Source organism: Bos indicus, chromosome X, assembly GCF_029378745.1.
Source record: "Bos indicus isolate NIAB-ARS_2022 breed Sahiwal x Tharparkar chromosome X, NIAB-ARS_B.indTharparkar_mat_pri_1.0, whole genome shotgun sequence".
Taxonomy (NCBI): domain Eukaryota; kingdom Metazoa; phylum Chordata; class Mammalia; order Artiodactyla; family Bovidae; genus Bos; species Bos indicus.
The window spans coordinates 135573335-135717513 of NC_091789.1; the positions used below are offsets into that span (position 1 = coordinate 135573335).

The 144179-nt window shown below is 44.8% G+C and overlaps 2 protein-coding genes and 1 non-coding gene across 12 annotated transcripts in view; 1 reads left to right on the forward strand and 2 right to left on the reverse strand.

Moving 5' to 3' along the window:
- Window positions 1-3267: 3267 nt before the first annotated feature.
- On the reverse strand, window positions 3268-3339 carry TRNAS-GGA (transfer RNA serine (anticodon GGA)). The gene has a single exon. It is a non-coding gene; the product is annotated as a tRNA-Ser (tRNA).
- Window positions 3340-42495: 39156 nt separating this feature from the next.
- RAI2 (retinoic acid induced 2) lies at window positions 42496-113992 on the forward strand. Of its 5 annotated transcripts, XM_019956443.2 has the most exons (3): window positions 42973-43301; window positions 112027-112185; window positions 112336-113992. In XM_019956443.2, the coding sequence occupies exons 2-3, from the start codon at window positions 112051-112053 to the stop codon at window positions 113620-113622; spliced, it is 1422 nt and encodes a 473-aa protein (XP_019812002.2). In that variant the 5' UTR covers window positions 42973-43301; window positions 112027-112050; the 3' UTR covers window positions 113623-113992. The 5 variants fall into 5 exon arrangements, with proteins under 5 accessions (XP_070641440.1, XP_019812002.2, XP_019812001.2 ...); XM_070785339.1 differs by lacking the exon at window positions 42973-43301 and adding an exon at window positions 42496-42703 and having other exon boundaries at window positions 112027-113992; XM_019956442.2 differs by having other exon boundaries at window positions 112027-113992.
- Window positions 113993-139000: 25008 nt separating this feature from the next.
- SCML1 (Scm polycomb group protein like 1) overlaps window positions 139001-144179 on the reverse strand; it is a 17890-nt gene continuing 12711 nt past the window's right edge. For all 6 annotated transcript variants that reach the window (XM_019956263.2, XM_019956261.2, XM_070785119.1 and 3 more), the window contains 2 exons: window positions 142213-142364; window positions 139001-140685 (listed from right to left, as the gene is read on the reverse strand). In XM_019956263.2, the coding sequence (XP_019811822.2) occupies window positions 140551-140685; window positions 142213-142364 (287 nt within the window). In that variant the 3' untranslated portion in view covers window positions 139001-140550. The remainder of the gene's footprint in view (window positions 140686-142212; window positions 142365-144179) is intronic.

Genomic DNA, 144179 nt, shown 5'->3' on the forward strand with positions numbered 1-144179 from the left:
TTTCACATATTTGGTCCATCCACAAATCCTTTTTGTTCAGCCTTCAAAATACACCCAGAAACCACCCACTTCTCACTGTTTTCACCACTTCCTCCCTAGTCCAAGTCATCATTGACTCCCACCTGGTAGATGGCAGTGATAAACAGAGACAGTGAGTGATAAAGTCAGAAGATAGCGATTCAAAACAAGAGGTTTATTTTGTATGTTTTAATTAAATTAAACCTTTTATTTAAGATAATTATAGATTCCCACGCAGTTAAGAAATGACACAGAGAGATCCAGTGCTTCCCCAAAGGGTAGCATCTTGAAAAACTATAGTACAATATCACAACAAGGATATGGACACAGGTATGGTCAAGATAACATTTCCATCACTACAAGGATACCTCTACTGCTGCTGCTAAGTCGCTTCAGTTGTGTCTGACTCCGTGCAACCCCATAGACGGCAGCCCACTAGGCTCCTCTGTCCCTGGGATTCTCCAGGCAAAAATACTGGAGTGGGTTGCCATTTCCTTCTCCAATGCATGAAAGTGAAAAGTGAAAGGGAAGTCGCTCAGTCGTGCCTGACTCTTTGCGACACCATGGACTGCAGCCTACCAGGCTCCCCTGTCCATGGGATTTACCAGGCAAGAGTATGGGAGTGGAGTGCCATTGCCTTCTCCAAGGATACCTCTACTGCCCTTTAATAACAACATTCACCTTTGTTTCACCCCTCCAGCCCATCCCTAACCACTGACAACCATTACTCTCTTTTCCATTTCTAAAACACTGTCAGTTCAAAAATGTTATACAAATATTATCATACAGCTTGTAATCTTTAGAGATTGGCTTCTTTCACTCAGCATAATTCCCTGGAGAATCATCAAGATTTTTGTTTGTTTGTTTGTTTTTCTCAATAGTTTGTTCCTTTTGGTTGCTGAATAGTACCGTAGCTAGTTTAACCATTCATCTGTGATAGAGCATCTTGTTGTCAGTTTGGGATTGTTATGGATATAGCAGCTATGGATATTCATGTATACTTTTTTTGTGAACACAAGTTTTCATTTTTCTGGGATAAATGCCCAACAGTACAATTGCTGAATCATGTGATAGTTGCATGTTTCATTTGTAAAAAATAATTGCCAAACTATTTTCCAGTGTAGCTGTGCCATTTTACATTCCCACCAATGGTTTATGAGTCATCAAGTTTCTATGCATCCTTGCCAGCATTTGGTGTTGTCACTGTTTTTTAGATTAGTCATTCTGATAAGTGTAATGAGAGCTCATTGTGGGTTTTATTTGCATTTTCTTTAATTGTTCACAATGTTGAACACCTTTTCCTGTGTTTATTTGCCATCTGTATATCCTCTTCCGTGAAATGTCTATTCATGTCTTTTGCCCATTTTCTAATTGGATTATTTGTATTTTACTGTTGAGTTTTGAGAGTTCTCTATGTATTCTAGACAATAGTGCTTTGCTGGATATGTGATCTGCAAATATTTTCTCCCAGTCTACAACTTGCCCCTGTATCCTCTTTCAGGGTTCTCATAGGGCAAAAGTTCTTAATTTTGGTAAAGTTCAATTTATCAGTTTTTCTTTTTATGGGTCTTGCTTTGGTGTCAAGTCTAAGGATTTCTTACCTAGCTCTAGCAAAAATCTTCTGCTATGTTTTTTTCTAATATGTTTTATAGTTTTACATTTTGCATTTAAGTTTGTGATCCAGCACCATTTGTTAAAAAGGCTATCTTTCTTTTGAATTGTTTTTGCACCTTTGTCAAAAATAATTTGGACGTATTTATGTGGTTCTATTTCTGGGTTCTTTATTCTGTTCCATTGATCCATGTGTCTATCTGTCAACCACATTGCTCTGATGATGGTAGCTATTTAGTAAGCATTAATGTTATATGGGGAGAAGGCAATGGCACCCCACTCCAGTACTCTTGCCTGGAAACTATTTCTACCACTTTATTCTTATTTTCCCAAATAGTTTTAACTATTCTAGTTCCTTTACCTTTCCCTATATATTATAGAACAATCTTATCTATAACTACAAAAAAATCTTGCTGGGATTTTGATAGGAATTGCATTAATCCTGCATATCAATTTAGTGAGCACTGATATTTTTTCTATGTTGAATCTTTCATGCCATGGGCAAGGTATGTCACTCCATTTATGTGTATATTATTTGATTTTTTTCATCAATGTTTTGTAGTTTTCAGCATGGAAGTCCCACAAATGTTTTGTTAGATTTGCACCTAAGTTTTTAATTTATTTTAGGGGTTATAAATGGTATTGTATTTCTAATTTCAGTGTTCATATATTCATTGCTAGTATATAGAAATGTGACTGACTTTTGTGTGTTCACTTTATATACTGCCGCCTTACTGAACTCATTCATTCTAGGAGTGTTTTGTAAATTTCATTTTCTACATAGACAGTCATCTGCAGATAAGGACAGTTCATTTTTTTCTTTCCAAACCCTATACCTCATTGCTTTTTATTTTCTTATTATGCTGGCTAGAACCTCCAGTACTATCTTGAATAAGAATGGTAAGAGAAGACATTCTTACCTTTTCCTTGATCTTAGAAGGAAAGCAGCCAGTCTTTCATCATTAATGTAATCAATAGTTTTTTAGTAGGTGTTCTTTATCAAGTTGAGGAAATCCCCCTCTATTCCTAGTTCTGAGATTTTTCATTTATTGTAAAAGGGTGTTAAATTTTGTCAGATACTTTTTCTGCATCAATTGATATGATCATATGATTTTAATTCTTTAGCCTGTTATTATGATTGATTTTTAAATTTGAACCAACCTTGCATCCTTAGAATAAGACCCATGGGGGCACAGTGTTTTTTGTGTGTGTGTATTAGTGACTTTGTTCACAAAATATTGTTAAAGGTTTTTGTATCTATATTTATGAGAGATATACTTTTTTTGATACTGGCTTTGTCTTGTTTGGTATCATAGTAATACTAGTTTAATAAAATTAATTAGAAATGTCCCTTCCTCATCTGTTTTCTGGAAGAGATTATATAGAATTGGTGTTAAGTATTTTTTAAACATTTGATAGATTTGCCAATAAAACCATCTGGGCCTGGAGATATCTTTTGGTGTAGTTTTAAAAGTACAGATTGGATTTCTTTAATAGTTATAGTGAAGTGAGTGAAGTCGCTCAGTCATGACCAACTCTTTGCAACCCCATGGACTGTAGCCTACCAGGCTCCCCTCTCCATGGGATTCTCCATGCAAGAGTACTGGAGTGGGTTGCTATTTCCTTCTCCAGGGGATCTTCCCAACCCAGGGATCGAACCCGGGTTCCCTGCATTCCAGGCAGACGCTTTAACCTCTGAGCCACCAGGGAAGCATAAAGAAAAAAAGGCCGTCTCTGTGTGTGTATGTTTATCCTTGAGCAAGTATCAGCATGCTGAGGGTGAACGTGAACGTGAACGTGAAGTCACTCAGTCGTATCTGACTCTTTGTGACCCCATGGTCTGTAGCCTACCAGGCTTCTCCGCCCATGGGATTTTCAAGGCAAGAATACTGGAGTGGGTTGCCATTTCCTTCTCCAGGAGATCTTCCCGACTCAGGGATTGAACCCGGATCTCCTGCATTGTAGGCAGACGCTTTACCGGCTGAGCCACCAGACGCTTTTAATAGTTATAGGGCTATTCAAATTATTGCTGGGTGAGTTGTACTTGTTCGTACTTTTTGATGACTTGGTCCATTTCACTTAAGTTGTCAAATTATATGCATATAATTTTTATAGTATTTCCTTATCCTTTTATGTCTACAGAGTCTGTTATGATAACCCCTGTTTAATTCCTGATATTAGTAATTTGTGCTTTGCTCTTTTATACTTTTCAGACTCACTAGATGTTTGTCAATTTTATTGATGTTTTAAAAACCCAGCTTTTGTTTTATTGATTTTCTCTTTTGTTTTTCTGTTGTCAATCTCATTGACTTTTGTTCTTATTATTTCCTTCCTTCTGCTTGCTTTGGGCTTATTTTACTCTTCTTTTTTCTTAGTTCTTGAGGTGAATACACATATTATTTATTTGAAGTTTTTCCTCTTTTCTGATGTAAACATTTTGTGCAATAAATTTCCCTCTCTGCTCTGGCTAGGTCTCACACATTTTGATGTATGTATTTTTATTTTTGTTCAGTTCAATATATTTTTAAAATTTTCCTTGAGACTTCCTTTTTAACACATATATTATTTACAAGTATGTTTAATTTCCAGCTGTTTGGAAATTTTCCTGTTATTTTTCAGTTATTGATTGCTAGTTTAAATCCATGGTGGTTGGAGAACACACTCTGTATTATTTAGATTATTTTAAATAAGCTGAGATTTGTTTTATAGCCAGGGTATGATATCTTGGTATATGATCTTGGGAACTTGGAAAGAATATATATTCTTCTGTTGTTGGGCAGGGTGTTATATAAATATTAGATCCTGTTGTTTGATTGAGCTTTTCTATATCCTTCTTGATTTCTTATCTAGATGTTCAATCAGTTGTTAAGAGAGGGTATTATAGTCTCCAAATATGATTGTAGATTTGTCTATTTCTCTTTTCAGCTGTATCATTTTATTGCTTCACAGATTTTGCAGGTCTGTCATTTAATGCATACATATTTAAGATTTCTATGTGTGCCTGGTGGGTTGACTCTTTTACTGTTATGTCACATGCCCTTCTGTCTCTGGTAATTTCCTTTGCTCTATTTTATCTAATATTAATATTAATACAACCACTTCTGCTTTGAGTACATGATATATCTTTTCCATCCTTTTACCTTCAACCTACACATATTGTTATATTTAAAGTTAGTCCCTTGTAGATACTATATAGTTGTGTCATATTTTTTATCGACTATGCCAAGTGTGTTTGAATTGATGTTTACAGTTACATTTAATGTAATTATTAGTACGTTAAGGCTTGTCTTCCATTTTATAATTTTTTTTCTATTTGTTCTCTATGTTTATCATTCTGTTCTTCCTGCCTTCCTGTGGGTCACTTGAACATTGTTTAGAATTAAATTTTGAGTTATCTATAGCATTTTGAGTTTATCACTATATAATTATTTTATTAGTTGTTCTATGTATTACTATATATATATATATAACTTACTTATTGCAATCTGCTAGATATTTTACCAGTTAAAGTGAAGTACAGAAACTTTACTTCCTTTATGCTTCTTCATTTATAATTGTCCTAAACACTATCTCTGTGTACCTTCAGAAATACAGCATATTTATCTAGATTTTTACTCTTTCTTTTGTTCTTTCTTCCTTCCTGATTGATATTCTAAATTAGGTCTTTTAGTGATAAATTCTCTTAGTTTTCCTTCATCTGCTGCTACTGCTAAGTCACGTCAGTCGTGCCCGACTCTGTGCAACCCCAGAGACGGCAGCCCACCAGGCTCCCCCATCCCTGGGATTCTCCAGGCAAGAACACTGGAGTGGGTTGCCATTTCCCTCTCCAATGCATGAAAGTGAAAAGTGAAAGTGAAGTCGCTCAGTCATGTCAGACTCAGTGACCCCATGAACTGCAACCTACCAGGCTCCTCCATCCATGGGATTTTCCAGGCAAGAATACTGGAGTGGGTTGCCATTGCCTTAATTTCTGCTTCATTCCTGAAGGATATTTTCACTGGATATGGAACTCTGAATTTACAGTTCTTTTTTCTTTCAATACTTGAAAAGTGTTGTGCCACTTTATTCTGGCTTCCATGGTTTATGTTGAGAAATCTGCTACTATTTAAATTGTTTTTCCCCTATAGGTAATTTGTTGTTTTTCTCTCACTGCTTTCAAGATTAATATTTGGCTTTAGTTTTCAGAAGTTTGACTGTTACTTGGTATAGATTTCATTGAGTTTATCCTGTTTTAGGGTTTGTTCAATTTCTGGAATGTGTAGGTTTATGTATTTTGCCAAATTCAACGAGTTTTAATTCATTCTTTCTTTGAGCCCCTTTTCAGTCCCATCCTCTTTTTCCTTCCCTTCTGGGATTCCAGTGACCCAGATGTTAGATCTTTTGTTATAGTTCCTCAGTTCCTTGAGAAACTAAACAGTTCATTGTTATAGTTCCTCAATTCTTTGAGAAACTAAACATTTCATGTTTTTAGCCTGTTTTTTCTCTCTTATTCAGACTGGGTAATTTTTATTCTTCTTTCTTCAAGTTCACTAGTTCTGTCCTTCATTTCCTCCATTCTACTATTGAACACATCTATTGAGTTTTTTATTTTGGTTATTGTATTTTAAGTTCCACAATTTTCATTTTGTTCTTCCTTATATTTTCTCTTTGCTGAAACTTTCTACTTTTTCATTTGTTTCAGTCATGTTTGTAGTTGTTCATTGAAGCATTTTTCTGATGCCTGCTTTTAAGTTTTTGTCATATAATTCTAACATCTCTGTCATCTCAGTGTTGTCATCTATTGATTATCTTTTTCATTTAAACTGAGATTTTCCTGGTTCTTTGTATGATGAGTTTTTTTTTTTTTTTAATTAAAACCTGGACATGTATACTATAGTACTCTGGCTGTGATTTAAACCTTCTGCTTTAGGTGGGTTCCTTTGACACTGCTCTTACAGGGGAAGTAGGCATGCTATTTTATTCGACAGGTGAGTATAGAAGCCCAGGTTCCCTTCTCAGCCTCTGTTGTCATCCTAGAGAAGTGCAAACTACCCATATAGCCTCCACTGACACCTGGGTGGTTGTCTCATTACCACTAGGTAGTGGTGAAAGTCCTGACTTTTCACTAGGCCTTCCTGGCATCACCCACTGGGGAGGAGAAGGGGAGGAGTGCCTCATTACCGCTAAGTGGGGGTGGGGTCCAGGTTTACCACATGGTATCCAGTGGCACTGCAAGGGAAATGTTTTTGTTACCACGTGGCAGGGTTGAAAGACATGGCTCCCCACTCAGCCTCCTCTGACACCCACTCTGGTGAGAGGATAGTCTAGGCTATAGTTGTTGGTGGTATTTGGCTGAAGTAAGCTGGTTATTTTCTAAAGCTAGGTTTTCTGTGTTGCTAGGCTCTCCTTTTCCTGGTACTTTTGCTGGAGACAGCAGGCTTTTGTTTGGGCTTTTTTTTTTTTTATCTGCACATGTTTGAATTCCAGATTGTGAGCTTCTTCAGCTCATAGTCTATGATATATGAAACAAAAGGAAAACCCAGAGAATTCACCACCCTTTTGTTCCTTAGGTCTTGAGGTCCCTAGCCAGTCTCCTTTCCTCTCCCACCTTTCAGAGTCTTCTTATGTTTGTTTCATTTAGAATGTCTACGGGTTTTAGTTGTACTTAGTGAAAGGAATAGGGTAAAGTACATTTATTCCGTCTTCTAGAAGATGGAAGTTCCCCAGAAGATTTTTATATAAAGGTAGAGAAACAACAGTTTGGAGGAAGGACAGTTGGATGATGATGATGATAATTTCCATGAAACCCAATAGAATAAACACCATCTACCTAAAGGAGTTTCAGGAAATAGAGCTTCACGGGAGAGCCAGATTTCAATTAACACTAGATAGTGGAGAAGTGGTGGTATCCAGGGCTATTTGGTAGGGAAGGGGCACTGGAGTTCCAGTGGACACAGTGTATAAGCCTGAGAGGGACAGGAAGAGCAAGAGGGGTGATGAGCAGAGCAAAGAAATCCTTGGCTTAAAGTGTGAGAGATGACCTGTGGGGCTTATATTTGAGAGGTGGCACAGGTGTGACAAGCTGAACTGACTGCCTCAGCAGTGACAGATAAATTTGTGTCATATCAGAACCCAGTCGCAGTACACTACACTCTTGGTCTCTTAGTGGCTGGAGAATGTCTCTTGCTGCAATGGGGTACAGGTAGGTGAGAGTGGGAATGGCACTTGGAACATCTGGGTTCCATCTTCCCATTGGCACAGCCAGCTCTGATACAAATAACCTCAGATGAAGGGTCTAAGTTCCAAAATATTCTGGAAGAGTGGTGAACCACTCATGAATTCATTCCCTACCCCTCATTTTTTCATTCTAATAAGGTTCTCAGGCAAACCAGGATGGTTTCTTTGCAGCAAGGCATTGTCTGGTATAAATTTTGGAAGATTTGAATATTGAGATTGTCACTTTAAAATAAATTGTTGTTGCTATTGCAACACAACCAACAATAATAATAAAAATAATAAATGCACTAAGTGCTTATTAGATAGCCTGTACTGTTCCAAGTGCTTGACATGTTTTAAGTCATTTGATCCTTAAACCACCCTATAAGGTAGATACTAATTATTGCATTCATTCCATTTTATGCATGAGAAAACTGGGGATGTGGCAGAGGAATTAGAAATATGTTCAAAACCTCCATTGAATTAAAAACTGGCATAGCCATCTTCTTTGTTACCACATGCATTACGTGAGAATCACAAAGAACGATGTTTTCCAGTGCTTTTGCAAACTATTGCTACAATCCAGTTTTTGTATTTATTTCAGCTGCTGGGGTAAAGAGTAACGGTGCTAGTCTCATTCATTTCATCCCTGGCAAAACACTCAATCCATTATCCCTATTTTTCCTGTCTTTAAAATTGGGGCAGTCGTACCAGGCCACCACCCCTCTGGCCACAGAGAACAAAAGCAATAAGTTTTTATTGCAAAACATTTTGAAAAATATTAAACTTGTACTAAGTTATTATTCAACCCATAGGGAGATGGGTGGTGGCTGAAGAAGAAGAAAAGCAGGAAATGGGCCAAAAACCACAGAGGAAAAGAAGGGTTGCCTAGCGAGGTGGAACCCAAGATAACAAAGATTCCAGGCCATTTCCAGCTGCAAGTTTGTTTTCAACTGTCCCCACCCCCAGGTTGACTCTAGGCTCCTTCAAGCGGGCCAGCGGGTTTACCTTGGGGCCTCACAGATGGCTAAATCAATGTCAAATAATGACTTGAGTATAGATAAAGCTTCCTTGTATTGTTTTCCAAGTTGTCCCCCTTGTCTCCCATTTCCTCTTCCATCTACCATTCCAAAGGTTCCCAACAGATGTTTTTCAGGTTGTCCCATATTGATTTTGCTTCATGCAGAAACATACCCTCAAACAGGCATCTCTCTCAAAGCAGAGACTTGTCCAATGTTCAGTGGTGTGTGTGTGTGTGTGTGTGTGTGTCCTCAGAGCACAATTCTCTTGCTTAATGTAGTATCAGTGTCACACACATTGCATTTATCTTCACAGAAGAAAAAAATAAAATTTCAGTGTGATCCCATTATAAACCATTTTTAAGCATTGAAAATTCCACCTTCGTGATACACTCCCAGGGTGGGGCAAATTTGGATATCTTTTGAGTCAAGACTATAAACAGAAAATTCCTCACTCCTGGGTTGAAGGTTACCACATATCAACTTACTGCTTGAAAATCTGCAGATTCTCCCATCAAATTGGCACAGATTCCGAGCAGACTTGAATATTTCCATGCTGTCACTCTTTAGGAAAACTTGAATAATGGAAGACCAAAGCTCAAATTCCATTTGTTTGCCTCTGTCTTCTTTTCCAAGAGGAATGCTGGCCCAAACATCTCACCAACATTTAATTCCCTGAGAAACACTTCTTCCCTCACCTCTGTTTGGAAAGAACACCATATAAAATAGACTTTTAAACAACTTAAATAAATTCACAAGCTCTTACATGTACTTTCTCTGTTCACATCTTCCTTTCCCCTGCTCCGTACCATGGAATATCCTGCAATCAGATTAAATAGTCAAAAAAAATAAGGTTTCTATCACATCCTGTCGCCACTCCAACACATTCACTTACTCCCAGTTGCCTGTAGGATGAATTCTAAAATCTTTAGACAGACCTTTACATTATTTTCTCCCAGTCTTCTGTTATACAGTCTCTTCACTTCAGAATCCTCCTCAACATGTCTTCTGCTTTCCCAACCTCATTCCTTTTAATACTTCCTCCTCTCAACCCTTGACAGCCCTCTCCCTTTCACATAGCTAAAATCCTTTAGAGGAGCAGTTCTCCAAGTGTGGTCCCTAGGCAGAGCATCAGCATCACTTGGGAACTTGATAGAAACGCAGGTGCTCAGTTCCCACCACAGATCTACCGAATGCGAGTCTTTGGGGGTGGGGACCTGCAATCTGACTTAACAGTCTGATGGTTATGGTGTACATTCAAGTTTGAGAATACGATTTTATCTCAGATCTCAACTCTTCCTGGATGGTCCCCTGATCACCATAGCGTTGATCTGAGTTCTTGAGATGCCCCCATATTTGTCCACTTCATTTGGCAATCACCATGTGCCACTTGGTCTAGGTTAACTACCTTTTAAGGAAACCAGAGATGATTTTCATCCCTACCTTCCTCTGTCCCGCTCTCGTACTCTCTCTCCCTCCCTTCCTTCTTTTCTAATATAGCACAGGTCCTAATACATTCAGTCAGCAGTTATTGATTGACTGTGGTTAGATGGCCAAGCAGAGTTCGTATGTTTTGGTAGTAGCTTTTTAGCTTTGAAGTCTACAAGAAAAACATATCTTTCTAAAACGTGTCCTTTGGTTCTTCTGGCATAAACAGAATGCTAGGGAAAATGCCTCAGGCCCTGACTCTTCTAGCATTTCCTGAGGCTTAATATTCTGGAGGCACTGTAAGTGATTGATGTAGACCATTGGTGTGTAAACTACCAATGATGAAAGCAGGTCCCAGAAAACTCTTGATTTAGGAAAGTTTGTTGGTCCGGTTCTGGCTACTTAGACAAAAGGTCGGTAAATGGCATATCTGATCAACTCTTAGGACCCTGTGGCTCTCACCCATCCCACCCTACTCCCTGGGGAAGTGACCCTTCTCAACATCGAGGGCCTCATGGATGAACATCAAGAGAGATAGCTAACCTTCTCTCAGGAGGTAAAGTGAGGGCCCCCCCACCTTTTCAATACCATCTTCTTGTATCATTTTCTTCTCTTCCTGGCCACCATGAATCCTGCATTCTGATGTTTTCATCTATAAGACAACCTGCTCTTAAATGTCATGATGCCCAAAGAGAAGTTAACCAAGCAAGTTTCAGGAGTTTTGTGAGAACAGAGGGAGAGAGTCCTTTGTAAGACACTTTGGAACCAAAAAAAAGGGGGGGGGGAAGTTTATGATTTTTGTTCTGTGACTCTACTGTGGCTTGAGGTATTTCAACAGGATTTGTGGCTCATAAACCATTCGGAGATTCCAACCCTACTTAGAGGACTGAGTTCTAAAACTGTTTTGATCCAGGCACCTGTATCAATAAGAATATTTTGTATATGAACTGCCAATACAGATATACTTGTTTCTAAATTATATTTGTGTACCCCTGCTGTAATGTACTGTGTACATAAGTTGCATATACAAAAATGCACTTTGAAAAGTCAAGAAACTATATGCTTGCCGCTCAGTCATGTCTAACTCTTTCAACCCCATGGACCATAGATCACCAGGCTCCTCTGTCCATGGGATTTCCCAGGCAAGAATACTGGAGTGGGTTCCCATTTCTTCCTTCAGGGGATCTTCCCAACCCAGGGATCGAACTAACATCTCCTGCTCCTCCTGCATTCACAGGCAGATTCTCTTCCATTGCACCACCTGGGGAGCCCCCCAAGAAACTATATACAGTCACAAAAAGACCCATTGTGGTTGCAGGCACTGTGAGTGTCCAACTGAGATCCCTTTGGCCCTATGGGTCACCTGCAGACATTTCCCGTACAAGCAAAGGCTTCCTGTGTCTCTCTTCATGAAAGCATTCTCCAACTATTAAAGTGTGGCCTGTATGCACAGGAGAGGCTAAAAGTGCCAGGGACCTAGCACACCCCAAGAATAAGCCTTAAGATGAGAGTCAATGAATAAATACCCCAACTTCCCTAAACCTCAGAGGGGCAATTTTATTCCACAAAGTCCCTCAGAAGTCCCCAGCAGGATGGAGTCCTGGTCACCCAAGGTGGTAATCCACTACTTTGCTGCCTTTGTATGTCACTTCCCTACTACCTCACTGTGCTTCCTGGAATTACCTCCCAAATAAGGCAGGTGCATCTAAATCCTGGTCTTAGACTGTGTTCTGGCAGCACGCCAAATGAAGGTAATTGTTAATAACGTATTTTTAAATGATCTCCTTGACAAGTAATTTGAAGAAATTCCCTAGCAGCCCCGTGGTTAAGACTCTGCGCCTCCACTGCAGGGGGCCCTGGTTTGATCCCTGGTTGGAGAACTAAGATCCCACAAGCCATGCTGCATAAAAAATAAGTAAATAAAAAGAAAAGTAATCTGATTTGAATTCCTTATTTTATGTAATATGTTGTGCTATTCTAGGGTGGGAGAACTAGCAGTGTTGCCAGTTTTCCTGTACTTTTGTGCGTTTGAGTTAATGATAGTATCTTGATCTATGATTTGTTTGCAGGGACTTTTTAAAGTTACTTGCCAATTTTGAAAGAGTTATTAGTTAAAACTGCATAATAGCAGTTTTGCTATTTGCTATGCATAGCAGTTATGCTATGCATAAATAGCATAATTTGTAATGTCACCTGACCAGGAATATGTAAACTGTAATACTTTGCAACATGCTGGAAGACACAATCATATGAGGGCTCCATTGTCAACTATTCCTCATGTGGAACATTCAACTCCTTCCTCAGGACACCTTGTGAAATAGGCAACCTATGACCCTATCTTATAGACCAAGGGAGGGCACTGGTGGTGTTCTATATATTAAATAGTAGTAAAACTGAATTTATCTATTCATGCTAACATTTGCTCCCTACACCCCAATGTATTATCTCACTTCTGCGATGTGATCACCCCATTTTGGAGACCACTGCTCTAGAGACTCTAAGGCCACGTCTAAACAGCCAAAGCCAAGGACTGAGACCAGTGAAGAAGACACTGTCTCACAGAGGATCACCACCTGGAAAACAGGGGATATGGTAGGGTGGACAGTACTTCTCTGAACTGATGTCCATGAGTCCTTGAGTTCTGTATCTGAAGGAAGAAAGAGGCATTATATAGATGCATGAAGTATGGAGGTAGAGAGCATGGAGAAATTAGAAATGAGGACAACAGAGTAGAAGGCAAGATTTTTGTTCTTGCCCAGTTTGGCAGAACAGTTTTGAGCTTCAGTAGTGAAAGGTATCGGAGAAGGCAATGGCACCCCACTCCGGTACTCTTGCCTGGAAAATCCCATGGATGGAGGAGCCTGGTAGGCTGTAGTCCATGGGGTCGCTAAGAGTCGGACACGACTGAGCGACTTCACTTTCATTTTTCACTCTCATGCATTGGAGAAGGAAATGGCAACCCACTCCAGTGTTCTTGCCTGGAGAATCCCAGGGATGGGGGAGCCTGGTGGGCTTCCGTCTATGGGGTCGCACAGAGTCAGACACGACTGAAGTGACTTAGCAGCAGCAGAGAAAGGTATTATTGAGATCCACCATGGAAAGAGCCATTTTATGGGGCACACTGATGAGACTGAATACAAGCATCTTTATTTTGGGGCTCAGGTGACAAAGGGTTTGATCCCTGGGTCAGGGAGATCCCATACCACACATGGACCATTTAGAGAGAATGGCAGAGAGCACACTTGGTGGGGAAGTTGGAATACTCACTAGCAGCAGCAGTAGAAACCATCACTCCACTTTTCAGCAAGCGAAACTGACAAAGTGAAGCCATGGCAGGAAAGGAGCAAAATTTGACTGTAGTGGATGTATGGGGTTGGCAGCTGCTATACAGGTTCATGAGCTCCCTGTGGAATCCCCCAGAGATGCAGCAATACTTGGTTGGGAGGGGCTTTTCCAGAAAGCTGTTTGTTTGGGCTGCTATAACAAGATATCATGCACTGGATGGCTTATGAAAAATAAAAATTTCTTTCTCACTGCCTGAGAAATCCAGTATCAGGGTGCCAACATGACCAGGTTCTAGCAGAGATCCACTTCAAGGTTGCAGACTGCTGACTACTTTCTGTGTCCTCACATAGTGGAAGGGATCAGGGACCTCTCTGGGGTCTCTTTTATGAAGTAGTAGTCCCAGTCATGAAGGCTCCATGCTCATGGCCTAATCACCGACCAAAGGATCCAGCTCTTAATAACATCAGTTTAGGGGTTAGGATTTCAATATACACATTTTGCTGCTGCTGCTGCTGCTAAGTCGCATCAGTCGTGTCCGAATCTGTTCGAACCCATAGACGGCAGCCCATCAGGCTCCGCCGTCCCTGGGATTCTCCAGGCAAGAACACTGGAGTGGGTTGCCATTTCCTTCTCCAATGCATGAAAGTGAAAAGTGAAAGTGAAGTCGCTCAGTCATGTCCAACTCTTCGAGACCCCGTGGACTGTAGCCTACCAGGCCCCTCCGTCCATGGGATTTTCCAGGCAAGAGTACTGGAGTGGGTTGCCATTGCCTTCTTCACATTTTGAGGCGGACACAAATATTCAGACCTCAGCACTGGTAACTCAGAATTAGTAGGTGGGGTTAAGAGCCAGGAAATTTGGATTCATTTGACCTCATTCACGGAGGAGGCAATGGCAACCCACTCCGGTGTTCTTGCCTGGAGAATCCCAGGGATGGCAGAGCCTGGTGGGCTGCCGTCTATGGGGTCACACAGAGTCAGACAAGACTGAAGAGACTTAGCAGCAGCAGCAGACCTCATTCATGTCTCCTAGGAGACATTTGGTTGACAATAATAATTTATGTTCTTTTACTATCAAATAAGTAAGTGATTATTTAACATCAAATAATCATTCATCCACTTTGCTTTGACACTGCAGAGCCAGCCACACTACAGAGAAAATAATGGTGACTTTTTACCTGTTCACTTCACATGAAGGCTGTACTTGGTGCAGGAGAAAATTCTGAAGCATCAGTTGATATGATACTGAAGAACAAATGAAGATGAGAATTAATAATATTATTGCTTCTTTTAAGCAGTTTTGCAAGGGCAGACTTGCTTCCTGCTGCCCTGAGTTGCAGAATTATAGATATTAGAACTTGTCCTATGAATGAGCATCACTCCTCTTGGTGAATCACTTGTACACCATGTTGTCCAGTCACTAAGTCATGTCTGAGTCTTTGTGACCCCATGGACTGCAGCACACCAGGCTCCCCTGTCCTCCACTATCTCCCAGAGTTTGCTCAAATTCATCATACGTCGTACATCACACGAGTGATATTTTGTGGCTCTGACTCTTAGATTCTTCCAGGTTGAGTAGGAATTTATACTACTGGATAAATTTTGCACTTGTAATTTATAAACTTGATCATTCTTACCCAGATCCTTGCCATCTCATAGAGTCATGATTTAAGAGCTCTGCTCTGAGGTAATGTCGCAAATTACCAAAGCATTTGTAACTTACCACAAATACTATAAGACATGCAGGGGGAAGTTGCTGCTGCTGCTAAGTCACTTCAGTCATGTCCGACTCTGTGCGACCCCATAGACGGCAGCCCACCAGGCTCCCCCGTCCCTGGGATTCTCCAGGCAAGAACACTGGAGTGGGTTGCCATTTCCTTCTCCAATGCATGAAAGTGAAAAGTGAAAGTGAAGTCGCTCAGTCGTGTCTGACCCTCATCGACCCCATGGACTGCTAAGACCCCCCAACTCAATTGCACCTTATATAGAGCTGTCAGCTAACTGCATGGTGGACACTTTTAGAACTTGCTTCACTTTGGGGGAATGCTGGGGAGCCATTTAATGTGCTGGAAGAAATTTGGGGTGGGTGAGATGACAGCCCAATGTCTTGAAAGTTAAGAGATTTTCCAATGATACCTTCATCTATTTCCAGTGAATAGTTTCCCATGGCTGAATATAACAGATAGTCACTGCCCAATCATACTTGTCAAAATTCATAAACTTGTTATATTGGGTAGTGAAGATTTAAATTTCATCCGGGATGCTATCTGCAGTTTGGTTTTGTTTGGAGGTAGTTTTCCTAGAGGACGTGCAGGAGAAGAAGGTCTTTTATTTTGAGTTTGTTTTAAAAAGAATTTCTCTCTGGGAAAAAAATCTAAACTATATGTGTGTGTTTGAGTCTTTCATTAGATTTCTAAAATTGACCCTGAAAAAGGCAGAAATATAGATGCCATTGGGCTACCCTGGTAGCTCAGATGGTAAAGAATCCGCGTACAATGCAGGAGACCTAGGTTCTATTCCTGAGTTGGGAAGATCCTCTGGAGAAGGTAATGGTGACCCACTCCAGTATTCCTCCCTGAAGAATCCCCATGGACAGAGGAGCCTGGTGGGCTACAGACCATGGGGTTGCAAAGAGTCAGACATGACTGAGCAGCTAAGCACACAGCGCACACATAGCTATCACTATGTAGAGAGATCTAATGAAAAACCGAATGAAACATTTAATTATGACATGGTCAGCTTTTATCTGAAATCTTGTATATACCATTGGGAACAAAGGTTTAGTTTATATGGCAGTGACAATGGGCAAATGAAGCTCAGAAATGTTCATCGTAAAAGTAATTCAAGAAGTCAGAAGCTTAAAGAAAGATAAGATACAGTTTCACAAACTTATCCAAATGCCAATTATAATTTAACGCTCTCCTTCTAGGAATAAGCACTCCGTTGGTAATTATTATCTTGAAATGAATTCATGAGCATTAATTAAACCCCCTCCAAGCTAGATGATTAAAAGACAGTTAATAAAAGGCATTTAATACTAGTCAAATTTAGTAAACATTTGTTTCTATTGAAACTTTTTGTGCATTTGCCGGATAGGTAAAAGGTGCTTGACTGTTGCAGTGTATCTTCTAGCAAAGGTTGTGTTTGCCATTTGAAAGCAGCACCCTGGGAAAGTGTGCTGTTACCATGGCCTTGGAATGTCATAAGCCTGAATTCTGCAACCATCCTACAGCCAAATGCCAGAGCAATTTTGGGCAAGCAACCTAACCCTCAGCTCCTCTGGTTTCTAATCCCATCATAAAACAAACATAATAATAACCTCTCTCAGCTTCTTAACACTCTTTCTACCCTTTGCTTCAAGGCCCTTCTTCAAAATCTTTCTAATCTCTCCTTTTACTTTGTTCACTCTCAGTGGCAAAGCTAGTATATTTGACACCTGGACCAGATCACTTTTTTAAAATGCCCTTTATTTCTGTGCCAAAATTATTTTTAGTATCAATCATATAATAATCACAGTGATCGTTTTCTTCAATGTATAATATCATATATGAAACAAGTCACCAGTCCAGGTTCGATGCATGATACTGGATGCTTGGGGCTGGTGCACTGGGATGACCCAGAGGGATGGTATGGGGAGGGAGGAAGGAGGAGGGTTCAGGATGGGGAACACATGTATACCTGTGGCGGATTCATGTTGATGTATGGCAAAACCAATACAATATTGTAAAGTTAAAAAAAAAAAAGATAAAAAAATAAAACAATTAAAAAGAAATTTTGGCCTAAGCAAGATGGCTCAGACCCATTTCTCCATGATTTCCCCTACTAAGTACAAGTATTATATAAACCCTGGAAAGAACTTAAGAGGTAACTAAAGGAGAACTCTGAACTGTGCAAAGAGGAACTGTTTTGGGATCCCAGGAGGAACAGCACAGCAACAGGATGTCTTACATTAGTACCTCCCCTCAACAGAAGAAAGCACCCCAGGCCTAGCATATCCATAACCCCCAGCCTAGTAACGCAGGCTAGCCCAGGAAGGCTCATTCTTCCACCCAGATGAAACAGAAGGTCTGCTGGCAACACAAGGTGAACCTGCCAGCAATGGCAAGGGGATGGATCAGGAGCCCCTCCAAAAAGAAGCCGCTAAAGGAACCTCTTTTTGCCAGGCCTGAGACACCTCTCTCTTGCCAAGAGGCACCTAGTGAAACAGGTTGGCACTAGCAAGAGAATTCTGCCACACAACCAGCTGCCTGGCCTAGGAATCAGTCTTCATCCCTATGGGTTCTTGACTTCCTTCCTCCTTATAGAGACATCAGATGACCCTGTCTGGAGCAACCTCAGGGACCATTGGGAGCCCCAGCAGCATCAGATAAACTAAGCACACCAAAAATTATTGCAAAGGCTCTGAAAAGTAAGCGCTCATTCAAACCACACTCCATGCAGGTCAGGACCTGTATGCTACACCTAAACAGGTGACTACCTGCTAAAATAAAAGATTTAAATAGGGCTTAGAGTCTCACAACATAATAGTAAATGACCAGGATCCTATTCAAGATCACTCTTCAAGGAATTCCCTGGTGGTCCAGTGCAGACTGCATGGGCTTGATCTCTGGCTGGGGAACTAAGATCCTGCATGCTGTATGGTATGCCCCCCACCCCACACACACACACAAAAAAAAAAAAAATGAAAAGAAATCACCCATTATGCCAAGAGCAAGGAAAATCACAACATGATGTTGAAATTATCTGACAAGGAGTTTAAACTAACCATAACAATAACAACAAAATTTCAACAAGCAATAACAAATTCTCTTGAAACAGATGAAAAAATAGAAAATCTCGGCAAAGAAATAAAAGTTATGGAAAAGAATTAAATGGAAATCTTCTAACTGAAAAGTGTACCAAAAATTTAAAACTTGCTTGATGGACTCAACAGTAAATATGCCATAAATTCAGTGAACTTCACGAAAAATTAATAAAAATTACCCAATCTAAAAAAGACAGGATGGAGAACAGTGTGGAGATTCCTTAAAAAACTGGAAATAGAACTGCCTTATGACCCAGCAATCCCACTGCTGGGCATACACACTGAGGAAACCAGAAGGGAAAGAGACACGTGTACCCCAATGTTCATTGCAGCACTGTTTATAATAGCCAGGACATGGAAGCAACCTAGACGTCCATCAGCAGATGAATGGATAAGAAAGCTATGGTACATATACACAATGGAGTATTACTCAGCCATTAAAAAGAATACATTTGAATCAATTCTAATGAGGTGGATGAAGCTGGAGCCTATTATACAGAGTGAAGTAAGCCAGAAGGAAAAACACCAATACAGTATACTAACGCATATATATGGAATTTAGAAAGATGGTAACAATAACCCTGTGTACGAGACAGCAAAAGAGACACTGATGTATAGAACAGTCTTATGGACTCTGTGGGAGAGGGAGAGGGTGGGAAGATTTGGGAGAATGGCATTGAAACATGTAAGATATCATGTATGAAACAAGATGCCAGTCCAGGTTCGATGCACAATACTGGATGCTTGGGGCTGGTGCACTGGGACAACCCAGAGGGATGGTATGGGGAGGGAGGAGGGTTCAGGATGGGGAACACATGTATACCTGTGGCGGATTCAGTTTGATATTTGGCAAAACTAATACAATTATGTAAAGTTTAAAAATAAAATAAAATTAATTAAAAAAAAAGACAGGAAATAGATTGGAAAAATGAAGAGATTCCTGGGGACCTGTGGAACAATAAGATCCAACATTCATGTCATTCTGGAGTCTCAGAAGAAGAGGAGAAAAATAGTGGGGCTGAAAGAATATTAGAAGTAATAATGTAAAACACTCCACGTTTGGCAAAAGAAAATGCAAAGATACAAAAGTCTGAGAAAACCCCAAACAAGATAAACTCAAATAAATTCATATTTACACATCATAGTTAAACCTCTGACAACTAAAAGCAAAGATAAAATCTTTAAAGCAGACAGAGAGAAATGATTATCTATCAGGTGACACCACTTTGAATGACTGGATTTCTCATCTGAAACCACAGAGGACAGAAGGTAGTGGTACAGTATATTTCAAGTTCTGAAAGGAAAGAACTGCCAACCTAGAATACCCTTTAGGTGAGAAGGGGAATCAAGACATTGAAAGATGAAAAATATTAAGAGAATTTGTAGCTGCCAGACCTTACTCTTGCTGCTGCTGCTAGGTCACTTCAGTCGTGTCCGACTCTGTGTGACCCCATAGACGGCAGCCCACCAGGCTCCCCCGTCCCTGGGATTCTCCAGGCAAGAACACTGGAGTGGGTTGCCATTGCCTTCTCCAATGCATGAAAGTGAAAAGTAAAAGGAAGTCGATCAGTCGTGTCCGACTCTTCGCGACCCCATGGACTGCAGCCCACCAGGCTCCTCCATAGTGGCAAAAGAATATTCTTCAAGCAGAAAGGAGATTATAAAAGAAGGAATCTTGAAGCATGAAGAAAGAAAGTTAATTTTGTGTCCTGAAACTTTACTGAATGTTCCTTATTAATTCTAACAGTTATTTGGTGGAGTCTGGGATTTTCTTTATATAGGATCATGGGATCTGCAAACAGGGGTGATTATACTTCTTTCTTCCAATGTAGGTGCCTTTTATATATTTTTCTTGCCTAATTTCTGTGGCTAAGATTTCTAGTACTATGTTGAACAGAAGTAGGGAGAGTGGGCATTCTTTACTTATTCCTGATCTTACAGGAATTGTGTTCACCTTTTCATCCTTGGGTATGATGTTAGCTATGGGCTTGTCAAATATGACAGTCTTTGTCATATTGAGATTCATTCTTTCTATACCTAACTTGTTGAGAGGTTTTATCATGAAAACATGTTGAATTTTGTCAGATGCTTTTTCTATATAAATTGAGAAGATATGGTTTTACCTTTCATTCTGTTAATGTGGTATATATCACGCTTATTGATCTGTGTGTGCTCAGCTACCTTGCATCCCAGGGATAAAATCTGCTTGATCATCGTGTATGATCCTTTTAATGTGGCGTTGAATTTAGTTGCTAGTATTTTGTTGAGAACTTTTTCGTCTGTGTTCATCAAAAATATTGGCCTGTGATTTTCTTTTCTTGTAGTGTACTTGTCTGGCTTTGACATCAGAGTAATGCTGGCATAATAAAATGAGTTTGGGAGTGTTCCTTCCTCCTCAATTTTTTGAAAGAGTTTGAGAAGGATTGGCATTATTCTTCAAGTGGTAGATAGAATTCACTAGTAAAGCTATCTGGTTCTGGCATTTTCTTTATTGAGAAGTTTTTTATTACTGATTCAAACACCTTAATCATTATTGATCTGTTCAGATCAGTTCAATTCACGATCCAGTCTTGTTAGGTTGTATATTTCCAGAAATTTATCCATTTTTTTCTAGGTTGTCCAATTAATTGGCACATATTTTTTCTTAGTAGTCCCTTATGATCCTTTGTCGGAGAAGGCAATGGCACCCCACTCCAGTACTCTTGCCTAGAAAATCCCATGGACGGAGGAGCCTGGTAGGCTGTAGTCCATGGGGTCACTGAGTCAGACACAACTAAAGCGATGTAGCAGCAGCAGCAGCATGATCATTTGTATTTCTATGATATCAGTTGTAAATTCTCCTCTTTCATTTATAATTTTATTTTAGTCTTCTCTTTTTTTCTTAGTCTAGCTAAAGTTTTTTTTTAATTTTATCTTTAAAAAAATCAGTTTTATTGATTTTTGTATTTTTTTCTAGTCTTTATTTCATTTATTTCTATTCTCATCTTCATTACTTCCTTGAAAAACAGAAAGAGCAGACATATAGATGAAAACAATAGACTGTCTTCTCATGAATTTTACATTACATTTTACAATTGAAACAAAATTTATAACACAATCTGATACTCAAGACAATGATATTTGAAAGCAATGATAGTAAAGGGACCGAAATGGAAGATTTCCACAGTTTACTTGAAGTGGCAAAATGTTGATATGATACTGGCTTCCCTGGTAGCTCAGTGGTAAAGAATCCACCTGCCAATGTAAGAGACATGGGTTCAGTCCCTGGGTTGGGAATACCCACTGGAGAAGGAAATGGCAACCCACTCTAGTATTCTTGCCTGGGAAATCCTGTGGACAGAGGAGCCTGGTGGGCTACAGTCCATGGGGTCACAAAGAATTGGACATGAGTTAGCAACTAAAACCACAAAGCATACACCAAACAACAGAGACTTAGAATGAGTGAAGCAAAAACCAATAGAGCTGAAAGTGGAAATAGACCAGTTCACAATAATGTTGTTATTCAGTCGTTCAGTCACATCTGATGCCATCCAACCATCTCATCCTCCATCGTCCCCTTCTCCTCCTGCCCTCAATCTTTCCCAGCATCAGGGTCTTTTCTTCACATCAGGTGGCCAAAGTATTAGAGCTTCAGCTTCAGCATCAGCCCTTCCAATGAATATTCAGGATTGATTTCCTTTAGGATTGACTGGTTTGATCTCCTTGCTGTCTAAGGGAGTTTCAAGAGTCTTCTCCAGCACCACAGTTTGAAAGTATCAGTTATTTGGTGCTCAGCCTTCTTTATGGTCCAACTCTCACATCCATACATGACTACTGGAAAAACCGTAGCTTTGACTGTATGGACCTTTATCATCAGTACCATCCTTCTAGATTCCATATATATGTATTAATATACAATATTTGTTTTTCTAACTAACTTCACTCCATATAATAGGCTCTAGGTTCATCCATCTCATGAAAACTGACTCAAATGCATTCCTTTTTATGGCTGAGAAATATTCCATTGTGTATGTATATGACAGCTTCTTTATCCATTCATTTGTTGATGGACATCTAGGTTGCTTCCATGTCCTAGCTATTGCAAATAGTGCTGCAATGAACATTGGGATACATGTGTCTTTTTCAATTTTGGTTTCCTCAAGGTATATGCCTAGTAGTGGATTGCTGGGTCATATGGCAGTTTCATTCCTAGTTTTTTTTTTAAGGAACTCCATACTGTCGTCCATAATGGCTGTATCAATTTCCGTTAAGATTGACTGTTTTGATATCCTTCACAATTATGGAAAGGAACTTAAAATCTGCCTCTCAGTGACTGAAGAATTATTATCAGAGAAGATATTGAAGATCTGAACAACATAATCAACCATCAGTAAATATTTGGTAAGCTTCATTAGAAGTTCTACTTTGCAAAAGACAGTGTCAAGAGAATTAGAAGATAAGCCACAGCCTGGGAGAAAAGATCTACGAAAGCCACATCTGATAAAGGACAGTTATCCAAAATATACAAAGAACCCTTATAATTCTACCAATTTTAAGAAAACAACCCAATTAAATTTCTTCAAATTTAAAGAAAACAACCCTATCAAAAAATTGACCAAAGACCTTAACAGACACTTCACCAAAGAAGATATATAGATGGCAAATAAGCATGTTAAAAGCTGCTCCACATAGGATGTCATAAAGGAAACATAAAACAACAATGAGAACCACTATACACCTATTCAGTTCAGGTCAGTTCAGTTGCTCAGTCTGTCCGACTCTTTGCAATCCCATGAATTGCAGCACACCAGGCCTCCCTGTCCATCACCAACTCTCGGAGTTCACCCAAACACATGTCCATAGAGTTGGTGATGCCATCCAGCCATCTCATCCTCTGTCGTCCCCTTCTCCTCCTGCCCCCAATCCCTCCCAGCATCAGAGTCTTTTCCAATGAGTCAACTCTTCGCATCAGGTGGCCAAAATATTGGAGTTTCAGCTTTAGCATTAGTCCTTCCAAAGAACACGCAGGACTGATCTCCTTTAGGATGGACTGATTGGATCTCCTTGCAGTCCAAGGGACTCTCAAGAGTCTTCTCCAACACCATAGTTCAAAGGCATCAATTCTTCGGCGCTCAGCTTTCTTCACAGTCCAACTCTCACATCCATACATGACTACTGGAAAAACCATAGCCTTGACTAGATGGAACTTTGTTGGCAAAGTAACGTCTCTGCTTTTCAATATGCTATCTAGGTTGGTCATAACTTTCCTTCCAAGGAGTAAGCGTCTTTTAATTTCATGACTGCAATCACCATCTGCAGTGATTTTGGAGCCCCCCAAAATAAAGTCTGACACTATTTCCACTGTTTCCCCATCTATTTCCCATGAAGTGATGGGACCGGATGCCATGATCTTCATTTTCTGAATGTTGAACTTTAAGCCAACTTTTTCACTCTCCTCTTTCACTTTCATCAAGAGGCTTTTTAGTTCCTCTTCACTTTGGTGTCATCTGCATATCTGAGGTTATTGATATTTCTCCTGGCAATCTTGATTCCAGCTTGTGCTTCTTCCAGCCCAGCATTTCTCATGATGTGCTCTGCATAGAAATTAAATAAGCAGGGTGACAATATACAGCCTTGATGTACTCCTTTTCCTATTTGGAACCAGTCTGTTGTTCCATGTCCAGTTCTAACTGTTGCTTCCTGACCTGCATATAGGTTTCTCAAGAGGTAGGTCAGGTGGTCTGGTATTCCCATCTCTTTCAGAATTTTCCACAGTTTATTGTGATCCACATAGGCAAAGGCTTTGACATAGTCAATAAAGCAGAAATAGATGTTTTTCTGGAACTCTCTTGCTTTTTGCATGATCCAGCGGATGTTGGCAATTTGATCTCTGGTTCCTCTGCCTTTTCTAAAACCAGCTTGAACATCTGGAAGTGCACGGTTCATGTTTTGCTGAAGCCTGGCTTGGAGAATTTTGAGCATTACTTTACTAACGTGTGAGATGAGTGCAATTGTGCGGTAGTTTGAGTATTCTTTGGCATTGCCTTTCTTTGGGATTGGAATGAAAACTGACCTTTTCCAGTCCTGTGGCCCCTGCTGAGTTTTCCAAACTTGCTGACATATTGAGTGCAGCACTTTCACAGCATCATCTTCCAGAATTTGACATACCTCAACTGGAATTCCATAACCTCCACTAGCTTTGTTTGTAGTGATGCTTCCTAAGGTCCACTTGACTTCACATTCCAGGATGTCTGGCTCTAGGTGAGTGATTACACCATCGTGATTATCTGGGTCATGAAGATCTTTTTTTGTACAGTTCTTCTGTGTATTCTTGCCATCTCTTCTTAATATCTTCTGCTTCTGTTAGGTCCATACCATTTCTGTCCTTTATCGAGCCCATCTTTGCATGAAACGTTCCCTTGGTATCTCTAATTTTCTTGAAGAGATCTCTAGTCTTTCCCATTCTGTTGTTTTCCTCTATTTGCATTGATCGCTGAGGAAGGCTTTCTTATCTCTCCTTGCTATTCTTTGGAACTCTGCATTCAGATGCTTATATCTCATTTTCTCCTTTGCTTTTCGCTTCTCTTCTTTTCACAGCTATTTGTAAGGCCTGCCCAGACAGCCATTTTACTTTTTTGCATTTCTTTTCCATGGGGATGGTCTTGATCCCTGTCTCTTGTACAATGTCACGAACCTCCGTCCATAGTTCATCAGGCACTCTATCAGATCTAGTCCCTTAAATCTATTTCTCACTTCTACTGTATAATCATAAGGGATTTGATTTAGGTCATACCTGAATGGTCTAGTGGTTTTCCCTACTTTCTTCGATTTCAGTCTGAATTTGGCAATAAGGAGTTCATGATTTGAGCCACAGTCAGCTCCCGGTCTTGTTTTTGCTGACTGTATAGAGCTTCTCCATCTTTGGCTGCAAAGAATATAATCAATCTGATTTCGGTGTTGACCATCTGGTGATGTCCATGTGTAGAGTCTTCTCTTGCGTTGTTGGAAGAGGGTGTTTGCTATGACCAGTGCGTTCTCTTGGCAAAACTCTATTAGCCTTTGCGCTGCTTCATTCCATATTCCAAGGCCAAATTTGCCTGTTACCCCAGGTGTTTCTGGACTTCCTACTTTTGCATTCCAGTCCCCTATAATGAAAAGGAAATTTTGGGGGGTGTTAGTTCTAAAAGGTCTTGTAGGTCTTCATAGATGCGTTCAACTTCAGCTTCTTCAGCGTTACTCTTTGGGGCATAGACTTGGATTACTGTGATATTGAATGGTTTGCCTTGGAAACAAACAGAGATCATTGTGTCGTTTTTAAGATTGCATCCAAGTACTGCATTTCGGACTCTTTTTTTTGACCATGGTGGCTACTCCATTTCTTCTGAGGGATTCCTGCCTGCAGTAGTAGATATAATGGTCATCCGAGTTAAATTCACCCATTCCAGTCCATTTTAGTTCACTGATTCCTAGAATGTCGATGTTCATTCTTGCCATCTCCTGTGTGACTACTTCCAATTTGCCTTGATTCATGGACCTGACATTCCAGGTTCCTATGCAATATTGCTCTTTACAGCATTGGACCTTGCTTCTATCACCAGTCACATCCACAACTGGGTATTGTTTTTGCTGTGGCTCCATCCCTTCATTCTTTCTGGAGTTATTTCTCCACTGATCTCCAGTAGCATATTGGGCATCTACTGAGCTGGGGAGTTCCTCTTTCAGTATCCTATCATTTTGCCTTTCCATACTGTTCATGGGGTACTCAAGGCAAGAATACTGAGGTGGTTTGCCATTCCCTTCTCCAGTGGACTGCCTTCTGTCAGACCTCTCCACCATGACCCGCCTGTCTTGGATGGCCCCACACGGCATGGCTTAGTTTCATTGAGTTAGACAAGGCTGTGGTCCCTGTGATTAGATTGACTAGTTTTCTGTGATTATGACTTGTGTGTCTGCCCTCCGATGCCTCTCGCAACACCTACCATCTTACTTGGGTTTCTCTTACCTTGGACGTGGGGTATCTCTTTGTGGCTGCTCCAGCAAAGCGCAGTCGCTGCTCCTTACCTTGGACGAGGGGTATCTCCTCACAGCCTCCCCTCCTGACCCTGAATGTGGAAAGCCCAAAATCTGGAACACTAACAACACCAAATGCTAGTGAGGTTTGGAGCAACAGAAACTGTCATACCCTGTTGCTGGTTCAATGTTGAATGCAACATGGTACAGCTACTTTGAAAGACAATTTGGTGGTTTCTTACAAAATTAAACATACTCTTACCATAGGACCCAGCAGTGCCACTCCCTTATACTTACCCAAAAGAGCTGAAGCCTGGCTTGGAGAATTTTGAGCATTACTTTACTAGCGTGTGAGATGAGTGCAATTGTGTGGTAGTTTGAGCATTCTTTGGTATTGCCTTTCTTTGGGATTGGAATGAAAACAGTGGAAACAGTGTCAGACTTTATTTTTGGGGGCTCCAAAATCACTGCAGATGGTGATTGCAGCCATGAAATTAAAAGACGCTTACTCCTTGGAAGGAAAGTTACGACCAACCTAGACAGCATATTAAAAAGCAGAGACATCACTTTGTCAACAAAGGTCTGTCTAGTCAAGGCTATGGTTTTTCCAGTAGTCATGTATGGATGTGAGAGTTGGACTATAAAGAAAGCTGAGCACAGAAGAATTGATGCTTTTGCACTGTGGTTTTGGAGAAGACTCTTGAGAGTCCCTTGGACTGCAAGGAGATCCAACCAGTCCATCCTAAAGGAAATCAGTCCTGGGTGTTCTTTGGAAGGAGTGATGTTGAAGCTGAAACTCCAGTACTTTGGCCACCTCATGCGAAGAGTTGACTCATTTGAAAAGACCCTGATGCTGGGAGGGATTGAGGGCAGGAGGAGAAGGGGACAACAGAGGATGAGATGGTTGGATGGCATCACCGACTCAATGGATATGGGTTTGGGTGGACTCTGGGAGTTGGTGATGGACAGGGAGGCCTGGTGTGCTGTGTTTCATGGGGTCGCAAAGAGTTGGACACGACTGAGCGACTGAACTGAACTGTACTGAAAAGAGCTGAAAACTCATGTCTACACAAAAACCTGCACATGGGTATTTATAGCAGCTTTATTCATAACTGCCAAAACTCTGAAGCAACCAAGATGCACTTCAGTAGCTGAACAGATAAATTGTGGTACATCCAAACAATGGATTATTCAGCACTAAAAAGAAGTGAGCTATGCCGGCTGTGAAAAGACATGGAGGAAACTTAAATGCCTATTACTAAGTGAAAGAATCCAATCTGAAAAGGCTGAATATTGTATAACTCCAATTATGTGCCATTTTGGAAAAAGCAAAAACTTTGAAGACAGTAAAAAAAAAACAAACCAGTAGTTACCAAGAGTTGGGGATCAGAGAAGGGATAAATATGTGGAGTACAGAGGATTTGGGGGCAATGAGAATACACTAATGATGGATACATGTCATTATACATTTGTCAAAAATCATAGAACACACAACACAAAGAGTAAAATCTGAGGTAAAGCACAGGCGTTGGGTGATTATGATACATCAGTGTAGGTTCTTCAATGGTAACAAATGTACCACTCTTGTTGAGTGATGCTGATTACGGGAGAGGCTATGCATGTGTGAGGCAAGGAGGTGTATGGGAAATCTTTGTACCTTCCTCTCAATTTTGTTGTGAACGTAAAACTGCTCTAGAAAAATAAGTCTTTTAAAAAATAAATCTATGAAATCTATCATATCAACAGAATAAAGAAGAAAACCCAAATAATCAATAATTGGTGCAGAAAATGCATTTGACAAAATTTAGCAGTCATTCATGATACAAACCCTCAGCTTTGTTCTTTCTCAAGATTGCTTTGGCTATTGGGGGTCTTTTGTGGTTCCATACAAGTTTCAGGATTGTTTATTCTTTTTCTGTGGAAAATGCCATTGGAATCTTGATAGATATTGCATTGAATATGTAGATCACTTTTGGTAGTATGGAAAATATTTAACAATATCAATTCTTCCAATCTAATAACATGAGATATCTTTCCATTTATTCCTGTCTTCTTTAGTTTCTCTTCATCATTGTCTTATAGTTTCCCATATACAGATAATTTACCTGCTTGGTTAAACTTGTTCTTAGGAATTCCCTAGTGGTCCAGTGATTAAGACTCCACACTTTCACTCATGAGGGTTTGGGTTTGATCTCTGGCCAGGGAACTAAGATTCCACAGGCTGCATGGCACAGCACAAAAAGAAAAAAAAATGTGTATATATATATATATATATATATATATATATATGCTATGCTAAGTCACTTCAGTCATGTCCAACTCTGTGCAACCCCATAGACGGCAGCCCACCAGGCTCCCCCATCCCTGGGATTCTCCAGGCAAGAACACTGGAGTAGGTTGCCATTTCCTTCTCCAATGCATGAAAGTGAAAAGTGAAAGTGAAGTTGCTCAGTCGTGTCCGACTCTTAGCGACCCCATGGACTGCAGCCTACCAGGCTCCTCCATCCATGGGATTTTCCAAGCAAGAGTACTGGAGTGGGGTGCCATTGCCTTCTCCAATGCGGTCGCAAAGAGTCGGACACAACTGAGCGACTGAACTGAACTGAAAGAGTATACCAAAAAAAGTGTTTATTAATAAACAAATTCAATAAAGTTGCAAAATACAAAATTAATGTACATAAATCAGTTGTGTTTCTATACAGTAACAACATATTATCTGAAAAAGAAATTAAGAGAATAATCCCACTTACAACAGTGTCAAAACAGCAGCATGCCAGGTCTCCCTGTCCATCACCAACTCCCCAAGTACACTCAAACTCACGTCCATCAAGTCAGTGATGCCATCCAGCCATCTCATCCTCTGTCATCCCCTTCTCCTCCTGCCCCCAATCCCTCCCAGCATCAGAGTCTTTTCCAATGAGTCAACTCTTCGCATCAGGTGGCCAAAGGACTGGAGTTTCAGCTTTAGCATCATTCCTTCAAAAGAAATCCCAGGGCTGATCTCCTTCAGAATGGACTGGTTGGATCTCCTTGCAGTCCAAGGGACTCTCAAGAGTCTTCTCCAGCACCACAGTTGAAAAGCATCAATTCTTCAGCACTCAGGCCAACTTCACAGGCCAACTCTCACATCCATATAGTCTCACATCAATATAGTCTTTATATAAGTCTTTAGGGTTTCCTATTTATAAGGTCATGTTGCCTGAAAACAGAGACAATTTTAATTTTTTCATTTTGGATTTGGATTTGGATGCCTTTTATTTCTTTTTCTTGTATATTTGCTCTAACTAGAACTTCCAGTACTATGTTTAACAGATGTAGTGAGAGTGGACAGCCTTGTGTTATTCCCCATCTTAGAGGAAAAGCTTTTAGCTTTTCAATGTTGTGTATGATATTAACTGAAACACAGGGTCAGAAAAAAAAAGCTCCTTGACAGTGGTCTTGGCAATGATTTTTTTATATGACATCAAAAGCAAAAGCAACAAAAGCAAAAATAAACAAGCAGGAGTACATCAAACTAAAAAGCTTCTAGAAAGCAAAGGAAACAAGCTACACAAAGAAAAGGCAACCCATGGAATGGGAGTTAATATTTGCAAATGTTATATCTGAGATATATAATATGAGATGTTAATATCCAAAATATGTAAGGAACTCATACAACTCAATGGCAAAAAAGTCAAAAATAACCTGATTTCAAAATGGGCAAAGACTGTCAATAGACAGTTTCCCAAGGAAGACATAGAGATAGCCAACACATATCTGAAAAGATGTTCAACATCACTAATCATCAGAGAAGTGCAAATCAAAACCACAATGAGATATCGCCTTACATCTGTTAAGACAGCTATTATATAGGCAAGGATGTGGATAAAAGGGAACCCCCCCCCCACACACACACACACTGTTGTATCCATGCTCAGCCGCTCAGCCATGTCCAACTGTTTGCAACCCCATGGACTGTGGCACACCAGGCTCCTCTGTCCATGGGATTTCCCAGGCAAGTATACTGGGGTGGGTTGCCATTTCCTACACTGTTGGTGGAATGTAAATTGGTGCAGTCATTATGGAAAACAGTATGGAGTTTCCTCAAAAAAATTAAAAATAGAGCTACTATATGAACTATCACTTCTGGTATTTGTTTTTTGCTATAATGATATACATTTGTGTTGTACTAAATAAAAGACACATCCAGATAAATAAGATGTAAATTTTACTGTTTAATTAATGTGAGTAAAAACAGTAGACTCACAATTCTCTTAGGTATAAAAGTGGAAAGCACACAAATAAAAATGCCCCATCTCCCTAGTAATCAGTGAAGTATAATTTAAAACAAAATAAGACAAATATTTTGGTCTATACTAGTAAATACTCATAAGGCAAGTACTCTAAGAGCTCATATTTGGAGTTGTAAGTGGAGCATCCTTTTTAAAATCAGTTTGGCGACATGTAAATGTTTCTGTGTCTGCTCCAGAAATATTCCAGTTGTGTATTTATCCTGAGAAATAATTATTAATAGGAAACATTGGTATACACAAAGATACTAATTGTAGATTCTTTATAACAGCAGGATTTGGAAATAGCATACATTTCCAACAGTAGAGCAAAATCTTAAGTATATGGTGATGAATCCACTTAATAAAATTGTTTATTGAACCATTGAAAATGTTTATTTTGATTATGTAACATTACTAGAATGCTATGGAAAATCTTAGTTGAAGATATTAAGAGACAAAAGCAGGAATACAATTATATGTAATATTATCTCACTTGAGTAAGTGCTATAAAAGAAAAATTTGGAGAGAATATACAGATATTTGAGAGTGGGTATGATTGAATGTTTATGCTGAAGATAGAATAGCCTTTTACACTTATATTTAATTTTTAATGAATGTTATAATGAAAATCATTTTTAAAGAATTATGTGTAGTCTACAGTATTTCTATATCAAATGTGAATATTTTCTAAAGCAATATTTGTAAAAGGTCACTCTATTTGCAGATAAAATGTTTATTCTTCAAAAAATCAAAAACAACCACTGTAAATCTCATAATGAGGACCCATCTAATAGGAGTGCAAGAGATAATCCAGGATGGTGGTAGTCTGCAATTTATGAAGATACTCTTGTCAAGTGTGGGTACAGTCTCTCTAAGGCAAGATGTCTGTAAATGAGAAATCAACTCTATGTTATACATACAGAGACTGATGGGGATGCTGGTGAGTGGGGTTTGGTGGTGGGGCTACATTTCCAATGGAAGGCATGAGAACTCTGCAGAGTCACAGACCCAGAAGCCTGATCCTAGGGCTGGGGCCAGTGTGGGGAAGGGTCATGGAGAAGAAGAGCTGCTAAATGGGGCTGAGCAATGCCTCAGGGACAATGGGAGAAGCCATTTTCAACCTCAGACCCACACACTGGTAGTCTGGTCCAGAAATTAGGCAGGGATAATCCCAGGGTGAAGAGTACCAGAGAGTCACCTGGAGGGGCCAAGGAGGGCAGGAACTGATGGAGAGTAATCTCGTGAGAGCTCTTGGATGTTGACCTGGCAGAGAGACCACAAATGCAAAGGGCAGCAATGAAAACTGTGAGCCATCCTAGCCAGAGAGATTTTACTCTTGCTCTCTCTCCCTCCTATAAAATTGTTCTGTTCATAAAACTCTGTGATTTGAGAAATCCTCCCAACTAGAGAAAAATGAAATGATTGGAGTCCCTCCTGTATTATACATTGATGTCCTGTTCAAAAATGAAGGATCTTGCAAGTCGTTTTACCCTTGAACTTACAGCAACAGAAGCCTTGTCAATTGTGTTGGAGAGAGTGGCCGCTCCTGAATCGGACGCACCGGACAGGCCCCACACACTGCGGCTGCAGGAGGCAGTGCGTTTTGTGGCGTAAGCCGTTCGTGAAATTGATGTCTGTGTTCTTGTTTGTTTATAAGCTGTGTGCTAGCTAGGTCAGATAGGATGTATCTGTGGGAGTGATCACTAATCCCTCCCAGAAGCCGATGCGTTTAATGGCTGAGAAAGCCCTCAGCAGCTCTTCTTCCAAGGGCCAACTGCAGAGATAGACTCTTGTCCTGACCACAGGGCCAGGCACCGGGGACCGTGGTTTTCAGTGATTGAAGATGTTAAGGGGCCACTGCTCATTGTCCCCTTTAACATGAACACTCCTGCCTTGGAGTACCTCAGCAGTTATTTTTTAGGATTGTTTTGGATAATATTCTAATTTTCAATGCTCCTTACTCCAGGACAACTTTGTCAATTTTTCCTTTTTCACTGGGAAATCAGGCTGGCTCATTTCTGAATGGATTTTTAGGAGAAGGTGAATCAGACCCCTGGAAAGAACAGAGGAGTTGGCAGGTGTAAAGGGGTGTGTGTGTGTGTGTGTGTGTGTGTGTGTGCACGCATGCATGTGTGTGTAGTTCTCTGAGCATCATTTCCCTCATTCAAAGGCCGGGTGGTGTGTGGCCATCTCTGAACTAGCCTATCCTTGGTCCTTTATGTGGCAGTATTTCAATCACACTCATGTCATAATTGGTACTGTTAATCCCATCCAGCAAACTGTCACCTCTCCAAAACCAAATCTGGGTCTGTTTTCCACTTAACCAAAATCTACTGCCTTATTGTTTCATGCCTGTGACTATAATTTTTGTTTCTGGTCCTTTCTTGGTGATGAATATGCATGCCCCTCTGTCTCATGCAACCTGGCTTCTCACTTGGCTTGTACAGGACTCTTCATTGAGTGAACAAGCCCAGAAAGCCTCAGGTGATGATCACGTGGCTTGTACAGGGCTCTCCGTTGATTGGACAAACCCCAAAAGCCTAATGTGTTGATCACATGGCTTCAACCCTAAACCCACTCTGTCCATAACCTCCCTCCACATGGAAAAGAAAACTGCATTTGATGGTTATAATACTTGTACAAGATGAAGACTATTGATGCTCCTTAGTAATAAGACCAAAACACTCATTGAGTGAGGCGAGATCCTCATGAATTTAACCATTACTTTTAAATTTTATTTTTAATATATTCTTATTGAAGTGTACTTGAGTTGCAATGTTTCAGGTGTACAGCAAAGTGGGTCAGTTATACACATAATATATATTGTTCATGTTGTTCAGTTGCCAAGTTGTGCCTGACTCCTTCTGACCCTATGGACTCTAGCCCACCAGGGTCCTCTGTACATGGATTTTTCCAGGCAGGAATAGTGGAGTGGGTTGCCATTCTTTTCTCCAGAGGATCTTCTCAAACCAGGATAGAACCCATGTCTCCTGCATTGGCAGGGAGATTCTTTACCACTGAGCCACCAAAATTATATATATTCTTTGTCAGATTCTTTTCTGTTGTAGGTTGTTACAAGATATTGAATATAGTTCTCTATGCTATACAGTCAGCCCTTGTTGTTTATTTTATACTTAGTAGTGTGTATCTGTTAGTTCCAAACTCCTAATTTTTCCCTCTCCACCTTTTCCCCTTTGATAACCCTAAGTGTGTTTTCTATGTCTATGAGTCTGTTTCTGTTTTGTAAATAAGTTCATTTGTATAATTCTTACATCCACATATAAGTGATACCATATGACATTTGTCTTTCTCTGTCTGATTTACTTCACTTAGTATGATATCGCTACGTCCATCCACGTTGTTGCAAATGGCATTATTTCCTTCTTTTTTGTGGCTGAGTAATGCCAAGAGAATGCACTGGTCATAGCAAACACCCTCTTCCAACAACACAAGAGAAGACTCTGCACATGGACATCACCAGATGGTCAACACCGAAATCAGATTGATTATATTCTTTGCAGCCAAAGATGGAGAAGCTCTATACAGTCAGCAAAAACAAGACCGGGAGCTGACTGTGGCTCAGATCATGAACTCCTTATTGCCAAATTCAGACTGAAATTGAAGAAAGTAGGGAAAACCACTAGACCATTCAGGTATGACCTAAATCAAATCCCTTATGATTATACAGTAAAAGTGAGAAATAGATTTAAGGGACTAGATCTGATAGATAGAGTGCCTGATGAACCATGGATGGAGGTTCGTGACATTGTGACAGGAGGTTCATGACAGGAGACAGAGATCAAGACCATTCCCAAGAAAAAGAAATGCAAAAAAGCAAAATGGCTGTCTGGGCAGGCCTTACAAATAGCTGTGAAAAGAAGAGAAGTGAAAAGCAAAGGAGAAAAGGAAAGATAGAAGCATCTGAATGCAGAGTTCCAAAGAATAGCAAGGAGAGATAAGAAAGCCTTCCTTAGTGATCAATGCAAAGAAATAGAGGAAAACAACAGAATGGGAAAGACTAGAGATCTCTTCAAGAAAATTAGAGATACTAAGGGAACATTTCAGGCAAAGATGGGCTCGATAAAGGACAGAAATGGTATGGACCTAACAGAAGCAGAAGACATTAAGAAGAGGTAGCAAGAATACACAGAAGAACTGTACAAAAAAGATCTTCACGACCCAGATAATCACGATGATGTGATCACTCACCTAGAGCCAGACATCCTGGAATGTGAAGTCAAGTGGACCTTAGGAAGCATCACTACAAACAAAGCTAGTGGAGGTTATGGAATTCCAGTTGAGCTATGTCAAATTCTGGGAGATGATGCTGTGAAAGTGCTGCACTCAATATGTCAGCAAGTTTGGAAAACTCAGCAGTGGCCCCAGGACTGGAAAAGGTCAGTTTTCATTTCAATCCCAAAGAAAGGCAATGCCAAAGAATGCTCAAACTACCACACAATTGCACTCATCTCACATGCTAGTAAAGGAATGCTCAAAATTCTCCAAGCCAGGCTTCAGCAATATGTGAACCATGAAATTCCAGATGTTCAATCTGGTTTTAGAAAAGGCAGAGGAACCAGAGATCAAATTGCCAACATCTGCTGGATCATGGAAAAAGCAAGAGAGTTCCAGAAAAACATCTATTTCTGCTTTATTGACTATGCCAAAGCCTTTGACTGTGTGGATCACAATAAACTGTGGAAAATTCTGAAAGAGATGGAAATACCAGACCACCTGACCTGCCTCTTGAGAAACCTGTATGCAGGTCAGGAAGCAACAGTTAGAACTGGACATGGAACAACAGACTGGTTCCAAATAGGAAAAGGAGTACATCAAGGCTGTATATTGTCACCCTGCTTATTTAACTTCTATTCAGAGCACATCATGAGAAATGCTGGGCTGGAAGAAGCACAAGCTGGAATCAAGATTGCTGGGAGAAATATCAATAAGCTCAGATATGCAGATGACACCACCCTTATGGCAGAAAGTGAAGAGGAACTCAAAAGCCTCTTGATGAAAGTGAAAGAGGAGAGTAAAAAAGTTGGCTTAAAGTTCAACATTCAGAAAATGAAGATCATGGCATCTGGTCCCATCACTTCATGGGAAATAGATGGGGAAACAGTGTCAGACTTTATTTTGGGGGGCTCCAAAATCACTGCAGATAGTGACTGCAGCCATGAAATTAAAAGACGCTTACTCCTTGGAAGGAAAGTTATGACCAACCTAGATAGCATATTGAAAAGCAGAGACGTTACTTTGCCAACAAAGTTCCGTCTAGTCAAGGCTATGGTTTTTCCAGTGGTCATGTATGGATGTGAGAGTTGGACTGTGAAGAAAGCTGAGCACCAAAGAATTGATGCTTTTGAACTGTGGTGTTGGAGAAGACTCTTGAGAGTCCCTTGGACTGCAAGGAGATCCAACCAGTCCATTCTGAAGGAGATCAGCCCTGGGATTTCTTTGGAAGGAATGATGCTAAAGCTGAAACTCCAGTACTTTGGCCACCTGATGTGAAGACTTGACTCATTGGAAAAGACTCTGATGCTGGGAGGGATTGGGGGCAGGAGGAGAGGGGATGACAGAGGATGAGATGGCTGGATGGCATCACCGACTCGATGGACATTTGGTTGAGTGATCTCTGGAAGTTGGTGATGGACAGGGAGGTCTGGCCTGCTGCAATTCATGGGGTTGCAAAGAGTCGGACATGACTGAGTGACTCAACTGAACGGAACTGATTCCATTGTATATATGTACCATTCCTCTGTCAATGAATTTAGGTTACTTTCATGTCCTAAACAGTTACTTATGGTAGTCCTCCTAACTAACATAGGTCCAGCAGGAGACGTAAGCCATGAGTCCTCCCTTGATACTGCAATTAAGTCAGCGAGACAAGACATGAGGGGGATGCCGGCTACTGCTGTTACAAGGTATCTGAGGCCAGAGAGAGAACCTTGCTGGCTCAAAGCCACTCAGACAGAGCAGAGAGAGGACAGGAGATAGAAACAATCTCTCCTGACACTTGTTGCTGGAGTCTCACCCTCTGGCAGAGGTGGGGGAGTACCTCCAAGGTGCTGCTAGCATGAAAACCACGATGTGCACAGTGAACCATGTACTTTAACATGTTCTAGTTTAGATTATTTTCTGCACTTGTCCTCAGTCAGATTAAAATATCAATTACTGACCTACTTCCTCCCTGCACTTATTTTTGTTAGGTTTCTTGATTTCAGAACAGCCCTTACCCCTTTCCTGGGACTAAAACCAAACAAAAACAATTCCGTAATCCTGAATGTATGTTTTAGGATGCTTTTAATTGCAAGCAGAAGAGACCTGATTCAAAGAAACTTAACCTATACAGCAGGGTAATGATTTACATAATAGGAAGTGCAATTTTAGGTGGTTGTTCTAGCAGTTCAATAACATCGTAATAGTTTCAGATTCTTTCTCTCTTTTTGTTGTGTTGCTTGAGCATCAGCTCCCTCCTAGCATTGCTGTGATCATCCATTGTGGTTTGTTGAGAAAACCCAGTTTATGCCTTTTGCCCTGACATAATTAGTAATAGCAACCCCTTTCATCCTTAGTAGTGTCCAAGTTTAGATGGTCAATTACATGGTCAGCTGCATCGTGTTCTTGCTGCCAGTTACAACTGTGGTTACACTGTCTTTACGTCCATTGGGAGAGGGGGTATTCTTCCCAGCAAATCTCTCCTCTCACCTATTTGGTCCAGGTTATAGCAGAAGGGAAGCAATTATCCTCACATCAAACAGACCCCATCCTAAAGTTAGGATCAAATTCTAAGGTACATGATTTCAAAGGAGAGGGATGGATACATGAACAGCATTAGGGCTCTGTTAGGAAAGAGGAATGGCGAACGCAGAATGGAGCAGCCACAAGCAACGCCCTTTATAACTACTTCTTACCCTTGACAATTTCTGCAAATCCTCTGAAATCAAATGCCCTCCTGACTGAGACTAGACAGAGCTACAACTGGACTATGAGAGACCTCGGGCTCTCATTGTTCAGTACCTCATTGCTCCATGTGTTGTGTGTGTGTGTGTTGGTCGCTCAGTCATGTACGACTCTTTGCCACCCCATAGATTGTATGGGATCCATACAGGCTCCTCTGTCCAAGGGATTCTCCAGGCAGGAATACTGGAGTGGGCTCCCATTCCCCTCTCCAGGGGATCTTCCCGATCCAGGGATCGAACAGGTCTCCAACATTGCGGGCAGATTCTTTACCATGTGAGCCACCAGGGAAGCATGTAGCTTATTACTGTAAAGTAATAGCTGTTGGAGATATGCTTGTCGATTGCCTAACTGAAGGACCAACTCACAAATCTTTTGATTCACTCTTTGCCAAAATTATCAAAAATTTCACTGGACTCTATTATGGTCTTTGGATAAAATCAGGGCATAGGAAATTTCATAAGAGATCTCTGAATGAAGAATACTGAAGCCCCCATGCTGACCACAAAATCTCTGTCCTATCAAAATAGTCAAAACTTTTCCCTTACCCTGTGGTTCTGGATGTTCCTTAGGTCAAAATGTCATTGCAGCTGGACTGTCTCTCTGAATGCTCTCCATCCTCTTTCCCGGAGCCTGGGTTGGATTTCAAACCTCTGTGATTTAATTACTGCTTGCATTTTTTTCCAGTATTTATCCCTTTTGCATTGTGATTATGTTTTCAAATGCCTGCCTCATTCAGTCACTTAATCATCCAGTAAATATTCTTGACCACAAAAATTTTTTAAAGAGTTTCAGTTTTAAATACATTATTCAACTTCAGTAAAATATAGACCCCTTAAGAATTTCTTGCAAGTAGTGGACCCTTTCCCCCAGTGACATTCAATACTAATGAGCATTAAACTGGCATCAACAACTTCAGGGCTTCCAGCAACTCCTACAGAAATCCACAACAGTGTTTATGCAGATTAGATCAAATCATGTTGGCACAGCCCAGGGTAATGGATTCAGCCTTCAACTCAAGTCACATGTGTCTTCTATGGAGCTCATCAACACCCACTGATTCGACCAACACCCAATCTAGGTCTGCAGCTTAGAGTTTGAATTCCAGACCTGTTCTTGCGAATGCCTCTTGGACTTCTCTATGTGGTTATCCAAGAGGCACTTCCAACTCAAGATGTCCTAACCAGAGCTCCTTGGAGTGCACACTGACAGTGCTCCACCCCCATCCCTGGGATGCCACCATTTCAACGTGCTTCACACACATCCAGCTGCCAATATCTTTTCCCAGTACCTGAGAAGGGCTCTCTGCCTACGCCAGGTGGCAGGTTAAAATTGCCAGATAATCAGCGCCCCCTGGGCCCTTAATCAGCTTCCTCACCTCTTGAGTGGGACGATTTTGAAATGAATGCTTTGCATCATGTCCAAGAGTTTGCTTGCGGGATTCAGCTCCAGTTGCCTGTGGTGGTAATTGGCACCCCCGCTATTGGCTGCCGCCTCTCTCTTTCCCTTCCCTACTCCCCTATCAGTGTTTCCTTCACCTTCACATTCAGGATCTGCTTCTGGGGGACCCTAGAGTGTTCATCATCTCCAGCTCCTAATCTGCTTCTCTTCCTCAGGACCTCTATCACAGTGATCACACCCCCACCCACTGTGTCACCCAATTTAGAAAGTCAGGCACAAGTTATTCCAACTCCTACTCCATCACTTAGTCCTGTTGATCCTGCTGCTGCTGCTGCTGCTGCTGCTGCTGCTGCTGCTAAGTCGCTTCAGTTGTGTCTGACTCTTAGTGACCCCATGGACTGCAGCCTACCAGGCTCCTCCATCCATGGGATTTTCCAGGCAAGAGTACTGGAGTGGGGTGCCATTGCCTTCTCTATATCCCCAGAATCACTTGACTCAAGTTCTGATCCTTCGTGTCTGCTGGCACTGCCTTGACTCAAACTTTGGTCATGCCACAGTCGTTCTCGCCTGGTCTCCCTGCTGCCTATCTTACCCCCACTGCAAACAGCCCTTCCCACCCAACACCAGAGTGATCATTCCTTAATCCAAATCTTTCCTGGCCACTCTCTTGCTCAAAGTCCTTCAGTAGCTCCCCATTGATTACAGGAAAAAGCTCCTTTACAGGACAGACCCTAGCTAACCCGTGGCTTCCTTCACCCCTCCTTGCTGCTGTTCTTCACAGCCCCTTCTCCAGCCTCACAGAGCATTTGAAGCCTCCAGAACGTGCTTTGCATCCAAGCTTTGGTGCCTGCTGTTCCTTCATTTGTAATGACCCTCTCTTCGAAAAACTCCCATTCATCTCTCACTGCTCCACTCTTAGCAACATCTCTGTGCCATCTTTTCTGACTTCCCTGCTCCATGCCACTCACTACGTCTTCCTGCACAGTGCTAGGCCCACCCCCCTGGTGTTCACCTAGCCCATTTTATAACTCCTCATGTACACATAGCGTCACATTGTGTTGTTAATAGTTTGTGTACTGGCCGATGAGCTCCTTAAGATCAGCAGTATATGTTGACCATCTCTAACCATAGTCCTTTAGCATACAGCAGGTGCTTCATAGATGTTTACTGCACAAATGAATGAGTTACTCATCTGGCAAGTATGTGAAACTGGATTATGAGTCAATTCTGTATTAGAAAAGCAGGATATAGATCAAAGAACCAGATCCAAAGTGGGAAATTTCCTGAGTCTTTACTTAAAATCACCAAATGTTTGAATTACAGATCTCAACAATTGATTGACCCTGATTGACCCTGAAAGATTTTTTTGTTGTTGTTCTTTCCTGCTGTTTGGGCATGTCCTTTCCTCCGTCCATTTTCTGTATGAACGGAATTCTTTCATATTAATGTCCTATTTCTATCCCCAAACCTCTCCTCCCCCCGATGCAGACCCTCCCTTATAGACTTTTCTTTTCCCCTTTTCTCTGCAAGGGCAGCTGCAGTGAAAGTACAGAAGGGTGCCACTGCACATTTCTCTGGAAATGGGGGCCATGATGCCTGTTTATTATGCATTAATCTGAATCAATACAGTCTTTCCTGAAAACATAAGCACCTCAAAGGGCAGCAAATATGAATCACAACTGCCAGTGAGGATCAAACATTAACCCAGGGCTGCGATGAGGCCAACAAAAGAAATAGGCTAGTAATTGCCTTCCAGGATATCAATCCCTACCTTATACACACATACCCCCTCAACACACACAAAACCTTTATGGTTCTTTCATCCATGAACTTGCCCAATTATAATTGCCCAGCTGTGTCTTTAGTTGTATTCAGACTAGGTCCTGGCAGCCGAGACCTCACATACCTGATCCACGACTCAGAACACTTCTCAAATCTATAGAGGAAGTCTTTGGTTTCTGAAATGATTGAAGATGAATTCACAGACAAATATTTCCACAGGTATCATTAATGACTTGAAGCTGATTTAAAACCTCCAGAACCTGACCGCAACAAGCAGGAACTAGTACTTTCTGTTGATACTCGTTTCTATCAGTTCTTAAACTTGCATTGTGTCTTTCTGCCCTTAGGTCGATCGGGCACTTCTCAGTTTAACTTTTTTTTTTTTTTTCCAAAAGAAGAAATTCAATATCAAGGAAAGGTACCACCAGGGCTGACTTCTCCTTTAGGGGCTGTAGGCATGATGCCTGAGGCCCAAAATACTTTCAGGGGCTCAGGGAAATGTTTTAAAATCAGATTTTCAAATTTCTTTTAAAATCAGAAGAAAACGTGTTGTTTTAGGTCAAAGAAAATGTTTTAATATATAATATTAATTCATTCGTCTTTATACCAATGCAATCATAAAATGTAATTTTTACCATTTTTTCTATGGAGGAAATAGTCCACAAAGGCAAAGTGCCCACAAAAGGTATAACGTGGCCCTGGTTTCTACCACATTATGCTTGCAACACGAAAAGGTTAGAATTGAACCTTTCAAACCCAAGTTCCAATTACCATACTCATAAACATGCAGGCTGCTCTGTATGTACTGCACACTCTGGTCACCCCCAATTCTACAAAAGGGAAAGTCATGGCCACTACTCATATGAGTGTCCAGACTGAAGGAGGTTTGAACACGCAAAGGACATCCAGATTCAGACCAGCAGTCTCTGCTCTGATTCAAATAATTTCTGCTCTGCCTTTATCTCTCAAATATCTGCATCCTGTTTTGATTACCAGAAAAAAAAATCTTCTCATCTTTAGGGATTAATTAAGCCAATGTATTTGCTTCCTTTGCTCTCTTAAAACATTTATAGTATTTAGGGTTTTTTTTTTAACTTTGTTTTAAAATGACCAATACTACTACTGATACCTATGATTTATTTACTGGTTGGCGACCACATAGTCATCACCTCTAAGGCCAGTTCCTAGCCCAGTGTCTGGCAAACAAACACTGGGTGCTTAATAAATGTTAGATTAACAGATGCATCACCTCTCCAGCAAGTATGCGGAAATGAGATTATGTCCGTGGGCTAATTTTGTCTTCAATCATCTCGCACCTTGCGAGAAAGATCTTCGACCTGTATCACAATTGGCATTTTAGTAGATGGTCGCTGGGCCCTCAGCACCTCTGCCGCCTCCATCCACCAGCCACTCCCTCCCCGCTGGGCTCTGTTCTCTCCCAGCATCCTGGGGTCTGAAATGGTCCCCAGCCTGCTGGGAGGCAGCAGGGTCCCGCTTCACCGGCCCTCCCCGGCGTCGCCCCCGCGCCCTGGCACCCCTTCCTCCCGCCACCCCGTGCCTCCCACAGCCACGCCCTCCCCGTGGGCGAGATCACCTGTCCGTCCTCAGCAGCCGCCTCCTCGGGTACCCTTTCGCCCCCCTCCTGCTCCCCCTCCTCCGCCACCTCCCCCAAGCCCTCCCCTTCCCCGCCTCCTCCCACCCCTCGGTGTATATAGTAAAGGCCGGGCGCCGCACGCAGACACACACTCGTCCGGACACAGGCGCACACACGCTCACGCACGACCGGCAGCGGCGGCGGCGACAGCAGCTCGGTGACAGCGGCGACGGCGGCTCCCACCGCTGCGCACCCCCTTCAGGCGGCCGGCGGCGAGGCCAGACCGTAGAGTCCCCGCACCCGCGACCACCCCACGGCTTCCTGGAGGCGGCGGCCGCGATTTCGAGGTAGCGGCCGCGACGCCCCCGTGCGGGCCGGGGTACCCACCCCCCACCCTGAGCCCTCCCCGCGCGGACCTGCCACCGGGACGCAGGGGGCGCGCCGGGCTGGGCGCGCCTGGCGGGGCCCGGCGCCCGGGGAGGGGCCTGCTCCCGGGGGCAGGACGGCGCCTGGAGGCCGGGGCCAGCGGGGAGGGCCGGCGGGGGCGGGGACGCGAGGCGAGGCCGCCACCCGCGCGGCGTCCCCGGGCCCCGCTCCTGCTCCCAGCGCCGCGCACTGGCCGGCGGGGCCGGGGCCGGCCGGGGAGGCGGCACAGGGCGGCGGGGCGGGGGCCCCGAAGTGGGTTTCGGGCCGCCACCGGCGCTGGCACAGGGCGCAGAGGGCGGCGCGTGGTGGACTCCGCGCCCGGGCATCGCACCCGGCCGCTTTCGGCTCTGTGGCTCTGCCCCGGCCCGGAAAACCCGGCGCCTTCCAGGCCCATCGAAAGATGGATTCTGTTGACGTATCTGGCGGCCCTGGCGAGCCGGGTGGAAAGTTGGGTTTTGCCAGATCGCACTGGGCTCGTCTTTGTGACGCTCGGCCAGCCCCGCATCCTCCCGGAGCTGGGTGAGTGTGCATTGGCGCCCCGGGAGTCCTCGTGCCCCCCAATGCCCAGACCCAGGGTGGCCGCACCAGCTCGGGCTTTCTGCCATGTTAGGCACCGAGCAGCCTTCTCGCTGCATTTTGGCGTGCGTTTCAGCGGTGCCTTTTGCTGCGAAGGGAGTTCTTGCCTCTCCCCGTTGGCTTTTTCGGGGTTGGGGTTATGCTCTGTGTGTTTGCTTGTTTGCCGTTTAAAGCCCGACTATTGTTCAGGATAAGCTCCGCCTGGGTGGGGAAATGGCATCCCACCACAGTTGCCGGCGAGGGGTAGAAATGTTGCCAAACAGCTGCTGCTTTGTGTTTCCCTATCAGAAGTCCCTGGAGTAGGTTTGGGGCACGACGGATGGACGGAGAGAGGAATGAGGCACGGAAGAAGAAGGTGGCTTTGGAGAAGCGAATTGTCACCCACCCCAAGGCACGCAGTCCGCTTCCCTCTCTGCCTGCCAAACTTTTATGAATATTCCTTTTGTGATGGGGGAAGCTTAATGAATTCAGCCCAGTTTTCCAGGGAAAAGCAACCCGGCTTTAACAATGGTTTGAGAACTTAATCAATGAGAAGGGCAGGGGAGGAGGAGGAGGAGGAGGCGCTGACACCAGTAATCGGCGATGTGGTTGCTTTTTGCAGAGTCAGGTAGGGGAGAGGTGGGCAGGGCAGGGCGCAGCGCCTGGGTGGCCGCGTTCCGGGGGAGTGTCAGGCGCTTTTACCTGTGCCCACTGGAGCCACCCACCGCCGTGCCCCCACCTCACGGTCTGCCCAGAACTCTGCGACGGGGCTTGAGGGGCCGCTCGCGGCAGCGCGCGGGCGGCCCCCCTCATCTGGCGTTTTTAAGGATGTGTAAATATTTTGCTGAGGGTAAGTGACATCAACAGAATGATATTCCGCAGAGCCCGGGTGTGCAGCGATGATAAATAGATACGGCCAAACAAAGTTTTGATAACCGCGGATTCTCATGGCTGGCTCTGTTTCATTTTGGGTCTTTGTTTTTGTTGGTTTAGCATTATCTCTCATCCTCTGGTGTGATCCCTTTATTTAGCTGTTTCTTGGAAGCTTCTCTTTAGAACAGAGAGAAAAGCAGCCAGCAGGGAGAAAATGATTCTTAGCCTTGCATGCATCGGGCAAGGTTTTCTATGCTTTCCCCGTGAGTCTTTCCGGGACTGTTTTCTATGTCTCTCTTCCTCCTTTCAAGTCACCAGAATCGTTTGTTGATTGACCAGGAGATTTCGGATAACTTTGAAAATGTGTTGTGATGTGCCTTTGTTACAGGAAAGAGGTGGCAGTACAGTGGGGAGGCTAGTGGGAGGACAGTGGGGAGGCTAGCGGGTGGGAGCCCCTACCCACTGATTATCCTTGGCGTTTTCTTCTCAAAGGGGAACGCGGGGAGCTGTGCTTCTTTTCAAAGGTGGCGGGGTGGCTGGAAGGCTGAAAGCCGGGGGGCATCCCAGTTTCTCTGCCCCTTAGAAGCCCAGAGAAGCCACTGGACCCGCCCCTATACACAGTATCCTGTGAGCGGGCACGTCTGTCTCATCCTGCCAGATGCCTGCCAGAGGCATCCACAAGGTGGCTGGGCACCAGGAGCCAAGTCAGACTGGATCTTGGGGGTCCTGGCTGCTTTGGCACTAGCCCAAGGGACCATTTAGCCACCCAGGCAGGCCCTTTATCATGCAAAGAAGCCAGACCTCCAGAGGTGAGGTTTGGCCCAGGAAAGTCTGCCCATCTCAGAAACAAATGAGAAAACAGCTTTCCAGGTGATGCCAGTTGCCAGTATGAGAACTTGGTTGATGGGCATTTGGGCAAGAACTGTAAAATAAATGAAAAGTCTTTTAGCCAGAAGACAGGGCCCCTGAAATGCAAAAAAAAAAAAAAAGAAAGAAAGAAAGAAAGCAAAGAAAAAGAAAAGGCTGGAAGGTGTGTGACAAGGTGTTGCTGGGAGCGCTATAACACCAGACGACCAATATAGCTCTGGCTATGATGACCCCGAAAACTAGATAGGACTGGTCTCCCCAAAGCCATGCCATGTGACCCAGAATGGAAGTATTCTGTATGTGGAGATGTCCACACACAGTGTGCTCTGAATGGACAGTAAGAAGAGAGCAAGTGTTTGTCTTCTGGCTTCTTCTCTAACCTTAGTTTTGGGGAAGCAGTGGGTAGTGGAGGGAGAGAAGTCGAGAAGGAAATGAACATTTGCTGTTGCCCCTCTGTCTGCCAGACACTGTGCATATGGGAAACCATGATGTGATGGAGGCATTATTTTACAGATAAGGAATCAGACTCGGAGAAATTTCCAGTCAAGTGTCTGATTCCAGACCCCAGTGGTTATGACTTAAAGGGGCAACATATTCCTCAACCCTTCCCTCAAGGCTCTTATTTATTTCTTCCCGAGACTAGAGTCCTCAGCCCCTACCAAATGCAATACCTAACTGAGGGAGGCGGGCACCAGTGAGGCAGCTCAGCCACCCAAGCAGGGTACATGCTTATGTGCTAAGGAGATAGATCCCAGATAGTCCCTAACCATTTCAGATGGAAAGACTGTGCCTTTTCATCTTGGAATTCCCAAAAGTCAACTGTCGCTTAATGAACAAGTGTTGAGTGACTGAATGATGGAACTGATGGAGTGAATGAATGGTGGTGGGAGGGAGCTGTGTCATTATCAAGGGAGACCAGCCGGGAGAAATCCAGAGATTTGTGTGTGGTTGGGGTCTTGGAGGGCCTGGTGTGATGCTGCAGTTCTAGCCTTGAGGAGTTCCAAGCCGACGAGCCTGAGTGAGATGAGCAGTCACATTCCCATCTTATCCATGAGGAAACTGAGGATGAGATAGAGTGGGTAATTAGCCTGAGGGCCATGGTAGGGCCAGAGGGTAGGTAAGGTATTTCTGACTCTTAAACGTCTCAAATAAATAAACTCTAAATAAAAATGAGATGGGTTCTTGCTCTGCAACTGCACCATCAAAGCAAAGTCCTTTAGCCCCCTTCCAATCAGATGGTGGCCTTTAAGCCCCTAGAAATTCTGGGGCCACTGGGAGGGCCAGGATTTGAATCCCTGTATGAGGTGTTTCTGACTCTCCTGCCTCCATGATGAGAATATGAGGGGGGACCTCAGAGAATGAGGCTCTCGAGGAGGGGGAAAGATGGCTAACTGCACTCTCCCCTGCACAAAAGCCTGCGTGGGATTCTGAATTAAGCTTGATTTGGGGATCAGGGTGACATCCTTGCTGTAGAGTTGGCAGTGCTTGTCTCTGGAGAATGCCTCTGATTACCACTTCTCCCTCCTACCTGACCGTCTGCCCGGATGCCCATCATCTCATTCTTTGCAGCTCAAGGCATCTCCTTTGTGGCTCGTCATTTCTGATGAGCCTCTCAAGGCTACCGCTCTCCTGTGTTCTGATGGCAGCTGCTGAGGAGGTGATTCGTGTTAGTACTTCGGGATTTTGCACATGACACCCTCCTTCTCTCTCCAGCCAAAAACACACATAGGAACACGCATGCACGTGCAGAGGCAGGCACACGTAATTTGATCATGTTTCTGTATCTGCTTCACCAAATTAGATTGCAAACCCAGAATTGTTATTGAACGAACATACATGACTTTGGCGATCTTCTATCCCAGCCCCTGCCTTAAACAGATCCATAGAGCTAAGATGCAGGCTGCTCAACCTGCAGATGCCTTAAGTAATGATTATACTCTCTGGCCTTGCCATGCCAGCCCCCAGGGCCTTTCCTAAGAGCCCACTTTAATCTCCAGTTAGAGGTAGGGCTGGGGTCCTAGAACATCCCAGTCTTGCAGTTCCCATCTCTTGCTATAATTCTTATCACCCACCCTGCTCTCACCTGTCATTCTTCTTCCCACAGCTTTTTTAGGTCTTTCAACACAGCACTGTCTAATAGAACTCTCTATGAGGAGAGATTTTATATCCACACCATGCTGTATAGTAACTGCTAGTCACATGTGGGTTTTCAGCAGGTGAAAGGTGGCTACTCCAAAACAGGATATGCTATGATGATAACGTATGCACAGGATTTCTACGACCTAGTGCAAAAAAAATATATATCTATAAAATAGCTCATTAATAATTTTTATATTGATTACATGTTAAAATGATCATATTTGGAATGTATTGGTCAAATAAGCTAGAGTGTTGAGATTAATGTCACCTGTTCTTTAGAATTACATACATATTTCTGTTCGACAGCTCTGCCCCACCAGCCTGAGCCTTCAGCCTCATAGCACCTCTAGGAGTTTCAGGTGGCATGAACACCCTCCATCCCCATGGCAGGCGGGAGGCCTGGGGTTTACTCAAGAGCCACGACAGCCTGGCATCAGGCCACTCTGATTTTCAGGAGCTAAGGTGCCATTTGGGGGGGGTCCCCATAAAGCCCACCTGTGAGCATGTTTGCTCAGTCACCTCCTGTGGGGAATGTGGGCTCTGAAACTTAATGGAGATGAGAGAGCAGGGCGGGGGTAAGGGTGGACAGGGCTGGTTTCCTTTCCTCCAGCCCAGGCTGGTGTCCTTGTCCATCAGAGAGCTGTCTCCCTCCTGAGTGACTGATTTCCTCAACACCTGCTCTAATAATATCCTTCCCCAGGATATGTGTTTGGAGAGTAGAGGCCCAAGGAGACACCCTTGCACTGAGAGTGGGTTATTTGGGGCTGGGGCCAGTCTTAAAGAAGAGAAGGGAAAAGAGGGGATGCACATAGTCATTTCCTGACAGCTTGATGAAAACAAGAGCAAGGGAATAAATGCAGTTTCTGCGCGGGAGACAAAATGAACACCAGAAAGGCCAGTTTCACACACCCGCGGTGCCATAGATGAGAAGCCCTGAGGAAGGGACAGTTCGGGGAGGTGGGGGAAGGCTCACCGTGGGCATTGTGCCCTTGGCCCTGGGCATGGCCCAAGGAGACAGAAAGAGCTGGAATAATGGACTCGGGGCTTCGGTGATTTATAGGTCAGGCGCCTGTGGCTCTGGCTCCTGAGGGGGCTGCCCCCACAGGGGACCCTTGGCTGACCTCCTCGAGCTCCTCGGAAGGAGCTGGTTTTGTTTCCCATGGCAGAAGCAGACTGTTTACTGGAGCACAGGAAGAATCCGACGTTCTGGCGAAAAATAATTCATTAACAGCCAGGGTATTACCAGTTCCCTGGAAAAGCTCCTCCAGCTGCACTGGAGCAACTGTTCTTTCTCAGAAGCGGAACTGGGCCTCACTGGTGGCCAGGACTGGGTATGCGTGGGCATTTTTGTCGTTGTTGTTATTTCTGCCTTTGTGTGTGTGCCCACCTTAAAATCCAGACAAAGGAATGGGGGCCTGAAAGGGTTGAGATAGTATAGCCATCAGCCATTCTGTCCTCCATGGTTTTAGCCTGGAAACACTAGGCCAACTCTAGGAACATGCATCTTCCCTGATCAAAGTCCATCCTCATGCTGGGGGCACTGCACAATCACATAGGATGTTCTAGAACTAAAAGAATTTTAGAGAATCTCAGCACCTGCTCTTAAGATTTTATAGAAACAATTGGCTAAAGGACTCCCATACCCACCTACCCCCATCCCCCCTACACACACACTGGGCAGAATGTCCTATCTTGCTGTGTTGAATTCTTTGCTTACTATGAATTGGCACAGCAGGCCCGAAGTATGTGATTCATCATCCCAGTTTTGAGGGTATTTGGAAAGCCAGGCAGGCATAACCAACAGAATGGTTTGCATGTTTTGTTCACTAAGAATGATTGAATCTACAGTAATAAATAAAATGGAATGATTCAGGAAGCTTTTTATGCTCTGGAAAAATCTGCTTTAAAAGAGGGGGGTGGTTGTGTGCTTGTTTGTTTTTTAATGCCTCATGCTCAGAAATGTGTATCCAGCTAGCAAGAAATGGGGAAGAATGACATTTCCTTGGTTTAGTTTTTAAAAACACTAATTGCAGGTTAAGTAAGATGCAGTGTATTGATTTTGGTTTTGTATGGAACATAATGAGATAATCATTTTATTTTATGAGATATTAATTTCCATCCATTTAGACTGATGAAATACGCATTTCACATGCACCCTGCTAGCTCCACCATCATCACAGTATTTCTTTAATGTCTCTAGATTCAGACTGGGAACCTTTTTCATTTATTTGGAAAGGAAATCAGTATGTCCTTAGTAAACATATGTGTAAGCCAACCTTAGATTTCAAGGAAAATGGGATTTTTCTTCTTTGATGACTGCCAGAGATATGAATATTAAAAGCCGATTGTATTTGCCTTTAATTAGAGCACAGTTTCTCCACCTTGGCCCTGTTGCCATTTTAGGCCAGATCATTCTATGTTGTAGGGGGCTGTCCTGTGCACTGGAGGGTGTTTAGCAACATCCCTGGCCTCGACCCACTAGATGCCCAAAGTGTCACCCCTCCCCCCTAGTTGTGACAGCCAAAAATGTCTCCAGATCTTGCCAAATGTCCCCTCTGGGGCAAAATGGACCCTGATTGAGAACCACTGGTCTAGACCAAGATTTAATAAGTAATTTGTGGCTTTTGGATAATTCAATTTGAAATAATACAAGACAGAATTTCCCTCTCTAACTTATATGTACAATTCATGGGAGTGATTAATTAATGGTTGGAAGTGGGTCATGTGCCTGATTTAATTGTAAGTTGGATGCAAGGGTCTGTAAAATTGTATAAGCACAGAGATTTTTCTTTAAATTCAGGTGACTGAATAAGTCATAGGTAATTGGGGGACACATTGTAACAACTAACACCTTTTCTGTTTTTTCATGAAGAGAACAGGTTTATTTCTCCTCAGTTTCTTTTTCATACTGCCAGATTTCAGACATGCCTTGTCAGCCACCAGGCATCTTCTTCCACCCCCACCTCTCCCCACTGTCATTTCTCCTGTAGCATCTTAAGCCTAAGCCAATTAATTTAGCCCTTTAGTGTACTTGGGAGAGCCCTGCTCATAACACTGTAATAGACTCACTGCAGATCGTGGCAGCCCTTTACCCACCACTAATTTCTCTGTTTTCCCGTTCTGTTGAGAGAGAAAGTCAATGGTGAGCAGATGGAGCATGTTTCAAAATTACTGGACATTCACATTTAGGTGGACTTCACCACCCCTCCCACCTTTTCCCCCTCTTACACACATTTATTTCCCTGCAGCAGTTCTGCTTGGGAAAAGGAACGACAGCAGGGCTCCTCTAGCCAGCTCGGTCCTGGTAATGCCCAAGGTCAGCAGCAACAGATGGAAGGCTGCCACTGGACGAGCTGCAAGAGGGGTAATAATGCCTTCACGGGGAACGTGTCATGGGGTAAACCATTCCTGCCCATCCATGGAAGTGGGATGAGCCCTTGGGGGACAGAGAGAGAAAGGAGAGGTGGATGGCTCATTACATAGGACAGTGTCCTGAGGCCAACCTCATCCTGACCGTCTTTGGGGTGAGATGGGTGTTTAGGGAGTACTCACGGGTGTGTCCAGGTGCTCAGGGCAGACATCACTGGGGGGCCACTTCACTTTGCAGGCATCCAAGGCCGGCTGAAGGCTGACCTTTTCCAAAGAGTGTCCGAAGGAGTTCTGAGTGTCGAGTGCGGAAGGAAGCTTAGCTAGTGAGGAAAGATAGAAAGGTGAGCACGTGGGGGGTTGGCCAGGCCAGCAGTAGCCCTTCATTGGCGAGTTCTTGCCTCCCTTGATGAGTCGTTTGACTCTTGGCAGACATCCCCTGAGTGCTTGGGTCCAGGCAGAGAAATAATTGATTTGCAGCACATGAGTTTTGGTCATACTGAATTGGTTCTCCCTCGTGAACCAGGATTTGGGTGATGGCTGCAACACTAGGAGAGGAAGTGGGATCAAAAATCTGGGCTTGGAGGCCAGTTTCGTGGTACAGAGGCCACTGGGGCCACCTCTGTGTGCTGCTGAAGCCAACAGACAGGTCCGAGTGGTATGTTGTTCCTCAAAATAATGGCAATGGAAATGGCTGTGAAAAACATTCAGACCCTTGTCATAAAAATGCAAACAGTCTTCCTGCTATAGGGAAAAGCTAAATAAACTCTATTGCAGCTGTATTAAGTAGAAACAGATTTAAAAATCGGGTGTTTTTTTTCCTGAGACACTTATTTATAGCAGGTTGGGCAAAGGCTGCCACTATCTTTCGCGACTCCGGAAGACTGTTTTCCAGATGGTCCTTGCTGTTTTTCTCTTTATTAAGCTTAGCTGAACCCAGCCTTGCTTGGAAAGGTTCATAGAAAGTGGTGTTATTTTTTTCAGATTACAATGGCCATTGATTGGCTAACAAATCAATGGAAGGGAATGGATTGAGCCTGTGCCGATGGATTTCCTTTCGCATTTCAAAATAAGAAAAATGTCAAGGAAAGCTCAGAATAGGAGTGCTATTTTGACTGTGTACATCAAAGCTTTGAAAACCATTCAGGGCTGCATTTTCTATTAATTTACATTTGCATCTTTTTCTAAAATAACGCCCTCCTCTTTGCAAAAAACTGCAACGTTACCGTTTCCTTTCCAACATCTAAACAATGTCCAGATACATTTCAGATTGAGCAATTAGCTCTGGCTGCAATTTCCTTTTAGGAAAAAAAAATCACTAACCCACTAGACTAAATATGAAATTATTGAATGTGAAGATATCAATATTTGTTCTAGGATCCTTTGTGGCTTATCACTTGCATTTTAAGAAGGCTAGAAGAGGCTGGTTCTACCTGGCCTTGCCATGTTAGACACACCCACGCCAGAAAACTCAAACTTTGTGTTTTTCCCTTAGGAGCTGGGCAGCTGAATTTGGGGTCATCAAGGCTGATTCTTACAGCTGAAACTGCACAGGGAACCATTTTGGAAAGGCGCATAAACCAGTGATCCCTGCAGACCAGGCTTGAGTACCACCACCCCACATGGGGTAAAATTTCTACCCATTCACAGTTAAATGAAAGAAGAGTAAAACTGTATACTGAGTTTCCATTTTTATAGAACTGCCCTTTATTCTGAAATGGCCTTTCCCACTTTTTTTTAGTGTTAAAGTCTCTTTTGTGAATGATGATATTTGTAGTTTAGCATCTTTTTTTCACAAAGTCAGAAGTTGAACTCATGTTGGATCCTACTTTTTTTTTTAATGTTACTCATTCAGAACATTACAAAGTCTTGGATTTACTGAGGAGGCCTCAGTAGATCAGGAAAGGGAGCCTTTGTTGCCATTTCTAAGCCAGAAAAACTCACTTGAGCTAGAGTCCTGCTCCCAGTTCCTTACCTGATTCTTTTGACCCATCAGCCACAGAACTGTGGCTTTGTCCAAAGCCCATGTGAAGAATGGAATTGCTTCTCTAGAGGAAGTTTTTTGTTTGTTTGTTTTATGTTTTGTTTGTTTTTTTGGTTGCACTGTGAGGTTAGTGGGATCTTAGTTCCACCATCTGAGATTGAACCCAAGCCCCCTGCAGTGTAAGTGCAGAGTCCTAACCACTGGACCACCAGTTCACAGAGGCTCGACCCACCATCCTCCTTTCCTCAGCATGGCTCACCAGGCAGTATCCTCAGTCTCCTTACTGCTGCTCCCCCAGCTGCTCCTCCTCTTGCTAAAGCACCCCTCTGATTTCATCACTGTAGCTCAAGAACATTCAATGACTCCCTATTTCCTAATTAGAATAAAACCCTATATGAAGCCCTTTTTTCATTTTCCCAGGCCACTCTCTCCCTCAGGACTGCTCTTCAGTGGAGAGGATGACTCCAGATTGTACGCTTGCTCTCACTGTGTGTGTTTTTATTGAAGTATAGTTGATTTATAATGTTGTGTTAGTTTCAGGTGTACGGCAACACACATATATATGTAGGGCTTCCCTGGTGGCTCAGCTGGTAAAGAATCCACCTGTAATGTCAGAGACCTGGGCTCGATCTCTGGGTTGGGAAGGTCTTATGGAGAAGGGAACGGCTACCTACTCCAGTATTCTGGCCTGGAATTCCATGGACTGTATAGTCTATGAGGGCGCAAAGAGTTGGACACGACTGAGCGACTTTGACTTTCATATATAGGGGTGTGTGTGTGTGTGTGTGTGTGTGTATGTATGTATGTATTGTGTGCTCAGTCACTCAGTCGTGTCTGATTCTTTGACTCTTTTGCAACCCCATGGACTGTAGCCTGCCAGGCTCCTCTGTCCATGGGATTTCCCAGGCAAGAATACTGGAGTGGGTTGCCATTCCCTTCTCTAGGGGATCTTTCTGGCCCAGGGATCAAACCCAGGTCTCCTGCATTGCAGGCAGATTCTTTACCATCTGAGCCACCAGAGAAGAAATAATAATAATAATATATATATATATATATATATATAATTTTTTAGATTCTTTGCCTTTATAGATTATTATAAGATACAAGATAGATTATTACAAGATATTGAATGTAGTTCCCTATGCTATAGAGTAGAGCCTCATTATTTATCTATTTTATATACAGTAGTGTCTGCTAATCTCAAACTCCTAATTTATCCCTCCTTCCCTTGTCCCTCAGATCAGATCATATCAGATCAGTCACTTAGTCGTGTCCGACTCTTTGTGACCCCATGAATCGAAGCACGCCAGGCCTCCCTGTCCATCACCAACTCCTGGAGTTCACTGAGACTCATGTCCATCGAGTCGGTGATGCCATCCAGCCATCTCATCCTCTGTCGTTCCCTTCTCCCACTGCCCCCAATCCCTCCCAGCATCAGAGTCTTTTCCAATGAGTCAACTCTTCACATCAGGTGACCAAAGTACTGGAGTTTCAGCTTTAGCATCATTCCTTCCAAAGAAATCCCAGGGCTGATCTCCTTCAGAATGGACTGGTTGGATCTCCTTGCAATCCAAGGGACTCTCAAGAGTCTTCTCCAACACCACAGTTCAAAAACATCAATTCTTCGGTGCTCAGCCTTCTTCACAGTCCAACTCTCACATCCATACATGACCACAGGAAAAACCATAGCCTTGACTAGATAAACCTTTGTTGGCAAAGTAATGTCTTTGCTTTTGAATATGCTATCTAGGTCATAGCTTTCCTTCCAAGGAGTAAGCGTCTTTTAATTTCATGGCTGCAGTCACCATCTGTAGTGATTTTGTAGCCCAGAAAAATAAAGTCTGACACTGTTTCCACTGTTTCCCCATCTATTTCCCATGAAGTGATGGGACCGGATGCCATGATCTTCGTTTTCTGAATGTTGAGCTTTAAACCAACTTTTTCACTCTCCTCTTTCACATTCATCAAGAGGCTTTTTAGTTCCTCTTCACTTTCTGCCATAAGGGTGGTGTCATCTGCATATCTGAGGTTATTGATATTTCTCCCAGCAATCTTGATTCCAGCTTGTGTTTCTTCCAGTCCAGCGTTTCTCATGATGTACTCTGCATAGAAGTTAAATAAGCAGGGTGACAATATACAGCCTTGATGAACTCCTTTTCCTATTTGGGACCAGTCTGTTGTTCCATGTCCAGTTCTAACTGTTGCTTCCTGACCTGCATATAGGTTTCTCAAAAGGCAGGTCAGGTGGTCTGGTATTCCCATCTCTTTCAGAATCTTCCACAGTTTATTGTGATCCACACAGTCAAAGGCTTTGGCATAGTCAATAAAGCAGAAATAGATGCTTGTCCCTAGGTAACCATAAATTTGTTTCCTGTCTGTATTTCTGTTATATATATATAAGTTCTTTTGTATCAGTTTATTTTTTAGATTCCATATATAAGTGATATCATATGATATCTGTTTTTCTCTGACTTACTTCACTCAGTATAATAATCTCTGGGCCTATCCATGTTACTTCAAATGACATTATTGTATTATTTTTTATAGCTAAATAATATTCATACACACACACACACACACACACACACACACGCATGTGTGCATGCCAAGTTGCTTCAATAGTGTCCAACTCTTTGTGACCCCATGGGCTGTAGTGCACTGGGCTCTTCTGTCCATGGGATTATCCAGGCAAGAATATTGGAGTGAGTTGCCATGCTGTACTTCAGGGGATCTTCCTGACCCAGGGATCAAACCCACCTCTTGCATCTCCTGCACTGGCAAGCTGATTCTTTGCCACTAGCACCTCCCAGAAAGCCCTACACACACACACACACACACACACACACATACACACACATACACACACATCATACGTCATCTTCTTTATCCATTCATCTGTCAGTGGACAGGTTCCTTCTATATCTTTGCTACTGTAAAATAGTGCATTGCTATGAATATTGGGGTGCATGTATCTTTTTTAATTAGAGTTTTTGTATTTTCTGTATATACATGCCCAGGATGGGATTGGTGGATCAACTCTTATTTTTTCTTTTAAGGAACCTCCATACTGTTTTCCATAGTGGCTATATCAGTTTACATTTCCACCAACAGTGTAAGAAGGTTCCTTTTTTCCTACATACTCTCTAGCATTTATTATTTGTAGACTTTTTGATAATGTCTCTCTCAGCTGTGTTTTATTTGCTTTCTTTATGGGGGGAGGTTTGCAAGAAGATTACGAGATCTTTTGGGCATCTTTCTCTAGATGAAGAGCATCAAAGCCTGAGTCTAATATAATGGACCTTCCCATGGATTGTGACACTAGTGGTTTAAAAAAAAAAGGAAAAAACTCCACACAAAATGAGGCTCTCTAGCTTCAAGAATTATAGCCTTACTATGAGTCTCTCCTACAGTACTGCTTCTGGATAAAAATGCCCCATTTTTGACCTGCTGGCAGATGGGTGTTGCTTCAGGAGGGGACTGCTGGCTTGTCCTACTGAAAACAAAACGACTTATACAAACTTTGAAATTTGCAATTAAGACATAGTGAAAGACATTAGCCAGTGCAAACTGTCCATTCTATTAGAAATGTTTCCAATGGCCTTTTATAAAGTCATAGTAGGACAGTATCATCTATTATTTGTCAAGTTCCTGCTATAGCTTGGACAGTTGTACCAGGTGATTTACATCTATTATTTTTGTTCCAGCTCCATAAGAGTCATATAATGTAGGTGGGTATTTTGAGCTTTATATCATAAAGGGGGAATTAGAGGCTCAGGGGCTTCCCTATAACTCAGATGGTAAAGAATCTGCCTCCAATGCAGGAGACCTGGGTTCAATCCCTGGGTCAGGAAGATCCCCTGGAGAAGGGAATGGCAACCCACTCCAGTATTCTTGCCTGGAGAATCCCATGGACAAAGGAGCCTGGGGGGCTACAGTCCACGGGGTCACAAAGGGTCGGACACGACTGAGTGACTAACACTACTACTAGAGGCTCAGAGAGGGTTAGTAACTTAAACAGAGTCACACAGCTCATGGGAGGTGGAACTGGGATTCTTCCACAGTGTGGTTCAAAAGAATTTTCTGTGATGATGGAAATGTCCTTCACTATCCACTATGGTAGCCACTAGCCAGCCTTAAGTTGCTGTTGAGCACTAGAAATGTGACTGGTATGTGACTGAGGCCTGACTTTTTAGTTTTTTCTTAACCATTTTTGAAGTGTACAGCTCAGTGGTATTCAGTGTATCCATATTGTTGTGCAGCCATTACTACCATCCATCTCCGAGAACCCTTTTCATCTTGCAAATTGAATCTGTGTCCTCCTTAAACACTAACTCCCTGTTTACCCTCCTTCCCCTAACCCCTGGCAACCACCCTTCTACTTTCATTTTTCTTTCTTTTTCAGTCTCCCCTTTACCCCCACAGCCTCTGGTAACCACCTTTCTACTCTATGTTAATATAAATCTGGGGAAATTTTTTAAAAAATATTCTACAATTACAGCTGTGCAAATTTCCCCGTTTGTATATTTCCAAGAGCCAGTCTTGAAAGGCATGAACTCAAAGCCTGATTTCTGTTATTTACAGGGATCTGAACCCATTAATCAGTGATGAAATGTCAATGCAGTACTTGTCTATTTTAAGTGTAAATTGCCCCTTGTGGCTAGAAGGTGCCGTATTGGAGAGTGCCTCTCTGGACCGACTTCACTGTGCCATTCTGCTTGAGGCCCACCTCTTCTGGAATGCCCAGCCACTCTGCATCTTTCTTCTTCCCTCTCTGCCCAGCATAGCTCCCCTGTTCTCAGAGGCCTATAGACCAGTGATTCTCAAGTTTTAGCAGGTGGTAGAAATACCCCTGGTGGCTTAGAGGTTAAAGTGTCTGCCTCCAATGCAGGAGACCTGGGTTCGATCCCTGGGTTGGGAAGATCCCCTGGAAAAGGAAATGGTAACCCACTCCAGTATTCTTGCCTGGAGAATCCCATGGATGTAACCCTGGTAGGCTACAGTCCACGGGGTCGCAAAGAGTCTGACACGACTGAGCGGCTTTACTTTCACTTTTTACTTTCAGAGTCATCTGGTGAAGTGAAAGTCACTCAGTCGTGTCCGAGTCTTTGTGACTCCATGGACTGTAGCCTGCCAGGCTGCTCTATCCGTGTGATTCTCCAGGCAAGAATACTGAAATGGGTAGCCTATCCCTTCTCCAGGGGATCTTCCCGACCCAGGGATCGAACCGGGGTCTCCTGCATTGCAGGCAGATTCTTTACCAGCTGAGCTACCAGGGAATCATCTGGAGGGCTGGTTAAAATACAGATTTCTGGGACCTGCCTGGCAGGCCTGGAGTGGGGCCCAAGAATTTGCATTTCTGGCAAGTTCCCAGGTGCTGCAGGGCTGCTGGTGCTAGGATATTTGGTTGAACATTGTCTATCCAGGCTTAAAGGCTAATTCCTACATCTTACAGTGGTGTGGCCTGGGGTTTAGCTGTTACCTCCTGGCATGCAGGGAGCAGCGGCTGCTGGCTCACCTCAGCTGGTAGAAGCCTCCTTCCTGCTCCTGTCCTGGGGACCTGGCCCTCCCTCAATCCCGACTTGACTTGGACCACTGTTAGCTTGGGTCACTCCCTTGGCAGTTGTTCTGGAATGCATTCATTTTCATTTGGGGCTCCTTAGGAGGGGCTGGAAAGCCAGGCAGGGTGAAGAGGCATAATCTCTAAGAATTTGCCTGACCACGTAGGGCAAGCCAGTAAGGAGAGGCCCATTTATTGTCCATGCTGCTATTCTCTGCAATTAAAGGTGGCAGAAAACTTAACTAGAAAAGGAAAAAAAAAAAGTGAAGAAGGTGAGGCAGACAGATCACGAAGCCTAGTCTCCCTATCCTTGTATTCTTACCCAAATTAATGCCCTGGGGCAGGATTGGAGGTGAAGGGGTGGGTGTGGCCAAGAGGGCCCAGGAGTCCTTGGAAAGGGTGCTGTCGGGTTGGCTACCTTGAGTCTAGACCTAGCTTTCATCAGTGTTGAGAATGTTGTTCTTATTAAAAATAAACACACATGTGAAGAAGTAGCTGCTAGACTGTTTTTCTTATGAGTCTTTGTAAAACAAAAGAGCAATGTGGAGTCATTTTTTTTCCCTTAAGTGTGCACATATCTGTGTTTTCTCCCACAGAACCTATGCTTTTTTCTTTTCTTGTTTCCCTGTCTTTGTTTTGTTTTGTTTTGTTTTGAGAGCAGGAATCATACATCTTTTTTTTTTTTTTTTTTTTGTGGCTTGGTCTTAAACCAGCATTCATTCTCTTGAGCCAGGCAGCACTTCCTAAAGTTCATTTTAATCACCATCTAGAACAACCCAAACCCTCCGTGGCTCCTGGCAGCATGCTCTGCAGTACTTAGATGTTGATAATATGTTTAATTTTTGAAAGTTACAACTGCGCAAATTTCCCCGTTTGTATGTTTCCAAGAGCAAGTCTTGAAAGGTATGAACTCAAAGCCTCATTTCTGTTATTTACAGGGGTCTGTCCCCATTAATTGGTGATGAAATGTCAAATTCTTGTGCTTCGAGTACTTCCATCTTCCCACTCAGCTCTGTGCCATCTCCCCCTGCATGAGCTCAGCAAATGTGAGCACACCAGTGAGGTCCCAGGCTTGTCCCTCTTGTTTTTAATCACTGCACCTCATCCTACTTTCCTCTGGTCCATTGGACCCACTCTCAGCTCCATCTCAGATATTTGGAACACAAGGCTCTTCATCCCCTGTCTGTATGGGATGTGTCTTCCCTTCCTGCAGATCTGTGGCTTTCCCCCTCTCTCTGTGATGCCCATTGCCAAGTTCCCCATTCCTTTTTTCACTTATGTGGGTGGGGTGAAGATACCGGGTTCTCCACATCCATGATAGAGCTGAAGCACCTGGCCAGGAATTTCATTTACATGCTCGCAGGTAAACTGCACCATACTATTTAGAAACAGCTATTTTACTTTGCAGTTTTCACGAGGAAACTGAGGCAGAAGGGCAGGTTATGGATGATGAGCAGAAAAGGTTGGCAGGGTCCAGATCATCATGGATCTTATAAGCCTTGGCAAAGCGCTTGGACTTTATCCCTAAGCAGTTTTACACAAGCCAGTGACATTATTTACTTCACATGTTTTGTTTTTCTCCCTAATGGAGAACAGAGCAGAAGGGAAGGTAGACCAGAAAGGCTCCATTGCAGTAATCCAGGGAGACCAATGACCTTGACCTTGAGTGGAAGCAGCATGGTGCCTGTGAATGGGGAGGCACGTGGCTGGATTCTAGAACTATTTAGGAGGCTGACTCCGTGGGACCTGGTAATGGCTGGTAGACTAAATTGTGACAGCACCCTAGTTTCTGTCATTTAGGCCCCTTAATGAGCCAGGGAACTCAGGAAAGGGGGACAGTCTAAGTACCTGGGCCCCATCCCACCTTTGCAGCCAGGGGTGGGGCAGCCCAGATCTAGACAAGTGGTCAGAACACCCTGGCACTGGCCCTCAGTAATCATCTGAGCACCCAGCTCTGAAGGGAATATGATGAAAACAGTGAACGAACCAGAAAATGTGGGGGAGAGAGGAAACCTGACAGACGTAGTGAACAGCCAAGAGCACCTTCAGTCAGCAGCTTTAAAGACGCGTTCCAGATTCATATGCTCTAAATAGGTCAGACTTTGTGAGCACTGGCAGACATGAGTGATCCTGCTGGTAGAGAGGAGTTTGGCTGGTAGCCTGCCACCAAGGTGACCAACTGTTCTAGTTGGCCAGGGATTCAGGGGGTTCCGGGGACATGGGACTTTCGGCTTTAAAACCCGGCGGTCCTGGGCAAACTGGGCAAGTCGGTCACCCCGCCTGCCAGGGGAGGAGTTGCAATCTGGACACCTGGCCTGATCAGGGCCAGAGCACTGGAGACTCAGTTCAGCCTGGAGACCCGGTATGGATATGCCACCACTGAGCAGAAAGGGAGCTTGGGAATGGCAAAGGAAAGAACATAACCCGAGCCCTTTCAGACAGCTTCCCTGGGTCTGCATGAAATGCTTCTCTTAAAATAGGAGCCTGAGAGGCCCATTCTACTTTCCTGGAACTACCCTATGCCTCGTGCTCCTTATAATCCTGCCCATTTGGGGATTCAGCCGGACATTTCCGGTGAATAATAGGTGAGTGAACAAATTCTTTGGTCCTGCTGGCTTCCTGGACATGCAAGTCCTTAACCAGATGTGGGAATATTTAAACTGGGTCCTGGGTGAGCGGAACAGTTTCTTTACATAATGTGTTCCTGTATCCAATCATGGGTATGTGTGTGTGTTAGTCACTCAGTCGTGTCCGACCCTTTTCGACCCCATAGGCTATAGCCCACTAGGCTCCTCTGTCCATGGATTTCTCCATGCAAGAATACTGGAGTGGGTTGCTATTCCCTTCTCCAGGGGATCTTCCCAACCCAGGGATTGAACACAAGTCTCCTGCATTGCAGGCAGATTCTTTACCATCTGAGCTACCTGGGAAGCCCAATCATGGTTAGAAAAGCCTTTTTATTTTTTAAGAACAGTAAATGGCAGAATCATTTGTAGCAATAGAACATTCAGATCTTTATTTGCAAAGAGAGCATAACCCTCCATTATTCATAACTCTTTTAAAACCAAATGACAATTTTTTTTGTTTTCAAAGGCTTCCCTTCCCCACCCTTATCCCAACTATTTTCTCTTCCAAACTAAACCTCAGTAAATAAGCAGACTACATGTTGCAAATGGCAGGACAGAGGAGCACTTGGAAGGGGAAACTAACGAAACATTTTTCCTCTGAAGGTCTGGCCTGGTGGGAGCCTTTCACTCCCTTCCGAAATGCAGAGAGAAATGGAGTGAGGTGACCCCCATTCAAGGAAACCCCTGACACCAGGGAAAGGGAAACATATGAGTCCATTTGTGAGGTGGACAGCAGCAGCAGGAATAAGGAAAATTTCTGTGCAGGGAAATAGAAGAATAGAGGAAGGTGTGAAAAAAGTAAGAGTGAGATTCCTCAGGCCACCAGGCTCAGATAGCGTAGGAGTGAGAAGGGCCATAAATGGGACTCGGGTCTTTGGAAAGGAGCCTCCAACCATACCCTGTGTTAAAATGAGTCAGAGAGTGAAAATGAGCTTTGTCATTTCCCTGTGCCCTTCTGGATCACTTTAAGAGGAGTTGTAGCAAAATTGCCTACAGTATATTCTTTTCCAAGCGTAAAGGACTTGGTGGGTAAAAACTTAAATAAGAGTATCAGCATGTTAAAAAGGTTTACTATTTCACATATACTTTAAATAGATCAGAATTTTTAAGCAGTGGGGGGATGGGGTTTTTATTGGTAATGTTTGACTTTCAAAGTCAGCTTTATGGACGGGAGAAGTCCTAAAACTTTTCCATCACGGATTTTTATTTTCAAATTTTTGTCCAAACTCTTAACATACATACAGGAAAGTGCCTGTATGTACTGCTTGAAGTATTTCCACCAACAGCACACCCACGTCACCAGCATGCTGGTGGAGATAGGGATCGAACCAGTCCATCAAAGCCCCTGTGCCCTTTCCACCACCCTTCACCAATAGTGACCACTATCTTCCCACAGCACAGATGAGTTTTGTCTCCCACAGGGCTTTTTCAATCAGGGCTTTGTGTGTGACTACCAAAAAAAGTCCTTGTAATTTTTTTTTAGGGAGCAGGGAAGAAATTTTGTAACAGTTTCCTTTCTCTGGCAGATCCGAGTTAGGCCTGTTAAACAGGAAGTTCCCGAGCTGGGTCCCTGCTGGTGCAGGGTTTGGGGCAGGCTGGTCTCTGCTGCCCAGAACGATGCCCAGGCCATGAGCCAGTAGCCTGCCCTTGGCGCCACCTCTACCAAAGGCAGCCACTGAGCTGGCCTTATCTGCCTCATTAAAGCCTCTGTCAGATCCTGCAGAGACACGTGTCCGGAAGCACTGGGGACAGGACCACAAAATGGCCGAAAGTTCCCTGAACGTACTGGCCTTCTGGAAAGGAAGGCCAGGCACCACTCAAACTACCCGATGCACTCATTTTTTTTTCCAACTTCCAAATGAGAGTGTGATTGATTGATTTTGCTTCCTGGTAGGTTTCAATGTGCTTTCTGCCCCCCTTTTCTTGTTGCTGCAGGAAGCAAACAGTATGAATGCGGGAATAAAGCTATGGAACATACATCGTAATGTGTCTGGAGCGGCATCAGAAAAGGACTTATTTGTTCTCCTGGGTTGTGTAGTGCCGAGTGATTGAATGCTCGCCAAGCTGTCAGTTTTATGAAACAAATTCCCTAACCCCCTTGGCCCAGAGCTTTGCTCAGCCTGAGATGGAAAAGAAATAACTTTTAATAGAAAACTCATTGCTAAAATCTAAGATAAGATTTCAGAGTTACTTCTCTCCTAAGAATAAAATGAAATATGGAAGAAAGCATTTGATGGGGGACTCTTAGGGAACCTTATTTCTCAGTTCTTGGTTAACAAACTGTGTTAATAAAAATATTTAGACCGTCGTGATGCATAATGCATTTTTATTCCTAGTGAGCTGGCCTATTTGTATACACAGATGTTTCCTGTGGTCCTTCTATCATTGCTTCTACTTTTTCTGAAACAATATTTCTAGCAGGAAACAGAATCTTATGTTAAGATCCTAAGTCCCCCACAGACGCTGTTAGTTTGAGAGAGGATATTTCCATTTCTAGATTTGATATTGGTGGGGGAGGGGGTGGTAGGAATCTTCTTTTATTCAAAAAACATGGAAGATAATGCATTGAATCCACCATATCGAGACATTATTAGGCAATTCTTCCTTGGCTTCTAAATTAGACCTGGACGATTCATCCAGGCACATTCATTGCTGAAGGGCTGGATGGCTTTTCACTCTCCGTTCTCACTGTCAAAGGTGCCGTGAGTAATGCCTGCTCTTTCATACAAACCTTAGGTGTGTTTCACTGGGTTTTACAGATTTTCCAAAGCATTGTTCTCATAGAGCTGCAGTTCCCTTTCCAGCACCAGGGAACACTGGCAACACAGCTCACCAGCCCAGTTTCTCTGCCAGTCTTAGCAGCATATGGAAATCAATTAAAAATGAAATCTATAGGCCAGCGTGCTAAGGAAGAAAATGAGGTTTTACACATCAGCATTTCTCAAAAAAAAAAAAAAAAAAGATGAACCTGTCTTAATAGAAAAATGGCACAATGCCGTAATGAAAAATTAAGCTTCAGGACTTAGTCCCTTATATCTCAGTGCTGAGCATGTATTTCCTCCTGTGGCTACCCCTGTGAGTGAATTCTGAAATAATCAGGCAGTATGTTGAAATAAGATATCATTCTGCCTGACTATAGCAGTGAAGCTTCACCTTGTTTGGCTGACTTGTCAGTTACCACTTGAATGCTAGGAGAGGAAGAATCTGGTTCTTTGGAAGTTTATTTTTCTCTAACATTTTAGTTAATTTGTTTCTTTATGATTATAAAAGTAATAATGCTTATTTTAGATAATTTACAAATACAGAAAGGTGACAAGGAAAGAATAAATGTTGTTTTGGGTTCTTGTCCTAAAGGGTCTTATTCTCCTATACATATGTCCTTTATCTTCTTCAGGCATTTGAAAGATATATTCTACAATTCAAAGTCTTCCTGTGCTTAAATGGATTATTACCCCCAAAACTTCATTAACTTACATTTCTCTAATTATCAATATCAAGAATGAGATGTTGTCTATTTTATTACCTCTCATGTGTGACAAAGAATGTTGGCCTATTTACCCCCTCCCACCTTCCACTTTTCCTTCCCACCCCGCTTGTTCATTGCTGTATACCCAGCACCTAGAACTGTACTCAGCACCTTGCCAGCTGTTGCTTAATAGATTTATTGAATCAAATCAATGAATGAATGCTGAGAGCTTATCCTCACATTACTTGCAGGAGGTGAGCACTGACTCCTGAGGCTGACTGCTTTCCCCCTTCCTTTGCTGCCTCTCCCAAGCAGTCCATTTAAGACAAGGCTTCCATGGCTCTCTGTTGTGTCTGCTTTCCCAGATCTTCCACCTGGGGAGGCAGTGAGGAGTGGTGGTGAAAAGTGCCTGGTCTTTGGAGTCAAACAGATGGAATTCCCAGGTCTGCAGATGACCGCATAATGAGGCATGAGTCTTAGTCTCTATGGGCTCAGAGATGCTATCTATAAAATGGGCAGTGATGATTCTTCCCTGACAACATGAACAACAGGTATCCATGATATTTGGTACACAGGATCCAAAATCTATAGCTCCTAATATTGTTGCCACTTCTTTTTCCAATAACAGTGTAAATAAAGAGCCCATGGCACCCTAGAACACTGCCTTTCTCCTTGCATTTCCAGTCATTTCATCTCATGAGCAAAGGAGACTTTCAAATGAGTTACTTTGTGCTTCTGTGCCAAGTAAATTGTTAGTGGCAAAGAATCAAGTGGCCTTTCTAATGACTGTGTTTCCCCTGCCGTCACACATGCTTCCCCTTGGTGAATTGTTCTTGTGTGTCTACTAGCTGACCCCCACTAGATGGTGAATGGGCCGGCCTTCCATCTTGGTATCCTCAATCTAGGACTCACAGTGCTGTAACCGAGGAGTCACTCAGTATGTATTTATTAAGTGAATAAATAAATGAATAGTATAATGTTGTACACATCTTGCCATATCTCAACCATACCTGTGGGCTTTCTGGAATCTTCTGAATGGCAAAAGTAAACCAGACTATAGAACTAAGTTTCTAGCCCTCTGAATCTATAATGTAAGCTTCTGGCAGACAGATGCAATACTTATTGGTTCTGCAGAGAGCCAGCTTAAGCAAAACCAAATTCTAGTTCCTCTTAGTTTCCATGATTAAGTCCATGGATTCGCTGGCTGGCATATAAGGTTCTTTAGGGGAGGAGGAATGATACTGTGTGCACAGTCGCGCTCGTGTCTGCAGCTTTGACTTATGTGTGTGTTGGCACCTTTTTCACACAGAATCTGATGAGTTGGCATTTATTTTTGACAGAATCTTAAATCTTGTGAAAGTCAGAGTTGGGAGCTGATGTTGTTGTTTTTTAGTAATATCTCAGATGATGGCAGAACAACCTTGATAATAAAAAAAGAGAGGTTTAAAAAGATGTCCTCTTAGAGTTCTTCCAGAAAACTAAATGTTCAGCAAAGAAGAACTGCAAAACTTTTCAGAACAAAGGCTTCCTGAACATTGGAATTTTGCAGACTGAACACAAATAAACACACACACACGCGCGCGCGTGCACACACACACACACAGAGTCTCTGAGGTGTGTTTCCTCATCTAATTCACTGTGACAGCACTTGCTGGTTAGACTTCCAAACTTGTTTTGTTCATCTTCCCAGGTACCCAACTAGACTACATTTCCCAGCCTCCCTTGAAGTTTTATGTGTGGCCATGTGACTAAGTTCTGACCAATAAGATGTGAGTGAAAATGATGTATGCACCTCTAGTTCAGTCTTAAAAGCTTTCCAGGTTTTCCTCCATACTCGTTTGTCATCCACAGTGAATGGGCAGTTCTGGGATGGAGCAAAGTCCCAGGGAAACCTTGGAAGGAAGGTGGCAGAGCCTCCTCTGCCTGGGGAGGATCATTTTATAAAATGCAAGTGCCTGATCTGGAGCCCCCACCCTAGACTATTACATAAACAAGAAATAACCTTTCATTAGTGAGCCATTGCAAGTGTGGAGTGATTTGTTAGGCAGCTTATCCAACCTTAATTAAGTCATACTCTTTGGATACTTTTTTAAAAAGGAAGAATAGCCAAGACTCTTCAAAGACATTTTGTTTGCCAGGAATCATTTATGTTGATACTAATCCTTTCATCAGCCCTGTAAAGTTAAACCCTCATTTTACAGCCATAGGTACAACTCCCTGTGGGAAGCAGGTGAGGATTTTGTCCACTATGATGGTTGTTAGGGCTGGCATGGAGGGGGGCATTGAGTGGGCTCTTGATGAGGCTTGATGATGGAGTAAAAGAAGGCTCAGCAAGGTGAAGCCACACTCCCAGAAAGCCACAGCTGGAGAAAATGCTGGACTCACTATGTAATCCCAGTCTTCCTGGCTTCAAGGTCCAGCTACCTCTGAGGACCTATAACCCAAGACTTTAAAAAGAATGGGTGGGGAGCCAGTGATGGGACCTTAGAGAAAAGGTTTTAGTCTCTCATCTTGTATTTCAGATTGGAAAAAGTAACATATATTTTAAAAATGAAAACAGTACAGACATCTAAAACAAAGAAAGGAACCACCCTCTGTAATCTTACCAGAGAAAACTAGTACATGCTTGGTTTTATTCTTTAAGTTCTTAATGTATACACATATTCAACAAAAATTAGTTCACTTTGTGTATAGAAAATCTATAGATTCTCTCCCACCTCATGACCTTTACACTTATTTTCCCCTTAAATAATTTCCTTAGGCATTATTTCTATCTCAGGACATACCAATTTGTGTCATCGTTTGCAATGACTGGTGATATTAGGTTGGTGAAAAAGTAATCACGGTTTCGGACTGTGAATTTTAAATCATTTAAACTAGGCTCAAACACATCTTTATTAATAAAAATAAGAACCATTTCTTTGTTTATTCCTGTAGCATAAAAATCTGTGCTTCAGGATTCGATTAACTCTTTAAAAACATTTTTTTGCCTCCTGCTGGTTGTGGAAGCATTTTCCCTGCAAAAAATTGTCGAGATGCTTGAAAAAGCAGTAGTCGGCTGACGAGAGGTCAGGTGAAGATGGTGGATGAGGCAAAACTTCGTAGCTCAATTTGTTCAAGTTTTGAAGTATTGGTTGTACAACGTGTGGTTGGGTGTTGTAGAGAAGAATTTGGCCCTTTCTGTTAACCAGTGCCGACTGCAGGCATTGCAGTTTTCAGTGCATCTCATCGATTTGCTGAGTATACCTCTCAGATGTAATGGTTTTGCTAGGATTCAGAAAGCTGTAGTAGATCAGACCAGCAGGAGACCACCAAACAGTGACCGTGACCTAATACAGACTATTATAATCTGCGCTAGTTAACCAGTTCCCTCTTGGTTATCATTTAGGTTGTCTCAGTCTTTATGGCACCCCACTCCAGTACTCTTGCCTGGAAAATCCCATGGACGGAGGAGCCTGGTAGGCTGCAGTCCATGGAGTTGCGAAGAGTCGTACACTACTGAGTGACTTCCCTTTCACTTTTCACTTTCATGCATTGGAGAAGGAAATGGCAACCCACTCCAGTGTTCTTGCCTGGAGAATCCCAGGGACGGGGGAGCCTGGTGGGCTGCCGTCTATGGGGTCGCACAGAGTCGGACATGACTGAAGTGACTTAGCAGCAGCAGTCTTTATAATACAGAGGAACTGTGATCAACATCTTGTGTGTATCTCTGGGGTAGAATCCCGAGAGGGGAGACATGTGGGCATGTCTTATTGCCTCACATGTGTGGAGACCTATTGCTACAGAAGGTCCGGATGGTCAACAGGCATGGAAATGGACTTGATGGGTGTAGTGCTTCAAGCGAAGGTAACGAACAGTGGAAGAAAGGGTTTCTAGCATCTCAGGTTGTTGCAGAGATGGACAGTGAGAAGGCACTGGCATCCCAACCAGAGGCAGTGACATCAGCCTTGTCCGAAAGGCCAGGGATGGTCCAGACCCCAGAGAGGACATTGTCCTGCACTCCAAGAAGTGAAGCAAGACTTCCTTTTGGGGGAGAGGGCAGTGGCCAGTAGGCCAGAGAGAAAGGGAGGGATGGGGTATGTCGATGTCGCCACAAGGTTCCTGCCAGGGCTGGAGCTGAAGATGGCAGGACCCATTCCTCAGGACCAGACATAAACCTGATGGGCCTGGACAGTTTTCGGGGCGAGCAGGCAGCTCCAGGCGGATGTCTTTGTCTGTGGGCACAGCTGTGTGTGCACTGAGACGTCCTGTCCGTGAGGGATGTTCCCGGGATGATGGTGATGATGATAATGATGATGACAGTGGCCTTGGTTGGCAGCGGGAAGAGAAAGATGATTACCCAGACAGCGCTGGAGCGCTCAGAGCTGAAGTGTGTGCGTGTATGCGTGTGTGTGTGTGCGTGTGTGTGTAGTCCCGTGTGGTATAAGCACAGCTATGTGTTGGAGTGGGGAGTCTGTGCAGTGTGTTGTGTATGTGAGTGGGATGTGTGTGGTGTGGTGTGGATGTGTGATGTGTACAGTGCTCTGGATGTGTTGGAGGGGGTGCCGATTAAGTCCCCTGACGCATTTGTGTGGCCTACCAAAGACTCCCAAGCTGCTCACTTTTGAGTTTTTCCTCCTGTCTCCCCTGTTTTTCTATGTCAGAAATGCCTGCTTCACCCAAGACAACCCTCTCGACCCTTCTCTCCCTTAGGAGGCCAAGTTCTAGGGAAGCACATAAGTTTCTGCTGGTTATCGCATTACCTGACCGAGAAAGGGAGGCAGTGTTCTCCAGAGCCAGCCTTGTTTTAGTCTTTTAACTTAGCTGTTCTCTTTTACCTTTTCACTAAGGTACATAAAACACATAAAGTACACGAACTACCTGAATCTGACAGATGTGTACATGTGTAGTCACCCGTCAGATCACAGCAGAAGCCATTCCCAGCACCTCATCAAGCCCCCTGTGCCCTTTCCCATCATTATCCCCCAAATGGGATTTCCCTGGTGGGCCTGTGGCTAAGATTCTGTGCCTAATGCAGGGGGCCCTGGTTTGATCCCTGGTCAGGGAACTAGATCCCACATGCTGCAACTAAATCCCAGTGCAACCAAGTAAATATTTTAAAATTATATATATATATATACACATACACACACACACACACACGTATATTTATATATCCCCAAACAGCAACCACAGTTCTGTCTTCTGTCTCCATAGATTCGTTTTGTCTGTTCGAGAATCTCCCGTCCGTGGAGCCACACAGTGTGGTGCTTGGGGCTTGGCCGCTTTCACTTCACACGGTGCTTTTGAGACCCGGCTGCGTTGCCCACATGTATCAGCACTCGCATCTTCCTATTGCCTGGTAGTACCTCATTGTATGGATGTATCACAGTTTGTTTATTCATTCTACTGCTGACGGACATCTGGGTGGTTTCCAGTTTGGGGCTATTGCAAATAAAGCTGCTACGAACATTCTTGAATGTGTCTTTTGGTGGCCATATGTAGAGCTGTCTTAATGTTGCCTGTGAGAGCATTTGACAAAGATAGAGCTTACAGAAATCAAACAACAACAGTGAAACCCTCAGCTTACTCCAGCAGGCTTCCCTGAGGAAGGAAGCAGTCGACTTGCCGGACTTGCCTGTGACCAGCCTCTGCATTTGGGAGGAGAAAATGGCCATCTCGGGGTGGCAGGCTGTCTGTGCGCAGAGTGCGGAACAGCCACCACCTCTGAGGAGGGCGCTGTTTGCGGGTTTCCCAATGTGACGGTTGCTCCTTAGGGTCACTGGGTCTTTGAAAGGACCAGGGGCTGCTGCAGTTTCTGTGGGCTTCCACAGAACCTTCCAATGCCCAGATTCTCCCACCAGGAGCTCCGTAAGGCTGGGTCCAGACAACTTCCAAATGATGCCCAACTTAGTCTGAGGGAGCTGGGACCTAGGCAGAAACCAGCCTGCTGTTGGATCCCGGGACACAGGGAGGGTCTTCCGGGAGTGAAAAAAGGAACAAACTCGCTTGCATCACCACCCACCCCACCAACCCCAGTGGCCCTTTCCGACATTCTGGTGTCTGCAGCACCTAGCCTGTGGCCGTGCTCTCCAGCACAAGCTCTAGGGTGACCTCTATGTCCCTGGCCCCCCTTCTATCTGCCTGTCTGTCCACGCCAGCCCCTGCCCCCAGGGCTTTCTGTGGCAGGTTTCCAGGGGCCCTGGGAGCATGCTTGGCCCAGATTCAGAGCAAGCAAGAGGCGCTGGAGTATATGTTCCCCAGGGGCAGCCTCCAACCAGTGGGGCAGTGGAATTTGGAGGCAGATCCTATGGCTTCCCCATCTCAGCAGGGATGGCGCTGAGGTTAACTCCTGGAGGGACTGAGCCCTGTGGTCCATGGCAGGACCTGCTCATCAAAGTGCCTGGGACCAGCTACTTGCCCATCCCCACACTGGGGCTACCTGGGGGATCCCAAGTGAAGCCATGCTTCTTCCCAAACCCCAAACGCTCTCTGGCACATACATTCATTCTGCCTGGGAATTTTCCTAATTCTATGGTGTCTTTTGACCACCCACCCCACCAAGCCAGTGCCAGCTACCTTTGTTGTGGAGAAGTGTGAAATCAGTGGCTGACCTGGGGGAACAGGGATAAATAGTAGTTCATTTTCAAGTTGCAATGAAGACAGACAACCTTTTTTCCATTGCTCTCCATCAGCCTTTCTCCCCATAGTGTGCACGATGGATGTGACACTGTGGAACATTGTGCTTAAATGAAATCATTTAAGACCCCCATGGGAGATGTGGGGAATATGGAGGTGAATGGAGTAGGATGGGGGATGGGCATTGCTATTTAAGGAGATTCCAAGCCACTCTGGTGCCCCAAGGAAGATGGCTTATCAAAAAATACAGAGTGGGAAAGAAACAACAAAAGTGACGTCCCTGCCATGACAGGTCATTTTCTTAAAAAATAATACAAAATTAAATAGTTTTGATCTGTTGGGGGCATATGACTCCTGAATGAATTTTTCCTTTTGTTTTTGTTTTTCCATAATGTGGCTGTAATGTAGGTGTGAACATCTTCAAAGAATTCAAGATGTATTGTTTTGCGAAGAAAAATCATAATGCACAAAGCAGCGGTTTCTTTCTAATGTTTTCCTGGACAGGTATTTCCCCACATAACTGAAGAAAGGAACAGAGGAGGATGGTGGGGCTGGGGGCAGAGACCTATAATTAAAGCATTCGAGGATTTGAGTTTGTGGTTCTGAAAGGATAAACAGGCAGACCTCTCAGCGAGGCTGTTGTGATCGTCAGCCATAGCACTGAGGGAGGGCAGAACGTGAGGCTGCAGGTACAGACCTTAGTTCATCTGTGCAGACGGCACAGATAACGTCAACCTATAGAGATCGGGCTGGTAGAGGGACAAGTGTGTTCTGGGTTCTGAAGGACTCCCTTTGGCTTGGTTCTTCCAGGCGTGGTTAGAAGCGGACAAGCTGTTGAAGCTACTACGTTCTATTCATCTTTCCCCAGGGCTGTGTTGGCCTGCGCTGATCCAGCATATAACCACACACATCTTCTAAACATTCTGCTGTTGCACTGCTTGTGGAGTTAGAAGCCTTGCCTGTCTGGTAAAAAGTCGGTCAGGAAGTTCCTGACTTTGGGATGCTGCTAATAGACTTCTGAATGGCAGTGTAAGGGTGCCTGGATGTGACATTTGAGGAGAATGATGGCGATCACTCACTGATGCTTCTGTGTTGGAGTCATTCCTTTCTCCAACAGGTGCACGTGTGGGCGAAGCCCTGCAGGTTGCAGGTGCTGCTGAGAAGTGAACTGGCCCTGGGCTGTCAATTTAGAGGCAGAGAAGTGCTTTTTTGGAGAAGGCAATGGCACCCCACTCCAGTACTCTTGCCTGGAAAATCCCATGGATGGAGGAGCCTGGTAGGCTGTAGTCCTTGGGGTCTTGAAGAGTCGGACACGACTGAGTGACTTCACTTTCACTTTTCACTTTCATGCATTGGAGAAGGAAATAGCAACCTACTCCAGTGTTCTGGCCTGGAGAATCCCAGGGACGGCAGAGCCTGGCGGGCTGCCGTCTATGGAGTCACACAGAGTCAGACAGGACTGAAGTGACTTAGCAGCAGCAGCAGAAGTGCTTTTTATCCATGCCTTATCTCACCTCTTTGGGGAGCTCGCTGCTGGTTCCCTTTCCCATCAGCTCTCCCCTCCCTGAGCCACTGCCATAGCCTTGCACAGAGTTCCGTCTCATCGCCTCTCAATCCCCTCCTAGAAGCCCCCAGGGCTTGGCCATCTCCCTTGTCATACCTGGACTTCTCGAGAGCTTCCTTCTCCTGGTAGTTTATTCTGTCCCCATATCTTTCTTTAGGATACTTCTGGCCAGGCAGAACCCATAGAAAATAACTCTGCATAGCCTTATGATAAAATAATTAGGCCTTTAGGTTGCCCTCAGGAAAAAAAGTAAATTGAATCAAATTATTAAGACCTAGACATTTGTCAAATTCACCATCTGGGCATTTGTAGGGTGAAAGTAATTACTGAGCTAGGGTGTACTGTGGGTGTCTCTCTTGCTTGCTCTCTCTCCTTTTAAATTTTTAATGGGAACATTTTTTGTTTAAACCACTTCTTTCTTCTAGTAGACAGTGGTGATCATAACTGTGTCCAGCTAAAACATATTGCTCGTGTGTGTTCAGGTTTAATTTGAACATGACAACAGTAATTTCTTTGAAGTCTCATACTCACCCAGAGCTAGCCTGCCATTGGTTGTTTTAGAATCCCAGAATTTCCTAGAGGAGGAGAAAGAATAAATCAACATAAAATGATGTAATAAAATCCTCTTAAATAACAACCAGGTAGTAAATTAACATATACACGACCTTTGAAATGATCATGTACAAGGAAGTCAAATGCAGCAAACAGCTGGCTGGGTGCCTGCCCTTGACTAATAGGCTGAGAGATACAGCTGCTGGAAAGAGATTTGAGAGTGAGTCCTAAATGCAGAAAGCTGTCTTTTATTAAAAAAAAAAAGAAAGAAAAAAATCAGATCCTTCGTTTGACAAACCCTAATTTCATTGAGATTGACAGCACTGCCTTTGTAGAGCGTACATTTAACAAATGAGATTGAACAACCACGCCACTCAGTTTCATCTAATTTAATTTGACAACCAAAGCAGGTAGGTAGAATAATGTACTTAGAGAGGGGGGGTGAGAAAGCTTCCTGGGGTTCAATGACAGGGCTTGCTGGATCAGGCTCAAAGCGGAGAGCTCCTCTGTTGTTTTTGTATTTTTGTTGTTTTGTTTTCTTTTACTTCTTAAGTTGATGTATAAAAAGTACATCAATTGAGTTCATCTTAAAAGTACAACTTAATAGATGTTTGCCAGTGTGTACTTTTACAGAGCCACCATCCAAACCAAAACATAGGACATTTCCATCCATATGAAAAGCTCAATTCCCAGTCGATATAACCCCCTTCTCCTTCCCAAAAGGTAACACTACCCTGACTTCTAACAGTTTTTTAGAATGGTCATCTCTGTAATTTATCAGGCTGTGTGTCCTTCTGTGTCTGTTTTCTTTCACTCACTGTGAAATTCATCCATGTTGTTGTGTGTATCAGTAATTCACTCTCTGCTATTGCCCTGTAATATTCTGCTATGTGAATATAGCAGCACAGTTTATGTATTATTGATGGATATTTGGATTATTTCTGGTTTAAGCCATCAGCTTCAGCTTATTTTTCTAGATAGTCTCTACAAGGGCATCCTAGAAATAACCAAAAGTGATATGCCTACTGGTGAACTTGTTCCAGACTGGTAGCAGAATCCACTTACCATCACGTGAGCAAGTGTTCTATGTCCTGAATGCAAAGATATTCTTGGGTTATCGTTCTCCTAAGAATCACGCCAGCGTCATGTTCTCTCATCCCATCCCCCACAGAATCGTGGGGTGAGGATGCTGCTTCATTGCCCTGCCTCCTGTAACCCTGAGATGCAGGAAGGGGAGGTGAGCAGGGTCTGCAGCCAGTTATAATAAGACAGCTTAGCAAACAGATGGGAGGGTGGGCCTTGGGGGGGAGGGTTTGAAGGCAGCGAGGAAGGGAGAGGAGCAGTTTCTCATCTGGATGCCTGTGTATCTGGCACCCTGCCCACCTTTGGGCAGACTCAGGGACGCAACTTAAATTAGGGCATCCTTCTGGATCATTCTGACACCTTTCCATTCTCTGAATCTGGGAAATAAGCCACTATCATCTCTCATAAAGACATTGACCCAGTAGTAGGGAAGGGTTGTTTTTTTTTTTTTCGTTGGGCAGAAACGGGCACAAAGGGCAGTCATCTTAGAAGGCCTCCCCCTCCCTCCACCTGATGGATAAGGCAAGTAGCTGAATATACATATGTGGCAGGCCTGCGACCTTCAGAGATAGGCAGGTCTGCAGGCCAGATCTGGTGGTGTGGAAACAAAGGGAGAGAAGGGCAGCCATTTACCACTCTCGGCTTGCCTGGGACTGTCTTGGGGTAAGCACTGCAAGTCCCAGGTCCCAGGATGGTTGGTCATCCTAAAAAGCGGAAGAACTTTTCACCCGCTTATCTGTGCATTCAGTTTACAAACAGTACTGAACTCTTAGTATAGACCATACACCTTGCAAGGTTTGGGGGTAGAGGGCTGATCAACAAGACAGTAGGGATTCCTGCCTCCCTTCCTCTAGGGAGAAGAGTGGGATTGGGGGAAGTGATTGCAGTTGAGTGCAATGCTCTCTTTGACTGGGATAAGAAGGCACTGGTTTTTTTTAATTAATTAATTTAAATTGGAGGCTAATTACTTTACAATATTGTGATATTTTGCCATACATTGACATGAATCAGCCATGGGTTTATGTGTGTCCTACCATCCTGAAACCCCTCCCACCTCCCTCCCCACCCCATCCCTCTGGATTGTCCCAGATCACCAGCTTTGAGTGCCCTGCTTCATTCATCAAACTTGTACTGGTCGTCTATTTTACATATGGCACCAGGTCTTTTAATTGGGAAAATACCAGAGGCTATGAAACAGGTGGGGAAGACAATGCACAGTGGATTCTTTATCTCCTTAACATATCCACAAAGTTCTAGAGTTGCTCAGAAAAGCAATGTATAGCAAACTGATGCATTCAAAACCTCTGTGGAACAGAAAAGGTGGGGCTGGAGGGTGATAAGGAAGTAGACAGATATAGGTTGTCTCCTGTGATCTTCCAAGCCACACAGACCCCCCAGGACTTGTTGTTCAGTCGCTAAATCCTGTCTGACTCTTTGCCCCGCCATGGACTGTAGCACACAAGGCTTCCCTGTCCTTTACCAGTTCAGTTCAGTTCAGTTGCTCAATCATCTGACTCTTTGCCACCTCATGGACTGCAGCATGCCAAGCCTCCCTGTCCATCACCAACTCCCAGAGTTTACTCAAACTCATGTCCATTGAGTCAGTGATGCCATCCAACTATCTCATCCTCTGTCGTCCCCTTCTTCTGCCTTCAGTCTTTCCCAGCATCAGGGTCTCTTTGGAGAGGGAGGGGGGGATGATTTGGGAGAATGGCATTAAAACATGTATAGTATCATATAAGAAACGAATTGCCAGTCCAGGTTCGATGCAGGATACAGGAAGCTTGGGGCTGGTGCACTGGGATAACCCAGAGGGAGGTGGGAGGGTGGTTCAGGATGGGGAACACGTGTACACCTGTGGCGGATGCATGTTGATGTATGGCAAAACCAATACAATATTGTAAAGTTAAAAAAAAGAACCTAAATAAATAAATAAAATAAAATTTGGGGAAAAAAAAAAAACAAATGAGTCAGTTCTTCGCATCAGGTGGCCAAAGTACTGGAGTTTCAGCTTCAGCATCAATCCTTCCAATGAATATTCAGGACAGATTTCGTTTAGGATGGACTGGTTGGATCTCCTTGCAGTCCAAGGGACTCTCAAGAGTCTCCTCAAACACCACAGTTCAAAAGTATCAATTCTTCGGCACTCAGCTTTCTTTCTTTATTTTTTTGTTATTATTATTTTTAATTACTTTACAATATTGTATTGGTTTTGCCATACATCAACATGAATCTGCCACAGGTGTACACATGTTCCCCATCCTGAACCACCCTCCCACTCAGCTTTCTTTAGAGTCCAACTCTCACACCCATACATGACTATTGGAAAAACCATAGCTTTGATTAGATGGACCTTTGTTGGCAAAGTAATGTCTTTGCTTTTTAACATGCTGTCTAGGTTAGTCATAACTTTTCTTCCAAGGAGCAAGCATCTTTTAATTTCATGGCTGCACTCACCATCTGCAGTGATTTTGGAGCCCCCAAAAATAAAGTCTGCCATTGTTTCCACTGTTTCCCCATCTATTTGCCATGAAGTGATAGGACCAGATGCCATGATCTTAGGTTTCTGAATGTTGAGTTTTAAGCCAACTTTTTGACTCTCCTCTTTCACTTTCATCTAGAGGCCCTTTAGTTCTTCTTCCCTTTCTGCCATAAGGGTGGTGTCATCTGCGTGTCTGAGGTTATTGATATTTCTCCCAGCAATCTTGATTCCAGCTTGTGCTTCATCCAGTCCAGCATTTCACACGATATACTCTGCATAGAAGTTAAATAAGCAGGGTGACAATATACAGCCTTGACGTACTCCTTTCCCAATTTGGAACCAGTCTGTTGTTCCATGTCCAGTTCTAACTATTGCTTCTTGACCTGCATACAGATTTCTCAAGATGGTCTGATATTCCCATCTCTTTAAGAATTTTCCACAGTTTGTTGTGATCCACACAGTCAAAGACTTTGATATAGTCAATAAAGCAGAGGTGGAGAAGGAAATGGCAACCCACTCCAGTGTTCTTGCCTGGAGAATCCCAGGGACAGAGGAACCCAGTGGGCTGCCGTCTATGGGGTCACACAGAGTCGGACACGACTGAAGCGACTTAGCAGCAGCAGCAGCAGCAAATGTTTTTCTGGAACTCTTTTGCTTTTTTGGTGACCCGATGGATGTTAATTTGATCTCTGGTCCTTTACCATCTCCCAGAGTTTGCTCAAACTCATGTCCATTGAGTCGGTGATGCCATCCAACCATCTCATCCTCTGTCGTCCCCTTCTCCTCCCGCCTTCAATCTTTCCCAGCATCAGGGTCTTTTCCAATGAGTCAGTTCTTTGTATCAGGTGGCCAAAGTATTGGAGTTTCAGCTTCAGCATCAGTCCTTCGAATGAATATTCAGGACAGATTTCCTTTAGGATGGACTGGTTGGATCTTCTTGCAGTCCAAGGGACTCTCAAGAGTCTTCTTCAATACCACAGTCCAAAAGCATCAATTCGTCGGTGCTCAGCCTTCTTTATGGTTCAAGTCTCACAGCCATACATGACCACTGTAAAAAACTATAGCTTTGACTACACAGACTTTTGTCGGCAAAGTGATGTCTCTGCTTTTTAATACATTGTCTAGGTTTGTCATAGAAGAAAAGTCTTTTAATTTTGTAGCTGCAGTCACCATCTGCAGTGATTTTGGAGCCCAAGAAAATAAAATCTGTCACTGCTTCCACTTCTTCCCCTTCTGTTTGCCATGAAGTAATGGGACTTGATGCCATGATCTTCATCTTTTGAATACTGAGTTTTAAGCCAGCTTTTTCTCTCTCCTCTTTCATCCTCATCAAGAGGCTCTTTAGTTCATCTTTGCTTTCTGCCATTAGAGGGCTATCATCTACATATCAGAGAAGGCTGATATTTCTCCTGGCAATGTTGATTCCAGCTTGTAACTCATCCAGCCCAGCATTTCACATGATATACTCTGCATGTAGGATAAATAAGTAGGGTGAGAATATACAGTCTTGTCATACTCCTTTCCCAATTTGGAACCAGTCTGTTGTTCATGTCTGGTTCTAACTGTTGCTTCTTGACCTGCATACCGGTTCCTCAAGAGGCAGGTAAGGTGGTCTGGTGTTCCCATCTCTTTAAGAATTTTCCACAGTTTTTCATGATCCACACAGTCAAAGGCTTTTGCATAGTCCAGGAACCACAAGTAGATGTTTTTCTGGGACTCCCTTGCTTTTTCTATGATCCAACAGTTGTTGGCAATTCTATCTTTGGTTCTTCTGCCTTTTCTGAATCCAGCTTGTACATCTGGAAGTTCTTGGTTCACGTACTGCTGAAGCCTAATTTGAAGGATTTTGAATATAACCTTGCTAGCATGTGAAATGAGCCCAATTGTGTGGTAGTTTGAACATTCTTTGGCATTGCCCTTCTTTGGGGTTGGAATGCAAACTGAGCATTTCCAGTCCTGTGGCCATTGCTGAGTTTTCCAGATTTGCTCACATATTGAGTGCAGAACTTTAACAGCATCATCTTTTAGGATCTGAAATAGCTCTGCTGGAATTCCATCACCTCCACTAGCTTTGTTCATAGTGATGCTTCCTAAGACCCACTTGACTTCACACTCCAGAATGTTGCGCTCTAGACTAGTGATCACGCCATTGTGGCTATCCGAGTTATTAAGACCTTTTTGATATAGTTCTTCCATGTATTCTTGCCACCTCTTCTTAATCTCTTCTGCTTCTGTTAGGTCCTTGCCATTTCTGTCCTTTATTGAGCCCATCTTTGCATGCAATGTTCCTTTGATATCTCCAATTTTCTTGAAGTGATCTCTAGTCTTTCCCATTCTGTTGTTTTTCTGTGATCACTGACCTAGAGCCAGACATCCTGGAATGTGAAGTCAAGTGGGCCTTTGAAAGCATCACTACGAACAAAGCTAGTGGAGGTGATGGAATTCCAGTTGAGCTATTCCAAATCCTGAAAGATGATGCTGTGAAAGTGCTGCACTCAATATGCCAGCAAATTTGGAAAATGCAGCAGTGGCCACAGGACTGGAAAAGGTCAGTTTTCATTCCAATCCCAAAGAAAGGCAATGCCAAAGAATGCTCAAACTACCACACAATTGCACTCATCTCACATGCTAGTAAAGCAATGCTCAAAATTCTCCAAGCCAGGCTTCAGCAATATGTGAACCGTGAACTTCCTGATGTTCAAGCTGGTTTTAGTAGAGGCAGAGGAACAAGAGATCAAATTGCCAACATACTCTGGATCATGGAAAAAGCAAGAGAGTTCCAGAAAAACATCTATTTCTGCTTTATTGACTATGCCAAAGCCTTTGACTGTGTGGATCACAATAAACTGTGGAAAATTCTGAAAGAGATGGGAATACCAGACCACCTGATCTGCCTCTTGAGAAGTTTGTATGCAGGTCAGGAAGCAACAGTTAGAACTGGACATGGAACAACAGACTGGTTCCAAATAGGAAAAGGAGTACGTCAAGGCTGTATATTGTCACCCTGTTTATTTAACTTCTATGCAGAGTACATCATGAGAAACGCTGGACTGGAAGAAACACAAGCTGGAATCAAGATTGCCGGGAGAAATAACAATAACCTCAGATATGCAGATGACACCACCCTTATAGCAGAAAGTGAAGAGGAACTCAAAAGCCTCTTGATGAAAGTGAAAGTGGAGAGTGAAAAAGTTGGCTTAAAGCTCAACATTCAGAAAACGAAGATCATGGCATCCGGTCCCATCACTTCATGGGAAATAGATGGGGAAACAGTGGAAACAGTGTCAGACTTTATTTGGGGGGGCTCCAAAATCACTGCAGATGGTGACTGCAGCCATGAAATTAAAAGACGCTTACTCCTTGGAAGGAAAGCTATGACCAACCTAGATAGCATATTCAAAAGCAAAGACATTACTTTGCCAACAAAGGTCCGTCTAGTCAAGGCTATGGTTTTTCCTGTGGTCATGTATGGATGTGAGAGTTGGACTGTGAAGAAGGCTGAGCACCGAAGAATTTATGCTTTTGAACTGTGGTGTTGGAGAAGACTCTTGAGCATCCCTTGGACTGCAAGGAGATCCAACCAGTCCATTCTGAAGGAGATCAGCCCTGGGATTTCTTTGGAAGGAATGATGTTAAAGCTGAAACTCCAGTCCTTTGGCCACCTCATGCGAAGACTTGACTCATTGGAAAAGACTCTGATGCTGGGAGGGATTGGGGGCAGGAGGAGAAGGGGATGACAGAGGATGAGATGGCTGGATGGCATCACTGACTGGATGGACGTGAGTCTCAGTGAACTCCGGGAGTTGGTGATGGACAGGGAGGCCTGGACTGCTGTGATTCATGGGGTCGCAGAGTCGGACACAACTGAGCGACTGATCTGATCTGATCTGATTTCTTTGCACTGTTCACTTAAGAAGGCTTTCTTAGATCTCCTTGTTATTCTCTGGAACTCTACATTCAGTTGGGTATATCTTTCTCTTTCTCCCTTGCTTTTCTCTTCTTTCCTCAGCTATTTGTAAAGCTTCCTCAGACAAACACTTGCCTTCTTGCATTTCTTTTTCTTTGAATGATTTTAGTTACCGCTTTGTATACAATGTTACCAGCCTCTGTCCATAGTTCTTCCGGCACTCTGTCTACCAGACCTAATGAATCTATTGAATCTATCCATCACCTCTGCTGTATAATCATAGGGAATTTGATTTAGGTCATACCTCGATGGCCTAGTGGTTTTGCCTACTTTCTTCATTCTAGTCCTGAATTTTGCAATAAGAAGGTGATGATCTGAGCCACAGTCAGCTCCAGATCTTGTTTTTGCTGACTGTATAGAGCTTCTCCATCTTCAGCTGCAAAGAACATAATCAGTCTAATTTCAGTATTGCCTCACTGCATTTATTCGCCTGCTCAGAGGGCACCTATTGGGTGGTGCAGAGCAGGCAGTTGTGTGGTGAGGAGATATGGGTGTTGTCCATGCCCATAAATTCACACTAATGAGCATGGCCTGGCAAACCTCCTGCTATCTTTTCGGGTTGTGTGGATAAAATGCTGTGTTCGGGGGTGGGGAGCAGGGATGATGTACTGGGTTAATAATTCAGTGCGTTTGTAAACAGGGCTCTAGGAGCGAAAAGTTAGTGCCAGAACAGAACAGCATGTACTTCTAAGTATGTAAAACTAATAGACATGTGTTCTTGCCTAAGAGGCCCAGTTACTGTTTGTTGAAAAGGAAAAACATTTTAATGCATTAGAAATATATGGCAGCTGTTGTAAGATCTGAAAGGCCGGCCCAGTGCCGTTTCGTTCATTTTTCATCCATTTCACCAATATCTATTGACGTATATGCCCCTGAACATTTCACTTTCTACCCAATCAGCACATTGCACCAGCAAAACAAAACAAATCCCCCCAGACTGAAGCCCTTATCTCCATGAGAAGGTCCAGACTTTTATTCCATTGTCAAAGACACAACCAGGTAGGATGGCTTTTGAGTTTTCAAGTCTCTTATATTCCTCAGCTTAGATGGTGTCAGCAGTTTTTCTGTAAAGTGTGTCTTTTTATTGGTGTCTGTAGAAAAGAGAAGGATGGAGGATTTTTTCTAGAGGGGAATTTTGATGATGTGTTAGAAATAGCACAGATCTATTGGGTGCAGGTTTTGTTTGCTTGTTTGTTTCGCTTCTTTGCCTCCTTTTGCCACTGTGCAGTTAAGTCCTTCCAGAGGATTTTTTTTTCCTATCACATGGGAGGCAGGATACCGCTCACTTGCTCTGAGTAGTGATCCTTTGAGGGCTCCCAATCACCATGCAGCCCCTTTCTAGTCGAGCTGTGGTGGGTTAGGGAGGGATCATGCCGCCCTCCCCTAGGTGACCTCCAGGCACTCCTTTGAAAGGAAGCAATGATGGAGACTTAGCCATGAGGAACGAAGCGCCTCTTCTCTTTACAGTTTGACGATGCCTTCCTTTGTAGTAGTTCAGCACGCTTGTCCTGATTTATGATTTTTTGCCATCTGGTTTATTTCTCTTGTTGTTTTGTATTGTTTTAAATATGCCCGAGGCCATCTTTGAGTCTTTTCTTTAAAAAATACAAATTGAAAAAGCAAATCATAGGAGTGTCATTTGAAGGTTAGGGATGAAAGAGAAGTTTAAATAGGTCTTGGATCTTCCCTGTGAAGTTCAGTAGCTAAAAATAAAGTTCTTTTTACTTTGTTGATTATGTAATAGAACACATTCTCAGATGTGAACGCTATGGAATGTCTCAGTTGTTCAGAGAGTTCTTGTTTGGGTTTTCTTAAACAGAGGTGCAAGGGTTCTATCAAACAAGTGAATGCGTTTGCTTAGTGACTGAGCACCTATTGGGTGGGAGCCACTGTTGGGGATCACTTTGTGATGTTGATGAGTTTTAACCAGAGGCGGGACTTGATTTTTGCTTGGCCTAACCTCACTTTTCATTCTCTTGAACTAGATTACTCTCTCTAAAGAAAAACTTGTGTGTGGAGGGAGTGGGGAAGTAGTCCTGTTGTAAGAGGAAAGGGTGGAGTTGGGTCAGGGGTGTCTTTGTTTTTAAAAGAGAAGGTTCTCCGGGTGCTGTGTGCTGTGTTCTGGGCAGCCATGAAATATCGGTGACCTGGATAACTATGTTTAAACCATGTTCTTATTAAAACCAGCAGTCCTGGCTTTCCCAGACAAAGAAATTCTGAAACAATTTTGGAAATACATTCACAAGAGTGGAATTCATAAATGGAACTGTACAGCCATCAGCTGCACTGTTTAGACATAAAGTTGGATGAGCAAAGGGGGAATTTTATAAGTATGGATTCAAAGCTTTTAAATGAACTTGCCTAATTGGTAGTAGTGATGTAGAGCATCTTGCTGGAAGGAAAACAAATCTTGTATCTAAAAATGTTCTCTTAGATGTGAAAGCAAACGCAGCTTCAAATAATGCTTGGGAAATATCTTGATTAAGGATTTTAAAAACAATATAAGGATCCAGGGTTAGTGCCTGGCACGTGGTCAGTTGCCTCACACAATTTAGCAACCTCATCAAGAGGTACCTAAATCCAGTCAACTGACCTTAGCATCACCTGGGTGGAGTTTGGGACCTGCACATTCCTAGACCCCATTAGATATATTTGGCCAGGTTCCTGGGGGTCAGACAGAGAATCTGTATGCTCAGTGGGCTCTCTGGGGATTTCGATGATTGGCCCAATTTGAGAACTGCTGGCCTAGTCCCTTCCTCTGGACAGGATCCTGTACGTACCATTCCAGACAATTTTTTTTGCCCCACAACTGGCCATGAAACAACATCTCTACAAATGCCATCAACTCTGGATTATATCTTTATTCATTTGCTGAAGCCCAATGTTAAAATCCAGTCAACTATATAATTCCTTTAAATGACTTTGAATCAAGTCACATACAGTGCTTCTCAAGGTTTATTGCTGTGTGTTACTATTCTGCTTGAGTCCTCAGGCCATCTGACTGCTCCTGGGTGGGTGGGCTAGAGGCATCAACAGCATTGTCCCCTCGGGTGTGGGGACAGTTGGCAAGGGATTGGAACAGTGTGAGGCATGCCAACGCTCCCAGCATCTTTCCAGGGATGCCAGGAACCCCACTTCACAAGCGGATAAGGTAGAGTGATGATCCAGGTCAAAGAGCTCAGGAGAAGAGCCAGCAGTGAAGCCAGGCCTTCAGGATTTACCCACTACTTGTTCCCCCACTGTCTCCCGCCCCAAGCCTGATGCTATGTTTTCCTCTTTGGAGATGTGATTCAGCCCCAGCTGGGCTCCTCGAGGCACATTGGCTCCTCAGGAGACCTCCATAATCTGTTCAGAGGGACAGCACGTCCTGTTCTGATTTGGCATGTTTGAGAACCATCAAAGGTAGGACTGTTCGTTTCTGAAGTATACATAGGCTTCCCTCCATCTCTAGAATGTAATTAAGAAAAAGGGCTTGAGGAATACCAATTTCCAAGCCAAGAGTCTTATGAAGCTGCCAAAGGAAGTAGATACTAGCAGCTTCTGCTGGGTGCCGTGTGGGCCGGGGCTGCTCTTAGCTTCTCAGCAGGAGGGAGCAGCTATGTGTGGTGCCAGGAGGCAGTAGAGAGGCAGGCCGGGGAGGCACTTACCTTCTGCCCTTTGGACATTGCAGAGGTGAAGCTGGAGCCAGGCTGGCATTTCTCAGAGATTCCCAGATGGGCCCTCCATTGCTGGCCTTCCACCATTTTCCAGATCAGCAGGGTCACTCACCCTTAGCACTGTTGACATGGGACCAGATCTGTCTCTGCTGTGAGGCGGTCCCCATGCACGCCATGGGATGTTTGGCCGCATCCCTGGCCTCCACTCACTGGATGCCTTAGCACCCTCCTCTCACAAGTTGCGACAGGGAAAAAAAAATGTCTCCAGACACTGCCAGATGTCCCCTTGGCAGCCCGGACAGAGTCACACCAGGTTGAGAACCGCTGGCCTAGACCTAGAGTAGAAATAGGAAAGGAAGACAGCATCTATTGTGGCGGCAGGGGACACTGGGTGGAAATGCTGGCAGGAGCCCCCAAATTCCCATCTTCCCACCTTCCCTCACGTGTATAAAGCCTTCACCACCCAGGGTTCCCTTAAGGGGTAGGTAAGCCTCCAGCTTGCTCACTTGACCTTCTCCTTGCTGTACTTCGCCTCTCCAGCCCCCTGTCCTTGGTACACGGTGCTGCGACCCCAGTTCAGACCCCAGCTCTGCCACTGAGTAGCAAGTGCCCTGTTCTCTTTTCGCCACCGTTTCCTCATCTGTAAAGTAGCGGTAATAACAGCATCTCCCTTGTGGGGTGGTTGGTGAGGATTGGGTATTTATAAACATTTGGAAGAGTACCAGCACATAATAAGCGCTTTGTATAAGTGTTCTATAAATAAAACAGAAGTGATCTGGATGAAGAACCTCTGTTACGTACAGCCATTCAACAAATGCTTATTAGGTGTTGAACAGGGCCGCGCCCCTACCATCCAGGTGCTCAGTTTGACCATGAGCCCCCCAGTAATTTAGGTGTGTTAAGTCAGTAAGTAAGTTAGTAAGAAGCACTGCCCTGGACGTGCTCTCCCATATATTCCCCGAGGAAAGCCCTCAGCATCCCAGTGGACACAGCATCCAGCCTTAGTGCCCCATGCCCTGCTTCTTGTTCATTGTAAGTGGAACCCTGCTTCACCTTGCCATAAGCTCAGCACTCCATTTCACAGTGACTCAACTCTGTGTAGCTCCAGCTATAGCCAAAATGCGTGGAGCCCATTATTCAAAATTTAGGAGCAGCTCTGTGAGGAATTTGAGGTATTCTGGTCGTTGGGTACACTAGTTGGGAACACTTTCCTCTTTCCCTCCCTCTCTCCTTCCCTCTTTATTCCCCCACCCCGTCACCCTCCCTCCCTTCTTTCCTCACTTCATTCCTCCAAGCATATAGTCATTGAGCACTGTCTGTGGACTGAGCATTATTCCAGGTGCTGGGGATACCTCGATGAACATGGCAGATGAGGAGCTTGCTTTCCAGATGGAATGGAGGAGACAGAGTATAAATACTAAATCAAGGGGGAAACAAGAATTTGCAAATATGATAGATGCTGAAGGAAGGACACATAGAAGTGATGTGAGAGTGAACAGCTGGGATGAAGTTGTGGGCTTACAGATGGTCATAGACTCTTATGTAACGAGACTGGTTTGATTTAAGATGTAAAAGCTGGGCAGGAACCAGCTGTGAAGACACTCCAAGCTGAAGAAACAGCCAGTGCAAAGGCCCTGAGGCAGAAAACAGTGGTAGTTCTAAGAAAAGAAGTATCCTGATGGAGGAGAAAAGTGCAGAACAGAGCAGAGATTGGAAAGGGGTAAAGTGGGGCTAGTCTGTAGGGCTTTGCAGGGCTTGGCTTTTAGTTTAAAACCCAGTGAGAAGCCATTGGAGCTGAATAAAGCAATCTGATTTGTGTTGGAAAAGAAGGAAGGAATGGCCAAGCATGTGGAACACTGCAGGGACAAGTAAGATAAGGGCTGACTTAGTGGATCTGGCCATGTGGTCAACATGACGTAGTAAGAGCATCACAGGGAAGGAGTAGACAGCAGCTGTGCCCTCTGTCTTTTGGTTTTAGAACATAGTCTCACCAAGGGATTTCTCCAGGGGATCTTCTCAATCCAGGGATCGAACCCGGGTCTCCCTCATTGTAGGCAGGTGCTTTACTGTCTGAGCCACCAGGGAAGTCTACCAAGGGATAGGCATTTGCATTGCAAGGGATCCTTAATGTGATAACATTTCTTAACACTGCTTTGGTCAGTTTTCAGGGAGTTACTTGGCTTTAATTCTCTCTTTAGTAAGAGACTTACTGCAATGGTCACAATGCTGTTGGTGGTGGTGATGTCTTTCTTGGTGTCTATGACATCACCAAGCTCCTACTGTCAACCTCTTTGGTGATTTTGCAGTTGTGAGACAGTGCCAGCCCAGCCATACACCGCCACTGGGCCTCTGGGCGATCCATGACCCAAGTTCATTGCAGAATGGCTGCCCAAAGCTGTGGGCTGCCTGTGACACAGAAGAACTACCCAGGCCCCTTGCAAGAGGGCCCTGCAGGGCTCCGAGTGGTGACCTTAGCCTCCGGCGCCATGTTCTGACGGCTGTCCTCTGCATGGCCTTTCACTTCGAAAGTCCACCCACCTCTGTAACCTTGCCTGAACTTTTAAGCCCAAGAATGGTAGGAAATCCCTCAGGATAAATCCTTAAAGAGGCATTTGACAAAGCATATATAAACTTACACTTGGTGAAAAGTGACTGTAGAAGAAAGTATGTTTAGCCCAAGCTTAAATATGACCGTGCTTTTTCTGCGGTCTCCCGCAGCATTTTGGAACCCTGACATTTTTCCTGACTGATCGTTCCCTTTGATTTTTTTTCCTCCACTGCTTTGATTTTGTAACACAAGAATAATATTTTTTCTGGACTAAACTTCTTATAAGTGGTCTTACCCTGGGAATGTTTTTAAATTTAAAGATGATTCTATTTTCTCTTAAGTACCAAGAACTACATATACATACAAACACATTTAATAGCTTCAGATGAGATAGTTTGACTTTTTAAATGCATATTTGCAAAATTTGTTCCTCTTGATTCCAGTTCCTAATTCAAAGTTCCATCATATTAATGGAGAAGATGCCCAGTCACCTGCAGGGTAGAGGTCTCTCCTGAGGGGTAGACCTTGGTTCTGCACAGACGAATCCACCTTCATTTATAGTGCCTTCAGGATGGATTCAAAGGTGAATCCATCCCATTTTCTGAAAGGGAAGGTTAATTTTACTCTCTCAAGGCAAAGACCCATCTTCAGTGTGATAGGCAGGGCTTCAGAATGCCAACACCTTTGTTTTTGCCAGCTGGCAGGACTAGTTCCTGTCAGTAGCTGCGTGGGGGTGCATTTTGTACTTAACCCATCCTGGGAGTGGGGGGCTGACAGAGGACTGTGCTGTGCTTAGTTGCTTGGTCGTGTCCGACTCTTTGTGACCCCTCTTTGCAACCCTCTGGAGTGGGTGGCCATGCCCCTTCCCAACCCAGGATTGAACCCATGTCTCCCGCATTGCAGGCAGATTCTTTACCCTCTAAGCCACTAGGAAAATCCAAGAATACTGGAGTGGGTAGCCTATCCCTTTTCCAGGGGATCATCCCGACCCAGGAATTGAACCAGGATCTCCTGCATTGCAGGCGGATTCTTTACCAACTGAGCTACCAGGGAAGCCCAACAGAGGACTGCTCTGCTCCAAATCTAATATCAGGCCCTGCCTTACTGTGAGTTTTTTTAATAGCTTAGCTGACTGGCTGGTGGGTCTTTTCTATAATCTCTCTCCTATTTAGGAGGGTCTCTCTTATGCTTACGCCACTGAATTCTGGGATGGTCTGAGTTCTTACCTGAAAAAGTAAAGTGAAAGTGTTAGTTGCTCAGTCGAGTCTGACTCTGCAACCCCATGGACTGTAGCCCACCAGGCCCCTCTGTCCATGGAATTTTCCAGGCAAGAATACTGGAGTGGGTTGCCATTTTCTTCTCCAGGGAGTTTTCCTGACCCAGGGATCAAACCCAGGTCTCCTGCATTGCAGGTGAATTCTTTACCATCTGAGCCACCAGGGAAGTGTTTCTTCTTTCTTATCTGAAAGTCTGTGCAAATCTCAATCTATCATTAAAGAGAATAAGTATTGGCCTTGCCTAAGGGTGACCTTCTCCCACCTTCCCACAGAAGTGGAATTTCAAGAGCACGGGTGTCCTGGACTATCCACTCTTCCTCTCCCGTTCCCCACAAATCTCTCTGTAATCAGAACTGTAGGCACTTGGGCAAAAATTCAGCCAGGGCCCGCATTGCTTTGGGGTGATGCCAAGAAGTAGATTTTCTGGGTCAGTGAGTGTGAATGCTTTGAAATTGCCCTCCAGAAAGTTTTTAACCAATATGACTTCCATATCAGCAGATATTTGCCGTGGTGCAAGTATTCATTCATTCCTTCACGTATGTAATCTATCCACTCCCTTACTAATTCTGAACCACGATGGTGTCCCAGGCACTGTGGACTCACACAAGTACTAATGAGCTCCTGCCCTGCATGAGCTTGTGGGTTTTCTCTGTCTCTGTCATGAGAATTGAGACTGTGTGTCTGGGCCTCCTGAAGACTGACCAGGGAAAGTGCTCAATCATGTCTGGAGCAGGGTAGGGACAGACCCGAAGGTGGGGTCCTTGCCACTGGCTGCACATTCAGATCACCTAAGGAAATCTCAAAGATTCTGGCACCCGGGCTGACCATGGAAGATTCTAATTTCACTGGTCTGGGATGTAGCCTGGGTATCCAGATCTTTTAAAGCTCCATAGCTGAGTCTCACGTGCAGCTCACCACCCTTCATCCAGGGGGGTCTGGCCTAATGAAAACCCTCCATCAAGTCACCACTGCCTCTGCTTCTGACCTTATGCTTGTCGCTTCAGACTCATAGCATTTACTATTCCTTTGCACACCTTGCCCACCATGGCCAGCACCATGCCAGGCTGACAACTTGCCGAGAAGAAAAATCACCTTCCTTTTCTCTTATTTATTGCTTATTTATAGTTTAAAATGAAATTCTCACCTCATTTAGTGCTCCACAGTGAGGGTCCTCTGGCTCCCCTGTCTTTATTATACTAACAATAGCTTGCCCCTGCTGAGTGCTCACTGTGTGCCAGGAACTGTTCTAAGTGTTTCTGCATGTTAACCCGCTCACTCCCTTCTGCACCATACAGCAGAGATTCTGCTCTGACCTTCCCCTCCATTGTACAGATGACAACACTGAGGCATGGAGAGGTTCGGGCACTCGCTCCTGTGCCCACAGCCAGGGCATCTCCACCCTACTTCATGAAGTGAGCCTCTTCTCTCCCAGTCGGAAGGGTTTGTCTTGGATTGCTTATGCTTCAGCATTGTATTTCCTTTCTCAAATTGGAGCTTTGGGGCATGAGTACGGGTACACCTGTGAGGTCTCCCAACGTCCCGATATTTCCACAATGGCAAACAGAGGCTTAGCACAGAGAACTTAGCAAGGGAAACATGCAGCAGCTTCTCAGCCAGCAGTTTGAGTCACTTCAGTTGCATCCACTGTGGAGACGTAGCTTAAGTAACTAAAAGCAGACGGTTCTTACCTGCGCCAAAAGATGTCAGGCCCTTCTGCCATTAGCACCCTCCCATCCGCGTACTTTCAGAATCGTCCCCACAAGAAAAATGAGAGGCGGAGAGAACCCTGGGCGTGATTCTGAAACAGCCTGTATTTGTCTCTTTGAAAATACGTAGAACTTCTCATCTGCTTATTCTCCTGGGAGAAGTCACAGACTCTCGGAAGTCAGTCATTGTGATCTCTTGAGTCATAATTTCGGTAGTTGTATCAGAGCCCAGAGTGGGGACTCAGGATGGAGGCAGCACGTGGTTCTGTTGCCATAGATGAGTTGTAGAGTGGAAGGGCTGAAATCTCCTCCTGGAAGGAAGGGATTAGCGGGTCAAAGAGGAAAACAGATTTGAGAAATGCATTCACCCTGAAGATTTAATAGGGAATGCAGGTCAGACTGACTCCAGTGTCTTTAGTCACAGCACTCTCTGTTTTATCTTGTACGCAACTCAGAGTTGCAAAGGAAAAGGGGAGGTGAGCCTTTAAATGCTGACCTTAATATTTCCATCTGTATTTTAGGAGTAAGAAATCTTATGTGTTGAACTGAAAGGATGGCCTTAAATTACATGTAAAAGTATTTATCTACTACTTATGTATTTCTCATTTATTTATAGATTATTAAGAAAAATTCTTTTTTCTGCTTTTGTGGTCATAGTGCCCAACTCAAATTTAAAAGAACATCACCAGCATATCCTTGATGTTTTTCTTGAGAATATCACCCATGATAAGAAAATACCTTGGAAATACTCACATGGTTTTGAACATGGCCCTAAGGCCATTAAAGAATGTCAGAATCCTAATTAGTCATCAAATAATCTTTTTTTGTGTGTGATACAGAACTTCTGGTTAGAAGAACACGATTTCAATATGCTACTTGTCACCATATTACCTGGAAGCCACGTTTGGTATTTGGAGGCATTTGGTGGAATCAAGCCATTTGAGGGCCCAGAGGAGCAGCATGTTGCCAGGAACATTGCCTTGAACAGAAGGGACTTTGAATTCTAGTCATAATCTTGCCCCTAAATGGATGGGGCACGTCATCTTTTCTGAACCTTTGTTTCCTCATCTGTAAAATGGGTTGTACTGGCTAGCCTTTGTGAAATGAAAAGTTGAAGGCCAGGCATGACTTAGTCCCTCACCTTTTTTTTTCTGTCACTCGGGAACTTTCTCACTTCCCTCCTCTGTCTCCCTGTCTCTGTCTGTCTGTCTGTCTCTCACACACACACGCACACACACACACACTTGTCAGAGCACTGGAATGCTGCCATGCTATGATGTTTTCTCATCTTTTAGGTCTTTGCTGCCCGAAGCAGTCTCTCCCCCACCCCATCCCCGTGTCACTAACCCTGACTTACTTTCTTCTTAGTACTTAGCCCCATCAGAAAGTATAAGAAGACACTCCAGTGCTGGTGCTGGTGTAAACAAAAGAACTGGGAGCATAGAAAGTCCAGGAATAGACCCACATGCTGTTGGGTGGGCCATGCCTTCATGAGTGTTTGTTATTTTAAATGTTATAATATTAAAAATAAAACAGTTTTTAAAATAAAACCCCAAAAAGGGAAAGCCATGTATGCAATGGTGTTATGAACCAAAGGTGATGACTACATACATTCTGTGCACCTGCGGCCCGAGAGTTAACAAGGAGGTCTCTACTCCGGGTGGGAGTTTGGCGTGCATGACCAGGAAAGGCCTTCGGAGCCCAGACGCAATTCTGTGTTGAGCATATACTGGGCACCAGGCAAGTTCTCCTTCACCAGCAGTAGGCGTTGTTTCCCCGTTTCACAGGCAGGGAAACTGCAGCTCAGAGAGGCTGAGTCACTTTTCCAAAGCCACACAGTTCTGAAGGGGCAGAGCCAGGGCCAGTTCGTCATAAAGCCACCCTGGGCTATTTGAGGGCTGCACATCACAGCAAGTGGGCGAGACTGCTGTGGCCTCTTCCTAGAGAAATAGAAGATTCCTCACCCTCATGCAAAATAGACCTTTGCCCTTAAGGAACTTCCAACTTCTGCTCCTGCCCATGCTGTTTTCTGGATGCCCCACCCCAGAAGCCCTTGAGGAGGTCTCAGTAGCAGCACTTTGAAGCCTCTCCCACAGGGCCTCCCAGTCGGGCAGCAGTTGTGCAAAAACCAACACGTTTTGGCTCTTGCTCGCCTTAATACTCCCTCCCTTTCCCAAACACAAAAATATTGGCATTTCCTGGAAAGTGGTTTGGGCTCAAGGCCTGATAGCTATCCCACACTCTTGGACCAGCCTCCTTTGGGGCCTCTGTTCTTTTATTTCATGGAGCATTTGTTTGGAGGCTGATGTTGCTGCCTCCTTCAATTGTACCTGGGATAAAGGACCTTGACAGGTTCCCTGGTCAGGGGGTGTTGCTCCCCCTTACCAGCAGCATCCTCAGTCTCACATCCCTTCACTGTGCTCAGAATTAGTCGAAACTTACCATGCATGCACAGAGAACCACTTTGGGTTGTTTTTTCTTTTTTGCAGTTTGATAGTATTTTCAATGTCTAGTTTCTTAAATCAGGGGACAGTTTACATCAAATGCATTGAGGTTTGACAGAAAACAACAAAATTCTGTAAAGCAATTATCCTTCAATAAAAAAATAAGTAAATAAATAAATAAAATAAAATGAGTTTAAAAATTTACATTAAATGATTCTTAAGTGGCCAGATATATCCATGTTGACTGTTGTGCTCACCTGTGTAACCACTGCCTGAAAGAGGTTATAAAACATTTCCATCACCCCAGGAAAGTCCTTCTCCATTCCCCACTCACCAGAACAACTATCTGATTTCTGCTGCTAAGTTGCTGCTAAGTCGCTTCAGTCGTGTCTGACTCTGTGCGACCCCATAGACGGCAGCCCACGAGGCTCCCCCGTCCCTGGGATTCTCCAGGCAAGAACACTGGAGTGGGTTGCCATTTCCTTCTCCAATGCATGAAAGTGAAAAGTGAAAGTGAAGTTGCTCAGTCGTGTCCGACTCTTCACGACCCCATGGACTGCAGCCTACCAGGCTCCTCCATCCATGGGATTTTCCAGGCAAGAGTACTGGAGTGGGGTGCCATTGCCTTCTCCGATCTGATTTCTATCATTATATATATTTTTTGGCTTGTTTTTGAATTGTGTCAGTGAAATCTTATAGCACGTACACTTTTGTAGCTGGCTTCTTTCACCTAACGCAGTGTTTTCAAAACATGGATGTCATTGCTTGTGGCAGAAGTGCGCTACGTTTTATTGCTGAGCAGAGGTCCACTGTGTGGGTGTTGCTCGTTGTGTCCATCCCTGCACCTGTTGACAGACATGTGCGTTGTTTCCAGTTTGTGGCTCTTATGACCAGACTGTTTGGAACATCTGTATACAAGTCTTTTGTGAATATAGCTTCTCATTTGTCTTTGGAGGGTACCTCAGAGTGGGATTGCTCAGCCTGAGGGTGGACAGTTGTTTAACCTCATTAGAAACCGCCAGACGGTCCTCCAAAGTGGCTGTGTCATTTTACCAACAGTGTATGAGCGTTCCGGTTGCTCTGTATCCTCATCAACTTTTGGTGTTATGGTCTTTTTTATTTTAGTCACTCTAATGGATGTGATATAACCCTTTAGGTTTTCTTCTAAAGGACATCTTTAATAATATTCAAGCATGTCAGTCAGTGCCAGCTCAGACACTGAAATGGTCCTGTGGAGGGGAAGCAGAGTGCTAGATTTTTATGGTCAGGAGGTTTCTGCTTGTCATCCTTGTCCCTGAAGTGGAGTCTTTCAGCCCTGAGGGCTGTCTATGGGCTACTGTGGGGCAAGCTCAAGGCCAGGGCCCCAGAGAGGCAAGGCAAGCCAGGAGTCAGAGGCGAGATGGGAGGGGCCCCCACTCGGGGAGATCAGAATGACACATGACAACTGCAGGAGACAGATCACAACATGTGTGCATGCCCACACACACACACTGAGAATCTAAGCTTCAAGTAGCCAGCAGGCATAGGCCAGTTCACAGTCCTGCTGTCATTTCAGCTTCAGTGATCACCCACAGTACGAAAGCTTCACTCAGTGGAGACATGACAGCATTTCCGATTTCTTACTTTGTAGTTGGCTTAAGCAACTGGAAGTCTTCCAAAACCAGTTGCATGGGACCACTTAGGTGGCAAGTATCAGAAGCATTCGGGGCGGGGGGCGGTGTTGGGCTGGCTATGGCTTTCCTGACTTCTCCAACCCTACCCACACGGGTGTGGGGAGCACCTCTAAAATACTTTAGTTGATCTGTGTATCTTGAATATCACTAGTTTTATCCATTTCTAAAAGGAAAGTTATGACCAACCTAGACAGCATATTTAAAAGCAGAGACATTACTTTGCCAACAAAGCTCCATCTAGTCAAGGCTATGGTTTTTCCAGTAGTCATGTGTGGATGTGAGAGTTGGACAGTGAAGAAAGCTGAGCGCTGAAGAACTGATGCTTTTGAACTGTGGTGTTGGAGAAGACTCTTGAGAGTCCCTTGGATTGCAAGGAGATCCAACCAGTCCATCCTAAAGGAGATCAGCCCTGGGTGTTCATTGGAAGGCCTGATGTTGAAGCTGAAACTCCAATACTTTGGCTACCTCATGGGAAGAGTTGACTCATTGGAAAAGACCCTGATGCTGGGAGGGATTGGGGGCAGTGGGAGAAGGGGACGACAGAGGATGAGATGGCTGGATGGCATCACCGACTCGATGGACATGGGTTTGGGTAGATTCTGGGAGTTGATGATAGACAGGGAGGCCTGGCGTGCTGTGATTCATGTGGTCACAAAGAGTCGGACTCGACTGAGCGACTGAACTGAACTGAACTGAACAGTCATTATGCTAATTAGCCACTTATTTTACCACCAAAAGAGCATTTCTGATTGTGCTCTGCTAACCAAGCCTCAAGTATTGATAGACATGAAGAGATAACTAGAACTCAGCTAGCAGTCTGGAGTTGGGCCTCTCTGCTTTGAACTCAAGCTGACACCTAACTGCCCCCTTGGGGTGGGGGGGAGTGCACACTTGATGACAACGGTGGCTGACTGACCACTGTAGGGCTTCACCTGAGTTAAAAATGTCCCACTGTAGACGGGGGTGCCCCTACTGTGTACAAAGTATTCCGATCAGTTTGCTTCCATGTGGCCATGCCCCAGAGGCTTTAGAGGAATGGATGTCTTGGAGAGAAACCCAGAAAGAGGGCAGTAATATCAGACGTCACACAGAGCTCACTAGTAGTGAAACAGCAGTGTTTGGTGGAGCGGGGCACACTTTTGAAAGGGCAGTCTTTGCCTGTACAGTCAATGATGTAGGACACCAAGGTAAAGCTGACCAAGCCCCTTGAGCCACGGCTGGTAGACTCCCTGAAAGGAAAAGCTGCAGGGACCTCTCCTGTAAAGAATCCCGTGTGGCTGGGCAAAGGGCAGAAGCCCAGGCCTCCCTGCTCTTCAGACAGCAAAACATCAAAGGAGACAAAGAGAGAGGGAGGTGTTGTGGTCCTCGCAGCTTCCTCTGGCCTGATGCCAGGCACGCCAGCTTCCCGGATCTGTTTGCCTGTGCCATGCCAGGCCCCACTGCTCCTCCCTCCCATGCCCCTAACCGCTCACACAGACAGGCAGGGAGAAAGGCCGGCCTCCTCTGCTCTCTGATGGCAGCTCCACTCCTCTGGGCCTCTCCGAACCCCGCCAGCTCTGTGAATGCCAAAGAGATGAACTCTTTTAGAGGAGATTTATGCAGGAATCAAGCAGAGAATGGTCCCGAACCCACGTTCATAAATCGATTCCAGTCAGGAAGAACAGCCAAGGGAGTCAGTGCTTTTAGTGCAGAAAAGTTTGCACATGGAGGCTCAGAAATGCTGGGCTTCGAGCCCTTGGGCTGCTCCTGCCATTCTGGTTTTCAGCCAGGGGGGCTTGAGTTGCTCGGAGGCTGGAAGTTGGCATGCCCCCAGCACTCGCTGTGCCCCAAGCTGTCCCAGGAAGCATGGTAAGGTGATGCTAGCTGCTCTTTCGAACAAGTCAAATGTAGATTGTGGCTCAAGTACACAAAAGTTTATTTCTCACTCAAAGCCCAGAGTGGACGTTCCCTGTGGCAGGCTGCCCTCCTCTAAGACATGACTGTGGTGTGCAGATTCCATCTTGTGGCTCCACTGTCTCCCATCAGGCGGCTTCCATGAGGTCCCTGTGCATCAAGCTGAGGGGAAGATAAAGAGCTTGGAGCATCGTTTGGGAAGGTTTGTAGGAGCCAGGCCTGGAAGTACTGTATTTGGCTTCCACCCACCTTCTGTTTGCTAGAACTCAGGCGCTGGGCCACACCGAACTGCAAGGGAGGCTGGGAAATGTAGTCCAGGCAGATGAAGAGATGGGTATGGCGAACAGCCGGCCGGGCAGCCACAGATGACATACTGTTGAGGGAAGGATGGGAATGAACCACTACCTGGGATGCGTTGAATTAGGAAGAGAGAGTTGTCCTTCAGGGGCCAGGAGTGGCTGGTGGAGGGGTAGTGGTGGAGCAGGGAGCTGCCGCAGGGGCCAAAACAGGCCGGGGAGTTCTAGGCTCTGGTCAGAGGCGAGAAGACACTTACCCCTTCGCCAGCCCCACCAGCCCCGACACGGTACCCTTTCTTTCCGCCACCCCGCCCCTCCCTCTTCCCCCAGACTTGCCTTCCCTGAATTCAGTGTTGTCCACCATTCTCGGAAGGCTCTGTCCCTTTTGTTCCCTGGGGATTCACAGCTCAGTCTGTTGGGAAAGAAAACCAACAAACCAGTTCACACCAAGGTGGTACTGATCTTCTGGGGTTGCTGAGAAACTGAGTTGAGAAAATGAATGTGAAATACCTAGAGGGTGCCTGGCACATAATAAATAAATGCTTAGTAAGTAGGTTATTATTCTCATCTCACGAGTGTATGTGTGTGTATGTGTGTGAGAGAGAGAGAGAAAGAGAGGAGGGGAGAGACAGAGCGCTAGCCAAGTCCCACAGATTAATCTACAAATTAATCTATTCTTTTCCTCCCGATCTAATGGTCTCCTGACTGAATCATGGCCTTAGGGCCTGTGAAAATATCAGAATTGTTCTGGTTGAGTCGGCAGGCCTTTGGCACACAGGCTCATTGCCGAAGGGAACCTTTTAAGCCTCTTTGGAGGAGCCAGCCACCTCGGTAATGTTCACAGTACCCTGTCTCCCTCTCAGGCCCTCACCAGCCCTGGGCCCCAGGCTCCACATCTTTCCTCTAGTGCCTTTCCTCCTGCTTTTGGACACTTGACCCCCTTCCCCGGGCCCCCTTGCCATTCCACCATCTCCGCTGAAATCCTGTCCCCATGCAAGACCCAGTTCACAGGTCGCTTCCGGGAATAAAGGCTTAATGACTGAAACTTAGAGGTGCAGCAGGTGAGGACAAAGGAGAATTATCATGGAGCCTGGCTTGGGCACCTGGAGTGTTAGAGGGACAACAGGTGGACTCATTCCTCCCGGCCCACCGTGGGGTGAGTGCACGTGTCTGTGAACACACGCGTTCCAGAACTCTTTCCCAAACGAATAGGAAGTGACACCTGTTATCTTCACCGTCAACTAGTCAGAGGTTACACGGCAGCTTCCGCTCCCCACCCGGCACCCTTGGCGTTGTTTATGCTGTATTACTTGCAACCGTGATTCAGTGAATTTCTGGAACTTCAAAAGACTCACCAACCCGGAGGTTCTGCAGAGTGCCTTGTGCTGCTCTTGAGAGAGCCACCTCCAGGCAGAGGAGTGCTTCTTACAAAACAGAATTCCAGAAAGAAGGCTCCCCATTTAAAAGGCGAGCACTCTCCAACCCCTTCTCCCAGTGTTGTCTGCCTACTTCTTGGGTCGAGGTTACTATTATTATTATTTTTAGGCAGTGTGCAGCTGATGAAGTGAAGTGGCATTTTTTTATTTATTGGTTTTCCATCCCTATGTTGGAACACGAGATCCCCAGCAGAGAGACTCCCTCTGTGACTCATCCCAGCCGCACAAATATGATTAAAAGAACTTTCTCAAGGGCCCCAGTTATATTCTAGCAAAGGAACACATGAGCTGGGCTGACCACCTCTGAAACAGTTTGCTTTTAAAAAGAGAGCTGTCTGCCTTGTTGTGTCCCCAGTTCGTTATGACATCTTGGGGCACACTTCTAGCGAGTTCCTCTGTGGCTTGGAGGTTGCTATCATTACAGAGTGTCTTTTTCACAGGGGTCATAGAAAGTGCCACCAGTTGAGGAAACACCTGGTCAGAGTGGCTTGAATTGGTGACATTTGGGTCATCACATAATAAACACTAGAACTTTCCAGGGCATGTTGGTATAGCAGACATGGCTGATATCCTGTCCCCATGTCCTCTCAGACTGACCTCTATATTCCAATGGCAGCTCACTGAAAATACCTGTGGTTTTTCCCTGAGGCTTTGTTTTTGGTCTCAGGAGAACATTAGGCCCACGTGCTGGACTGGCTGGAAATGCCAAGGAATTAGCACATCGTCCAGGAGCAGCCCTTGACCTCTGATGGATGGATGGGAGTTGGTGAATAAATGCCCCAACTCCCAGGCAGGTGTTCTCCACTGTCTCCCAGCATTCCCTGTGCAGCTGAGCCTCAGTTGCCTGTGGTGGTAACTTGATAAGTTGGCTTCCTTCCTTTCCAAGTCTCACTGCTTTACTTCTCTGCTGGTGTTTTCTAGATCTTCTCCCAAAGAAAGTCAAGCCAGTCTGTACAGGAGCCCAAACTACACTAAGAAGCCAGTTGGGATTATCAAAACCCAACAGCTTTGCTGCTCCCCCACTCCTTACCATGTCGTTGGGCTTCCACCGTGGCTGTGGCATTGCAGTAGCATGTGTGCATGGGAGTGCTGTCCTTTGAGAGCCCCTGGCCTTTGCATAGAAACCTCATAAGACAGAAACCAGAATTGGAAGGGGTACCCACTTCAGGAACACGGCCCTGTAAGGACAATTCCAGCTATTGCTAAAACCTCTGGACCTGGGAGCCACATACTCATGTGGTTCCTCGTGTATGAACAGCAAGTGTTTGTTGATTGAGTCTAAAAGGATGATCCTATAAAGGGGGAAGATCCCCTGGAGAAGGGCATGGAAACCCACTCGTCTTGCCTGGAGAATCCATGGACAGAGGAGCCTGGTGGGCTACAGTCCATGGGGTCGCAGAGAGTTGGACACGACTGAAGTGATTGAGCATACTTAGCACAGCATACGGAGAAGACAAAGGCACCCCACTCCAGTACTCTTGCCTGGAAAATCCCATGGGTGGAGGAGCCTGGTAGGCTGCAGTCCATGGGGTCGCTAAGAGTCGGACACGACTGAGCAACTTCACTTTCACTTTTCACTTTCATGCATTGGAGAAGGAAATGGCAACCCACTCCAGTGTTCTTGCCTGGAGAATCCCAGGGACAGGGGAGCCTGGTGGGCTGCTGTCTCTGGGGTTGCACAGAGTCGGACATGACTGAAGTGATTTAGCTGCAGCAGCAGCACAGCATAAAGCAATGAAGAATTGACTTGCACTCACTTCTCCTAGTTCTGAAAACTTAAAGGTTGAGGCCATGTTCCATCCCCTTTTTGAACATCAGGTACCTTTTCATGGAGCCAGAAAACTTAGTTGTAGTTATAGCCTCGTGTCTCTATGGAGGGATTCAAGATAAGAAGATTCCTCCCTTTGTTTGGTGTCTAAATTCTCTCAATTAGAGTTTCATTTCTGTGTTCATAACATTATCACCGACTGAATTAAGTTTATTATACCAATGGAGGAAATATAATTCTTGAATCTATCTATCATAGACTTCATTGAGAATGTTTATCAGTTCCATTCTGGAATACCCAATTTTGATACAGGAAACCCAATTCTGACTGCCCAAGGAGGGGTGCTGCTGCTGCTAAGTCGCTTCAGTCGTGTCTGGCTCGGTGCGACCCCATAGACGGCAGTCCACCAGGCTCCCCCATCCCTGGGATTCTCCAGGCAAGAACACTGGAGTGGGTTGCCATTTCCTGGAGGTAGGCAAAAACTATAAGATGAGCACCAAAAGAAGATAAATCTATGTTGTTTTCTACAGCTGACAAGTCACAAGTAAATGTGCTTGGTGGTTTTAAGAGCATGGGAGAAGCTTTCCCCAAATATGGATCACCTTTTTCATGTACCTCTGGTGGTGGTGAACAATTTCCTATTTTCCTGACCTCCTCTTTCTACTGGGAAGCTCTACTGCCTCTTTCTCCACCATGCTGCACAGCAACCAAGCTGTTGTAGCTCAACAGCGACCTCCTGTGGCCAACTGGATAAAGCTCATTCAGTGCTTTTCTCAGAGCTTTTCTCAGTTTCTGTTCCAGCTAGCTGAGAAACCGCTTTCTCATTTGGACAGGCACATACTTTTTTATCCCCAGCACCCCACTACCTTTTTTCCTTCAACTCTTGCTCGATTATCTCAGAAAATTCCTCTGCTTTCTCCCTCTTGTCCTTACCCTCTTCCTCCCCTCTTTCACCCCTCCCTTGTTTTTGAGAAGATGCCCCTCATCTTGCAGCTAGGCAGGAGAGGAGAGCTATTTAGGCCTTTGTGTCTAGAATAAGCAAAACAGTAGGATCTGAAGTGAAATTATGCATCATAACCAATCAGCGATAGCTTTGGAACCTTACAAATGCTCATGAGTCCATATTCAAGATACAAAAGGCTCTGGCCACCTCTTCTCTCTCCCCCAGCCTCTCAGCCTGGATGAGAAATAGATTTGTGTATTTACTGAATTGTTTTCCCACTGTCTTTCATTTCCAGTCGTGCATCAGTGTTGCTTTTATTTTCACTGCAAATATTAATATTTCAGCAATGTTGGGGATTAAGTGAGTTTTTTCGCCATCAAGTGTAACATTAATTCTATGGTAACTGCCTTCCCAGTTCCTAGCAATTGATTTTAAAATGAACCTTTGAACAAACAGGGTTTTAACTCAGAAATTGAATATACAAGCCCATTGGGAGCATTTGTCATGCTACTTAAGATGCTGAGAGGAACTATGGACCGTGGATCTGATAATGAAGACAGTGATGCTGGTGACAAGATGACAGAATGATGGTGATGATATGACAGCTGTGACAGGAGGATGATGCTGCTGCAAACCGTGATGATGGTGATGGCAGTGGTGACGATAGGGGTGATGATGATGTTAGCCATGTCTTCTTGAGCACTTTCTAAGTGCCAGGCCCTGTGCCAGGAGCTTTACACTGATTATTTCCTTTCATCCTTACAGCCACCCCAGGTCTTTTTTAATCTCCATTTTGCACAGAGGGAAACTGAGGCTTAAAACTAACCTGCCCAAGGTCACACAGCTAGCTAGGCAGAGCTGAAATTTGAACTAAGGTCTGTCTGAGTTCAAAGTTTGTACTTCTGACCTGTCTGGTGGGGCAGGGGGCGCGGGGAGTGGGGTGCAGTGCCCGGGGTGAGCCTGGCAGTGTTCATGCACAGAGTTGGTGGGGATAAAGGGAAAATCTGAAGTCCAGGCCTTTGCACTTCGCAAATGTGCACCCCTTCCTTCCAGTGACCCCTCGGGGGGTCTATTTCTGGCACACTAGTCTCTGGAAAATGTCCTGCTAATGACACTGGATTATAAACAGTCCTTTTCCCAGAACAAAAATTTAACCTTTGTATCTCAACCTAATTAGAAGTATTTTCTCTTCCACAGGCCACAGGCAGGTTTCCATACTGCGCTCCCCGCCCCCATCTTTGTTCCTTACTTAAGAGGTTTCTTTATGGCCAGGAAAAATCTCCAAAAACCATAGCTTTGGGGGATGATAGACCCAGGCCTGAGATCTTGAACGTGACCTGGGCTCCTGCACGAGATGGCGCTCTGACACCAGCACCTGAGGTTTTCAAGTGGTGTGTGTCCCGCTGACGGCTACGGGGCCTTGGCCACGTGCAGGGACAGATGCTCACTGGCTCTCACGGCCCATGTGCCCTGAGCATCCCCTGCCACCACCAACAGTTCTTCATGATTTTCTCCAGTGATTCTGAGGCATGCCTCTTCCCTTTCACTGTGGTCACCAACACTTGAGGATGGCACTTCTTTCCTCTTAGTTTCACAGGCAGCCCTCTCTGGACAATAAGTATTTCCTCTGGTCCTCGCACTGACAACTCTTCCCACTGCTGGCTAGGGCCTGGCATCCTTTTAGTGACTTACTCCTTTACCTCTGCAAGAACTGTGGGCCTTGAGGGAATCCCGTTAGAAGCAGATTGCCCTGGGAGAGTAGCAAGTGGTTAATCCTTGGGGAATTGAGCCAAGAGAAAAGGCAACGAGCCTGTGGAGAAAGCAGCATCAGGGTAGATGACTAGGAGATGCGTGCCTGGCACGTGGTAAAGGTGCTCGGTTTCTGAAAGAATAAATAAGTGAACGGACAGAAACCTAGTTCCCTGTTCTGGCCCTGCTCCCAGACCTGCAGCTCAAGGACTGCCATAGGTCCTTTGTGGGCAAGCTGGAGGTAGTTGGGGGTCTAAAATGAGATCGGAAATGCCAAGACATCTGACACTCTCCTGGAGCAGAAAGGAGCCAGGGAAACCCCAAGGCACCCTCCACAGCCAGACCCCCAGATCCCACCTGTGCTCTGGCAGAACCCTCCCAGGCCCACCGATAGAAGACCAGGCCCGGCAGCTGCTGGCTCTGGTCGTGAAGTTGTCTCTGCACTCTTCGGATTTGTCCTGCTTTAGTATTTCAACCATAGTTTACTTGGTGATGCCCAGCCTTAAGCTGAGACCCTACACAGACCTCATCGTAGGTCCGTTTGGCACATCATGGGTTCCCTGCCAGTGCTGTGATGTTTTCATCCACAGACACTGCCCTGCTCTGGGAAGCTGAGGGCCAAGAGACAGAAACCATACTCTGACTGACTCTGAAGAAGTCTTCTTACCTTCTCCCCTCCTTTCGGCCTTCCCTTTCAGCCTTCTGTTCTCCCCGGCCACCAGAGCTTGCCTCCTTTTTCTAACCATTCCTGGTCCTGGGGGCTTTGGAGTTGGGAGGATAGGGGATGGAGTCTTCTCAGTGGTCATAGGGGTGGCCCCAAGAGACCCCTCCATTCTGCCCTTCCCTCACCCCTTGTGCACTTTCCTTCCTGGGTCCAATTCTCTTGAATGCCCACCTCCCTATCTTTCAGGGCCCACTGCAATTCCTTCTCAGCAGGCGGCACTCACTCATGGGAGGCCTGAGTTAACATTCCACTCCTCCATGAGAGTGGGCAGTACCCTGTGTTACAGAGGAGGAAACTGAGTCCCAGGGACTTAAAAAGGCTTTACCACAGTCACAAACAGCTTGTGTGTGTGTGTGTGTGTGTGTGTGTGTGTGTGTGTGTGCGTGCGCGCGCGTGCGTGTCCTGAATCTCATTTTCTATTTCAATTACTTGTCTATTAGGTGTCACGGACTCAAGGATGTATTTCATCTTTTTTTTTTTTTTTTTGTAGTCAAGTTCCTCACCCATCAAATTATTTGGCATTTGGTGATTTCAGTTCAGTTCAGTTCAGTCGCTCAGTCGTGTCTGACTCTTTGCGACCCCATGAATCGCAGCACGCCAGGCCTCCCTGTCCATCACCAACTCCCAGAGTCCACCCAAACCCATGTCCATTGAGTCAGTGATGCCATACAACCATCTCATCTTCTGTCATCCCCTTCTCCTCCTGCCCTCAATCTTTCCCAGCATCAGGGTCTTTTCCAATGAGTCAGCTCTTTGCATCGGGTGGCCAAAGTATTGGAGTTTCAGCTTCAACATCAGTCCTTCCAGTGTACACCCAGGACTGATGCCCTTTGGGATGGACTGGTTGGATCTCCTTGCAGTCCAAGGATCTCTCAAGAGTCTTCTCCAACACCACAGTTCAAAAGCATCAATTCAGTGCTCAGCTTTCTTCACAGTCCAACTCTCACATCCATACATGACCACTGGAAAAACCACAGCTTTGACCAGACGGACCTTTGTTGACAAAGTGATGTCTCTGCTTTTTAATATGCTATCTAGGTTGGTCATATGAAGGCAATGGCACCCCACTCCAGTACTCTTGCCTGGAAAATCCCATGGACGGAGGAGCCTGGTGGGCTGCAGTCCATGGGGTTGCTAAGAGTTGGACACGACTGAGCGACATCACTTTCACTTTTCGCTTTCCTGCATTGGAGAAGCAAATGGCAATCCACTCCAGTGTTCTTGCCTGGAGAATCCCAGGGACGGGGGAGCCTGGTGGGCTGCCTTCTATGGGGTCGCACAGAGTTGGACACGTCTGAAGCAACTTAACAGCAGGTTGGTCATAACTTTCCTTCCAAGGAGTAAGCGTCTTTTAATTTCATGGCTGCAGTCAGCATCTGCAGTGATTTTGGAGCCCAGAAAAATAAAGTCAGCCACTGTTTTCACTGTTTCTCCATCTATTTGCCATGAAGTGATGGGACCAGATGCCATGATCTTAGTTTTCTGAATATTGAGCTTTAAGACAACTTTTTCACTCTCCTCTTTCACTTTTGTCAAGAGGCCCTTTAGTTCCTCTTCACTTTCTGCCATAAGGGTGGTGTCATCTGCATATCTGAGGTTATTGATATTTCTCCCAGCAATCTTGATTCCAGCTTGTGCTTCCTCCAGCCTAGCGTTTCTCATGATGTACTCTGCATAGAAGTTAAATCTCCATACTTTAGTGTTTGATGCTGGGTCAGGGACACAGACATAGCAAGGGATCTCTTTGAATCACACCAAATGTGAACCCAAAGCAGTGGCTGAGGGACTGTACTTCTGAAGGAGCAGGGGTCTGGGAGCCTTGAGTACCCCAGCATCTAAGCCTCACTGAACCTCTGAACCTCAGCTTCCTGCTCTATGAAATGGGAGATGTGGCCTGGGCCAGTGACCCTAAGATGTGTTCAAGCAGGAGGGACCCTTGGAATTCTCACTAAGCCTTGGAAGCTCTGTCTCTCCTGCTGAGTTGCAACTTCTTCATGCTTGCACTCCTGTCAGAAAAAAGAAAAAATTTTGGACACCCCCTCAATACATAATGCATTGTTAAATTATATATGTGCTTCTGTATTTATTTATTATATACACCAAAAAATAGAAAAATGGGAATAAAAAGGATGAGATGGCAAAACAAACATAAATAATTTTTATGACGACTGCACCCTGCTCCCCGGGAAGACCTGGGAGCTCCCTGGTGTCAGTGGCCAGTTTGTGATGCTCAGGCTCACTGCTTCCTCTGCCTGACTGGCTATCGTCTCCCATTTTTTTTTTTTTTAACCAATATCACATCAGAGCTAAGATTTGTACTCTGTCCTCTCTGGCAGAACTCCCCACCTTCATGAAGGTGAGACTCTGTCATGAACTGCTTGGCCACCGCTGTTTTCATAAATTAAGTAGCACGTTGGGGAACGTGTTCCCAAAGGTAACCTAGGTGCTCATAGTCCTTTCAGAGGGCTGTGTAGATATCTGCATGTAAAACGCAATCAGCTGTAAGCCAGGGTAACTATTTTGCATTTTCTCCTTATTTTAGCCAATTTGAGAATACATTCATGTGGTAATTATGTTCATAGCTTCAGTAGAAAGGCCCTGTGCTGATGTTTAAAGCTCAGAAAATTTAATCACCGGGGCAAGTAATTGACAATTATTACACCCTGTGGGGAGAGCAAAACCATTCTTTAACCAGTTGGAATTACTTCTTAGATATTTAGTGCATATCAGGTCCTAAACGGTGAAACCATATCCATGTTGTAATAAAGAATGAAAATTAGGCTTTGCTCATTTCACTCATAGTGGCTAGTGGTTTTTACACAGAATTAAGTCAATCACTGACAGTGTAGTTTAAATGCTGGGTTGAAAGCAGGAAATAGAATACAGGGTGCAGTTGGGAGGAGTGGGATACTTACACAGGTCTCTGGGAAGTCAGTCTTGCAAGAGGGAGTGACGCCTCAGTGTTTTCTGGTGGGCAGGGGAACACAGAAAGACACTTTGAGAGCCAGGGTGGAAGTTGAGGGAATTTGAGGATAGATGGCTTTAGGCTTCTCTGTGAAGTAAGAACCAAGTGAAAAGTGAAAGGGTTAGTCACTCAGTCGTGTCCAACTCTTTGTGACCCCATAGACTGTAACCCACCAGGCTCCTCTGTCCATGGAATTCTCCAGGCAAGAATACTGGAGTGGGATCACCTCGCATCCTGGGATCAAACCCAGGTCTCCCACATTGCAGGCAGATTCTTTACCGTCTGAGCCACCAGGGAAGCCCAAAGCAGCACTGAGAAGCAAGAGCACTCACTAAGAACTCGTTTGGCTGACCAGGTGCCTTGTTCTCTGGCCTTTGGATTAAGGCCTTTCTGCACAGTGGAGTCACCTAGGGAATTTTCTTAAAATCCCGATGCCCCGGCTGTACCAGAGACCAGTTAAGTCAGAGTCTTGGTGGTGGGACCCAGGCATTGTTTTTTTTAAAGCTCCCAAGTGACTCTAATGTGTAGCCAACTCTGAGAAGAGGGCTGAGCCAGAACTTGTCAGATGGGAACATGCACACGAGTCATCCCAGGAGCTTGTGGAAATGCCACTCCCAGGACTCATGAGCAACAAGGACAAGAACGATCCCATTCTGACCTGAAAAATGGACGGCTGCCTACAGTCGTCATAAAAACCAAAGCTGTTGATATTTTACAGCTGGAAAACGTATCAGGACGTATTTTTAGAAAATGAATGTCTTAGAGAAAGAAATTTATCCTGATAAAAAAAAATTCTAGGTGAGGCTGATTTCAGCAGCAGAGGAGGGCAGGTCACCTCTTCAGGGTGGGGCCCAGGGGACTCTGGAACCGCTGGCCCCCGAGCATCCGGCTCATTGAGACTGCCTCCCTTGAGGCTGAGCTCGCCTTCCTGTGACCTCACTCCAGTGGCTCCAGGATCCTCACAGGGTTCTGAAGCAGGCGGTGGTCCCCCGCTTGATTCCCTGTGAGGTAACCCTGCCCACCAGACCCAGAAACCTAGGCCTCAAACCTCTCCTCAGGGGTGCTTAGCTTTGTGGTTGGCTTGGTAGTCACTGTGGTGAAAACACTCTCAGTTCACAACATGAAATCAAGACGCTTTCCAGAAGGTGATACAGGGCTCCCTGGCATGCTCCCAGGGGATCATTTAGGATGTAGCTGAGGGTATTAGCTTATTGGAGTGTGTGAGCGTGTGTGTGTGTGGAGAGAGAGATTAGGTGTTAAATGCCCACAACATGGAAATAGATGCACTCTACAATCTAGAGAATATTCAGAGTGGTCAAGTGTTTTCACCTTCGAAATTAAGCCATAGTTGAATCCTCATCATAAAAATGTCAGTCTGTACAGAAGCCCATAAGGTAAATCGAGTCCTCTGCAATGCTCTGGAAGCGGAAGCCTGAGAGGCAGGCTTGTTTTGCAGGGCACCCAGTGGGGTGCAGATGCAGGGCAGGTGACTTACTGACTGCCGGGAGTTGGGCCCCAGGTCAGCTTCTTCCCAAATGTAAGTGCTTATGAGAGAAACGGCACATGTGCCGCTTTGCCTTGGTCGTCTTTTTCTGTGTGCATCAGAGAAACACAGGACCCTAGGACAAATCCATTCACTGGTCACCCTGGCAGACTCTTCACTGTCCACAAAAGTGCTTTTGCATCGCCTGCCTCATCGTCATCGGAGTCTCCCCCTGACCAGCAAGGGGGTTGGCTACCACGTTCCCCTCTGTGGGGCCTATGGGCCCAACCCTCTTTTCTTAGGACAATGCGACCGTGTGACCTCTGTGATAACTGGCCTCTGATGAGTGGTAATCAGAATTTCTGGGTCACAGTCTCCTCATCGATAAGAAGGGTTGAGGAGAAGACAGAGGTGTGAGGTTTCATGCCCTGCCAGCCTTGCCCTGCCCTGATTCTATAAATGTGACAAGAGGCTGGTTACAAGAACACCAGGCTGTGAAGGGCCTATGTGTGGCAGTCTGAGAGGTTGGAAAAGAATTTCCAGACATGAGGGAAAAAAATGAAAGAATAGACTTTATTAGAGGGGGAGACGCTGTTAGAATAGTGGGCCAGCTCAAGGGAGAGCTGCCACTTTCGTGGGCTTGTGGCCAATTTTATAGCCTTAGGACAAAGAAAATTCCTATAGAAAGGTGGTGATAGGTCATTGGTTGGGGGTCCTTTGGTGCCCACTTTGACTAACATGGAGAATGGAAACAGTAACTGGCCAGTTAGGAAAGGATGGCTCGTGAGAGACAAGATGGCTCCTGACAGTGGTTGCCATGGAGCTTGGCTGATTCTGGATTTATTGCTCTATGACCTCAGTATAGGGTTCCACAGCCTAGACACTCATTGAGGCTCTCCCTCATCCTGAAAGGATTCACGGAACACCTGCTGTTCATCAGTTATGGGTATAAAGATGAGCGAATGAGAAACTTTGTTTCTCTTGCTGGCCGTCCTGGGGATGGGCAGGACTAGACAAGGCCAGGCAGGGTCCTGTGGGAACTCAGTGGGGTTGGGGGAGGTAGAGACTTCAGAGTGTGACAGGTGAGCAGGAGTTGGCTGGGTGAAGGTCAAGGCCCAAGGGGGCACCAAGCTGAGGGGCAGAGCCCAGGGACAACGCCCCTGCGGTGTGTACTTAGATCTTTGTGATATTTAGGGGGTTCAGGTGGCAATTCTGTGACCCCACAGGTCTCTGAGCCCAACTACTGCCCCACTTCCCTAGCTGCCGTGTGCCCTGAGGCTTCTACCCAGAGTCTCTGCCTGCGGGGCACACAGGCTACACTGGGGTGGGCCCCAGCCCCCTGCCTTCCAGCCCCAGCAACTGGCCGTGGGCCAAGAAAGCAAGGGTCTCCAGCAACCGCAGATCCACAGGGCCCAGTTTCCCTCCCTTTACACCCCATCCCATGCCCCCAGGGTAATAGTGTAGGCTGGATGGCTGACCTCATTTAAATTCATTTGCAAAGAATACCTTAAAATACTCAAAGGGTCCCCTGCCTCCTCGGCTGGGCACACTTGGGCAGCCCATCTGGCTTCCTGGCTTGTTCTCAGGGACAGAGACTTGCCCTCTGAACCCTCATCTCTTGAGCTGCTTGTTATCCTCAGGGCATCACTGAGGCTTCCAGCAGAGGCTCCTGCAACAGGGTCACCCACTGAGGCCCCCCAGAGTTGGGGCTCCTGCTGACAGGGTAAACAAGAGAAGGGAGAGCAGAGAGTAACCCAGGGCTACCCTGCCTTTATCACTCACACCTCCCTGGGCCCTGCATGGTACCGGAGGGGAGCTGCTGCCCAGCCCATAGTGGGGAAGCAGTGGACCAGCAGCAATCTCGGGAAGGGACTGGGGCTGGTCACCGGCCTACTCCCCCTGAGCCACCAGGCAGCTCCAAAGCTGTGGAGCCGGGAGGAGGCAGGAGTGAGATCCGGGCCCTTGGCCCCTGAGATGCCACACGCTGCTCACCTCCTCCTGTGCCCCGGCCTCTCCTGCATCCGTCTGTCCCCAGTCCTGTTCCCAGAGGCTCGTGGCCCCTGCAGATCTGGTGCCAAGAGCTGAAACTCACTAGGTGCTGTAGAGTAAGGGAGTTAGAGAAGGCAAGGTTCGGAAAAAGAACGAGACCGGCACTTTACAGGAACAGATCACCTTTAATGAGGCGAGAAGGGGCAGCAGTCAAATTAGTGACCTGCTGCACTTATCCAAAAAAAGAGTAAGTATATATAGGCATGTACGTGGAAAGCTACTGTCTTAAGGGGGCTTGTTCTTCTCCAAGGTTGTTCGGAGAAGTTATCTTTTAAACAGCTGGGGCAAGGAATTTTGTAGATTGGCCAGAGGCTGGACCGGCTGGGAGCTGGGCATAATCAACCTTAATGTCCATTTTTTCTTTGGGTGAGAGAGTTCTTTGTTTTGCATAGAATGGTGGGGAGGACCTGGTGGGGAATTTTAACTCCAGGCTATTTTGAGCCGTGTAACTTTCCTACAGGTGCCACCTGTGGGAGAAGCAGGGGCCCATGGGTGACACCCTGACCTGGCAAGGTGGCTTCCTCACACTCTGAGTGGGAAGGTGCTGGAGGATTAGCTGTCATAGAACCAGGGCCAGGCAGGGAGAGGAGTGGGGTTGTGGGAAGACATGAGAGCCACTGCCTGGGCTGACGGTGTGTGCCTGGAGCAGGTGGAGATGATGCCCCAAAGTTTCCCTTCTTGCTCTTGGTGGGCAGGGGAACGGGACTGAGGGAGGCAGAGAGAGAGGGAGGCCCACATCTGGAAGGACAGACGGTATAGCCCGTTATGAGGAAGCAGTCTCTCGGCGGGGTAACCCCAGACCCATGGGAAGCAGGGAGGAGGATTTCTTCTGGTGGCTTGCCTCGCAGGTCCTCAGAAGCCACCTCAGATGGACAGTCGCAGATACCTTCTCTGCTGCTGTCCGTGTCCTCTCCAGCCCCACTTTAGCTTCCCTTCAGGCTCCTGTCACCCTCCCAGAGTTCTGGCCACTGAGACAGACGGGGCGGCCCTTCTGGAGGAGCCCTGGGGTGCTCAGGGCCTTCCAAGGGCTGCATGTGAATGGCCGACAGAGCTCTGAGCTGCCGAGCCTGCTACCTCTCCTGGCTTCACTCTGAGGCCTTCTCACGCTGGCCAGTCTCTATCTGATCAAAGACATGCCCCTCCACTAGACTATAGTCTCCATGAAAGCATGAGCATCTCCAGGATCACAACAGCATCTCCAGCCCCCAGCAAAGCTCTGGCATGCAGTTAGGCATTCAGCAAATTGATTGTTTGGATGAATGATGAATGAATGCATGGAAGAATGAATGAACGCTATATCGGAGGCATGTCACTTTCTGGACTGAATAAGAGAGCACTCCTCTCAGGAAAAGCAGACCCTTCACCTGGGGCAAGCCCCCTTGCTACTCTACCCCCAGGGGCATCACTGGCCAGCACACTGGGCCAGCTCATGGTCATCTCCAGAGCACACCTGGCCCAAGGGAGCTGGGCTCTGGTACCCTTCCTCAGAGGCTCTGCAGTGTGCCCAGCCCAGGGTATCACTCACCCGTCCTTCTGCAGAAAGTCATTTGCACAGCATCCTTCGTCTTGCCCTCCCTTCCTCCTACTTCAGAGAAATTCCTTGTTCTGTGCATTCAACATGTTGTGATTGTCTGGAAATATCACAGGGTTGTTCATTTGTTAAAGCCGCTCTCCTGTAGGGAAGGCTCATTGGTTGACTTCTAATCCCACGGTGTTCTGGGCCGCCTCTCTTGTTTTAGAGATTGTGTTGGTCATTTAGGGGTGAGGAGAGAAGGATGAGTTGACCACGGGACCAAAGTCTAGACAGCTCAGACAGGTGAGGTCAAGAACTGGAGTGGCCCAAGGCCTGCCCAGCAAGACTGAGGATTATTGAATTATTATTGAGCCCCACCAGACTCCAGGGCTGCACAGATCCCTGAGTTAGACATGGTGCCTGCCTTCTCCATGGTAACAAGGCTAAATATGGATGTGTTTCCATGGAGAGCCATATTGCAGCTGCAGCCCTGCTTCCTCCAGGAAGCACCGGTGCTGGGCTCCTTTGGCATCTTAGGAGGTGGCCAGAGGTGCCAAGGACATCAAGAAAGTATATCTCACCTTTGAGGATGTTTGTTTCCAACAAAAGTTCCATTTCCCCAGCCCTAGATTCATCAACACCCCCTCCTCTTGACAGCTAGAAGTTAGGGGAGGCCAAGGGTCAGACAGACTGATTGGGAAAGTGACACTGGACCCCGATGAGTGTTTGCGCAAGTTACCCAATCTCCCCCTTGCTCCTCGGAGTGGCTTTTCCTCTGGCTGGAGGAAAGAGGGTGCCATTGGTCAGAGAGAGGGAGACAACTGTAATGACCCTTGTATAAATACACTGGTGTTCCTCTCATCAAAGCTCTTTTGGAAGAATTATTGCTGCTACAAAGAGGTTTTTTTTTTTTGTTTTTTTTTTAAATACTTTACATAACTGGGATGGCCCCTGTCCAATTTTATAGAATATTCTAATGTGGCAGGGCTCTGTTTTCTCCTTAAAGAAAAGAAAGTCTTAGCTCCTTATTTGAATTTGGACAAGTCCAATCTCCACATATCTTAACTGTCTAATACAGTGATGTGGAATGAAACTTTGTGTTTCTTGAAGGCTAAACATAAGCTGAGTGCGTATTCAGCTTCACAATTCTCTGTTCAACCTCACTCGGCTATTTAGTCATGACATCATCTGTGTTTATAGTTTAATCGTCTGTTAAATTGGGGCTGTCCACGCACAGCTGATCATATGGGTGTGTTCGTATATATTAGGAAATAGCTGTCACATGTATGTGTACACTGAGAAATGGGTGTGCTCCCTGGGTAACTGAGACATGGAAACTTTTAAGAGATTTGGGGAGAGCTCTGGAGGCAGCTATAAATGGTCTCAGAAGGAAGCTTCACACAGTGTATTCTGTGTTGCAGGCCGAGTGGCATCCGAGCAGAGTGATGGACGATCTGCAGTCCCAGAACCTCGCCATGGACATGAGCGACTCCTCCCCCACCTTGACCAATAACAGACTGGAGAATGGCATGGCCCAGCTGATCACCACCGAGGCCTGGAACATCAACTCCACCGACCTGGTAAAGAAGGCGCTGGTGACCGTGCCTGCCCCATCCATCCTGAACCCCCCGGCCGAGTCCCAGAGCGGCGTGGCTCTCAAGGTGGCGGCCACCGTGCTGCAGCCCCTGTGCCTGGGGGAGAGCCCTGTGGTGATGCCCATTCACATGCAGGTGGAGGGCAGCTCGGCGCCCGAGCTCAACCAGAGCGGCAACGCCACATACGTGATGACAGCGCAGGGGCCCGTGCAGCTTCCAGTTGTGCTGGAGCAGCACGTGTTCCAGCACCTCAACTCCCCGCTGGTCCTGCCGCCGGAAGCCCCGGGCTCCTCCAGCACCATCCACAACAACCTCTTCCAGGGGGCCCGGGACCCCGAGGCACAACCCCAGCTCCTGGATCTGCGGATCCCCAGCCAGCCGCAGGAGCCCCCGCTGCCCTTCGAAGCTGTGCTCCACAATCTGTTTCCCGCCCAGGGCGCGCTCGGCCCCCCGCCCTGCCAGCCTCCCCCAGGCTACACCCCGGTGCCCCCCCAGCCATTCAACTCCCCCTTGTCACCCCTGGTCCCGCCGGCCACACTCCTGGTGCCCTACCCAGTGATTGTGCCCCTGCCCGTGCCACTCCCTATCCCCATCCCCATCCCTGTGCCTCAGAGCTCCGAAGCCAAGTTCAGCCCGACTTGCCCCAAGCCGCCATCTGCCTTCGGCCTCCACCCCTTTAAAGGCCCCCAGAGCCCTCTCCAGAAGGAGGAAGTAAAGCCCTTCGACCTGTTCCAGCCCCGGGAGTACTTCCAGCTCGGCCGCCACACCGTCATCAAGATGGGGAGTGAGAACGAGGCCCTGGATCTCTCCATGAAGTCAGTGCCCTGGCTCAAGGCTGGCGAAGTCAGCCCCGCAATGGACCAGGAAGACACAGCCCTAGACCTGTCGCTGTCCGCCCACCGGAAACCTGAACCTCCCCCCGAGACACTGTACGACAGCAGCGGGTCCGTGGACAGCCCAGGTCACCCGGTGCTGGAGAAACTGCCCAGTGGCATGGAAGTGCCCTTTGCCCCCACCACGACTCAGGAGGCTGCATCTGTCATGGAGAGTCACGGGGGTGGCAGCGACGCCACTGAGCCACCCAGCCAGCCCAGTGGCGAGGTCAAGGCTGAAAATCTGGTGAGCGAGTCCCAGGCGGCCAAGGTGATCGTCTCCGTCGAAGACACTGTGCCTACCATCTTCTGTGGCAAGATCAAAGGCCTCTCGGGGGTGTCCACCAAAAACTTCTCCTTCAGACGAGAAGACTCCGTGTTTCAGGGCTCCGACGCCAATAGCCCAGGAGAAGAGGCCCTGGGAAACATGGAGGCCCTCAGGAAACCCACCAAAAACCGGAGCATAAAGTTAAAGAAAGTGAACTCCCAGGAAATACACATGCTCCCAATCAAAAAACAACGGCTGGCCACCTTTTTTCCAAGAAAGTAAATAATGGCTTTTTAAAATTTTTATGATTATAATATGGGGAAAGGTGCATTGGTTTTATAAAAAGGCATTTAAAACAAATTATCTTTGTTAATTATTTTGGGGCATAGCTGGGAACCAGGAAAGCAAATTGGCTCTAGAGGCCCTGTAAGCTAGGATCATTTTCTTTTTTAATTTTTGACTTTTCACAAATGAGTAAATAAGAGCAACCTATTTTTCAAGCAGATTGCACATTTTTTGCAGCTTTAATGGAATATTGGGTGAATCAGAGGGGGTTAAAAAAGCTATTTTCATTGCCACAAAGTGCTTTGATGATGTAATACCTAATAAAGGGTAGGATGAATATTTCACAATAAATGTTCATTTGCACTAATTGGTTGCAGTATTCTATCATTTATAAAATTTGCATGCCTGAACTGGCATGCTTTGGCCAAAACTGTCACTTGTAAAGCACTGAAAGTTATCCATGTTTAGAGACCAAAGTTCTTCAGACATGCTGGACAGAGAAGAATCATACTGGCCTCTGCCCTCAGAAAAGGAGGATTAGGAGTACGTATGACTTTGAGCAATTTATTTCCCCTTCTGGACCCTTTCTTCATTTGTAAAAATGTGGCAGAGGGAGGTGAGTTCCAAGTACCCACAGCCCCCTCTAGTTCACAGAGACCCTGGATGTGCAGAATTCGGTCTGAAACCCTCCATAGACTAAGACAGACAGATGTCTCTAAAGGCATGTTTACCTGCCTCCTCTCCTCCCTCTCCCAAAATTTAGCTGAAAGGACTTTCTTTTCAAGGGCAGCAGGAGCATTGTTCTGAATGAGTAGTAGTCTAGGAAGTCAAAAATATTACCAAAGGCAACTCAGAACAAGAGGAAAATCCAGTGGATTAGGAGGTGTCTCATAAAAGTTCCCAGCCCTGAGTAAAGATGTTTGGGAGTGGGCTCGGGGAGGGAAGAGAAAGCCATTCCAGCGACTGGGGGTGATTGTGCCCTCCAGGGAACATCTGGCAGTGCCTGGACACGCTTTGGGTTGCCACGGCTGGGGGAGGGGGTGCCACTGGCATCGGGTGGGCAGAGAGTGATCCAACCCCATGTCCACAGCGCCAAAGCCGAGAACCCACGCTTAAAGCATTTCTCAATGGACAGAAGCGACGCACCTGGAAGAAGAGACCAGCGCGAAGTCATCCACCCCAACAAGGAACTGTGAGTGTACATTTACAATAGACCTGCTAGGCGGCACGGCACACTTGGGTCTGAAGCTGTGCCGGTGAGGCACTGATTCCAGCATGCCTGCTTTTAAACTTAAAGCTCTTTCTTTTACTTCTTGGAATTAGTATGTATCCAGCTGTTACTGTGAACATGGACAGGAGGGGAAGCAGTTGTGAGACTGTTCTTTACTACCAGACCCTCTGTGTCTAGGGTTACAGTTTTAGCTGGTCCTGTACCATACCCCTATAGTGGGTTTTCTTTTTCCTGTTTTTCGCCTGTGTTGTTAAAATGTCTCTTTCAAAGTGTGACACGATGTGAAATAACCAAGTGGTTGTTTCTCCTGAAGCTAACTAGTTCCATTCTCTTACACAAGCCAAACTCCATCCTTTCCGCTTCAACATGGGGTGATCTTTTTCCATTCTTACTCCCATTGTGGGTTTCTGGCCATGTTTCCTGAGCATGGCGTGTGTAGTTCAGTTTCAAATGCAACCAACACAAATGTGCCTAGGGACTAGCAGTTCCCATTCACCTGCTGTCTTCTTCTCACCACGTTTGTGGTTCTTTCTGCTGCCCCCGCAGTGCTAGGCAGCCTTTGCCCCAGCCAGCAAGGGTCCCTGTTTTCACAGTGTACTGGGGAAAGCTGCTGCTTATTTGGCTTTGAGGGAACAGAATTCTCACTTTGCACTTTAGAAGCAAGTGTTTAAACCTGAGGGATAGCTAGGTGGAAAGGAAGGCATTTGTAACCTGTGATCACATTATAAACATCAGTCTACAAATCTCCCTTTGCGATATCTGAAGATGCCCTTTTCTCTTCCGATGTCAGCTCTGATTGGGTGAGAAAGGCTGGCTCCACTGCCATCTGTGGGTGTCGAGCCAGCGTGGGGCCATCCCCCAGCCCTGGAACCGGCCTCTGTCCTCACCCCAGCTGTGCCCATCCATTGGCCTTGCCAGTCATCATTGGGTCTCGGGAGAGAGGCCTGTGTGGTAGAGACTGGCTGTCGGGTTGGGAGACTTGCTCACTGAGATCTGTGAAGGCTGAACACAGAGCTGTTGTGTTGGAACCAGGGCTGTGCTGCAGGGGCAGTGACACCCTCTACCTGCCCCCCCTTCCCAGCCTTTGGTGGAAACCAAAATCTACTTTGCTCTGGAATTAGGAAAAGAAAAGGGCCTGCTGCTGTGGCCAGAATGAGCCTAAGGTTCCCTGGAGGGACAACTGTCTCCAGTTACCCTTCTTCCAGATTTCAGTCCTGCAGGATTTCCATCAGGTTTTTTCTCATGACTTAACTTCCCATCTCTTCTCAAAAAAAAAAAAAAAAATGTTTTAGTCAACTAGCCTAAAGAACGGCTTTTCAGAGTCTTTTAGGAAATATGATTAGTCCCTAGGAATGTTGATATTTGCTCAGACTTGTCAAGATGGCGTCAGTTGGCTTCAGTTCAGAAATGATAAAAAATTGGAACACGTTGCTAGGATTCATATTTGAGGGTAGTGATCCTCCTGGTTAAGTAAAAACTGGATGATCTAGAAGAAAGGAAGAAAGAGTTAAAGATGATACAGTTACTATCCTAACCAAGGAAGTCCTTGACAGTGAGTAGAAAACACTAAAGTGAGGTCAAACATTTGTTTCGATTCAAAGGCAAAACTTCACACTTTAAGCATGAAAAAAAAAAAAAAACATGTCTGCAATGGTTAAAAACTCCAAGAAGAAGGAAGGGAGGAAGGGAGGAAGGGGGAAGGGATGGGAGGAAGGAGGAAAGATGAAGGTGGCCGATTACTGAGAGAGTATGTCAGTATAGTCATTATCTTTATAAATAGCCTAATTAATAAAGCGGAAAAGGATTTAGATTTCATTTTACAAGTGAGAAAATCGAGGCTCAGAAGAGTTTTCTGCTTCCAGTTTTTAAGCATCAACAACTCAAAAATATGTACTTTGCAATGATTCTTAAATATTGGGTTTGAAGCCTGATGAACCCACAGGAATTTGGATCCTTTGGGGGCAAAAACCAGTATGAATTAGTGAAGAGTCTGAATTACAGCTTTTTTTTCAATTATTTTCAAGACCATTCCAGTTAACTGGAACGCCCAGAGCACTTGGCACAACGGTAAAGGGGAGATTTCAAGCTGAAGTGTATGGATGCCAAGCCTCTAACAGTCACACTCAAAAGCTGCTAAGCTGAAAACTTTAACAGCAGGGGAAAAAAGCGTTAGAGGTCATTCTGGCCGACTTTACTCCTCATTAAATAAAAAAGGCAATTTTCCAGAACAGCTCACTACCACCAGGTCAAATAACTGACCTCCCACATCAGCGAAACAAAATAGGGTATATTTGAAGCCTTTAGGGTGCCATTTTAATAAATTGAGATTCTATTTTAATTAACATATTGGTTATTTTATAGTAAGTAGTATATATGAGTGCTTGAAAGAACTAGTTCCAAAAGATTGTAAATAATCCATCTGCAACTGTTATTAAGCCAGGGGATTTTTAAGTGAAGTGAGATTTTAGCTATGCTCTGCCAAAATTATGAACAAGTTCAAGTTAAAGGAGATGAACTGTTGAGGTTTACTATATTAACCCAACTCATAGGTTATTTTCCATCCAACTCTATCTGTACAGAGGCTCAAATGAAAGTGTAGGCTTGTGCTGCTGATAACGATGGCAAAGGCCACCTGGATCCTGTCCTCCCTCTGCTAAATCATTTTTAAAAACATAAGGTTTGATAACCCAGTCAATTAGTAAGAATGTGATGAGCCGCTTTACATTGATAGCACCATGCTGTTAGTCCCAAATGGTGTCAGGAACTCAGTTTTATTTATAACTCTTCAAATAAGGGACGTGAAGAGTGTTTTCAATGCAGAAACTTTCTTTAGGACTCATTTCAAGCCATATTAAGAAGTAGCACAACAGACAGACCAAATTCTTTGAAAGCAGGGGCTGAATCTTACTTATCTCGAGGTTTCTCCAACTCAGTACCATTGGCATCTGGGACTGAAGGGCTCTGTGTTGGGGGGCTGTCCTGTGCCCTGTAAGATGTTGACTAGCATCCTTGGTCTGTATCCACAAGACCCCCACAGTACCCCTCCCATTGCCCCAACTGTGACAACAAAAATGTCTCCACGTGTTGGCAAGAGTCCTCTGGGGGCAAAGTCACCCCTGGTTGAGAACCACTACTTTATTTCTAGGATCTAACACCTGGCCCACAGCAGGAGCTCAAAAATTCTTTGAAGAATGAATTTAATCAAGAAACAATAAAAAAGAGATCTGTAGCTCTGATCTCTGGTCCCTCATATTTCCTGGTTTACTACCTCAAGGCTGATCTGACCAGGAAACTATTGGGAAAGTCCATTCATCCATCCAAAGGGCCATCACTCATCCAGCATGTTACAGGGTCCTCCTGAAGCTTCTCCCTCATCACCGGGGGTTCAGCAACACTACTCCCCCTCACAAAAAGGGCAGGCCCTCACTCAGCCAGTTCTGGAGGGATGCCTCACCCCTTTACCAGCACCACGAAGCAGGAAGGACCCGTGATTCACAACTCGCCCTGTGATGGCTGTTCATCAGTCTTATTTCCAAGGGCAGCATAACCCAGGAATTCACCAACATTGCCAGGAAGCTCAGTGTGTCTTTTTTCCCTCATGCTTTACCTAAATCCTTCTTGCTGTAATTGAGCCAGTTTTTTTGTTTGTCCTCAATGGAAACAAAGGCCAAATCTTCTCCTTTGAGTCGTTTCCTATTTAAACACCAGATCTTTTCACAGCCTCCTTGCCTTCAACTCAAAAGCCCCATTTCCTCTCACACTCTCTGAGATCCTCTTTATACTCCTTTTGTCATCATGGTTGTTCCTTCTCCAATTTTTCCATCTACCTCATAGAGTCAAGAATTCCAAGTAGTTGGTGAAAATGTTCTAAAATTGATTGTGGTGATGACTGTACAACTCTGTGAATATGCTAAAAAAATAAACCCAAACATAGAATTGTGCACTTTTAATGGTGGATTGTATGGCATGTGAATTATACCTCAATAAAGCTGTTATCTTTTTAAAAACAATAAAAGAACCCCAGATAGAAATTGGGAACTGACTGTGGGTTCCAGCAAAGCCTCCTAAAATGAACATTTACTGCCCACCTTTGATCAGCTACATCCCTGTGCCCACCACCCTTGATATGCCTGTGATACATCCTCACTCCGCTTTGAACCCCACTCAGCTGCCTTTCTCGGTTTTTCTTTATGGTCAAAATTTTGCTTGGAACATCATCTGCCATGTCTCATTTCTTAGAATCTAGAATACCTTCCTCCAGGTGCTTTGTCGTGAGCAGGCCTTCCCAGTCCTGTAGTTTGGTCCTCACCATCTGTCTACCCAGGTTCAAAGTATATTTGGCCACAGGCCTCTTAATTCAGAGGAAATCACATGTAAAAGACCTGTATATGAAAGAATCACAGGGACTTCACTGGTGGCTCAGTGGATCAGAATCCGCCTGCCAATGCGGGGGACACAGGTTTGATCCCTGATTTAGGAAAATCCCATATGCCATGGAGCAACTAAGCCAGTGCTCCGCCATAAGAGAAGCTACCACAACGAAAAGCTGACGCGCCACAACGAAGGGTAGCCCCTGCTCACGGCAACTAGAGAAAGCCTGCCCAAAGCAGCAAGGACCTAGTGCAGCCCAAAATAAAATAAATAATTAAAAAAAAAAAAGGATCAGAGAGCAGCAGCTGTGCTGGTCTGGGGTCCCCCCTGGTCCTGCAGGGGCTGCCCACAGGGCAGAGGAAAGCTGCTAAGTGATGGGGCACCCTGCATGCCTAGCACAGCAGCCTCTTCTCCATTAAGGACTCGAGATACCGGGGTGTGTGCCTTCTACTGCTTCTTCGTATGTCCCATCCAAGAGTAGGAGGGACATCGAGGCCACATATGGTCTAATAACCCTCTGAACTCAGCATTCTGGGACCAGGTTCTCACCCATCACTTCCTCCCCTGGAAGCGGAGCTGGATCCCAGGCCAGAGAAACAGTCAAGGCTCCAAGGATCCAAGTGCCATCCTCAGAGAACAAAAACTCAGCCCCTGATTACAGGATGTCAGCAGGTGTCAGTCCCCAGCATGGCCACGCGATGGCATTGGAGACAAGCAAAATGCCCCCGGGCATTCAGTCTTCCTGGCGGCCAGGCCAGCACTTGGAGTCAACAGCTTTTTGTCAGCAAGTTATTTTTTTTTTCATGCAGCTTTATGATTTCAAGTGCTGCATGAATGGAAACCAGCTAACAAGGTCTTGCCTGGCAGAAGTCCTTGGGGGAACTCGTCTTAACACAGGGATAACATTATTTGTAAAGAGGGTATCAACCCTTTGTGAGTGAATGGTGCTCCTCTGGTACTTGAGCGTGGATGTGAACAGTCTGTTTTCTTTGTGTGGCTGAGGAATGCCACTCGCAGGCAGTGGGCGAGCCAGAGAAGGGAGGGCTAATTCTTTAAGCTCCAAGACTTTACTGCAAGTGTTTTCAATGGGAATCTTTTCAAAATGCATCAAGCATCTGGCAGAGGAAGCCCCATCTTGACTCCGTCATTGTTCTGGCCTCAGGGGCTGGAAGGCCGTGATGCCGTCCAGACCCTCCGGGGAAACGGGGGGCCTCTGTTTCCCTACAGTGTGGCTCTCCTGTTTCCCCAGTGCTCCCTCCACACTGGTGCTGCTCTTTTCCATTAAAAAAAGCTCTTCCAATTGTGTCCCTTCTCACAGCGTGCAGGACAGCAGGGCACGCGTGGACCGCGGGCACTGGCCGGCTGGCTTCATCCACAAGCTGACGGACAGCATGAAACGGCCCCCAGCCTCCAGGCAAGTGTCTCCTCACCGCCCGGCCGGGCCCAGCCCCAGGGGCACCTCTGGGCAGGTCTTCCCCAGCTCCTTTCCTCCCAGGCTTCTCTGAGAACAACTGCAGGGGGTTGACACTGCAGGGAAGCCTTCTCCCATCTTCCCTCAGGCCCTTAGGCCACAAGCCTCCCGAGACAGGCTTGCAACAGAGACGTGATTGCTGGGTCCTCAGCTTCTGGCCTCCATGACTGTTTAGTGAACTGGAACACAGCATGCCTTCTTTCCGTTCCCACTGATCACTTGGTGGCTACACTGGTCCCTGCTCTGGGCTTGGCCAGGGTCAGGCCCTTCTGCTTTGAGCCTGTTCTGGATCTTAGTTCTGGACACTATAGGTTTTACACACTCCACTTGCAGCCTACCTGTCCTATTCGTTTACTCTTTAGACCCTTCGCTTGTCACCATGAAGGTTAAAATCCAGCAGAGCCCACTTGAGACAGCGTAAATTTCCAAATTAATGACATTTTAGTGAATGTTTTTCTGAAGCTCCTTCCTCCCTCTCTCTCTTCGTTCCTCCCTCTCTTTATTTCCCTTTAAAAAAAAAACTCCCAGAAGTCCTACTCCTGTTGAATTTTACAAGTGACAGCACTTATCCAAGGAGCTCTGGTTGCCTCTTGGGCTTCATCTTCCTGACCCTTCAGAGGTGTGGGACGTTCTTACCCTGTTCTTTCTCCTTAGTGTTCTGGGCACATCTCTCTCTGCAACCTCTTGCCTCTCTGACTTGCTGCCTCCTCAGACGAGATACTCCTGACGCCCCTTTTCTTTCTCCTTCTCCCTCCGTCACAGACTCTGTCCCAGGCCCACAGCTCTCACTCCCATGCTATGGGGACCACATCCACTCTCCTAGTTGTGTCCTATACTTTGTTGTGTTTATTCCTCCCTGTCTCTAGGCCAGCCCTGACTTTTCCCTCCCTCTATCCCTTTCTCATCATCTCCCCGCTCCCTGTCTTTCTCTCTTCAAACACCCAAGGTCCAGCCTGCCATCTTCACAGGGTGCTCACACAGGTACTTCAGATTCATCACCCCTAAAACTAAACTCAGCTTCTCCTTGCATCGCCCCTGGCTCAGATCTCACCACACGACCTATGCTCTGCTGCCGCCCCCATCCCTCGTTGCCCTCCATGACTCCTCCCTCGCCTTTGCCTCCTTGAAGTTTTTCTAATCCATCATTCCTTTCCTCTACACTTCCTGTGCTTCACTCAACCCACATCATCCTTTGCCTAAACTTTTGAAATGTCCTCAAAACTGGGTGGGCCTGTGCCTCTATCTTTAGCCCCCTAATCTCTCTTCTAGACTTTCACCAGAATAGTTTTAGTAAAAAACATTCTGCTGCCTAAAAGTGTTTGCTCTTAGATGTCTCCTCATACCCCACAGAGGCCTCCCACACCAGCACAAGCCTCTGTGGTTCTACCCTTGAGTACCCTGACGCTCCTTTCCCATCTTCTTACTCTGTCTAATCCTTTAAGATTTAACTCCAAACACCACCTCCTCCAGATGACTTTCCATGACTGCTCCTGCATAAGCTAAGAGCCATCTGCCAGCCCACAGTGATGTGCACGCTTCTATCATCTTGTCCGCCTAATTCCAGAGAAAGCGGGTCTCTGTCCACCCCTCTACACCACAAGCTCCTCCAGACCCAAGGTCAAGGCCCCTGCATCTCACACACCTGACACAGTGCTTGGCATTTAGGGGACCCACAACAAAGACACACAACACAAGCACACACACAACAAATGTGTGTGGACTGAACTGAACCCACAGGGAAAGTACAGTGTGCCCTTCTTAACCAGATCAGTACGCCATGTGGAAATCCAGACAGAATATCTGAAATCTATCATTCATTTCGCCAAAAAAAAGATGTACTGATTGATTCTCTCAAATCATATGGTTCACTATGCTTCAAAACAGGGTGGAATCTTCTAGAAATATACTTAGACCATAAAGCAAGCCATAGTCAAAAATCTCTTCAGAGGTGTACAAAGAAAATGTTTTGGCATTCACCTCCTCAGAGTTTGAGGATTTAATTATAAGTTACAGGCATAATGCATAGATTATAAAACAGTTGCAAAAATCAAAATTTTGAGAGAATGAAACAAATATAAGGAGGTTTAATATATTCTTTCCATGCCCCAATTCATCATCTTATGTATCCTCCTCGGTTATAATAAAATGAGAAAATTCTAAATCTTTCTACTGAATGAATGAACCTTTCAATCCAGGCATCACTTTGACTTAAAATATGGAAAAACCCCAAGCACAAGATGTTTCTGTAGCAGCACTAGGAACAGTTTGGGTCACTGCATCTAAGCAAGGGGATGGTTGGGGACCCTGGGCAGAGTTAGAAGCACTAGCTTTAGAGCTGCTGCTGCTGCTGCTGCTAAGTCGCTTCAGTCGTGTCCGACTCTGTGCGACCCCGTAGACCGCAGCCCACCAGGCTCCGCCGTCCCTGGGATTCTCTGAATTCAGTTCCCACCTCCACTGTCGAGTAACTCTGTGATTTTGGGCAGGTCACTTAACCTCTCTGCCCCTGACCTGTAAAGTGTGAGTAATACAATATGTGCAAGCACTCAAGCTAGAATATTTGGGCCACCCAGGACAGAGTGCTCAATAAATGAGTTCCTTTTATACTTATTTACAGAGAGTAACAGAGAGTGCAGCCATCAAGGGTCATGGAAATGCCTGATTTGACAAAGCCTCTCAAGGCAACTGACATTTTTAGTTTCCCCTCTGCTCCACAGAGGTGGGTCTCTAGCCAGGCACTTTCATGCCTTCCTCCAGAATACATAAATGTCATCTCATTGTCCTTCCTCTGGGTCTGAGAGCAGGGTTGATCACTTGGCCTAAGCAGGAAATGGACTAGTTAGAAAAGGAGAAAAAGAGATACTGGCAGGGATGGAAGATCTCAAGGGCAAGACTGGCCACAAAAGCAGTGGTTCCTATTCTTAAGCATCACTCTGCTTTGGATTCCTCATCTGTAAAACCATGACTTGTTGCCTTTTGGGGATTGACGACAGAAGGGCCACCATTCCCTTCCTCTCCCACAGCGGATGGGCCCCCGCAGCAGGGCACAAGGACAGGCCACATCCTGAGGCCTCCAACCGGGCCCGGGGCCCACTGAAGCCAGGGGAACGGAAACTTCCCCCAGGTCAACATACAGAGCTGTACTCCCTTTTATCAGCCCCTTTCTATAAATGTCTGATGTCTCAGAGAAAACTTTTATTTGAGTTAGAAATATAACTTTGTTTTATAAGAGATAACAGAAGTTCCTGTTTTCAAGGAGTTTTCTCAAGCCTTTAAACCTAGTCTAGCTGGGCAACCTCTCAGGAACCCAGACACTAGACACACTGGGGGCATCTGTAATTGAAATAACTACCCTAAAGGGTTTGTGAGGTGAGGATAGAAAAGGAATCCCTTGCTCACCCTGTGTAAGAGCCACTGATCTCTTCATCACAGGAAGAGGAGCCTGCTCTCAGCAGCAAAGGAACTCAAAAAGTCAGGACCAAGGCTGCTTTCTCTAAGGCCCTGCTAGGGAGAAGCTACCGCCGATCCCCACCCACCCCCCACCCCCCACCCCCCACCCCCGACCCCCACCCACCCCCGACCCCCGACCCCCCACCCACCCCCGACCCCCGACCCCCGACCCCCGACCCCCACCCCATCCTCCCATCCCTCTACCTCCGCTCCCGCCCCCGCCCCCGCTCCCGCCCCCTGCGCCAGGGCGGGCACAGCGCCCTCTGCCGGCAGCCAAGGCAACAACACGGGGCCTCCGTGCATAGTGGCCCTGACACAGGCACCTCGCTAGTGACTCAGGTCCTCTGGAGGAAGCTGGTCTGGGGGCATCTCAGGACATCCGTAGGAAGGATCCAAACTGAAAATCCTCGAGGCCCCAGGTTTTCAGGAAGGAGCCTCCTCACCCTTTAGTGACACAAAACTGTGTTTTGGCAAAGCCAGGGAGAGAGACTTGAGGACCCAGGCCTTTCTAGCGTCCCGTACAGGCGACAATACCAGCTGAGGGCACCGCCCGCTGCACCATGTGTGGAGCTGAAGACCTCAACGTTTGCCACGGTGAGAAAAATCAAGCCAGGAAAGGTCGGCGGGGCTCTTGGGAGGCAACAGAGAGGGGGATGGAAAGCAGGGTCCCCAAGGGAGCTGGAGGAGCAAGCTGGGGAGCACGGGGCCCAGCTCCACCCACTGCTCCCAGGGGAGGGTGGCCGAGGCATTGCTCACTGTCTTCACTCGCATTTGCAACCCGGGCTGTGCCCGCCAACACCAGGGAAGCTGTAACAACTCCTGGGGGGCATGGCTCTGCCCTCCATGCAGTACTGGCACTGGCTCCTTGCCCAGCTTCTGTTCCCTTTGTAAACAAAGGAAAAGTCGGTTCTCCACGTCTGCCTCTGTATTCCTGCCTGCACCTAGGCTCATCAATACCGTTTTCCTAGATTATATATATATATATATGTTAATCTACTTGTTTTTCTGACTTACTTCACTCTGTATGACAGCCTCTAGGTACAGCCACATCTCTGCAAATGGCACAATGTTGTTCCTTTTTCTGGCTAGGTAATACTCCACTGTATATATGTACCCCATTTTCTTTACCGTTCATCTATTGATGGACGTCTAGGTTGCTTCCATGTTCAGGCTATTGTAAATAGTGCTGTAATGAACACTGAGGTACATGTGTCTTTTTGAATTGTGGTTTTCTCAGGATATATGCCCAGGAGTGGGATTGCTGGGTCACATGGTAGTTCTATTTTTAGTTTCTTAAGGAATTTCAGTAGTGTCTGCATAGTGGCTGTATCAATTTACATTCCCACCAATACTATAGGAGGGTTGCCTTTTCTCCATACCCTCTCCAGCATTTATTGTTTGCAGATTCTTTGATGATGGTCATTCTGACTGATGTGAGATGATACCTCATTGTAGTTTTGATTTGTATTTCTCTAATAATGAGTAATGTTCGGCATCTTTTCATGTGTTTATTAGCCATCTGTATGTCTTCTTTGGAGAAATGTCTGTTTAGGTCTTTTGCCCATTTTTTGATGGGTTGTTTGTTTTTTTCTTTTGATATTGAGCTGCTTGTATATTTTGGAGATTAATCCTTTGTCGGTTGCTTCATTTGCAGTATTTTCTCCCATCATGAGGGTTGTCTTTTCACCTTATCAGTGTCCTTTGGGAAGGAGAGGGTGAGACAAATTGAAAGAGTACCACTGACATATACACATGACCATGTGTAAAACAGCTAGCTAGTGGGAAGCTGTTGTGTCACACAGGGAGCTCAGCTCTGTGATGACCTAGAGGGTGGAATAGGGGAGACAGAGGCTCAAGAAGGAGGGGACATATATGTACTTATAGCTGATTTATGTTGTTGCACAGCAGAAACCAACACAACAGTGTAAAGCAATTACCCTCCAATTAAAAAAATAAATAAATGAAAGTAAAGACAGAAAAAGGCCTGGGAGAGGCACAGAACACCGCTTCCAGTGGTGGTAAAACTGGATCCCATTGGCCCATTAAGGCCGAAATGGGGATGGGGTATGTGAAAGAGACTGTGGGGGAAGATGGGGCTATGCCAGGGCCTGAGAATAGAAAAGACACTCCAGAGAGGACACGGAGGGAATTAAATCCAACTCCTCTCCACTGCTGTGTGACCTACACTTTGTAGGTGGCATCAGGCGAGGTAAGTGGGACAGCAGCTTGTCTGCCTCCCCAGCTGAGCCTGGACCTGGGACCCTGGTGGCTCTGGAGAGCACCCTCTCTCCTCCAGGTGGCGGCCGTCCGAAGACACGGGACTTGGGGCCTCTCCTCACCTGTCTTCTTTGTGGCAGTGACGCGAGTCCCACATGGCTTCCTGGCCGCAGTGCCTGGCTCCTGGGCTCCTGGGCGCCTGGGTGAGGTGGGGAGATCTGTCTGCACCCCATTGCCCTTTTGCACTGGGAAGCAGCCACGGCATACATGGCCTTCCCTGTGGGCCCAGAACTTTCTTTTCCTGAGCCTGGAACCTACATTGCCAGCGGTCAAGGCTTCTGGGTGCCTTCCTGGCTTCTTCCCCAGCCTGAAAGCTCATCTGAGACCCATGCCAAAAGCTGGGCCTCCCAGACCTCGGCAATCTGGAAAGGAACCGCTAATTTCACTTAAAGAGAAAGGTGGTTGTGCTAGACTGTTTGTGGGCAGTGCTGAACCCAGCAAACAACTCGGGCGTCTCTCAGAGGGATGCCTCCTCCTCTGAGAAGAGCTCAGAAAAAGGTAGAATGAAACCACTGGCGTCTCCCCCAAAGGACATAATGTGGACGGGGGTGCCTCAGAGGCTCTGTGCACTGCGGGCAATCTATGGGTTTTGTTTGCTGAGACTCCCCACCCCCAGTGGCTGCCAGGATGATCAGTCCACAATGTAGGTCTGCTAGTGTGACCCCTGCCCCATTTATAATTTTTTAATTCCCACCCACAGTTCTTGAGATTCATGTGAAACTGACATATGAGCCCTCCTATTCCAAGTTCATAATGACACCCCAACACCCATTCCTATTTCAGTCTCTCTCAATACTTTGTGGTTTCCCCAATGCCGGAAGATGTCCTAGCCTGGCAATGACCTGGAATGCAGGGAAGCTTGTCCTTTAAGTGTGGCTCAAAGTGCTTCAGTGGTCAGCTGAGCTTGTGTGAGGATGATGGATTTGAATCTGAACCAGGATGAGCAGAGGGGATGCTCCCTGGCAGAGCCTGATTCTTAGAAATGTGGGATCAGCTCTACCTCAGAGAAATAAAGGGTCAGTCAAGATCCGAAGTTCCTGGGCCAAAGAGCTAAGCACGATCTTAATGTTGGTGGCACATAGGTCCACTGAGACCTGCAAGCGCATTTTGTTTGGCCTCATATTTTCAAATCCTTAAGCCTCCTTTTTAAAATCGGGAGATTTCACATTAAACTCTGCTTTTCCACTTGCTTTGGAAAAACTGGAAGAACTGTAACATAAGACTCACAATCTTGCATGGCAACAGTTGGGCTCCAGTCAGAGACAGTTCCTTCCAGTTACCTGTGCCCACCTATGCACTCCACCCAACCAGCTTCTCCCAGTTAGGCCACCAGCCTGGCCCAGCCCCAAAGCACATCTGCAATCATTTTAGCTTGAAAAAAATCCTTAAAGCCTTGTGGTGGAAGCCATGTTGTATGTTCACAGAATCTTCTATTTTCTTCTTCCTCTTCTTGTTAGAACCACTCTAACCAACTCTCTTGCACTTAAGCAGGGCTGTGTAACTAGTTCTACCAGTGGGTTCCAAGTAGAAGTGCCACATGTCAGCTCCGGGCAACAGAAAGATTCTTGGAGGCCATGTGTTACATGGGCAGAGCCACAAAAGAAGCGGTAGCTCTCGGGACTTCGCTGGCTTAGACTCCGCTTCTACTGCAGGGGATGCAGGTTCCACATGCTGCATGGCGAGGCCAAAAAAAGAAAGAAAAACAAAAGATGCATCTCTGGAGAATCAGACTTTGCCTGGGAGAAAAGCAAAACCATTGAGATTTCAGGGTTTGTTTTTTAAGAAACAAAGCACAGTTTATCCTGACTGATGTAAGCATAGTGACCAAAATCACATCTTATTAATCAGGCAGTTTACTTATTACATGATGATAAAGCATAAAACCCTTTGCACTCTGGTCATGAGTGTATCCATTTAACAGGTACTATTAACACTGGCAATGTCTGGAATGGAACTCAATGCTGAGCAGCGCCGTTCCCCATCCTGGTCAGGTCCTGTGTTCATAGTCCCCTGAAGGAAAGTTATGACCAACCTAGATAGCATATTCAAAAGCAGAGACATTACTTTGCCAACAAAGGTTCGTCTAGTCAAGGCTATGGTTTTTCCTGTGGTCATGTATGGATGTGAGAGTTGGACTGTGAAGAAGGCTGAGCGCCGAAGAATTGATGCTTTTGAACTGTGGTGTTGGAGAAGACTCTTGAGAGTCCCTTGAACTGCAAGGAGATCCAACCAGTCCATTCTGAAGGAGATCAGCCCTGGGATTTCTTTGGAAGGAATGATGCTAAAACTGAAACTCCAGTACTTTGGCCACCTCATGCGAAGAGTAGACTCATTGGAAAAGACTCTGATGCTGGGAGGGATTGGGGGCAGGAGGAGAAGGGGACGGCAGAGGATGAGATGGCTGGATGGCATCACTGACTCGATGGACGTGAGTCTCAGTGAACTCCGGGAGTTGGTGATGGACAGGGAGGCCTGGCGTGCTGCGATTCATGGGGTCGCAAAGAGTCGGACAGGACTGAGCGACTGATCTGATCTGATGGTTGGGTGGGGGGTGGGGGAGGCACATCACTGACTAATTCAAACATTTCAGGAAGGGATTATATCAGGACACTCTTTTTCTGACCAGAGTCATTCCTTACATTCCTGTACTTTTTCTAATAGCAGTGTTGTTATTGATTTTGCCAGTATCCTTTCTAACTTCTATAATTTTTATACAAAAATTAATAAAGCCAGATGCACCATTGGAAACCAGTAAGCATCACTTAATGAACACTTCTAAATGGTGATACTCCTATGCTGATTGTACATTATAGATCAATTTTCCACATAGAAATGAGATATATACTCACATGTGGGAAAAGCAAGCAACAACAGACTGTTTCTTAAAGGAAGAAAAGGAAAAGAAGAAATCAATCTACATGGACATACATAACTTCTCCGTTAAGCATATGCTGTAACTCCTTCTTCCTGGGAGTTGACCTCATTCAGTCACAAACAAACATGGAAAGACAAGTGAAAATAAGACCCAGGCACTCATCAGAGAGATCTAAAAATAACTAGTGGAGCAGGTTGCACATATCAAATATTGCATGCACCATGAAGAAACATTGCATATTATCCTTTTAAAGAAAGAGCAGTCACTCCTTCAGAATCTCACTGGGACTTTGGACAAAGATTTCCACAATTCAGATTTGAGAGATCAGGACTTTAAGCAGAATACTGCATGAATGTAGGATCATAGAAGGGAATTGTTAATTTTTAAATAACCTTTTGATTTAAAACAGTTTTTTTCCCTTTTTGGGCCACGTTGTGTGACATGTGGGATCTTAGTTCCTAGATCAGGGATCAAACCCACGCCCCTGCCATTGAGAGCACAAACTCTTAACCACTGGACCCCCAAGGAAGTCCCTAGAACCATTTTAATTTACAGAAAAGTTGCTAAGATAGTAGAGAGAGTACCCATACCCATTTCCCCTCATTGTTAATATCTTACATTATGGTACATTTGCCACAACTAATGAGTGAATATTGGTATGTTATTATTAACTAAAGCCTACACTGTATTCACATCCCCTCACTTTTCACCTTTTTCTGTTCCAGGATCCCATAGTATGTTTACTCATCCTTTCTCCTTGGGCTCCTCTAGAGTGTGATCATTTCTCAGACTTTGCTTGTTTTTGATCAGCTTGGCAGTTTGGAGGAGGGACTGGTTAGGTATTTTGCAGAATGTTCCCCAACTGGGATTTGTTTGATGATTTTCCTCATGATGAAACTGGGCTCATGGATTTGGGGGAGGAAAACCACAGAGATAAGGGGCCATTCTCATCCTGTCATATTATGAACAGAACTCCTCACTGTTGAGGTTGACCTTGATCATCTGGCTGAGGGTGTTTGTCAGGCCTCTTCCCTGGACAGTTCCTCTTTTCCACCTTTCTGTATTGTCCTCTTTGGAAGGAAGCACATACTTCTCTGCACAGCACACACTTGAGGAATGGGGAGTAACGCTCCACCTCCTTGGGGGTGTCTACATAATTTGGGATTCTTTTGCACAGATTTGTCTGCCCTCTCCTGTTTCTTTATGTAGTCAATCGCTGACAGTAGTCTGCTGCTGCTGCTGCTAAGTCACTTCAGTCGTGTCCGACTTTGTGCGACCCCATAGACGGCAGTCCACCAGGCTCCCCCGTCTCTGGGATTCTCCAGGCAAGAATACTGGAGTGGGTTGCCATTTCCTTCTCCAATGCATGAAAGTGAAGAGTGAAAGTGAAGTCGCTCAGTCGTGTCCAACTCTTAGCGACCCCATGGACTGCGGCCTACCAGGCTCCTCCATCCATGGGATTTTCCAGGCAAGAGTACTGGAGTGGGGTGCCATCGCCTTCTCCAGACAGTAGTATGGACTGAGGGATATTTGTTATCCTTTGGATTATGATCCAATACTACTTTGTTTTGCTGCTCAAACCATTCCAGACTTGGCCACTGGAAGCTCCCTGTGTCCCTTGGACATACCTCATCATTGTTCTTTTTGGGAGCATATCCTTCTGACACTGCAAGATACTCCAGAGTCAACTCGGATATTCCCTGTCCCAGTCCTAGAATCGGTCCTTTTTCCAAGGAGCCCTGGTTCCTCTCAGTACAGAATGCTGTTAGAAATGAATAATCTTTAAAGTCTCATAATGGTATGGTACTTTTTAAAAGTTTATCTTTTAGATATACATGTGTGTGAAAGTTGCTCAGTTGTGTCCAACTCTTTGCAACCCCATGGACTATACAGTCCATGGAATTCTCCAGGCCAGAATACTGCAGTGGGTAGCCTTCCCTTCCCAGGGGATCTTCCCAACCCAGGGTTCAAACCCAGGTCTCCCACATTGCAGGTGGATTCTTTACCAGCTGAGCCATAAAATGACCTATTAGATTTCCTTCAAAAGAACATGGAAATGGGAGATGTGAATGGGAGTGTAGATGAAACAGGGTAGGTTATGAGCTGATAAATATTGGAGCTGGGTGGTATCCCTTCACTACTCCTCTGTTCACATGTGCTTGAAATGTACCATAATACAGCTGTTTTTTATTTTTTAAACAAAGGAGTAAACTTGACAGGGTTAATATTTGTTCATTGAATCAGGTATTTAATAGGAGCTATCAACAGCAAGCACAACTTTGACTTTCTATATTTATATTTTTAAATGCTAATTCCTAAGCATGAAATAGGTGGCTCCTAAATAGCAGAGAAAAATATAAGCTGGGCTCAATAAAAATGGCACCTCCAGCAACTGGTTTGCAGACATAAAAGTTGTCAGTAGGACATGGGACAGCTTTGTTAAACTTGTTTTAAGTGTTTACAGCTCATAGTGACATCTTTAAATCCTAAACATGCACACATACACACACTTGGTTTGTGTCTATGACAAATTGTTCAGTGTATTCATAAAGATTAGGGATTTTTTTTTCAATTCTACAAGGCCAAAATCTCGGCCTGTCTTTGCCTGGAGAGTCCTCTGGATCAGCCATCTCCCACTACCATTCAAAATGTATCTGAGCTGCTCCATGGTAGTAGCAGGGAGCCACACTGCATTAATAAAGTACAAGCATCAATAAAAATTGTTTTATTGTAACCTGGGAGATGTACTGGAAAGAGCCATGATTTTTAAGAAAATTTGCTTCTGTGTTCTTCCTTTTTTTATTTAACCAACATCCAAGTACCTAGTATGTGGAAACAGTATGCTAAATCCTGGGAATACAATAATAAATAAGTGGATAAGCCCTGGAAGTGCTTACAGGAAAGAAATTTAGCATTTTTGAAGTGGCATATGGCAGCAAAACTCAGGGAATAAGATTGGGGGGCCCAGACAAGAGAGAGTTGGGAGAGGCAGGATGTGGGGGACCAGATGACCTCAGGGATACAGGGGGCTATGGGCAGTGAGGAGCTGAGGCCAACAGTGGCAGTCACAGTCAGGTGCCCGGATGCAGCAGTGGGCGAGGTGCTGTTCACAGCGCAGGGACCAGGGGCGGGGCACGTCTGCAAGGGAAAATGGGAGAAGATTCCAATGTGATGAGGCGATGCCTGTGGACTTGCAGGTGGAGACATCAGTAGACAAGAACATACCCAGGCCTCGAACTCCAGGACAAAGTTCAGGAAAGAAGCTGTGACTAGAAAGGTAGGGGTGCTTATTTTTCTTGTTAGCATTTGAGAAGTATTTCATTAAGATCTAAATTTGACACTCCAGCTCATTGCCTGTACTAACTTTGTTACCTGCATTTCAGAGTCTTCTATGTAGCTTAGTGTGTGCTCATTTTGTGAAAGCTCCATGGGTTCTTGGTAACAGTGAATCCACTTTCTAAACCTAATGCCTATCAATAATGCCTTTTTAGTTATACCAGTATCTCCCCTTTAATTTTGTCTTTTAATTTTATTTCAGTCAAAGATTGAAAGACACAAAAAAAGTCTTTTTTTTCCTATTGCAGTTCCATTAAATTATCCATATGGTCTTTCTGGTTTTGCTTTTTACTTTTGATTCTGTGTAATTGGTTATGCACAAGTTCATAATCTGTCATCCCTGTACTGGAACCTCTTACAAACATAAGGACTCCTGATGCATTGATTGTGTTTTGCCTGTAATTCTACCTTGCAGGGATTTGTATTATCTTTGTGGCCTACTTTTTGTTTATTTGCAGATTAGTTTATGTCCAGCCCTTTATTTTTTAGTGTCTAAAGCAAAGGACACCATAGGTAAAAGCACATAATTGTTAAGATCCATCCTTGAATCTTTTTAATATGGGCATGCGTTTAATCTATTTATACATAATATTAAATTAAGTTGGTTTCCTGACACATGCTATGCTTTTTTCTTAAGTTTTGCTGTTTCTGCCTCCCACTAAATGGCACTGTGTTATTTCCTTTTATCTTCCACAGTGATGTAAACATGATATGGTCTGTGTTTTTGTAATTAAACAATTATTATAAAAGCCATACACTACAGACAAATCAGAAAGTAAAGATAAGCACATACTCAGAATCCTACCTACCCATAGATGCCCCCCTGTAAACATGTTTGTATTTCTCTTCCCAAATGTCTTCCAAGCGGATAAGCACATCTGTACACACACACACACACACACACACACACACACACACAGAAATCCTCTAGAGATGTCATGCTTCCCATGGCTACTTCACCTTTGCCTCCTTTTGTTCACTCATCAATTACCCAAATACATGTGTTTTTTGGGGTTTCCCTGGTGGCTCAGCGGTAAAGAATCTGCCTGCAATGCAGGAGACCCAGGTTTGATCCCTGGGTCAGGAAGATCCCTTGGAGGAGGGCATGGCAACCCACCCTAGTTCTCTTGCCTGGAGAGTCCCGTGGACAGAGGAGCCTGGTGGGTTGCAGTCTATAGGGTTGCACAGAGTTAGACACGACAGAAGTGACTCAGCAGCAGCAGTATTTTCTAATGCTGTCCTCCCAGACAGACAGGAAGCAGTCTAAGGTCAGGGATCTCACCTATTTTGTTTATTCTTAAATGCCAAGCTGCCTGCCAATCATTTAGTGCCTTTCTGGGGGCACTTTCTCCTAACTCCAGTTTTAAAAACACATTAAAAAACACACACAAACTTTCCCAACATTTGCTCCTAGCAGGGTTCTTCTCAGCTCAGATTCCATGTCCTGTGCTGTATCTGTGACCCATACATAGCAGGCATGCACCATAGCCCCATGAAGAGCATAGTCTCCTCAGCTTCTTTCCCAATGGTTTGCTGGGCAGGGGGTTGGAATTGATATCACTGAAGGAAAAAGCAAGAGGTAGAGCTTGGCCAAGCCATGAATGACCATACTTCATGGGGAGCAGGGTATATTGCCAAAATTAAACCCCGAGGGGCTTTTGCTTGTGTTTATAAGTGTTCTGAGGCTGATCCAGGGAATGGGGAGGGCCCCAGGGTGGGGGGGTTTCCCTGGTGGCTCAGATGGTAAAGAATCTGCCTGCAATGCTGGAGACCCCGATTCGATCCCTGGGTCGAGAGCATGGCAACCCACTCCCGTATTCTTGCCTGGAGAATTCCATGGACAGAGGAGCCTGGCAGGCTACAGTCCATAGGGTCACAGAGAGTCGGACATGACTAAGTGACTAAAACACACACACACACACACACACACACACACACACACACACACCAGGGTAGGGAAGACGCACAGACCTTGGCAGACAGTTTGCTTCCTCTCTTTCACAATATGACATTTCCCTTTTTTTCCAGCAGCTTGATGGAATTAAACCTTTTTAGACAAAAGATTCATTTTCTTTTCCCCTTAAATCTTAAGGTTCTCCCCTCAGGCAGACAGCACCCCTAAAGCCAGAGAAGGTGGCCCCATAACACCCAAGTTGCCTCTAAGCACACCAGGGAGAGTGGGCAAGCTTGGCCTGAGGATGTCGTCATTGTGGAGAGCTGCTTTCAGGGTTCAAGTTCACCAAGCTGTTGGACAAAACAGGGAAAACATCAGGAATCCTCAACCTTGGAGGGCTTATAAATATAAGCAAGTCCCAGCATCACACTGTAAATACCACCCCAGAAACTTAAAACTACTTCATTTACTCAGCCAACTGTGACTACAGTTCCTTATGTAGTTTGAAAACGAAGCACTTTTCCTCTCATAATCACTGTTCCTAGTCGTGATGTTCAATTTCTAATATTATTACAGAAGGGCGTGGCCTTTTCTTGCTTAGAGAGAGTCTGTATCATCAGGCCACCCAAAATGGCTGTTGTCTTGCTCTCTGTACATCCCCTGCTTGGACAGTGTCTGCTTCATCTGATCTTTAGGTCAAACATCTCCACCTGATAGCTTATCAAAGGGGAGGTGAGGGACATGCCCCTCAGCTGGTTTCCATGGTAACTGATGAGCCAACCTGATGTCAGTTTCAGCTGTAACCCAGACCCTCCCTCTCTCCGGAGGAGCATAGCGTAGCCTGCTGCCATGTTCTGCCCACTGTCTGTCACTGCACACGCAGGTTGTTGTTCCAGGACCTTGCTTCAGACAGGTAGGCTCCCCCAGCCATTAAACCATGTCTCCGTCGCCGACTCCAGGCCATTCTTTGGTCTTGAAGCTGGGCAAGCACAGGCCTTGTAGGCCTGTGGGGTGCAGCCCAATTGGCAGAGCCGCCAGGAGACCAAGTGATATCATAGATATTTGTCTTCCTCTGACTTATTTCACCTAGTATGATGATCACTAGGTCCATCTATATTGCTGCAGGTGACATTATTTCACTCAAAAAGGTCTTTTTACATTTTAGCAGGAAAACTGAGATCTCTTTCTCTATATAGATAAGTGTATGCCTATGCGTACCTTTTAAAGTGTCTCTGTTTCCAAATGGCATTGCCAAGATGGGTTCATGGATGAACTGTTTAATTGGTTTAAAAGAAATTTAATGTTTGTGTAAATTCTCAGAAATATAAAAGACTGGCTTAAATAAATTTCAGGTTCATGTGGCCTGAGAAATACTCAGTACTTACTGAATATCTAGTATTGAAGCTAGCTAGCTTAAGCTTGTTAGTTTGATTAATATAGACATGTCTTTAGAGTCATCAGTGGTATACTTTTTAAAAAATAATTTTATTTGGCTGTACTGGGTTTTTGTTGCTGCACAAGCTTTTCTCTCGTTGTGGCAAACGAGCTTCTCATTGCTGTGGCTTCTCTTGTTGCAGAGCACAGGCTCTAGAATGTTTGGACTTCAGTAGCTGCAGTATGTGGGCTCAGAAATTGTAGCTCACAGGCTCCAGAGCACTGGTTCAATAGTTGTGGCCCATGGGCTTAGCTGCTCCATGGCATGTGAAATCTTTCCAGACCAGGGATTGAACCCATGTCTCCTGCATTGGCAGGTGAATTCTTTACCACTGAGCCAACAAGGAAGCCCATCAGTGCTAACACTTCTGTTGTACCTAAGTTTAGTGAAAGTGAAGTCACTCAGTAGTGTCCGACTCTTTGCGACCCCATGGACTGTAGCCTACCAGGCTCCTCCATCCATGGGATTTTCCAGGCAAGAATATTGGAGTGGGTTACCATTTCCTTCTCCAGATCTTCCCGACCCAGGGTTTGAACCCAGGTCTCCCAGATTGTAGGTAGATGCTTTACCGTCTGAGCCACCAGGGAAATCTCTGTACCTAAGTTTGCTGCTGCTGCTGCTAAGTTGCTTCAGTCGTGTCCGACTCTGTGCGACCCCACAGACGGCAGCCCACCAAGCTCCCCCGTCCCTGGGATTCTCCAGGCAAGAACACTGGAGTGGGTTGCCATTTCCTTCTCCAGTTTGCTAGAGAGTAAATAATACCTTATTACATCTGTTGAAAATTTTTCAGCCAGGAAAATAACAATATGATGAAAGTTTAAGTAAACATAAGTGAGATAAAACTTTTAGGTAAATGCTATAGTAATAAATATGTTTTGGGAATGAGAGAGTTAATTCTTAGGTAGGTTGATAAGGAGTCTGGGGCCCTCCAAGAGAAGGGGATCCAGGAATCTTGAGAAGGAGAAAAAGGACAAACTTTTTCTTAAACTCTGAGTTGTTATGACAACAATCTTGAAGACTAACTTTCTTTAAGCCCAGAGCTAATGATTACACAGAAAACAACTCAAACCCGGTACTAATGATTATATAACAATGTATCTTGCTCAAGGACATGTTTCTCCTTAATAGGAACCTTCTGACTAATCTTAAGTGGGAGTGGGTCTGGTAAGACCTTTCTTTAGTTAGTTCTAATCTTGTTAATTTAAGATGTATGTTGTGGGAGTGGGTCTGGTAAAAGTATATAAGGCCTTGAGAAGACTAGCGAGTGGGGTCACTCTCCACCCCGCTTCTGATGCCCATGTCAGAAGCTTTCTCTGTCCCTTTTATACTTTAATAAAACTCTGCTATACAAAAGCTCTTGAGTGATCGTTTGGTCCCTGGTCCCGAAGCTAAATCTTCTTTGGAGATCACGAATCTGACATTGTTCACTGTAAGCTATCAGGAATATCTATCTAAAATAGTCTTTCCAACAAATACTGTATGTGTGTTAGTCACTTGGTTGTGTCCAAATCTTTACAACTCTATGGACTGTAGCCCACTGGGCTCCTCTGTCCATGGAATTCTCCAGGCAGGAATACTGGAGTGGGTTGTCATGCCCTTCTCCAGGGGATCTTTCTGACCTGGGGATCAAACCCAGGTCTCCCACATTGCAGGCACATTCTTTACCATTTGAGCTTGCATATATATGGTTCAGAATGGGGGTACACATGTATACCCGTGGCCGATTCTTGCTGATGTATGGCAAAAACCATCACAATATTGTAATTATCCTCCAATTAAAATAAATAATTAAAAAAAGTCTTTCCAGATTTTGGTAACTTGATACTAAACCAAGTTAAATGAAGAGAATTCATTCATTACCTGCATCATTTCAAATAGGATAAAGTAGTGGAACATTCATTGCTGGTTGGGTCTAAGTTTACCCACCTTTGCTTTCTTAGAGGAAGATGAGAGCATAAGTTTTCCAATCAGTAAATGTTGATATGATGAACAGGTCATAGTTACTTGCTTCTTGATTTTCATCAGTGATTAACGTTTCAAGGGTTAAGATTATCATTTGGTTATAATTCTAGTTATCATAACCAAGTTTCTTTAGTGATTACATTATAATCAGGTGTCTGTGCTTTTTAAAGCCTTTTGTTATTTATAGGTAGTTATTTTACTCTGATGCTTTTGCAAAAATGCTTCATTTTCAAGATGATATAAATAGGAAGCCCTTTTTGACAAATGCAGGTCTCTGATAAGTTTCAGATCATACAGCTGAACTGGGTCAGATAGTAAAAAATCCTAATGGAAAACTTGAGGCTTCATAAAAAGTTAACAAATAGTTACTGTGTGAAGTGGTGAATATGGTTATAATTTTTATGGGTTTTGCCTGTAATATTACTGGTTTTGATCTGTGTTTTCCAGATATAGGGACGCCCTTCCCCTCAAGTTATTTGTGACTTAAAGCACTTTAGTAAACTACACCTGTGGGTAGAATCGAAACATTTTCCGTCTCTCTGCCTGGTCCCTCCAGACATTGGAAACTCGTGGGTGCTGAGCAGCCGTAGTAGGTGAGTGGGATTCCTGCTGGCATGTGCAGGAATCACGTTTTAGGGATTCTGTAGAAGAGTGAAATCCACTGAAGTACAGCCTGATGGCAAGCCTTTGGTATGTCTTTCCTGGCCTTGAGAGGCCTTTTGGGAATTTGGTCTGAGATGAATCCTGAGGATTTCCACCACAGCCACTTTGGAGGAGCCTATGTGGTCAACTGGTCAGTTGACCATTCCATGAACAAATTTAGTCTTGACTTGACTATGTTTCATGAAGATGAGGGTAATTTTAGAAAAATTTGTTTCAGTGGATATGAAATTCTAGTTCTGGTACTTGAAGTCTGTATTTATGAAAGTTGTTGTGTTAGCCATACTTTTGCCTTGATATTCAGGATGGAAAGAGAATTCTCTAGTGAGGCTGTCACAAAGCATAACGATTCATGACAAACATCACTGCTGGCTTTAAGTCTTTAAGCAAGTAAAAGCAAATCTGAGGCTTTGACATTAACAGCTGTAATTATTAAACTTTATTATATTTAAAATCTAAAAACTGTAAAACATAGTGCTTATACAAACACCTGAGGACTGTTCAAGTGGGCACAGCATCTTCACAAACAGTTTGAAAGAAGACCAAGTTGAAATCTGAATCTTCTAACACAAAAGGACTAACACAGATGAAAATGTCCTTTAAATCATATATGCCCAGTAAATAGTTACATTTGCTTATAAGGTACACTTGGTTTTCTAAAAAGATAATGTATATTCTTACCCCTGGTGAACATCTTATTGGCATTTATAACAAATGGCTAATAAAATCAGCACCATTTCTCATAGCTTATTAACATTACACTGAATATTATACAACATAATGATGTAATAAATAAAATAACAATGAACGTTTCACTTGAAGGTTCTATTTTTTAAAGTAAAGTTTAAATCAGAATTAATGTACTTGTTCAAAGTGCAGTAAGATAAATGGCTCAGAAAGGAAATTAACTAGAAACATTGCACAAGATAGAACTTCCCTGTATGGAAACCCTGAAGTGTGAGCTGAGAGGTACCAGTGAGAGCAAACAACTTGCATGTTTTAAACACAAACAATTTGTGTTTTAAAGAATTAAAAAACTCACTATATATAGAGATGGTCTTTAGCTCAGTGGGAGTGTAAAGTGCCATTTTTAATTAAAAAAGAATTTAATTGTGTGCATCCTTCAGATACAAAATATAAACACAAAACAGTATCCACATGAGGAATGAAGAGACAATAAAACACATCTTTAAAAAACTCAGACATAGGCATCTTCATGGAGAGATGGGAGCAATGAATGCCTAGTTAAATGTCCAAGTTTAGACAAAATATGGAAGTTGTAAAATAACATGTATTTAGTTGAAAAGAATATAGTCAGACTCAATCCAAACCACCCTTGTAGTGTAATATCTCTTGCATGAAATGACTGTGTGATAATTTTTTTAAAAACTGGTAACAATGCCTCATGAAATCTTAAAAGGCTGCTTTTTCCCTTCAAATAGGGACAGATAAAACATACAGTGAAATAATAACAGAAAGGAAAATAATTTATGTGGCTATTCCCTTTTGGGAAACTGGTAGAACACAAACAGAACATTGCAGTAACAGACATAAAATATTTGAAAAAACAGGATACCTATAGTTGCAACTTTAAATTTTCTTCTAAGGAAAACATCACATGGATTTCTTTAGAAAGCCTGTCACTGCCTGATATTTTGCCCTTTGGGATTTGGCTGTTTTGGTTTTACATATAAACATTAACCAAAATCAAAAGGTGTTTCTGTTTCTTGCATGAAGTACATCTGTAAACTATACAATGAAAATAATGAAAAGAACAAACAACCGTTTGACTGTGCTAGCACTAACACATTAAATGGCTTCTAAAGAAGTAGACTGGACTATCCCAGGTTCTGCTATTTTGGATACACCATATCTTAAAGGAACCTTCTACACAACAAAAACTTCTAAGGGTGGAGCAAAGACGGCATCGGTTTCCCCAGAATTAAGTCCAATCTAACGTGGTTTATCAATTGGGGATATATCTTTCTCTTTTAAGCCTGTCAATATAGTGGCAAATCTTCAAGGCTGTCCCCACCTTAAGCCCCATGTACTTTATCATCATGTCACTCCTGAGCAGTAGCAGAGCTTTCCCATCAATGCCCTACAGAGCAAAGGAAAATGAAATAATTAATAAAGCATTCATATTGAATCAGAATAGTTTCTCCTTTCTATATAAGAACATGTAACACAATTAGAGAGCAGCTCATTCCAGCTATATATATATTCTCTGAATCTGCAACTGATTGATGGAAACTATCAAAAATCTAATTTGTACAGAGAAGCATCACTTAATCACTTGTAAATTTGCTTCAAATTTTAAGAAAAAGGACATTTAACTTAATATCTTAAAAATGTCCTAAGCATCAAGCTACCTAATTTTAAATACCTTGTGTTAAACAAAATACTGCATAACTATGACAAAAAGAGTAAAAACTTAATGAATAATAAAAATGAATTTCAGACGGTCATTGACTTTCTTAGAAGGGCTGGAACATGAGTATCTCAGCTATTAGTATGCTATACAGTGCTGTCTTAACATTGGAAGGTAATCAGTTAGTTGTCTGAAGCTAATTAAATGCTGAAAACTAATGACTGATTTTCTTACCATATTGAAAATGGTACATCAGATATGTGGGCACTAATTTTATTCATTAGGAAACACTACAAAAATATTACTTGAAAGTCACAAGCCATCCTCCTAGTAAAAAAGAATTAATTGGCCAAGTGATGCTGCTGAAGCATATTATTTGGTTTTTATGAGAAGCCAATGGCACCCCACTCCAGTACTCTTGCCTGGGAAATCCCATGGACGGAGGAGCCTGGTAGGCTGCAGTCCATGGGGTCGAAAAGAGTCGGACACGACTGAGCAACTTCGCTTTCACTTTTAACTTTCCTGCATTGGAGAAGGCAATGGCAACCCACTCCAGTGTTCTTGCCTGGAGAATCCCAGGGACAGGGGAGCCTGGTGGGCTGCCGTCTATGGGGTCCCACAGAGTCGGATGCAACTGACGTAACTTAGCAGCAGCAGTTTAAAAATAAAACTGTGCTGAATCATTTATCACTGGCTGAAGGGACCTGAAGTCCTTCACAGTACTGCTTTTGTCAGGTACCTTCTATACATTTTCTAGTAAGTAAAAGTAGAAATTAAAGAAATTAGAACTTAAAAAATTTAGCCCATGATGTTACTTTGTAAATAGCATGAGAGTATCAGCATCCCAAATTGTCAGTAATCATATAAGGTCAACAGGACAGAGCCAAATGGAATCAGTTACTGGGTTCACTCCCTCCTACTCACAATCCCGGGGCCAAGCAGGGAGCAGGTGGGGAGGAGGATCATTGTAGCTGGTCTTACAAAGGAGAAGACACCTGAGAGTGGCCATGCTGAATCATCTTCTCTTGAGAACTTGAAGACTTGTAGTATGTTAGGGACTTGGGTACCCATTTAAAGCACAAATCCACCCTCTACCCTTTAAGGATCTGACTTTGGGCAAAGTAAACTCTCTCAAATATGGAAAACTCAGTTGATAGGGTTCTCCCACCATCCATATTAAACAGTAACCAACTGAAGGGTCTGCAAAGAGATAATAAAGTCATTAAGGCAGAAAAACTAGATCAAAAGATACATTACATGGTCCCTGAAGAGGTCAACCAGGGGATCAAATGTCTGAGGATCTACATCTTGCAGAAACATGGTCACTTCATCCACGGACCAGAATGAGGGGTCCTCAGGGAGGTTTTCTCTGAAGAAATCCGGGTTATTTCTGACTGGTGAAGTTGGAGCTTCAAAGAGGGAAAAAGACAAATCATACTTGACCTGATATTATCCTGAAAGAAGAGATTTAAGTAGGGAGTAATTGTATCATTCCTGGAACATTCTGTGAAGTACCCCAGCATGGATCCAGAACTTCGAGGTAAAATGTAATGAAAGCCTAAAGATGACCTGAGGCTAGCTACCCAAGAATGTCCCATGTGAGTTAAGTGAAGTCGCTCAGTCGTGTCCAACTCATTGCGACCCCATGGACTACAGCCTACTACGCTCCTCCATCCATGGAATTCTCCAGGCAAGAGTACTAGAGTGGGTTGCTGTCCCACGTGACCTCCCCCAAACAACAAAAGCAACTTCAGAAGGTAAATTAAAGAGTTTCAAAGATCATAAAACAGACTGAGCAACCCAAGGCCTCTTTGGCCACAGGCAAATATAGCAAAAAGACCTGTAATTTAGGTTGAATTAGGTTAATCTAAGCCAGACTACTGCTCTCTTCCTTTAAGAATTTCAATGAATTTCTCTCAATTTCTGTCCTCTTGGTCTCTCCAGATGAGGTTTATTTTACTAGCTAATTTCAGTGGAAATTTCCAGAATTTATAGTTCTAAAGTTGCTTAAATTTATTAATTTTAATTAACGAATTTCAATAACTTCCATTATCTTTGAGAACCACATGAGTTCTCTTACCAAACCTCTACCATGGCTTTTAAATTCCTGTATCTCAAGGCTTAAATGCTTATCTGAATTTTGCAGAAAACATTATTTTGTGCTTAGCTAGGTCAAAAGTAACTTTAACATTACACTGAATATCTCTTTCAAGTTTAATTGCATAGTAATAGATATTTTGGTTGGAGGTTTGTATTTAAAAAATAAATAACTGAGACATGAAACAATGTAAGTGCTCATACAAGAAGTTTTAGCTGTGCTATAAAATAAAAATGAGAAAGTGTTAGTTGCTCAGTCATGTCCAACTCTTTGCGACCCCACAGACTGTGGCCCACCAGGCTCCTCTGTCCATGGGATGGATTCTCCAGGCAAGATTACTGGAATGGATTGCCATTCCCTTCTCCAGGGGATCTTCCAGACCCAGGGATTCAACCCGGGTCTCCTGCATTGAAGGCAGACTCTTTACTGCCTGTGCCACCAGAGAAGCCCATGCTGTAAACTAAGTTGTACTCAAATTTCTTTGTGTCCAGACAGTTCAGTTCTGTTCAGTTCAGTTCGGTCGCTCAGTCATGTCTGACTCTTTGCGACCCCATGAATCGCAGCACGCCAGGCCTTCCTGTCCATCACCAACTCCCGGAGTTCACTCAGACTCATGTCGCATCGAGTCAATGATGCCATCCAGCCATCTCATCCTCTGTTGTCCCCTTCTCCTCCTGCCCTCAATCCCTCCCAGACAAGTACTCAGTTATTCAACCAGAGTGCTCGACATCTTAAAGTTAGTGTGTTGTAATGGAGGTGGGTTTTGTAATTCGCTAGGAAGATCTGTTTCTCTAACCAAAGATGTCAACACAAGTTTGACCTCTGTGTGAATTAACCTAAAGTGTACCTTTCCTTTTCTGTCATCTGGGCTCTAGCCATTTTAGGAACACATGATTGTTTACACAGGGAAAGGGTCAAGAAAAACAAGATGAAAAAACTCACAGTGCAATCATTATGATTATTAGTGTACAGGGAGTGTCAGTTGACTGGCATAGTGTGGGCACATTAGAGACACTCAAGAAGTGTTAGTCATCGTTAAGAGTATCACCCCAAACTAGTACTCCAGATGAGAAACAAATAGCTTACACAAGCTTGCATCCAAGTGCTAAGGAGTATAGGGTAAATA

Bases quoted from the DNA above. Each gene is read 5' to 3' on its own strand.
- RAI2 (XM_070785339.1), top strand. From the start codon at position 112,051: ATGGACGATCTGCAGTCCCAGAACCTCGCCATGGACATGAGCGACTCC.